We start from the raw sequence: 144179 nt of genomic DNA, 5'->3' as shown, positions 1-144179 counted from the left end.
TTTCATTTCCTTCCGATTCTGACCCTCCTGTGTCCCTCTTACAAGAATTCTTGTGATTACATTGAGCCTACATGGGTGATCTTTTCAACAAATGATGCTGGAACAACTGGACATTCATATGCAAAAAAAAAATATGAACCTTACCTACACCTTATACAAAAATTAACTCAAAATGAATCATAAACCAAAATGTGGAAGGTAAAACTCTTAAACTTCAGGAAGAAAACATAGGAGAAAGCTTTATGAACTTGGATTAGAGAAATAGTTCTCAGATACTACAATAAAAGCATAATATATTGTAAAAAAATTGAAAATTTGACATTATCAAAATTAAAAAATTTTTGCTCTGCAATGACACTGACAAGAGAATGAAAAGACAAGCCACAGGTTGGGGAAAATATTTGCAAGTCACGTACCTGACAAAGGATTTGTCCCCAGAATATGTAAAGAACTCTCAAAATGTAGAACTAAGAAAATAAACAGCCTTATTTTTTTTAATGGTGAAAGTTTTAAATAATCATCAAATGTAATATACAGATGACAAATAAGTACATGAAGAGATGCTCAACATCTTCAGTCATTGGGGAAATACAAATTAAAACTACAATGATATACTACATACCTATTGGTATGGCTAAACACACACACACACACACACACACCACAAAAAACTAATGATACCACGTGCTAGTGAAGACTTAGAGTAACTGGAACACTTATACATTGCTGGTGAGAATGCAAACTAGGACGGGCACTTTGGAAAACTTCTTGGCAGTTTCTTCTAAAGTTAAACATACACTTACCAAGTGTATAAGACAGAGAAAAAGACTGTATGATTTCACTCATATGTGTAGTAAAAGAAATTTTCACATATGGAGATATAAGGAAGTCATTCTGGCTTATACATGAATGCACTTGAATTTCATGCTAAAACAGCCTGTTTGTGGCTTATCAAACATACATTGTACATCTTCTTTAATTATTAAGGAAAAGGGCACATTGACCAGAAGTCAAGAATGTCCACGTTAGAAATAAAGATTAAATGCCTCCCTTCGTGGGACACCAATGTTGGTCCTCCTCTGGCAATAAGACTCCTTTCTCAGGTGCCAAGGCCACACTGACTTGCTGTGTACGTGCTGATCTATTTTTTGAAACCTTGAAGGAATGTTTCCCTGACTTGTTTGATGTTCTTTGTTCTGATAAGACATAAAACTGTGCAGCGTCTGTCTTCAGGGCTATAGTCCTCAGTTTGGCTCAAATAAAATTCTTTTCTATTCCTTTTATAGATTGTTTATTGGTTATTTTCATCAACATGTGGAATATAAAAAACTAACAAGCAAACAACAAGGTCCTACTGTATAGCACAGAGAACTATATACAATATCCTATGATAAACCATAATGGAAAAGATTATTTTAAAGAAGAATGTTTATATATATATGTATGTATAACTGAATCACTTTGCTGTACAGCAGAAATTAATACAACATTGTAAATAAACTATACTTCAATAAAAATATTGATAAAAACAAACAAAACAAAATAAGTGAACAAACCAAACAAAAACAAACACAAAGATACAGAGAACAAAGTAGTAGCTACCACAGGAGGAGGGGCTAGGAGGGAGGGTGAAATGGGTAAACGGGATGGAAACCAAATTTGGGGGCGTGAGCACATTGTAGGGTATACAGAAGTAGAAATATAATGTTGCACCTATGAAACATATAATGTTATAAATCTATGTTACCTCAATTACAAATAAATACAAGTGAAAGAACAACAACAATGACAGCAACAACAAATACAACCTAGTTATCCCACTTTGGATGTTTATCTAAATGTAACAAAAATCTATGTTCACAATAAAACCTCTAAAAGAATGTTTATTGCTGCTTTATTCATAATCATCAAAACATGGAAACAACCCGAGTATCCGTCAACTGGGGAATAAACTGAAAACAAAACAAAACATACATTCATACAACGGACAACTACTCAGCAATAAGAGAGAGCAAACCGTTGATCCCTGCAACAGCACAAGTAAATCCTGAATGCATTATGCTAAGAAGCCAGACTGAAGCACGTACTATGTGATCCCATTTATAGGACACTCTGGAAAAGGCAAAAGTATAGGGACAAGGAAGAGATCAGTGGTTGCCAAGAGGTAAGGGTGAAGCCAGGGTCTGACTACAGAGTCAGCTGGAGAGGATTTTTTGGAGTGGGGTGGGATGATGGACGTGCTCTGTAGGAGGATTGTAGCAGTGGTTATAAGGACTCTATCCACTTGTCAAAACTCATAGACTGTCCACCAAAAAAGAGTGAATTTTATTAAATGTAAAAATTTTTAACAAATTTTTAAAAAGAAGGAAAAAAAGATATATGAGGTCAAGTGCCAGGTTACCTTCACGTTAGGGAATGGGTTCCCTATGTCAGGGAACAGAAGGACGAATGGATGCAAGGACGGATGTATGGATGCATGGATGAAAGGAAAGAAGGAAGCGTGGATGCATGGATGGATGCATGCATGGAATGATGCATGCATGGATGAAAGGAAAGAAGGAAGGGTGGTGGATGCATGGATGGATGAAAGGAAGGATGGATGAATGTCTGCCTACCTGCATACTTATCATCACCTGCTCAAATCTTTAGGTTTCCCAGGTGATATTACTCAGACCTTTTTATTTACTGATTGATATTACTCAGACCTTTATTTGTTTGTTTGTTTATGGCTGCAATGGGTCTTCGTTGCTGCGTGCAGGCTTTCTCTAGCTGCGGCCAGTGGGGGCTACTCTTCGTTGCGGTGCATGGGCTTCTCATCGCGGTGGCTTCTCTTTGTTGCAGAGCACGGGCTCTAGGCGCAGGGGCTCAGTAGCTGTGGATCGCGGGCTCTAGAGTGCAGGCTCAGTAGTTGTGGCGCATGGGCTTAGTTGCTCCGCGGCATGTAGGATCTTCCCGGACCAGGGATCAAACCCGTGTCCCCTGCATTGGCAGGTGGATTCTAAACCACTGTGCCACCAGGGAAGCCCTACTCAGACCTTTTAGGAAGGAATGCCAGTGTCTTTTCTATACACTATCCTCCGTTTACATTTCAATGAGTGCGTCTAAATGAGACACCAAATGTGAAAATTCTTTATAAACTAAAAGTGTAATACGAATGGCAGCTGTGCTACTGCTAAAGGAAGAAACGATCTAGACATTCATTTGTTCTGCAACAATGTTGAGGCTCCTGAAAGGCCACAAAACAAATACCCCAGCTTAAAAAATCCATAGAAAACCCCCGTCCAAAGATGCAGTGAAATACATGTGCAGTGAATGCTTAAGGTACCTGTGGTACAAAGCCACCACTAATGACCATCCACGACATGTCCCCTTCCCAACTCGACACCTGACAAATGCTCTATGAAGGGCTGGAAAGAGAAGATGAAGCCAATCTCGGCGTTTTCCTGAAAAGGAAAATAAAACCCAGAAAGAGGAAGAGATGTCCCCAGGGTCACACTGTCAGCTGGTGGTAGAGCTGGAACCTCAGTCTCGTGCTGAATGTTCTTCACTGGAGTCCATTTCAATTCAGTTTTAAGTGGCCTGCACAATAGTTACGCCAACTTCCCAGTGGCTGAGCCCATATAACCAGACTGGCAGATTACTGAAATAGGCAAAATATTCCAGAGACAAAAAAATGAAAAAAAAATAATGTAGCATTCCTACAAAGAAAAACATCTGTCCAAGGAAACCTTTTAAATTTAACTGAGAATTGTAATGTTCTTTTTGGGGCAATCTGCTGGGGAGGACTGATTTCTCTCTGTTCTCCTGTGCAAGAGAACAAAGACATGATTGTGGGTTCTTTTACTTGGAGGGTTTCTCAACCTCTACATATGAGCCAACCTATGCTCTGATCTGAAGAATTTTTTTAAGATATAAATTTCCAAGGAAGAAAGGGGTTCATGGACCTTAAGGCTTTTATCCACAGATCTAAGAATTGGTTTTCCTAAAGTTTAGAAAGAGAAAAGACCACTCTACTGGAAATCTATAATGTATCTTTGTACTACCCAGTCAAGGGAAAGAGAGGAATTCCAGAGACAAGCAACTGCCATGTATTGAAGTTTATTTTTGGATTAATCCTAACATTCGGGTCAGTTTCTGTAGTTTGAAACTACTGAAGAAAGAATACAAAACTGCCTGAAGCAAAAGACCAAAAAGCAGTAAATAGAGAGATCCCATACTCCTCTCCAGAGAGTGCAGAATTTAAAAAATAAATAAAAACAAACAAACATGGACCAAGAGATTATCATACTAAGTGAAGTAAATCAGAAAGAGAAAGACAATACCACCATATGATATCACTTACATGTGGAATCTAAAATACGACACATATAAACCTATCTACAAAACAAAAACAGACTCATGGACATAGAGAACAGACTTGTGGTTGCCAAGAGGGGGGACGGGAGAGGGAAGGGTTGGGAGTTTGGGATTAGCAGATGCAAACTAGTATATATAGGATGGATAAACAGCAAGGTCCTACTGTATAGCACAGAGAACTATACTCAATATCCTAAAACAACCACAACAAACAAAAACTTGTCAAGTATCTCTGGACAGGAGATAGAAAGCTCATTGTTGTGAGAACTTCATTCCAAATAACAGGGAGCTTGTGAATCTTGGAGAACTTAAGGAAAATCACAGGGCTTCTCCCCCTCTCCCCACAAGGCTCCCCACTCACAGTGGGATAGAAGCCAGAAGGAAGGCGATGATCGTGGAGATTCATCTTGATGCAAAGGTGGGTGCCTTTATTTACAGATATCGTGCCCTTTCTACAGTTGAATGGTTTACTTCCTGACAAGACACATTTAGGATCATCACATGCTCCAATTTACTGGCAGACATTATGCAGTAAATTATTTCTGGCTATAAAAGCATGCCCAATTTATGTGCCTAGCAGAAGCCCCATAAGTATGACTATTACAGTTGCAATAGACAGTGTTTAAGTTCTAGTAGTCTTATGATCATTTATGAACATCATTCATTTTTAGAGACAGAGAGGAGTCAGTGAATTGGCAGATGCCAGACACAAGGAGAATTTTGTATTTTGCTTTCCACATCAGATAGTCTGCTTACAACACATTTCATCAAACAAATATTTTGGGATGGGAGATGGGAAGGCTGGGGCATAGTGGCATTTGGGGTCCAGTGGACTTGAATGTGCATCCAGCTTTGCCTCTTCCTTGCCATGAAGGAACCAACTCTCTCTCTGGGAGCCCCAGTGATTTCATCAGAAAAATGTGGATGCTGTTTTAAGGCTCAAGTAAGATATTTTGTGTTATGCTTTGTGAATAGTAAAGTACCAAAAAATGAGAGGGTGTGTTTGGGTTTTTGTTTTCCTTTCAGCATTTCTCCCCCAAATGAAAATGAAGAGAGAAAAAATGTCCTCACCATCAAGTTATACTCCCCATCAGCATACCTCACCACTCAGCCAGTCAAATGAAAACTACTCACAAAATATTCCACATGAGCACTGAGTCAGTTGATTTCTTGCTGGCAAGGGAGAATTGTTAACAGTCAGAATTTGAGCAGAGAGTTGTCCCCAACCACTGGGTTTATTTACCACTGAGAAAGAGAGCTTCACCAGTATATCAATTCGGGATCGCATGGCTTGAGATACTTCATTCTGTCACCAGCAGAACCCATAAGCAATTTCCAATCACCTTATCTCTTTCATTGGATATTTTCCAAGGATTTTTGATACATAAATGACAAATAAGGTAATTTGGATTTCCTGTTTTAAAGCTGTTCTTTCCAATTGGCCACCCACTAATTCAGTCCATATTGGGAACTCCACCTCTTCCCTCTTTGGCTCTAGTCTCCTGTTCCTGATTTTCCCTTAATAGCCCATGTCTATTGGTTTTTCTGTCCTTATAGAGTTCTCCCCCCTTTGGTTATGGTAGATCTCCACCATTACTGGAGAGTTTCCAACTATCTCAGTTCTTTTTCAACTGTTTTGGATAAATAAAATTTATTTTTCCAAATGAGAGTACCCACCAGCTTTGGGTAGTCCTTCACGCTTTAGAATAAATGGATCTTTAACATCTATTTAGCTAATCTGCATTCATAAGAAAATGCAAGTTTGAGGAAGATGCATAAAAGAGAAAAAGGAGGGGCATAATTTGCGAAATTCGAATCAGTCAGATACGGATGATAATCTCCAGCAGAGGGCCTAATTTTTACTTTTCCTTTGGTCCTGCTTTGCTGTCAGCATTGCTCTGGGAGTTACAAGCTTGATCAGCTATCTCCCCTCTGCTCTCTTGATGGCATTATTTTAACTCCAGGGACAGGCTGTACCCGGGCTGCAGTAGTCACCTGGGGTGTGGCATGGGGCAAAAGTATCATTTTCTCTGCCTTGCTAGCCCCTTCCCCACTAGGTTCCCCTATGTCAACAGTGATGACATGGCTCCCAATTTTTTCTTTCTTTTCAATAAATCTAATTACCTATTTATGCCCCAGGAGGTTGTTTCCAAAAAGATATTTAAAAATCATTTAAAAAAATCATTAGCCATTCATCTATCTTGCTATGGGGTGCAGAAAATCTGGCTGTCTCAACTATACCCTGGTTTCAGGAATAGGATCACTACCCTGACAGCTTTGCCTTTCCCAGGCACACCCACCACCCAGGGAAATAAGACCCACAGAGCACTCTATTTTATAATGGAACTCTCCAATCAGACTCTAAATAATTTTACTGCCGTCACAGAACCGGCCCTAAAGACAGGGCATGAAAGGGATCATTCAATTCCCTCACCTGAGGTCAGTGCCGAAATGTTCTTGAGAGGCCTCTTCAAGACTAATTCGTTTTCCTTTTAAGCATCTAGAGCTGTGACCCTGGCCGTTCCTCAAGGTTTGAGTCACATGGTCTAATGATTATCTTCGTGGGGAGGTTATCTCCCTGTCAGAAATTTCAGCCTTCATTCCGCCTTCCTTCATCGTACCAGGTTATTCTATTCAAGGCTTTCTTCCTGTACCTGGTAAATGGTGTTCATTTTCCTGGGTCTTATACACGTGTCAGCCTCCCTCCCTTCCCTATACCTTCACTGTGGCATGGTCATTCTGCTCAGGTGAGTTAGCACTTAAGATAAAGGAGGAAAATTAAGATCAGAGTCATGTCCAAGCTTATATTATATTATAATACGTGCTTACAAAACCAAAGGTCCATTCCAGATGGTATTTAGGATCAAATTGCCTCCAGTTGGTTCTGCTACTTCAATAACTATATGATCTCTGTGGGCTTCCTAATCCAAAACTGAGTGGCAGGTAAAGACCATCATACCTCTCCAGAGGGCCTCTGTGAGGGCTGACACCTGTAAGGAGGCCAGCATACTGACCCACGTGTGAAGGGTAATGAATACAGCTATATAAGCCCATCACTTATCTCACTCATTCTACAGGTATTTCCACAACATCTTCTGTGCAAAATCATGGCACTATTCTCAGCACAGTGTGTCAGCCCCTACCCCGACTGTTCCTCCGTTCACATTGTTAGCTGTCCCCCCTTAATACCAGTTCCATGTAGGTTACACTCCAGTTTCCAATATTTCGCCTTCTCTGCTCAGCATCTCTCTCTTCTTCCTGGAACTGCTCCCCCCCTGTCTCCAGCCAGGTGGTTCACAGCGAGGACCTTTTTCTTACATGGTCACAACTGAAGACTCTAAGATGGACAGCTTGTCAAACTAGACCACTCAGAGTCCTCCCTGGAGAGCCACGGAACTGGGGCTGAGGAGAGACCGTCCTTCTCTCCTGGTGGCAGCCTTGGGGAGTGGGTCCTGGGAGCCTTGGCAGCCATGTTCCTGGCTGTGTGGACAAGGTCCATGGCAGGAATAGAGAATCAAGCCAACAAACGGGCAGAGTTCAGAGGGGGAGAGAAGACATCCCGTGCCACTGGGGCCCTTGAATAAAGATGCCCTCAGATCCAGGTTGGTGTCTGTTCTTCCTGAAGCCTGGCCATTCCACCTATGCTTCATGGCATGAGCTCCCCACCATTGTTCCAGATGGGGTTCTGTGCTTGAAAACAAGAGACACCTAAGATGAAGGGCAAGCTTATCCATCCAGCCAGAATGTGTCCCAAGAGAATTACCCCTTCCAATTAGGAGGTTGGGAGTAACATATGCACACTACTATTTATAAAATAGATAATCAACAAGGACCTACTGTATAGCACAGGGAAATATATTCAATACTCTGTAAATAACCTATATGGGAAAGAATCTGGAAAAGAATAGATATAGGACTTCCCTGGCAGTGCAGTGATTAAGAATCCGCCTGCCAACGCAGGGGACACGGGTTTGAGCCTTGGTCTGGGAAGATCCCACATGCCGCGGAGCAACTAAGCCTGTGCACCACAACTACTGAGTCCACGTGCTGCAACTACTGAAGCCCGCGCGCCTAGAGCCCATGCTCCGCAGCAAGAGAAGCCACTGAAATTAGAAGCCCGAGCACTGCAATGAAGAGTAGCTCCTGCTCACTGCAACTAGAGAAAGCCCACACGCAGCAACGAAGACCCAACGCAGCCAAAATAAATAAATAAATTAATTAATTAATTTAAAAAAAAGAATAGATATGTGTAAATAAATAAATAAATATATATCTAGTACATTAAAAATAAAAGAATTACGCCTTCCTCACCCCTTCCCTATGCCCTTGCTGCTCTGTTGGCACATTCTGTCTCCTATCTCAGTGCCGATGAAATAATCATCACAGCCACTTCTCAAGGGTCTCTAGCAGAGGAAGCATGTTGCACCCATCATTGCTCTTCATGATACTAAATTACAATCTCAAAAGGTAAAATCATGACTCAGGTACACATGTGAAATGAACATGTGTCAAAGGTTTTATCCAACTCGTTAATTATAGGAGGCTGGTAAGATGTTAAAACTGGTTCAAATAAGAATTGGAATTACAGAGATTTATATTCTCTATCAGACAAAATTAGTTGTCATTGTCATGAACAGGAACCGTTTGCATTACTATGAGCCATCAGTTTTCTCAACTTAATTTCTACCCTCAGGGAGTGGTTTAAAAAAAAAGTCTCTCCAACAGCAAGTCAATTAAATGTGCACGCCCCTATGGAAACATATCTCAGAAGTTCCCCTAAACAATGGCCAGCACTCCCTGATAGGACACCCAATAAGCTGTTTTGTCCATTTTCTTTTTTTTTTTAATATTTATTTATTTTTTGGCTGTGTTGAGTCTTAGTTGCGTCACGCAAGATCTTTCGTGGCAGCGTGCAGGCTCTTCATTGCGGCATGCAGTTTCTGTAATTGTGGCACTCAGGTTTAGTTGCCCCACTAAGGCATGTGGGATCTTAGTTCCCCGACCAGGGATCAAACCAGCGTCCCCTGCACCGCAAGGCGGATTCTTAACCACTGGACCACCAGGGAAGTCCCTCTTTTGTCCATTTTCAATCTTTGGACAATCTTTTCTGATAATTACAACAATTCTGTAACAGAGGGATGATTATATTCAATAAATAATAATAATAATCTCTTTAGAGATGAGGAAACTGAGACCCAGAGAAGTAAGAAACTTGTTTTGCTCACATAATTAGTAAATGGCAGGTTGGGATTCAGACGCAGCCCTGACTCCAAAATCCTGATCTAAACCATTCAAGTTGGCCAGGGCCTAGGGACACTTCTTGGCTCACACTAGTCTATCTAGGGGAACGTGTCACTCACTCATTCACCCACTGAACAGATATTGCTCTTATCCTGTGTTCTAGGTGCTGTGATGAATTGCTGTCTCAATCAGCCCAAGACCACCAGGCACAAACCTCAGACTGACAAAGTCAGGTTCATTGACTTATGGCAGAGGGACTGCACATCAGCGGATTCATAGGGGATCTCACCAAACAAAGGAAAAGAGAGAGTTATAGGACTGGGGGAAAGAATGGTGGTTAGGTGAAATGTAAATGAAGCCGTATACTGATAGACTCAAAGCAAAGCAGGGCTGTGTTAAGGTATTACCGTAAGTCCTGGACTATGAAGTGGACCCAGGGACCTGTTTACTTGGAAACAAAGTTATGATAGAGTAGGAATACTGTGTCCAGAAACCTCTTATCCGAAGTTTTGCACCTGGGTTGTAAGCTCTGCACCTGGTTTGTAAATGAGGCTTTTCTCTGTGTCATGACTTAGACACCGCCCCCCCACCGTAGGACGTTTCACTTTTTTAAACGTTTCTTATTATAATTGACACATAACATTGTGTAAGTTTAAGGTACACACCATGTTGATTTGATACATTTATGTATTGCAATCTGATTGCCACCGTAGCCTTAGCTAACACTTCTATCTCATCACATAACTATCATTTGTTTTTTTGTGGTGGATGCTTCATTCTAACTAACATAATTCCAGACAGCAAAGTTTCTGATAGTCTATGATTTTAGAGAAAAAATTCTTCAGTGAGTAAGAAAACAGTACTCACTCTAAGAAGGGAGTTGTTGTAACACCCTATAGCCACAGTGTCCCTGAGAGAGATATTAATTTTTGTTAACTTTGGAACAGATTTCATCTGTGTTTTTATCCTAGCCTGACGACTGGACAGGTAGATTTTAAAAGTCCGTGCTAATTTTTACTTTCTTATGTCTCGGCGAGGGCCACAGATAATCAGGTCCTTACAATACAGTGCGGAAAGGTGTCGAATTAGGGGATTTACTTTAGACGTAAATTCGGTTAAGGAAGACTGCCTGCACGAGGCAGACCCCGCTCTGGGAAAAGCAAGAGTTGGGCAAATGAAGGGAGGGTTACCTTACCGCACAGCAAGGACTTGCGCAAAGGCGTAAGAGGGAGAGGAGGAACTGATGTAGGACTCCCCTACATCGAAGGGTGGAACGCACAGTCACCTTAGAGTGTGTGTTCTTTGTTCAGGGAAGGGTTATTGGCGTGTTCTTCCTATATATGCCCAAGTGAAAGGCAAGTAGGCTGCATGCGGCTGCCGCTTCCTAAGGCACCTGGTTATGGAGCAAAGCTGATCCTTGAAGAGGAAGTAGAGCCATTTTGTCAACTTTGCCCTGAACCATCCTATCCTACTTCCTGAGAACATTCGGGGGAACAAGGCTGGCCTTCAACCAGTGCTGAGTTGCAGGGAAGGACAATGAGACTCCAGAGATAAAAGTGCTACAGGGACATAAGGTGGCCTCGAGGAGAGACCTGGATTTAGCAGTGGGTGGTATCATTCCAGGTCCTGGGAGGGAACAGACTGCACAGTGAAACGGGCTAGTTCTCTTGCTTGTCTCTTCACTGGCTGAAACCAATCAGAAGTGGAGGGGGAGGAAGCCTGCGGATGCTCTCTGGAGAGGGGGGCCTTCCAGGGCCCAGAGCAGGGTGGAGAAGGGAGAATCATGGGTCTGGAGAGGCAGAGTGGAAACTCCGAGCACAGGGGTTAATGCTGAGAGTGCTTTCCAACCTGTTCACCCTGCCAACAGCTGAGTTTGAAACAGTGAGATAAAGGAGTTACAGCACAGCAGGGAGGGGCAGACCCAAGGTCGGTGGAGATGGTGTCTGCTACAAAGTGACGCCTCCGGAGCCAGGAATAAGAAAGCGTTGTTGATTACTCCCTTATTTAGTTTTAATTTTAACTGTTTTATTTAAAATCATTTATTATTGAGTTTAAAAAGTCGGAAAGCGTGACCATGGCTGTACCCTTGGTTAAAGAAGCAGATCGTACCAATTCAAGTGGCAAAGGCTGAGGCCCGATGGCTGAGCAGATCTGGAACGTCAGGTAGAGACTTTACCCCCAGGGCAGTGTGGGCCCGCCCCCGATGCCCCCCCCCGACCCCCGACCTCCCCCCACCCCCCGGGGGAAGGAGGGGTGGAAGCAGGAGAGCACAGTTCCCTGGCCCGCCTTCGCTGGATTATTGCCGTGACAGGCAAACTCCTGGCCTCTCACGTCTACCACCAGGAAGGATTGCACATCAGTGTCACGGTCAGCTGACTTTCCCGCCCAGAGAGAAAGGGTAGCTGGAAAGAGCTGGGAACACACAGGGAACCAGTCAGGGGAGACAGAACACAAGCACCAAAAACAGGACCTGCTTTCCAGCCTCGAGCCTTGAAAATATGCAGGAGCTTTAGAAAATCTTGGTTCTAAGCACCACATTCTTTGGTTTTTCTACATTTCTAAGCTTTTGAGGAATGTATAAACTGGTTTCCAAAGTGTTCTGAGTTTTCATTCAACAAAACTATCACCTGCTTGTGCCAGGTACCAAGGGAACAATGGAGGGTAGGGGTTTGGGGGAACAAGGGTGCTCTCCAGACCCTCGAAGCTTCGCAGAGCGATAGATGTACAAACAACTGCTTCAAAGTGTGTCAAGGCCCTACAACAATGCAGGGCATATTATAGACAAAAAATAAAAGATGGCTAGAATTTTTTAAATTGGTTTTTGGAAAACAGGTGCAGAAATTGAGTTAATTATAATCCTCAGCTCACAGCATCTACATCAGTCTCCTATTTTATTTTATTTTCTCCCTCCAGTTCCCACACCTATTGTCTCCCCTCCTCCTCTGATTTAATGGACTTGATAAGTACTTTTGCATATGTTGGTATCCTTGTTAGAATATACAGGAGTCATATTGTCCATGGATCTGAATCTGCTTCTTTCAGTCAACACTGATTTTAAGATCTGCCTAGTACAATAGCTAAGACGTGGAAGCAACCTAAATATCCATCAACAGATGAGTGGATAAAGAAGATGTGGTACATATATACAATAGAATATTACTCAGCCATAAAAAAGGATGAAATAATACCATTTGCAGCAAGCTGGATGGACCTAGAGATGATCATACTAAGTGAAGTAAGACAGAGAAAGACAAATACCATACAATATCACTTATAGGTGGAATCTTTAAAAATGATACAAATGAACACATACAAAACAGAAATAGACCCACAGACATAGAAGACAAGCTTATGGTTACCAAAGGGGAAAGAGGGGAGAGATAAATTAGGAGTTTGGGATGAACACACACACACGACTAGATATAAAATAGATAAACAACAAGGACCTATACTATAGAGCACAGGGAACTAGACTCAATATTTCATAATAACCTATTAGGGAAAAGAATGTGAAAAAAATAGATACATATGTATGTATAACTGAATCACTTTGCTATACACCTGAAATTAACACAACATTGTAAATTAACTATACTTCAGTTAAGTAAATAAGTAAATAAGATCTGCCCAGGATGCACCTGGATATCAAGTTTATAGTACCTAACTGCTGAAAGTTACCCCATAGGTTGATCTGTTCCATAGCCCTTATTCCGTCCTCCTCTTGTTAAAAGCCTGGTTGCCTCCACCTGCCCAATACCAGGTGAATACTGAGATGAACACCCGTGGACGCATCCATTCGTGGGCTGTGAGCAAGTTTCTCTGGAGTACTTACCCAGGAGTCCTCACCCAGGAGTGGGCTGGCTGGGTCATGGGGTGTATGCAGCATCTCTAAGTTCGGGCACGCTGCTCTCCAGAGACCCACACTTGGAATCATCAGATGCTAACATGTGCCACCCCAGAGGCTGTAAAGTGGTATCTCTTTTTTTTTTTTTTTTTTTGCGGTACGCGGGCCTCTCACTGTTGTGGCCTCTCCCTTTGCGGAGCACAGGCTCCGGACGCGCAGGCTCAGCGGCTATGGCTCACAGGCCTAGCCGCTCCGCGGCATGTGGGATCTTCCCGGACCGGGGCACGAATCCATGTCCCCTGCATCGGCAGGCGGACTCTCAACCACTGCGCCACCAGGGAAGCCCAGTATCTCATTTTATTTTGCATTTCTCAGTTACAAAACCAAGTTGAGCAATGCTGGCCATTTAGATAGTCCCTATATGCATTTTTCTATTACATTTGCTTTATAATCTAGATTGTATTTCTGTGTCACTTTTTGATGATGTAAAAATCTCCCTGTAAGACAACTGTCAACTTTGTCACTTGTATCATATTTAAAATAAATTATTAGGAATTCCCTGGCCGTCCAGTGGTTAGCACTCTGTGCTTTCACTGCTGAGGGCCGGGGTTCAATCCCTGGTCAGGGAACTAAGATCCTGCAAGACGCTTGGCGCAGCCAAAAAAAAATGAAAAGAAAAAGAATTCTTAATTTTTATGTACTATAACCCATTTAACTTTTTCACCTTTTAGTTTGTGTTTTCTGGGCCTCACTTAAGAAATCCTTCAACCCCACTCCCATCACAAAGATATTCTCCTACATTTTCTTCTTTTAACTTTATTTTTTTTAATGTATTATTATTATTTTTTGGCCACACTGCGTGACATGTAGGATCTTCATTCCCCAACCAGGGATGGAACCCGTGCCCCCTGCAGTGGAAGGGCCAAGTCCTAACCACTGGACTGCTAGGGAATTCCCTTCTTTTAACTTTATACTTTTATCTTTCCAGGGCACCTTAGTCCATCTGTAGTCCAGTTTTATAAACGAAGTGAGGTAAGGACCCAATTTTATTTTTCTCCAATACTAAGGCACTTTTTCCTTCCTCTATTGATTTGTGCCAACTTTACCATCTGTCAAGTTCTCCTGTACACAAAGATTTGTTTCTGAGCTCTCTGTTCTGTCCCATTGGGCCAGTCTGTTCATCCATGATTACCATACTGTTTTTGTTACTGTTGCTTTGTAGTGTGTGTTAATATCTAGGAAGATGAAGCCTGGCTTTTCTAGTTCAAAGTGAACCTAGTGACATGTATCCTTATGAATGTGTATCCTTCCTTAGACATTTTATAGGAAGATGGTAGGATTTCTTTAAAAAAAATCTGACTGGAATATTGCTTGGATTGCATTGAATATACAGCCTACTAATTGGAAGGGAATTAGCATCTTTATAATATTAAATCAACCAGTCCAATATTATGGACTGTCTCTTCACTGATTCAGATCATTTTCTATTTTTTTAAGTTTTTCAAATTTTCTCCAAAGAGGTTTTGCGTACCTCCTTGATATCTTACTTCCTAGATACTTTATATTTTTTGTACCTATGAAAGATACACTTTCTATTATTCCTTATAGTTATTTATCGCTAGTGTAAGGAATGAATGCTATTGAGTCTTGTAAGGTGGTCTTTTTTCTAAAGACCTTGCTAAACCTTTATAAATTTTGATAGTTTGTTTATTGATTCTGTTGGGTTTTCTATATAGTTGAGCATATCTTTCGCAAGTAATGACAATCTTATCTCTTCCCTTATTATCCTTTTACCTTTCAGTTCTTTCTTATGTCTTTTTGCATTGGCTAGAGCCAGCAGTACTGTGTTGAACAACAGTGGTGATATCAATCATCCCTGCCTTATTTCTGACCTTAAGGGAATGCATCTAAAATTGTCCCTTAGTGTAAGATGCTTTCTGTGGGCCTTGGTGTCTCAGCCCAGTTTCCCTAGAAAATGGACCTTAAGGTAAAGTTTAAATGCTAACACTCTACTGGGGAGAGGAGCAAACTCATGGAAGCATATCAAGGAAGTAAAGCAAGAAAGGGGGCAGGGGCTTCCTTGGTGGCGCAGTGGTTGAGAGTCCGCCTGCCGATGCAGGGGACACGGGTTTGTGCCCCGGCCCAGGAGGATCCCACATGCCGCAGAGCAGCTGGGCCTGTGAGCCATGGCCGCTGAGCCTGCGCGTCCGGAGCCTGTGCGCCGCAACAGTGAGAGGCCCACGTAAAAAAAAAAGGCGGGGGGGGCAAAGCAAACAGGGAATATGTTCCCAGGCTGGAAACAGCTTCAAACAGTGCTGCCCGGACTTTGAAGCTTGTCTCCATAGAGGCTGTGTGAAATGACTGAGGCACAGTACCACCTGATACAGTTGAAAAGGGAGCACTGTTTTTGCTGTATCCTGCCGTGTTCTATCTCCCAGTGGTGCAGGTCAGCCCCTTAAGGCCTTAACTTCCTTCGTGTTTGGATTCATCCCTCATTCCACTCAACAGCTCGAAGGAGACTTAGAGTCTCTGCAGGTCCACTCTGGGCAGTGCACAGGTGGGGACTCCTTGGACTGTGGAAACAGCACTGCCACCAAGCGTGCATTCAAGAAATGCCAGATGGTGGCTCACCACGACCCTCTCAGGTCCTCTCCCCTGACATCTAGGTGTCTAAGGCCCCAGGAATGGCATGAGCTGTCACCAGGGGCACCCTTGCAAGTGACTGACGTAGGCATAGCCAAGCAGATCTGGAGTGGTGCATAATGGTTGTGTACACATGGCAGCAGAGTTAGAGCTTGGCATGTTTCCTAGACGTGTTTGCAGTTTGACGAGGCCATGTGTCTAAACTATCATTATTGGAATGTAAAATGATGAGTCGGGCTTCCCTGGTGGCACAGTGGTTAAGAATCCACCTGCCAATGCAGGGGACATGGGTTCGAGCCCTGATCCGGGAAGATCCCACATGCCGCGGAGCAACTAAGCCCTTGTGCCACAACTACTGAGCCTGCACTCTAGAGCCCACAAGCCACAACTACTGAAGCCCGCATACCTAGAGCTCGTGCTCTGCAACAAGAGAAGCCGCTGCAATGAGAAGCCTGCACACCGCAACGAAGAGTAGCCCCCTCTCGCCACAATTAGAGAAAACCCATGCACAGCAACGAAGACCCAACACAGCCAAAAATAAATAAAATAAATTAAAAAAAAAAACGATATGAGTCATTCTGGGTCTGGGACTTAAGACACTGGCCATGCCTCCTTTGTGATGTCTTTTAACAGCTGGAACCTGGTTGTGGCAGCCACCTAGCTTCCACCAAAGACAATGACATCCCTGTGGGATGCTGGAACTATAACTCAGAAGAAACTTGGAAACTTGAATATGACATGGAGAGGGTGATCTGTCCCCCACACCAGGACTGTTCACAGTGAGATGGGTAAGTAAGAAAGAAATAGTGTTTGTTTAGGCCACTGTTTACACCTTTTTGTTGTAGCAGTTCACTGTACCCTGATTAATATAATAGCCTTTATCAAGAAAATAAAATTACCATTTATTCTTAATTTTCTGAGAGTTTTTAGCATGAGTTGTTTAATTTGATTAAATGTTTTATCTATATTATGATAATTTTGTGATTTTTCTCCTTTAATCAATTAATAGGGTCAGTTGCATATAGAGATTTTCTAATTCTGAAGCATTCTTGCATTACGTACATATATGTCTATGTGTGTGTATAATTCACACACACCCATATATATACATAGTTACTGGTAGATTTAGTTAACTAATATTTAATTTAGAATTTTTGCATCTGTAGTTGTGATGTAGGCCTTAAATTAGTCAGGGTTTAATTGCATGTATGAAGTCAAATAATCAGGAATGGTTTAAATTTAGGGAATTGGGTGCTTATAAAGTCATAAAAGGGATGGTGAAGCAGGCGCTAGGCTGGGTGTCCAGGAATGACTCTCAGAACAGACCATGGGTGTTATTTCCACTGCTACTGCTGCAGAGGAAGAACTAAGAACTGCCACGGAGGAGCAGCTGCCAGACCCCACCTGGAGCTGTGACCTATAGGGCAGGAAGCTGCTGAGCCATCACGACAGCCCCTTGACACCAAGGAGCTAGTGATTAGACACAAGAATGCAAACGCCAGAGCCTGATGCTTCCAAAACTGCCTCTCAACACTCACAGCTAGCGACTGGACTCCAAATGCTGCTCTAGTAGTGTCTCCATGACCACGCTAAGCAAAGTGACAGCAAGAGCAGTGGGAAGACGGCCTGTTCCACGCTTGGCATGTTTACATTTTATTCAAGTGCAGCTAATTGTTGAAACTTCATCATACCAAGAACTCCAGCTGCAAAGGAGAATGAAAAGGGTTGCATTTCGTTTTCCGGGTTTTGCAGTACGGGTAGGCTCACTGGAAGAACGCTGGGTTGGAGAGTGAGTATCAATTGACCATTGCATTGGCCAGGATGGATAAGATTATGCTGCAATAACAAGCAAGCCCCAAACCACAGTGGCTTAAAATAGCACAGGTTTAGTTCTTAGATATGCCACCTGCCTGTCACTGGTCAGCAGGGATGTAACTGCTCATCTTAGTCATCCAAAGACCCAGACTGATGGAGCCAGTGCCACCTTGCACATTGCTGGTTGCCATGACAAAGGTAAAGAGACACCAGATGGTCTCAGACCAGCCATTAAACTTACCAGCCTGGAAATAACCTATCATTTACGCTCATAAATCATTGGTCATAACTTAAAGAAGCCCCACCCAGCCTCAAGCAGGTTAATATATTCAATTCTACAGTGCACCCAGAAATCTGGGGGAGAACTGGGAATACTGGGTGAATGTCACTTATAAATTACCACACTTATATCTGCCCAGACCTAGAAATGTCTTCTCTTCTATTTTCCTTATATGGATTTGGAATCAAGGTTATACTAGACTCAAAAGATGAGTCAAGCAGGTTTTCTTTTTCTATTCTTTGGAACAACTTACATAAAGTAAGGATGATATACTTGAGAGATTGAGAGACATTTGTAAAATCATCTGGGCCTGTGTTTTTTTGTGGGGGTTTTTCCTCTATTTTATTTTATTTGTTTGTTTGTTTATTTGTTTGGAGTTTTTTTGTTTTGAACTTTATTTTATTTTTTTATACCACAAGTTCTTATTAGTTATCCATTTTATACATATTAGTGTATATATGTCAATCCCAATCTCCCAATTCATCACGGGCCTGTAGTTTTTTTTTTTTTAATTTTTGGATTTTATTTATTTATTTTTTTTATACCACAGGTTCTTATTAGTTATCCATTTTATACATATTAGTGTATATATGTCAATCCCAGTCTCCCAGTTCATCATGGGCCTGTGTTTGTTTGTTTAAAATTAATTTATTAATTAACTTATTTATTTTGGGGTGTGTTGAGTCTTCGTTTCTGTGCGAGGGCTTTCTCTAGTTGCGGCGAGCAGGGGCCACTCTTCATTGCACTGCGCAGGCCTCTCACTGTCACGGCCTCTCTTGTTGCAGAGCACAGGCCCCAGACATGCAGGCTCAGTAGTTGTGGTTCACGGGCCCAGTTGCTCCGCGGCATGTGGGATCTTCCCAGACCGGGCTCAAACCCGTGTCCCCTGCATTGGCAGGCAGATTCTCAACCACTGCGCCACCAGGGAAGCCCGGGCCTGTGGTTCTTAATGTGCATAGGAAGAGATCTTTGAGATACTTTTTCTCAAGATACTACTAAGTCCATTCAAGTTTACTATTTCTTCTCCCATCAGTTTTTACTTTTGATATGTTTATGTATAAATTTTTAAATGTTATTTTACTGTGTTTAAATCTCTATTATATCTGATTTCCTGCTTTTTACTTTGTAATTTGTTTGTTTGCACGTTTTCTCTCTTTTTCTCTTGCTCAGTCTTTCTAGAGGTTTGTCAAACTAATTATATTGACAAAACATTGGTTTTGTCATATTGATATACATCATATTTTGTTTTGTTTTATTGTTATTCACTATTTTACTGATTTTTGTCTTTATTTATTACTTCCTTTTGTTTTAGTTTTGCAAATTTACTCTGTTCTTTAAGTTGATTCTTGAGTTGAGTGGTTAGGTCATTTGGTTTCAGTCTTTATTGTTTTATGATAAATATTTAAAGCTATAAATTCAAAGATATACATCTTGACATATAGTATCTGGAATTCATTTGAGAAGCATAAAATATTCCCTTTTGGCCAGATGAAATCTTTGTTTTATACGTGTACATCCTTTGCCTCTGATAATCCATTTCATAGAATTTGTCCTACAAATGTAATTGTACAAGTGGTTAAAGCTACATGTGAAAACTAATCATTATAGCTCATGTTCACGATGGTAGAAACACCCTAAATGTCCATCAATAAGGGAATTGTATTCATTTCCTGTGGCTGCTTTAGCAAATTACCACAAACTTGGTGGCTTAAAATAACACAGGTTTCTTCTTCCACAGTTCTGTAAGCCAGAAGTCTGGAATCAATAGCACTGGTCCAAGGTGGCAGCAGGGCCGCACCTCCTCTGGAGGTTCTAGAAGAGAATCTGTCCCTTGCGTCTTCCAGGTTCTGGCAGCTGCTGGCATTCCTTGGCTTGTGGCCACAATACTCCAATTTCCACCTCTGTCTTTACATCACCTCCTCCTCTGTGTGTGTCAGATCTCTGCCTTTCTCTCTCTCTCTCTTTTTTTTTTCAGGCCACGCCACGTAGCATGTGGGATCTTAGTTCCCTGACCAGGGATTAAACCCGTGCCCCCTGCAGTGAAAGTGCAGAGTCTTAACCACTGTACCACCAGGGAAGTCCCTGTCCACCCTTCTCTTAAAATAACACTTGTGATTCACGTAGGGTCCACCCAGATCATCTAGGATAATATCACCATCTCAAGATCCTTAATTTAATCACATCTGCAAAGACTTTTTTTCAAATAAGGTAACATTTACAGGTTCCACTGATTAGGAGATGGACATTTGAGGGAGGGGACATTATTCAGCCTATAATAGGAAAAATTAAATAAATCGTGGTATATTTCTACAGTGAAATATTTTGCCATCATTAAGAAGAATGAAATGGAACTACATATATTAATATGAAACTATGTCAAGATGTACTGTTAAGGATTAAAAAGTACATTGCTGAACAATAACTATAGTATTATCCTACACTATAATTTATAATTAGATATGTGCTTAAAATATACTTCTGAATACATGCACGAAAGTAGTAATAATCACCTCTGGAGAATGCAACTGGGGATAGATCAGGAAGATGAGAAAATTTACTCTTCCTTTATACCTTTCTACATTGTTTAGATTTTTAAAAATCATGGACAGGATACTTTTACCATCACTGTAAAGTGTTTTTGTTATTAAGTATTCTCCAGCCCATCTGCTTAAAGTGCCCTGGCCCTACCATGCAGAAATTATTTGTTTTCCCCAGCAATCCTTTTTTGCACGAGAATCAGAACAAAGGAATCATTTTTCAGTGCCCTGTGAAGGTCTGTAGTTGCCCTCTTTTGCTATCTGTTATTGAACCTGCCGTGATACGTCATAACAGGAGTGGAGAAAGAAGCTGATGACTCAGCTTTCAGAGTGAGCAAACACATGAGCTACTCAATTCACCAGCCCATAAACCTTCAACTCTACATCCACCTCAGGCTATGTCTCTTACGAGCTGGAGAACCTTGAGCAAGTGACTTAACCTCTCAGACATCCTTATCTATAGAATGAGAAAATGGGCTTGGCTTGAGCTGAGTTGCTATCTGCCTAGGTATAAAGAAAGCACTGGTGAAATTCAAAGTGGTGAATAGCAGGGAGGATATCACATAAAAAATCAGATTTGAAATAGCCAGGTGCACTGCAATCAAATGACCCCTGCACCACATGGGAATTCTGAGTTCCAGTATGGGTGCCAGTGAGTCCCAGCTGTGTGACCCTCACACAAGTGCCTTCCCCATTTTGGATCTAAGTTTCACCAACTGAAAACTGAAGGCGCCAAACTATGATCTGTAAGGTCCCCTGTGGCGCTCACATTGTATAATTTGGGGGACTTGGACACAAAATTCATGACTGTGTTTGTCAATCAAAGTGTTTCTGAAAGTATTTATAGAAAACATTCTTATTGCCTTGAGGATAAAAATTTGGATTCTTTAATGGACTGAACTGTCCCCCCCCCAAATTCATATGTTGAAGTCCTAACCCCCAAAATGATTGTATTTGGTGATAGGGCTTATAAAGAGGTAATTAAAGTTAAATGAGGCCAAAAGGGTGGGGCCCTAATGCAATAGGATTGGTGTCATTATAAGAGGAGGAAGAGGGGTGACATTAGTAAGATGATGGAATACAAGTCCCAGGCCCTGTTCTCCCACAAAAATACCTTTCATGATTGAAAACTCTCAAAAAACTAGTTATAGAAAGAATTTACCTCAACCTAATGAAGGTCATATATAAAAAGCCCACAGGAATTCCCTGGCAGTCTAGTGATTAAGACTCTGTGCTCCCAATGCAGGGGGCACAGGTTCAATCCCTGGTCGGGGAACTAAGATCCCGCATGCCGCACGGCATGGCCAAAAAAAAAAAAAAATTAAATAAATAAAATAAAATGTGCTTCCCTCTAAAATAAAATAAAATAAATAGAAATAAAAAGCCCACAGCTAACATCATACTCAACAGTGAAAAACTGAAAGCTTTTCCTCTAAGATCAGGAACAAGGCAAAGATGCCCATTCTCATCACTTCTATTCAACACAGTAGTGGAAGTGCTAGTCAGAGCAATTAAGCAAGAAAAAGAAATAAAAGCCATCCAGATCAGAAAGGAAGAAGTAAAATGATCTCTGTTTGCAAATGACACACTCTTATATGTAGAAAACCCTAAAGATTCCACAAAAAAACTCTTAGAACTAATAAAGGAATTCAATAAAGTGGCAAAATACCAAATCAACACACAAAAATCACTTGCGTTTTTATATACTAACATTGTATCCAAAAGAAAAATTAAGAAAACACTCCCAATTTTAATGTTTAGAAATAAATTTAATGAAGGAGATGAAAGACTGGTATACTGAAAACTACTAAACATGTATGAAAGAAATTAAAGAAGACCCAAATAAATGGAAAGACATCCCATGCTCCTGGTTTGTAAAACTTAGTATTGTTAAAATGTCCATATTATCCAAAGTGATCTATAAATTCAATATTATCCCCAACAAAATCCCAATGACATTTTTAATGGAAATACAAAAAATAATCCTAAAATTCGTATGGAACCACAATAGACCCCAAATAGCCAAAGCAATCTCAAGAAAGAAGAACAAAGCTGGAGGCATCACACTTTCTGATTTCAAAATATAATACAAATCTACAGAAGTTAAAAGTATGGTACTGACATAAAAACAAACATATAGACCAAAGGAAGAGAAGAGAAAACCCAGAAATAAACCCAATCTTATATGGTGCACTTGAGACAGGCTGAGACCTGGGACCTTTTGCTGCAGTGCTTGCACCTGGACAAACATCTCCTCAAGCAACAGAAGACAAAGTATAGGGGACTAAAAATAACTGCATGCTTGCACCTTTTGGGGCAAATTATGAACAAGATACAAAAGGTCAGAATCCAATTGCCACTTTTGAGGTGCCGGGAGCAAAAGCAGGGTACTGCGCATGCACCCTGCACACAGCACCACCAAGGGGGTGGGCAGACCACCTGAGCCCCCCTCCTGCCGGACCTACCAATCCGCCCCCCACCCCCACCCCATATAAGGGACCAGCTCGCCCCACCTCAGGGAGCAAGCAAGGACACATGTTACTTGTTTTTGCTCCCCCCTGCTACAGCATGAGTCCCAGTAAAGCCTTGCCTGAATTCCTCTTCTGGCCTCTTATCAATTTCTATTGATTAAAGAGTCCAAGAACCCAGGTTGGTAACATACTGATCTTGAACAAGGGTGCCAAATACACAATGGGGAAAGAATAGTCTCTTCAACAAACTGTTTTGAGAAAGCTGAATATCCACAGGCAAAAGAATTAAATTGCACACTTGTATGACACCATACACAAAAATCAACTCAAAATGGATTAAAGACTTACATGTCTTCTTGAAAAAAAAAAAAAAAGACTTACATGTAAGATCAGAAACTGTAAAACGCCTAAAAGAAAACAGGGAGAGAGTTTCTTGACATCAGTCTTGGCAATGATTTTTTGGATTTGACACCAAAAGCACAGGCCACAAAAGCAAAAATAGACAAGTGGGACTACACCAAACTGAAAAGCTTCTGCACAGCAAAGGAAACCAATAACAAAATGAAAAGGCAACCTATGAAATGGGAGAAAATTTTTGCAAACCATATATCTGATAAGGCATTAGTATCCGAAATATATAAGGAACTTGTAAAACTCATTATCAAAAACACGAGTAACCCAATTACAAAATGGGCAAAGGACTTGAATAGACATTGCTCCACAGAAGACATACAATGGCCAACTGGTATGTGAAAAGGTGCTCAACATCCTGAAGCACCAGGGAAGTGCAAATCAAAACCATAATGAGATATCACCTCACATGTTTTAGGATGGCCATTATCAACAAAACCAAAAAGAACAAGTGTTGGCCAGAATGTAGAGAAATGGGAATCCTTGTACACTGTTGGTGAAAATGCAAATTCATGCAGCCATTATAGAAAATAGTATGGAGATTCCTCAAAATATTAAAAATAGAACTATCATAAGGTCCAGGAATCCTACTTCTGGGTATATATCCAAAATAATTGAAATTTGGATTTCAAAGAGATATCTGCGCTCCCACGTTCATTGCATTATTATTCACAATAGCTAAGATATGGAAACAATCTAAATGTCTACTGACACATGAATGGATAAACAAAATGTGGTGTACACAGAGAGAGAAAGAAAAAATGGAGTAATATCCAGCTTTTAAAAAGGAAGATCTGGGGCTTCCCTGGTGGCACAGTGGTTGAGAGTCCGCCTGCCGATGCAGGGGACACGGGTTTGTGCCCCAGTCCGGGAAGATCCCACATGCCGTGGAGCGGCTGGGCCCGTGAGCCATGGCCGCTGAGCCTGCGCGTCCAGAGCCTGGGCTCCGCAACGGGAGAGGCCACAACAGGGAGAGGCCCGCATAGAGAAAAAAAAAAAAAAAAAAAAATCCTAGGGCTTCCCTGGTGGCGCAGTGGTTGAGAGTCCGCCTGCCGATGCAGGGGACGCGGGTTCGCACCCCGGTCCGGGAAGATCCCACGTGCTGCGGAGCGGCTGGGCCCGTGAGCCATGGCCGCTGGGCCTGCGCGTCCAGAGCCTGTACTCCGCAACGGGAGAGGCCACAGCAGTGAGAGGCCCGCGTACCACCAAAAAAAAAAAGAAGATCCTACAACCCAATCAAACTTACTAATTCTATACAGTTAAATGCACCTTTTGCTCATCTTTTCCTCTCTCCAAATATATACCTGTTACACACAAACACACATGTGAATATCATCCCACGTTTGTAAAGATTTATCAATACTATAGCACTTTGATGTATACCATGAAGCTATATTATGTGATTTAACAGTATTTCGTCATAAGTCTATAGCATAGTTGGTTTGGTCTAAGTAAAAACTTAAAATGAGATGTTTTATGTTGTCAATTTTTGTCATTACAAACAATACTTCAATAAACATTCTATACATAAAAAAAAGAGAGAAGATCCTGTCATATGCAACAACATAGGTGAACCTATAGGATATTATGTTAAGTGAAATAGGCCAGCCACAAAAGGACAAATATTGCATGATTCCACTTATATGAGGAATATAAACTAGTCAAACTCATATAAGCAGAGAGTAGAATGGTGGTTGCCAGGGGCTGTGGGAAGGAGGAAGTGGGGAGATGTTGCTCCATGGGTAAAAATTTCTGTTAGCACAGGATGAATAGGTTCTGGAGCTCTGAGTACAACATAGTTAAGAATACTGTGTCTTGCACTTAAAAACTGGTTAAGAGACTAGATCTCAAGTGAAGTGTTCTTACCACAAAACAAACAAAACATGAAGAGGAAGAGACACCAAGGATGGGTGTGCACAGAAGGCAGATGTCTGCAAGCCAAGGAGAGAGGCCTTAGGAGGAAGCAAACCTGCCAGCACCTTGATCTTGGACTTCCAGCCTCCAGAACTGTGAGAAATAGATTTCTACTGTTTAAGCCACCCGGGTGGTAGCATTTTGTTATGGCAACCCTAGCAAACTAATACGGGGTTTAAAAGCCAATTGTGGTAGGAGCTACATTTAGGAATAATCAAGAGATTTCGTGGAATGGTTAAGCATTAAAAGAACTTTTCCTGAGCTGGCAAGCCACAACTAAGGAGCCCACGAGCCACAACTAAGGAGCCAGCGAGCCACAACCAAGGAGCCCAAAAGCCGCAACTAAGGAGCCCTCCTGCCACAACTAAGACCTGGCACAACCAAATAAATAAAATTAATAAATTAATAAATATTTTAAAAAGAAAAAAAAAGAGCTTTTCCTGATTTTATAAAAGCCATGTACAGATGCTATCTCTAACAGTTTTTGGTGGTTAGAATAGGTTATCGAAATCTAGTACAGTTTTTCAAAGTCTCAGGTTTTAATTCTCCTACCAGTTCAGCTGGGGAGACAGAATTAAAATAGCACAGCAGAATAATAGCACAGAGCTTGGAGCAACCTGGACCCGAATGAAACTGCTTATTAGCAGGATGACCCTGGGTCAGTTACTTCATCTGTCTGCATCTGAGTATTCTGATACCTACCTCGTCGGGTTATTGGGGGAGTTAAATTAAGGAAAAGACTGTAAAGAACCGGCAGCCCCATGGCTCGTGCTTTGTGGCTGTTAACACTTTTTTGACAATGAAAAGTCGTTACTGCTGCTCTCCTTGCAAACCTCATCCCTTTGCAAAGAAAATACTATTTTCTAATAAAATATTTCCTAGACTAAATTCTTTACTTCAGTGGATTGCCCGTAGGAGGCCTGAGTTATTGAGCTCTGACTTATGTGCCAAGCACATTGAATTTTTCATACATTATTTCATTCAAGCTTCTAGATACCTTAAAAGACAAGTATTATTATTATTCCCACTTGACAGATGAGGAAACTAACACTCAGAGAAGGTAAATCGCTTTCCAAAGGTCCTACAACTAGAAACACCAAGTGTTTGACTCCAAAGATCACTTTCTTAGCTACTATGCTATACTGGTCTCAAACTATAATTACTTTTTATAGAACTACACATTTTCCCTATGCTGTTTTATATTTTTAATTTTCACACAACTTTATAAGGTCAGTACAAGATTCTATCAGTTTTACAGAGGAGGAAACATGCTTAAACAACTTACGTAATGTGATTTAGGAAGTGGCAAGGCTGAGATTCAAATCAGGTCTGTTTGGGTCCAAGGTCCTGGCTCTTTGTGCCCTGCCTTAATGCCTCCACACTGTGTTTAGACTGCAAAGTGCACAAAACTGGAATTTAAGAGACCTGGGTTTTCATCTTGGCTGTGTTACAAACAGGCTTGTGACATCAGGTAAGTCATTTCACCTCTGAGCCTCAATTTTCTCATTTGTTAAAAAAAAGCATTTATCCTCTTAGCTTTAACATTCTATCATGCCAGGTGAATTCTGAGCAATTACATTCATTGTATTGCTAAACTTAAAGAAATAAGTGATTACAGACTCCTAAAAGAAAACTAGAGCTGTTAAACCATTATGGTAAAGAAGTTTGATCCCAGTGCTTTGGAAATCAGCTTTGTACATGGATTAGTGAACCAGTGAATGGGCAGTGGGAACAAAGATCACACTGAGGCTCAATATCAAAAAAACATACAACCCAATCAAAAAATGGGCAGAAGACCTAAATAGGCATTTCTCCAAAGAAGACATACAGATGGCCAACAGGTATATGAAAAGATGCTCAACATCGCTAATATTAGAGAAATGCAAATCAAAACTACAATGAGAAAAAAAAAAAAAACTACAATGAGGTATCACCTCACACCGGTCAGAATGGCCATCATCAAAAAGTCTACATATAATAAATGCTGGAGAGGGTGTGGAGAAAAGGGAACCCTCTTACACTGTTGGTAGGAATGTAAATTGGTGCAGCCACTATGGAGAACAGTATGGAGGTTCCTTAAAAAACTACAAATAGAGTTACCATATGATCCAGCAATCCCACTCCTGTGCATATATCTGGAAAAGATGAAAACCCTAATTTGAAAAGATACATGCACCCCAATGTTCATAGCAGCACTATTTACAACAGCCAAAACATGGAAGCCACCTAAATGTCGACTGACAGATGAACAGATAAAGAAGATGTGGTATATGTATACAATGGAATACTACTCAGCCACAAAAAAGAATGAAATAATGCCATTGGCAGCAACATGGATAGACCTAGAGATTATCACACTAAGTGAAGTAAGTCAGAGGAAGACAAATATCCTATGATATAACTTATACGTGGAATCTAACAAAAATTATACAGATGAACTTATTTATGAAACAGAAATAAACTCACAGACATAGGAAACAAACTATGGTTACCAAAGGGGAAAGCGGGGAGGGATGAACTGGGAATTTGGGATGAACAGAGACACACGACTAGATAGAAAATAAACAATAAGGACCTACTGTAGAGCACAGGGAACTATACTCGATATCTTGTAATAAACTATAATGGAAAAGAATCTGAAAATAATATATCTGTACATATATATACATATATGTGTATATACTCTTATAACTGAATCACTTTGCTGTACACCTGAAACATTGTAAATCAACTATACTTAAATTAAAAAAAAAAAATCAGGGCTTTCCTGGTGGCACAGTGGTTGAGAGTCCGCCTGCTGATGCAGGGGACACGGGTTCGTGCCCTGGTCTGGGAAGATCCCACGTGCCGCGGAGCGGCTAGGCCCGTGAGCCATAGCTGCTGAGCCTGTGCGTCCGGAGCCTGTGCTCCGCAGCAGGAGAGGCCACAACAGTGAGAGGCCCGCGTACCGCAAAAAAAAAAAAAAGTCAGATTGAGTATCTGTGATCAGAGACAGGTATTCCTTCTCATTCTGCTTCAGTTTGCTTTTTGGTTGAGTCGAGAGTGTTCTAATACCTGTATGTTCACCCTAAGAAGACTCCTTCAAGTACCAAAAAAAGAGTGAGCAAGAGAAGAGATGGGAAACAACATTGGAAGAAAGTTAATAAAGACAAGACAAGACACCCTCTTTGAAGAGGTCTTCTTCGTCCCCGGAATTGAACATCAGTGGCTGAGTTTGGAGTTTGGTCCACTGTGTCCATTAAATACAACAAGAAAGAAAATATTGTTTCCTGTGTGATCACATTGGAAATAACTGAATATAAACAAGCAGAAATCAAAAGGAAACCACAGTTTCAAAGAACTGAGTAGTGAAAAGTGGAGAACAAGAAGTGAAAGAAGAAAAACTTCAAAATTGGTGGATATGAGAAAAAAAAAAAAAAAGGGGTCCACAAGGGAGAAAAAGGGAAAGTGAGAGGGGAAGAGGAGGGGGGAGAAATGGAAAAAAGGTAATTTCCACCGAGAGAGAGCCCAAGCCACTCTTGATCTGACGGGGTCATGCAAACATCACCTCGTTCTGATTTTAGAACATCACCCTCAAAACTCTCCTGAATTGAATTCCACAAATTTTTGAGCCCTCCAAAGTCCACAGGAGTTTGAAGAACTGGGCCATCCTTCAGCAAAGGTGAAGTTGTTCCTCTATTCAGCCACCAGGGGGTGGCACATTCCACTCAATGCAACAAACACTTCGAGGTTACTAAGTGCAGGGTGCCCTAGAGGCACCACGAATAAGGCACCATTCTTTGTACACAAGTATACTTGATAATCTATTTACACAAACAATCAGAGCTCAAGAAGGAATGAGCTATGGAATGGTATTTGAACTAAGTCTTTAAGGAGAGGTGGAAATTCATACTAAGCAGAAATGTGTGGTAGGAGGAAAGTTCTGAACAAAGGAATACATTTGCAAAGAAAGACTAGTGACAAAGATCATGTAAGCTTCTATTAGATAGTTGGAATAGAAAGCATTTTCTTTTTTTTTTTTTTTTTTTTGCGGTATGCGGGCCTCTCACTGTTGTGGCCTCTCCCGTTGCGGAGCACAGGCTCCGGACGCACAGGCTCAGCGGCCATGGCTCACGGGCCCAGCCGCTCCACGGCATGTGGGATCTTCCCGGACCGGGACACGAACCAGTGTCCCCTGCATCGGCAGGCGGACTCTCAACCACTGCGCCACCAGGGAAGCCCGAAAGCATTTTCTTAACTTGATGTTTTTGTACATTCAACGGCCACACACCACCTAATGGGGATTGGTCACATATGTAAATAATTGAGTGGAAGTGAGTTAATAAAAAAAAGATTCAACACATTTTAAAAATGCAATTATACAATTTGTTAAATGTGAAATTGTTTGCAGTCTTTCATCATGTTATCTCCACTTGGCTCCATGATCAATGGCTTGAATTGTAGTCTGATTCTTCAAGTTAGTTCCCTTTCTTATCTTTTCTTTCTTTTTTTTATAGCTTTTTAAAAAATAAATTTATTTTATTTATTTATTTATTTTTGGCTGCGTTGGGTCTTCGTTGCTGCGTGTGGGTTTTCTCTAGTTGCGCTGAGCGGCGGCTACTCTTCGTTGCGGTGCGCGGGCTGCTCATTGCGGTGGCTTTTCTTGTTGCGGAGCACGGGCTCTAGGCGCATGGGCTTCAGTATTTGTGGCTGGTGGGCTTAGCTGCTCTGCGGCATGTGGGATCTTCCCGGACCAGGGCTCGAACCTGTGTCCCCTGCATTGGTAGGCGGATTCTTAACCACTGTGTCACCAGGGAAGCCCTATCCTTTATTTCTATTTAACTAGAAAATAGAAATTAAATCACAATTACTTTGTGATCTTTGGCCAGGGTAGCAAGGGCCTCTTCTTCTTCGGATGGTTCTAGATATTTGTTCAAATGTGGACCCCAAAGTGATGGAGGAATTTCTCTCCAAATTCCACTCAAAATGCTCTGTAGAAGCAGAGTTAATAAGCCTATCACACAAAACATCAGAAATCTGGATGCCTGTGGACTTTTATGATACAATTGGCTCTGACAGTGAATTTTCATGGTTTGGTGCAGCATTTGAATTTTATCTTTTGTCCTTTTTATTTTTTTACAGCTTTACTGACATACAATTTATATACCATAAAATTCACCCATTGAATTACACAGTTCAATGAGTTCTAGTAAACTTACAAAACTGTACGATCATCACATTTGAATTTTAGAACACCCCTTCCTCCAATTCCCTAGAGCCCTTTTGCAGACAATCTCCCTTCCACATCTAGTCCCAAGCAACCACTGATCTACTTTCCATGTATCTAAATTTGTATTTTCTGGACACTTTACATAAATGGAATCATACTATACTCATTTTTTGCATTTGGCTTTTTTCACTTAGCATGACGTTTTCAAGAGTCATCCCTTTTGTAGCACATCTCAGTATATTGGTACCCTAACTGGCATAATAATACCTTATGCACATTGGAGCTATAATAGTAAGTTTTTGAGACTGAACAACATAAGTGCTCCAACTTTGTTTTTCCTTTTCAAAACTGTTTGGTTCTGCAAGATTATTTGTGTTTCCATATAAATTTTCTGATCAGGGGACTTCCCTGGTGGTCCAGTGGTTGAGAATCTGCCTTCCAATGCAAGGGATAAGGGTTCAATCCCTGGTCTGGGAACTAAGATCCCACATGCCGCGGGGTAACTAAGTCTGCGTACCACAACTACTGAGGCTGTGTGCCACAACTACAGAGCCCACGTGCTCTGGAGCCCGCACGCCACAACGAGAAAGAAGCCTGTGTGCTGCAGTGAAGAGCCAGGCACCACGACGAAAGATCCCACATGCTGCAACTAAGACCCAACGCATCCAAAAATAAATAAATAAATAATTTTTAAAAAAAATTTTCAGATCAGCTTATCAATTTCTGCAAAAACTCGTCTGTTTGGGATTTTGTTAAGAATTGTGTTGAATTAATCAGTTTTGGGGAAATTGCCATCTTAACAATATTGAGTCTTCCAATCTATGAACTTATAATGTGTATTTATTTATATTTTCTTTAATTTCTCTCAGCAATATTTTGTTTCCAGTGTATATATCTGGCACTACTTTTTTAAAAATATTTATTTATTTATTTATTTTGGCTGTGCCCGGTCTTAGTTGCAGCACTCAGGATCTTAGTTGCGGCACTCGGGATCTTAGTTGCAGCATAAGGACTTCTTAGTTGCAGCATGTGAACTCATGGTTGCGGCACGCATGCGGGATCTAGTTCCCCGACCAAGGATCGAACCCTGGGCCCCCTGCATTGGGGGTGTGGAGTCTTACCCACTGGACCACCAGGAAAGTCCCTGGCACTACTTTTGATAAATTCATTCCTAAGTATCTTGTTCTGTTTGATTCTAAGTTGAATTGTTTTCTTATTGTCCTTATCATCCTGGCTAGGACCTCCGGTACAGGGCTGAGTAGAAGTGATGAGAGTAGATAGTCTTGGGAAGGGAAGCATTTAGTCCTCCCCCATTAAGACTGATGTTAACTGTAGGTTGTTCATGGATGTCCTTTATCAGATTGAGAAGTACCCTTCTATCTGGTTTATTGAAGGCTTTTATCATGAATGAATGTTAGATTTTTCTATATTATGGTAATGATCATGTAGTCTTTTACTTTATTTGACTTTATAAGTATAGTACATTAAATTAATTAATGTTTGGATGCTAATTCAACCTTTCATACCTAGGACACAGGATATACTGGGAATACACTCGGTCAGGGTATATAATCCTTTTTTCTACATTGATCAATTTGACTTGATAGAGTTTTATTAAGAATTTTTGTGCTTGTGCTCATGAGGAATTTTGATCTGTAGTTTTCTTTTCATGTGATATCTTTGTCTGGCTTTGGTATCAGGGTAATGCTGCCATCACATGTGGGGGCTCTTTGTTACTGTAGCCTAACCTACCCTAGACTGAGTGATACAGCTGCTGAAAAGAATGATGCAGGTCTGTATTTATAACCTCCAAAATATAGTGTTAGGTGGTAAATGCATGTTACAAACTCATGGTATATGGTGTGCTATGATTTGTATAAGGAAAAACAAATCTATAAACATATATACGTAGGCATAGCATTTCTCTGGAAGAACACGCAAGGAGTTGAAAATAAGGCTGCTTCTGTGAAAGAAAATTGAGCCACTGGGATAGAGGGAAGGAGACTTCTTTTTCCTTATCCTTTCATAACTTTTTAATTGTGTACCATGTACAGGTATTACCTACACACACACACACACACACATTTTTAGTTTATAAAAATATTTATAGTATAAGGAAGCATAGCCACAAACAAGCTGAAAGTCACAGAAACGAGCTTTGTCTGGGAAGAAACGCTGGAGCAGGGTGTTGGGCACTGTTCTCGGCTCCGTGGCCTCCAAGTCCAACTCCTTGGTCCTCACTAAGATTCTGTAAGAACCTTAGTATTGTTTAAGGAGTTCCTTTTCTGATTAGTATAACTTCAACTTAGAACCCAGATTGATGTGATTACAGCGATGCTTAAAGGGACGGCCAAAGGAATTATGTGTGTCTGAAAGATCCCTTAGTGACTATTACTCCAGGGTGCTTCCTACCACATACCACTGGTCATGAGAGAAAACCCTCCATCAATTAGTATATGCAGTACACTTTGCCTCGTGAACAAAGATTGTTCTTGGGAAATGACCAGCGATGCTAACGTTCCCTTCATTTCCAAACAGGGGCCCTCACAGCTGCGCTTTGCAGATGGTACACAACTTCTGCTATTTTTAGCCGAGAGCGCTCTAAGCTGAGGAAGCAGGTGCAGGACCGACATTCCCCAGAGCCCTCTTCACTTCCTTGGTAATACCCTCACTTCTGGGCCAGAGATGCTGCACTGGCATCCATAGATCTGCATCAGCCCCCAGATTGGCTGTTGTCACGCCCAGAGAGGACAAACTTTGGAGTTCTAGGAGGCTAGCTTGAGTGAGAATAGCCATGGCCAGCCAAGGAGTCATTTATTAATAAAACGACATGTGGGGACTTCCCTGGCGGTCCAGCAGTTGACTCTGTGCTTCCACTGCAGCGGGCGTGGGTTTGATCCCTCATTGGGGAACTAAGATCCCACATGCCAGTGAGGCCAAAATAAATAAATAAATGAAATGATATGTAAATTAATACCCTACGTTAGCTATAAATGATTATGTATGAAAATTATAAAACATGGATTGGAAGATACAGACCAAACTCATCAGGGCTGACTGAAGTCAGGGCACAGAACAGGAGAGGAATCGGGTTGGGGCGGTGATTAAAGGGTATGCCGGCTTCATCTATAATGTTTCACATTCGTTAATGAGAAGACGAGATGCAAATCAGACGAACATTAACAGTTATTAATTCTTGACATTGGGGGAACTCTCTGGCAGTCCAGTGGTTAGGACTCGGTGCTTTCACTACCAAGGGCCTGAGTTCGATCCCTGGTTGGGGAGCTAAGATCCTGCAAGCCAGGCAGCGAAGCCAAAAAAACCCCAAAAATCTTGATGTTGGAAATGGGAGTATTTGCTAAAATTTTCCATATATTTTCCAGTATGTTTAGCTCAAAAAAAAAAAAAAACCACCTAATAGAAAATTGAATATGTTCAGATTTTTTACTTAATTTAATTTAATTTTGGCCGTGGCCACACAGCTTGTGGGATCTTAATTCCCTGACCAGGGGTTGAACCCGCGCCCTCGGCAGTGAAAGCGCAGAGTCCTAACCACTGGACCACGAGGGAATTCCTTTTTTTCTTTATTTCTTTTTTAAAAAAAATTTTTTTTGGAATGTGTTCAGATTTTACGCAAGAGGATTTTTTGCAGATTCCTGCAAAAAATGGAGACGCCTCTTCAGGCTTCACAATTTAGCTTTATCTCACAGCAAGACAAGACCTAGAGCTTCCTCCTTTCTGTTCTTTTCCTGATGGAGCAATGGAGAGAATGGATAGCTGTCTTTGATCTGTCAGCCACCTTGGCCTTTTGAAAATAACTAGCCGCTGGGTTCTGGAAGTGGGTTCTGGATGGGGGCTCAGCCTGGGATTAAGGGAAACATTGAGAATTTCCCTCCCCGTTCATGATGGCCGCGCCACTTCAGCAGGTCCTCTCTTTAGCTGGTATCTTTCGACCCATCTCTCAGCCCAGAGCTTATGTGGTCCGGCTCAGGAAGGAGGACATACAGACGCTCTCTCATACGCACACGTGCTCACATAGGTAGATGTGGCAGTCAACTTGGTCTTGACGTCAAATGTCTGTCCAACGGTGGGTCACAGTCAAAATGTCTGAGAGCCACTATCGTAAGTAATGCAAACATAACATGGCCGAATCAGAGATCTTTATTCCATTCATTTTCTTCTCTCTAAGTGTTTGAAAACTGTCCCTCCCCCATTTTCTGCATCTCGGTAAATGGCACCACCATCTGACCCAACTGCTTCAACCAAAGACCAGGGTGCTCTCTTCCCTCACCCTCTACATCCCAGCCACCATCAGCTACAGAATAGATAACAGATAATTCTTTCATCGCAAGTATTGGTTTGTAAAACTTGTGTTTTGGACACAGACACGCATACCCACACACATAATATGCACACTCAGTTGCAATATAAAATGTATTTCTTCCCTTTTCTTGAAAAGGAAGAATGTTACAAAGATGTGGTTTTTATATTTTAAGCCTCTCTAAGCAGGTTGGAAACATATGGAGCTCGTAGATTCTTTATTTCCTTTTTTGTATTTTTAAATGTTTGGTATCCTCTTCATTCTGTCTTCTTTCCTTTTCCATTGCTAAGAAATCTGCTCCTTTTATGAGAAATAATTGATGGAAGGTAGGAGGAAAGAGAGATTGTGGAAGGTATGGTGCATTTTTAGTTTGCTGTGTCCTTATTGATGAATGTGAGGACCAACTAGAAGTCTGCTCTGTGCTCTGGATTCCCCAGCTCTCCATCTAGAACCCCTGTGGCACTTCCCACTTTTGACCTTGTGCTACAGTTACTGGAACACACGGTTTATCCTCTCTAATTAACTATACCCTGCTTGGGAAAGGTTCCTTCTATATTTTACCTGTGTTCTCCCCCACCCCGCCCCATCATCAGAGAGCCTAGCACAGTCCATTACAAAAATATTTTGAAGGGAACCCTCCTATACTGTTGGTGGGAATGTAAGTTGGTGCAGCCACTATGGAAAACAGTATGAAGGTTCCTCAAAAAACTAAAAATAGAATTACCATATAATCCAGCAATCCCACTCCTGAGCATATATCCAGACAAAACTATAATTCAAAAAGATACATTCACCTCTATGTTCATAGCAGCACTATTCGCAATAGCCAAGACATGGAAGCAACCTAAATGTCCCTTGACAGATGAATGGATAAAGAAAATGTGGTACATACAGACAATGGAATATTACTCAGCCATAAAAAGAATGAAATAATGCCATTGGCAGCAACATGGATAGACCTAGAGATTATCATACTAAGTGAAGTAAGTCAGAAAGAGAAAGACAAATACCATATGATACCACTTACATGGGGAATCTAAAATATGGCACAAGTGAACCTATCTATGAAACAGAAACAGACTCACGGACACAGAGAACAGACTTGTGGTTGCCAAAGGAGAGGGAATTGAGGGAGGGAAGAATTGGGAGGTTGGGGTTAGCAGAAGGAAACTATTATATATAGGATGGATAACCAACAAGGTCCTACTGTATAGCACAAGAAACTATATTCAATATCCTGTGATAAACCATAATGGAAAAGAATGTAAAAAAAGAATATATATATGTATAACTGAATCACCTTGCTGAACAACAGAAATTAACACAACATTGTAAATCAACTATACTTCAATATGAATACATTTATTTTATTTTTATTTTTATTTTTGGCTGTGTTGGGTCTTTGTTGCTGCGTGCGGGCTTTCTCTAGTTATGGCGAGCAGGGGCTACTCTTTGTTGTGGTGTGCTGGCTTCTCATTGTGGTGGCTTCTCTTGTTGCGGAGCATGAGCTCTAGGCGCGCGGGCTCAGTAGTTGTGGCGCACGGGCTTAGTTGCTCCGCACTATGTGGGATCTTCCCAGACCAGGGCTCGAACCCGTGTCCCCTGCATCGGCAGGCAGATTCTTAACCACTGCGCCACCAGGGAAGTCCCATAAACAAATAAATAAACAAATAAATCTTTTGAGTGACTGCCTAATTCTAAATACCTTCCTTCCTCCCTTCCTTCTTTCTATCCTTCCTTCCCTCCCGCCTTTCTTCCTTAGAGAGCTGGAAAGCCGTGCTTTAAGAAACTCTGCTTTCAGCTGGAATCCAGAACAAAAGGGGCAGGGCCTTTGGTCCAGAGAGCATCCCCCCGTGGCCCCTGCCCTTGTCGATCTGGTAAACAGGCCTGCAGAGAATAAACAGTACAGTGGGCATGAACAAGCTAAAGAGAGACAACGCTTGTCAAAGTGGGCACAAGCTGAGTTTGCCAAGTGTCCTTGCCGATGTGAGGGAAGAAATCCCTTTATCTCATTCCTGTGGGGAAATTTCTCTTCCAGTGAGTTTGGAATGACACTAACCTCTAAGGTTATTTCCAACACTCACTCACAGAAATGAGCAATGGCAGCCTAAGTAAGGCCCGTCCTGGAGTCATGAATCAACTTTACGTGCCGGCAGAGGTCACTGGTACACCTCAGCACTCTAGTGCTTTTTCTCTTAGGGAGTTCAACTTGACTGCCAGGGAATCTAATACACATGCGAAGAGAGCCAGTGAAAATAAGGTGAAACTGCATCGTCTCACTCTACGGGGAAAATATCTGAGGCAGAGCCAGAGAAACCGTATAGAGACACATCGTTTTTATTTGCCAGATAATGGGGCGTAGGGCAGTGAATACGGTTTCTTTATGTCTCACGTGGCTCCAAGTACAACCACCAGCAATCAACAAATAATTTTTAATAATAATAATAATGTTATATCCAAGAGCAATAAATCCTCTAACTTTGCCCATTGAACGTAGCCTGTAAACCATTTCTTGAAATTGCTTTCCAGCCAGTTTCAAACATGATTCTATTAAACCATTAAATAAAACAGAAGAGACTGTGTCATAAAGTGAGAGTGAGGATTATGTCAAAGGAGGTTAGAGGCTAGATTTATAGTATCTAAATTTTCTTGAGGAAGCACGTGATAAAATTTTACTAAGCACAACCTTTAAGTTATATAAAATATTCTCTGGTTGGAATCACATTTTTTCCAAAAGTACTTCTTTATCTCAAGGGGGTGGTAAGATGATATGAAATATTTTAACAAGGGAAATAGACAGATTGAAAATAATCAAGGAGAACTAAAGTGAACTTCACCTACAAAAAAAAGTAAAGCACTTTACAATTTTATTTTATTTTATTTATTTATTTATTGGCTGCGTTGGGCCTTCGTTGCTGCGCGTGAGCTTTCTCTAGGTGTAGCGAGAGGGGGCTACTCTTCATTGTGGTGTGCAGGCTTCTCACTGTGGTGGCTTCTCTTGTTGTGGAGCATGGGCTCTAGGCACACGGGCTTCAGTAGTTGTGGCATGCAGGCTCCGTAGTTGTGGCTCACAGGCTCAGTAGTTGTGGCTCGCAGGCTCAGTAGTTGTGGCACATGGGCTTATTTGCTCCGCAGCATGTGGGATCTTCCCGGACCAGAGCTCGAACCCGTGTTCCCGTGTTTCCTGAACTGGCAGGCGGATTCTTAACCACTGCGCCACCAGGGGAGCCCCACTTCACAATTTTAGAATTTCAGGGAGAGAAATTGGGTTTGTCCTGTCTGAATATATTTTAAGCTCACAGATGAAGACAAGGTTGCTGGTATTTAGAACTTTTAATTTTCATATATTGAACATAATTTTTTTAAATTATGATTTGGGCCAGAGGCCAACTTCTTGCAAAAAAACATTTTTTAGATTGTTTCCCATTATTTAATCAGAAAGGCTTTGAATATACTGAAAGACTCCACAAAATTCTGATGTTAGTAACTTAAAAATTTCTTTAATTACTTAATTAAATTATTTTAAATGTTTTTTAATTGAAGTATAGCTGATTTAATGATATTAGTAACTTTTAAAGGACTATTTGGTGGTAGACTCAAGAGGAAAAAACTGATACAGGAAGAGCATATATGTAAAAGCAAACAGTGAGAAATAGGAAATATAAATGCAATAGAGAGTCTCATCAGGTACACAGCCGCCACCCCAGAGAGAACCTGGATATGGGAAAGTGGGGGTGGGGTGGGTTGTAGGATACACCATAAAGATATTTTATAGAAAAAATATGCTAATTATCATACTAAGTGAAGTCAGACAGAGAAAGACAAATATAACATGATATCACCTATATGTGGAATCTAAAACTTTTACAAATGAGTCTACACACAAAACAAATAGACCCACAGACAAACAAAACAAACTTATGGCTACCAAAGGGGAAAGAGAGGGGAGGGATAAATTAGGAATATGGAATTAAGGGATACCAACTGCTCTACATGAAATAGATAAACAAGGACCTACTATATAGCACAGGGAACTATATTCAATAGCTTATAATAACCTATAATGGAAAAGAATCTGAAAAAGTATATATATATATATATATATATATATATATATATATATATATATGTCCCTGAATCACTTTGCTTACACTTCAACTAACACAATATTGTAAATCAACTATAGAGCAACTAAAAAAAGAAAAAAAGTATGTTAAAACAGAAACTCACAACAGATAATGTCATCTGTACAATAGGATCAGATACTGATGTTATTTTTTAATAAAAATATTGCAGGACTTCCCCAGTGCTGCAGTGGTTAAGAATCCGCCTGCCAATGCAGGGGACACGGGCTCGAGCCCTGGTCCGGGAAGATCCCATATGCGGTGGAGCAACTAAGCCCGTGCACCACAACTACTGAGCCCACGTGCTGCAACTACTGAAGCCCGAGCACCTGGAGCCCATGCTCCACAACAAGCCCACGTGCGACAACTAGAGAAAGCCTGCAGGCAGCAACAGAGACCCAACGCAGCCAAAAATAAATAAATAATTTAAAAAAATTATATATATAGAGAGAGAAAAAAATAACAATCATTGGAAGAGCCCTTAAGAGTATATCCATTCATTCTATCCCTCAACCTTCTGGCAGGAAGAGAACTCAAGCTATCTTCACAGATTTAACAAGCAATAAATAAAAGGCAAATTCATAGAGACAGAAAATAGAATAGAGGTTAAAATTCTACGTTATAGGGCTTCCCTGGTGGCGCAGTGGTTGAGAGTCCGCCTGCCGATGCAGGGGACACGGGTTCGTGCCCCGGTCCGGGAGGATCCCACATGCCGCGGAGTGGCTGGGCCCTTGAGCCATGGCCGCTGAGCCTGTGCATCCGGAGCCTGTGCTCTGCAACGGGAGAGGCCACAGCAGTAGGAAGCCCGCGTACCGCAAAAAAAAAAAAAAAAAAAATTCTACGTTATAATGTTTACCAACTTAAGCATTTCTAAGTGTGCAGTCCGGTGGCATTAAGTACATTCACATCACTGTGCAACCATCACCTCCATCTCCAGAACTCTTCATCTTGTAAAACCGAAACTCTGTGCCCATTAGAGACTAACCCACTGTCCTCCTCGCCTCCACCTCTGATAACTAACCACCATTCTACTTTCTGTCTCTATGAATTTGACTACTCCAGGTACGGCATTATGGGTTTTTTTTTAAGCTTTTTTTTTTAATTGAATTTGTTTTGCATATCCTTTATTTTATTTATGCATTTAATTTTTTTGGCCGCTCCATGCGGCATGTGGGATCTTAGTTCCCCGACCAGGGATTCAACCTGTGTCCCCTGCAGTGGCAGTGCAGAGTCTTAACCGCTGGACCGCCGGGGAAGTCCCTCATTATGTTACATATATTTTACCACACACAAAAAAATTTTTTAAGGAAAAAATGAGAAACATTTCCCTCCTTTCCATTCCAATTGTCCCGCCCTGGCCAGACCACCATTTTTGTCTTATGCATTATAGATGGTGGTAGTAGCCCCATAACTAGTCTCCATTCCAGAGTCACGACTCTGACCCGGGACCCACTCACCTCTCCATTTCCACTCTGAAACTGTCAAGAGTTTACTAATTCCTACACAATCAAATACAAAATCCTTAGATTGCCTCAAGGCTAACAGGGGGTAGACCCCCAGCACCTCCCAACTTGCTAAGATGCTGCTCCTTCAGAATGACACAGGGAGACAAGTGAAAGATAGAGGTCACATGGCAAAGTCTGAAAGAAAAAAAAAAAAAAAGACCTTCCCACTGAATGCTGTGCTTGAACAGACACTGATTGTAAAACACGCTCGTGATGGTACCCACTCAGCTCTCTGCACCATGGACAGCCACAAAGTAGACGACTTATCCCCTCATTCTGACCAAACACCTAGGCAGAAGTCCTGCTAGTTTAGGCAAGCTAGCTTGATTTAAACTGGTATGAACCACCTACTGTATAGGACAAAGAACTCTACCCACTACTCTGTAATGACCTATTTGGGGAAAGAATCTAAAAAAGAGTGGGTATATGTACATGCATAACTGATTCACTTTGCTGTACACCTGAAACTAACAGAACATTGTAAATCAACTATACTCCAATAAAAATCTTTTTAAATAAAAATTTAAAAAAATAAACTGGTCTAAACCAAAGTTGGGCCGCATTGTCTGGCACCCTCCCCATTCAATTACAACAACTACCATTACTGATGCGCCCGCTGCATCTTGGGAGGTGAGCATCCTCTCAGGCAGCAACCCCAGAACAATAAGTGCTGGAAGAAAGGGCCCCCCATGCACCCCATCTGACAGAGAATGTGCCTCTGGGCTCACTAGGAGGGCTGGGCAGCAAGCAAGAGGCAGATGGCCCTCTCACTCCACTGGGCAGCTTCCTGGACTGGTTCTGCAGTCAGAGAATCTTAGAATGTGAGCAGAAAAAAGTTTTGCTTCTGTCAGAAGAAAGCCTCACAGGGACTTCCCTGGTGGTGCAGTGGTTAAGAATCCGCCTGCCAACGCAGGGGACACGGGTTCGATCCCTGGTCCGGGAAGATCCCACATGCTACGGAGCAACAAAGCCCGTGCGCCACAACTACTAAGCCTGCGCTCTAGAGCCCAGGAGCCACAACTACTGAAGCCCGCGCACCTAGAGCCCGTGCTCTACAAGAGAAGCCACCTCAACGAGAAGCTCCTGCACCACTAGGAAGAGTAGCCCCTGCTCGCCACAACTAAGGAAAGCCCACTCACAGCAACAAAGACCCAACGCAGCCAAGAAAAAAGAATAAAGCCTCACGGTCACCAGAAATTGTTTTGGAAAACAGTGCAGTCCAGTTCTCCATCAGCCTGAAGGGAGAAATCTGACACCTCCCTCAATGAAGGGGGTAAGAACAGTCCAGTCACCTGACCGGTGACCATCTCCTCGTTCACAGAGGAGAGAATCTATACATCCTAGAAGAGATTCTGCAGCTTTCAAGGGAAAGGGAGCATCATTCTGAAGACTTCGGGGGGGAAAAAAAAAAAAAAGTGTTTTTACATAAGAGCAAAAAAGTTGTTTATAAAATATCTAAAAGATCTGGAGTAAGTAGCAGAGATAAGGGAGTTGCACTGGGAGTTCCAGAGATTTTCAAAAGGGTCCTCTTGAGACTTCGGCAAAGTGCTGATTTCTGCCTGAATCTAGGGGGAAACCCACCAGAAAGGAGTAGGTGGACATATCTAAAAAATCAGAAGTACTGATACATGGGTGGGCCTCAAAAACATTATGGTCAGTGAAAGAAGCCAGGCACAAAGGACTGCATACTATAAGATTCCAATACATGAAAGGTCCAGAAAGAACAAATCTACAAATAAAGAAAGCAGACCAGTGGTTGCCTGGGGCTGGAGGTGGGAATGAGGGCTGACTGCAAACACGCATGAGTTATAAAATGGCATGATGGAAATGGGCTAAAATGGATTGTGGTGATGTGTGCACAACTCAGTGCATTTACTAAAAATCACTGAATTGTACATTTAACCATGGATGAATTTCACAGTAGCTAAATTATAACTCAATAAAGCTGTTCAAAAAACAAAAACAAAAACCATATCCTAGATAAGAAGAATAAAATAAATGGACAAAAAGCCTTATCTAGAAGTTAAGATGGACTAAAAGACTACTCCAAGTAAACTACAAAGACAAAATAAAAAATCAGTAACAATCTAGAAAACAGTAAGATTAATATAAACATTTTAGGAGCTATTAAAGAATTAATAAAGAGCTAAACTTCAGAAAAAAAATGTATTTTAAAAAAAGAAGAAAAGAACATAGAAATTTTAAAGGAGATGTGAAAAGACAAACTGAGGCTTATTGAAATTTTTGAGTTTGAGCAAAAATTGGTTCAGGGGCTTCCCTGGTGGTGCAGTGGTTGAGAGTCCGCCTGCCAATGCAGGGGACACAGGTTCGTGCCCCGGTCCGGGAAGATCCCACATGCCGCGGAGCAGCTAGGCCCGTGAGCCATGGCTGCTGAGCCTGCGCATCCGGAGCCTGTGCTCCGCAACGGGAGAGGCCACAACAGTGAGAGGCCCGCGTGCCGCAAAAAGTAAAAAAAAAAAAAAAAATTGGTTCAAACCAGGCAGCATCCATCTATCAGAGAGAAAGGAGCTCTGAGAAGCTACGCAGGATAAAAGACTTTTTTTTTTAATTGAAGTACAATTGACTTACAATATTATATTAGTTTCAGATGTACAACATAGTGAGTCAATATTTTTATACCTTACAAAATGATCACCAAGATAAGTCCAGTAACCATCTGTCACCATACAAAGTTATTCCAATATTATTCATGATATTCCCAATTCTACACATTATATCCCTGTGACTTATTTATTTTACAACTGGAAGCTTGTACCTCAATCTCCCTCACCTACTTCATTCATCTCCTACCCCTTCCCTTGTCAATCACCAGTTTGTTCTCTGTACCTATGAGTCAGTCTGTTTCTGTTTTGTTATATTTGTTCCTTTGCTTTGTTTTTAGATTCCACATATAAGTGAAATCGTACAGTATTTGTCTCTCTGTCTGACTTATTTCACTGTGCATAATACCCCCTTGGTCCATCCATGTTGTTGCAAATGGCAAGATTTCATTCTTTTTTACAACTGAGTAATGAAATGAAAGGCTTTTGTAGCCAGAAGGGAGCAGGAATAAGGAAGCTATACTAGGCAAAAAAGTGCGTTGGTAATCGCAGTCACTTTCCTTTAGGGCACGGCAGGGTCTATCAAGCAGATGACCTAATGGTGTTGATCAGGTGATTCTGGACTGACTAGTTTAAGATTCCTGGAATTCCCTGGTGGTCCAGTAGTTAGTAGTTAGGACTCTGAGCTCTCACTGCCAGGGCCCGGGTTTAATCCCCGATTGGGAACTAAGATCGCACAAGCCACGCAGTGCAGCCAAAAAAGAGATTCCATTTCTGGGAGAGGCTGAAACTGTAATTAAGTTAAGACTCTTTGGTATCATTGGGTGTGGCATAAGCAACTCCATTTTGGGCCTGTTGTGTTGTTTTTAACATAGATATAAAAACAAAGATGTAGGATTTTTTTTTAAACTTAAAACACCTTAATGTTAAACTTAAAATACCCCTTAATGTTAAGAGTGATTCTCTCTCTTTAAGTTGATTATAAGTGGTATTTATTTTCTCCTTACTTTTCCAAATTTCCTGTAATAACACAATTTTGATTATAAATATTATTATACGTGTACATGTTTATAAGTAATGATTTTGAAACTTTAAGTGAATGGATGATCTTCTAGAAAATACAAATTACCCAGATTGCTTTAAGAAGAAACAATAACCAACAAGGACCTAGTGTATAGCACAGGGAACTATACTCAATATTTTGTAATAATCTATAAGGGAAAAGAATCTGAAAAAGAAAAGAGATATATATATATATATATGTATAACTGAATCACTTTGCTGTACACCTGAAACTAACACAACATTGTAAGCCAACTATACTTCAATTTAATAGAAAATAAACAGGAACTCCCTGGCAGTCCAGTGGTTAGAACTTGATGCTTTCACTGCGAGGGCCTGGGTTCGATCCCTGGTTGGGGAACTAAGATCCCAGAAGCCATGCAGTGCAGCCAAAAAAAAAAAAAAATAGTAATAAAATAATAATAATAATAAGTAAATAAAATACAGAAATAACAAAAAAGTATATTTGAAAATATTTAAAGTTTACAATTCAAAATGTTCTTATATTAGTATTATGTATTTTTTCTTGTGTGTGTGTGTGTTGTGTGCATGTGTTTGGACAACACTATAGGCCCCAAATTAAAACAGTCGCGTGGACGGAACACACCCTCCCCCACCCCCACCCCATCTTGATGTGGTCACCTGGCTGTGACTACATCCAGTCAAACAAGAAGAATGGATAAACCCCGCTGTCATCTGGTTGTTGCAGGTTGCATACTTGGGGAAGCAGTTGCTAGGATGGAGCGGGGCATACATGAGATTTACTGGGAGTGACACTGGCAAGAGAAAAAAGGGGAGGAAGCAGGATTGGGCAGGGTGAGATCTCCGACTGACTGTGAGGCAGATCTGGCAACATTTCTCCCTGTAGAGACATCCTCTGTAGGATGGAATTGGCCAAGACCTCCTATAGCTGTCTTACCTGGTCATTGGCCAGGGGATGCCCCAGGAGAGAGAATCTCAACTTAAAAGCTGATGCAGGTATCCAGAATATATAAAGAACCCTTCCAATTCAACAAGAAAAAGACAATGCAATTTAAAAATGGGCAAAGAGGGGAATTCCTTGGCGGTTCCGTGGTTAGGACTCAGCGCTTTCATTGCCGTGGCCCCGATTCAAATCCTGGTCGGGGAACTAAGATCCCGTAAGCTTCAAGGCCCCCCCGGGGTGGGGGGTGTTACCCACCCCCAGCCAAAAAAAAACTAAAAAAGAAAAATGGGCAAAGAATTTGAAAAGACATTTTTCCAAAGATATACGAATGGCTAAGGAACAGATGAAAAGGTGTTCAACATCATTGATAAATGGAATATTTATACATGGAATATTTCCTGCCATATCAATAAACAACGGATGTCACAGTCATCAACGTTTGCAGCCCTCCAATGTGAGCCGGTGAGCTGGGAGGAAACTCGGGTCTGAAAAGAATACCTGCCATCTAGCGACCATCAGACTGCAGCCACTCCCTGCGTTGAGCCCTGAGGAAACTCAGGAGGTGAAAATACAGGATGCAAAAATACAGGATGCTGGCCCCAGATAGCTGAGGTGCATAACAGAGGAATGATTTCAGTAATCCCAGACTCCTGCATCTTTCCATACATAGAAAAGCGCTAAATTCCTTACCTTGAGATCTCTGGTTTTCTTTACTTAACAATCTTTTGAGGTTCCCGACTACCTGCCCTTTGTTGCAAAACTCCTGTATATCCGGGCTCCTCCCCTCACCTCCTCGGAGCAGTTTCTCAGAGTCATCCGAAACGCTGTCTCCCGGGCTGCAGTCCTCATTTTGCCCCAAATAAAACTTAACTCACAACTCTCACGTTGTGCATTTTTTTAGGTCAACATCATTTATCATTAGGGAAATGCAAATCAAAACCACAATGAGATACCACTGTCTACCCTCTAGGATGGCTATGATCAAAACGACAGATAGTAAGTGCTGGTGAGGATGCGGAAAAATTGGAAACCTTATACATTGCTGGTGGAAATGTGAAAGGGTGTAGCCACTGTGGAAGACAGTTTGGTGGTTCCTCAGTAAGTTAAATGTAAAATTACCACATGAACCTGAAATTCCATTCCTAAGTTAATATACCCAAAAGAATTGAAAACAGGTGTTCAAACAAAAACTTACACACAAATGTTCACAGCAGCACTAATCACAATGGCCAATAGAGTAACCTTGTATATGCGCTAAGTGAAAGAAACCAGATACAAAAGGCCATATCTTCCATGTATTTGAAATATCCAGAGTAGGCAAATCCATAGAGACGTAGAGGGAAAGTTGCCAGGAGCTGGGGGAGGGAACAAAAGGGAACTGACTGCCTGATGCATTTGGGGTTTCCTTTTGGGGCGATGAAATGTTCTGGACCTAGATAGAGGTGATGGCTGCACAATATTGTGAATGGACTAAATACCACTGATGGTAAATTTTACATTATGTTTACTTTACCACAATTGGGGGGGTGGGGAAGCTGAGGCAGATTCTGAAGAAGCCAGAGGCTGGAAGCTGCCAGACAAGCACACTTCTCAGAGCTGGGCAACCAGCCCTTCCTTGAAAGGGGATATGAGCGGTGCACCTCTGTGCTTGCCTCACCAGGCTTGTAATGGGAATGTTTTCAGTATACGAGGTGATCAATGCTCTCCCTCTTCACTCTTACCCCTTGGACCTTCTGCACGCTGAGGAGCTGTCTTTTCCTCTGCACTGCCTCAGGGAAGGAATGACTCAGGACCTGAGTCCAATCTTTACCTTTGAGTTTGGAAAAGAGAGATCCTCTGGGCATAAATACAAAAGGTTTTGGAAGAATGTGGTCAAATTCACATTCCGAGTCCCAGGGGTTTACTGTTGGGTTAGATCTTAAGGAATCCTTGCTTGGGGTGGAAAAAAGGTAAGGGAGAGTGATTAAAATTATTTGCTGAAAGAATGGTATCTCTCAACTTTATTTGAAATAGCAATTCAATGCAGCCTCTACTTGAAACTTGCAGGGGAGGGAACCTGGTTTTTGAGGGCAAAGGGAGTAAGGGAGAGCTGCCAGATAGATTTGGAGGTTCTAGAGGGGAAGGAGCCTGATTGTTACCTCTGAGGTCTTGAGCTGTCTCTGTGCAGCTGGCCTGGCACAGGAGTGAAACGCAGTAGGTAGACAGAGAAGATCCCAAAGCACCTCCCAGAGCTCCCTGCAGCCCCAGGGAGGTGCAGGAGAGGAGCCAAAACCCACCCCACCCCCACATGCCCTGTGAAGGGGGCAGTTTTAGGTGAACTAGAGCCAAGCTCAAGAAGCCCAGCAGTAAGGGACAACATGGCACACCCTGCTGGAATCACATCCCAGGACAAATCAGGTACAGGCACATCTGGGCCGATGCCAGCTGGGATGGAAGTTAGCCCTGACCTCGCTCCCTCCCCACAGCATACGCCCTGGAGAAGGGAGGAGGGGGGACTGAGCTCGCTCTGGTGAGTAACCCAGAGTGGCAGAGAACTGCCAGAATTGAGATTGTCTCCACGCCCTGATGGAATTTCTCAAAAGAAAAAGCAGATTGACTCATAGAAAAACAAAGTTCTATTTCTTCTGTGATGTGTGGCCTCAGATATGGCGCCTGCCACAAAGGCAGTAAAGATTTTTCAAACTGGGGCTCTGGTCCGCATTCACAGCCCCATTTTCTACTCTGCACGGGAAATTCCAGCAGCACAGACCACCAGGCAGCTGGAAGCACACCACGTGCTCCTGTGCTTTCTCAGCACACCTGTGCCAAGTGTTTAGCCATATGCCTTCCATTAAGAGGTGAGGGTCTCTGTCCTTTCCTATTGAAACTGAGCTAGCTCACCTTGGTGCCTCTTTTGTAACCCATAGGATGTGGTGGAAGTGACACGCTGTGACTTCCAAAGCTAGGTCAGAAAACTGCATGCAGCTTCTGCCTGGTTCTCTGGAAACACTCGGTTTCGGAGCCCTGGGCCACCAAGTTGGAAACCTGACCATCCTGAGGCCAGCCACCATGTCGTGAGGAAGACCCTGCCATACAGAGAGGCCACCGTCAGGTATCCTGCTGACAGCCCCAACTAAGGTCACATCCAGTAGGCAGTATCAACTGCCACCCATGTGAGTGAAGATGCTTCCAGAAAATTCCAGCCCCCAGCTGTGGGGCCACCTGCAGCCTTGAAGTCTTTCTAGTTGGGGAACCTGGATACCGTTGTCTCCATCGTACTCTTGTTGAATTGCTGACGCAGAGGGTCTGTGAGCATAATAAAATGAATCTTTTTGGCTACTAAGTTTTAGGGCAGCTTATTATGCACTAGTAGGAACTAGAACATACCATTTTTCTCCATTTTGAGGGGTCAAAGTCCTTTTCTTCCTTAAAAAGGCAACAAAAGCAACGCCCCCCCACCACCACCAACCCATGCGCCACCAGTTCCAGGGTCAGAATTGATCCTGTGGTCAGCCTGCTGGGATGCTTAGTGGCAGACGGCTGCCCCTCCCTTCCCTGAGCTGCCACACTTAGTGGAGAGCCCTGCACGTTGTAGGATCTCACAGATCATTTGTTGAAAGAATCTTATAGGGAATTTCCTGGCTGTCCAGTAGTTAGGACTCGGCGCTTTCACACAAACGGCGCAGCACGGTCAAAAAAAGAAAAAAAAGAATTTTACTCGAAATAACAATTCAATGCAGCCTCTCCTGGAAATTTGCAGGAACGGGAACCTGATTTTGGAGGACAAACTAGGCTTACTTCTGAATGAACAGCCTGCTTTGAAAGGCTCCAGAGTAACCTAATTGTGTCTTCCCTTTAAAATTAATTTACAGTGTGAGATAACTTACAGTATTGTATTTAATTTCCCTTAACCTGCATTTTTCGTTGTTGTTGCATGCCTTGCCTTTTGAGATGACACAGGGCTGGTGCCAGGAGCTGGGGTGAGGGAGAAAGTCCGGGTGGAGCCCTGAGCGGTTTCCTAAAGGCACTTAGGAGTGTGGTTCCTGCCAGAGAACATTCCCACTCCCTCTGCATGAAGGCTCGGTTGGGCTTCTCCCAGAGGCAGGAAAAACGCTTGTGAGTCACTTAGGAGCCAGATTCCATTAATGACTATCGTAAAAGTAAATTTTAGTAGGAGCTGTTATGGTGATTATGATAAGGATAAACTGATAATTGCATTAATGCTAACAGATCAATCTGCAAAGAGCCGGCAGAGACGGTTGTGAAAGAGCCATAGCGAGGGCGCAGAAGGTGAACCTCTGTGTACACAGCAGAGTCATCGGGAAATGGACACAAGGTCAACAAGGGAAGGGCTGCAAGCTTGGCTTTCTACCTGGTGGGGGGAGGAGGGGCGGTGATGTTCCCAACTGACAGCGTTCAGCCTGCAGCCAGAGTTGACAAGCACTTTTAGAGGCGGTACTGGACCTGCAGCTTGAAAATTCTGTCGGCCTCTCAGATTTCCCGCGCGATCTTCCTCGAAGGGGAACTGGGGGAAAGCAGGGTTGGCTCGGTGGTGTTCTCCTCTCTCCCTCCCCTACAGGGCTGACTCAGCAGCACGAAACAAAATCGCAGAAAGAATAAATGTGATTGGGACTTACCTGGTGGCCCAGTGGTTAGGAATCCGCCCGCCAATGCAGGGGGCACGGGTTAGAGCCCTGGTCCGGGAAGATCCCACATGACGCGGAGCAACTAAGCTCGTGTGCCACAAGTGCTGAGCCTGCGCTCTAGAGCCCGCGAGCCACAACTACCGAACCCATGTGCCACAACTGCTGAGGCTCGCATGCCTAGAGCCCGTGCCCCATAACAAGAGAAGCCACCGCAATGAGAAGCCCGCACACCGCAACGAAGAGTAGCCCCTGCTCGCCGCAACGGGGGAAAGCCTGCGTGCAGCAACGAGGACCCAACGCAGCCATAAATAAATAAATAAATAAATAAATAAATAAATTTATTTAAAAAAAAAAAAGAATAAATGTGATTATTCAAGGTTTTAAAAAAAAAAAAATCCGGAATCTTAGCTCTACTGTTTGTCCTGAACCCACTTTCCTGTAGCTTCTTATTTCTTAGTTACAGTACAGAAAATCTTTGCATTGCAAAAATGGGGTCCTCCATATATGAAAACACTGCTTGCTTTAAATATCCATCGACAGATGAATGGATAAAGAAGATGTGGTACATATATATAATGGAATATTACTCAGCCATAAAAAGAAATGAAACTGGGTCATTTGTAGAGATGTGGATGGACCTAGACAGAGTCTGTTGTACACAGTGAAGTAAGTCAGAAAGAGAAAAATAAATATTGTACATTAACGCATGTATGTAGAATCCAGAAAAATGGTACAGATGAACATATTTGCAGGGCAGGAATAGAAATGCAGATGTAGAGGCGTGTGGACACAGAGGGGGAAGGGAAGGGTGGGATGAACTGGGAGATTAGGATTGACATAAATACACTACCATGTGTAAAATAGATAGCTAGTGGGAACCTGCTATATAGCACAGGGAGCTCAGCTTGGTGCTCTGTGATGACCTAGATGGGTGGGATGTGGGTGGGGAAGGAGGTCCAAGAGGGAGGAGATATATGTATACATATAGCTGATTCACTTCACTGTACTGCAGAAACTAACACAACATTGTAAAGCAATTATACTCCAATTAAAAAAAATAATAACGGACACTCCACAGAATCAGTTTGGATGTACCCATCTCTCCCCTTTGCTTACCCCCACTCCTGGTGGCTTTAGTTCTTCCATCTTCTTTAGACTCCTAGTTCTCTCTACCTTTCCCTATCAAAAAAAAAAAAAAAAAAAAAAAAAGATCAGAGATCTTCACTTTAAATGAAACCCACTTAATATAGTAACTCTTCTGGGCATCTGCAACTAAGACTTTCTGCAAAATGAGTAGCTCTATTTCCTGTGAAACTAATGCTGCTTCCACGGCAGGCAGATGGCAAAGTGATGAGGATGCGGGAATGAGGAAGAGAGGCAGGAGGCCTTCCGTGTTCTAAACTGTAAATGTCTAAGACTGGCCCCAGAGCTAAACCAGACAACCACTCCTCCAACCTGTTCAGCCAACATTTGTCCCTCACCCACCAGGAAACAGCGTTATTCACTCTCATCTACATGATTTCACGTGCGCCTGACAAGAATCGAATGGTGGGGACTCTTATTATCCCCGTTTTACAGATGTGGGAATTGAGAGTTGTGGAACACAGAGAGTTCAGTGAAAACAAATGTACAGCTACTAAATGGAGGCGCAGGGGCATGAACGTAGGCAGTCTGACCCCACTCCTGCTCCTCTGACCACTGCGCTGGGCAACATCTATTAGATTTTCCTTTCTTTTCCTTCTCCCCAATCCTGATAGGTATCCCCCTCCTATCTCTCCACTCCCAACATCCAAGGCTTCAAAGATCCAGAACCCATTCTCACACCTACCTTCTCTCCTGCACACCGTCATGGTAGCCTGGCTCTTTCCTCCATGCCCCAACCCCACATCCCATTGCCAACTGATCCAGCCATTGCCCCGGGATTGGTAATATCTGCTCTACACTGTCTACCACCTGTTGGCCCCCATGGGAGTGAAAGGGAAACGTGGAGCCTCAGGTCGGGGCACCAGCCAAGGAGAGGACCAGCTGAGACACACGTACTTAGCTCTGGAGCCTGAGGAAAGTAACCGATGCAAAGAAACCAGTCTGAGGTGAGAATGACCTTGATCTTTTTTTTTTTTTTTTTTTTCGGTACGCGGGCCTCTCACTGCTGTGGCCTCTCCCGTTGCGGAGCACAGGCTACGGACGCGCAGTCTCAGCGGCCATGGCTCAAGGGCCCAGCCGCTCCGCGGCATGTGGGATCCTCCCGGACCGGGGCACGAACCCGCGTCCCCTGCATCGGCAGGCGGACTCTCAACCACTGCGCCACCAGGGAAGCCGACCTTGATCTTTTATTGCATGGACTTGTGTGGGTACGGTGATAGGAATCATTCAAAGGATTAATAATTCATGGCGTTATCAGGAAACCACTGACATTCAAAAATTATCTAATAGCATTCTCAAGATCTGTGCACTTCACTGCATATAAATTTTACCTCAAAAAAAATCTGTAACCAAACCTTGAACTCTAATTAATGATATGCATGGGATTGTCCCAATGTCTGCAACTTTGAAATGCATTAAAAATCAGATTGGGGGGGGGGGACTTCCCTGGTGGCACAGTGGTTAAGAATCCGCCTGTCAATGCAGGGGACACAGGTTTGAGCCCTGGTCCAGGAAGATCCCACATGCTGTGGAGCAACTAAGCCCATGTGCCACAACTACTGAACCTGCGCTCTAGAGCCTGCAAGCCACAACTACTGAGCCCATGTGCCACAACTACTGAAGCCTGCATGCCTAGAGCCCGTGCTCTGCAACAAGAGAAGCCACCGCAATAAGAAGCCCATGCACCGCAACGAAGAGTAGCCCCCACTCGTTGCAATTAGAGAGAGCACACACGCAGCAACAAAGACCCAACGCAGACGTGAATAAATAAATAAATAAATAAATAAATTTATTTTTAAAAAATCAGATAGGGAATTCCCTGGCGGTCCAGTGGTTAGGACTCTGAGCTTCCATTGCCATGGGCCTGGGTTCAATCCCTGGTCAGGGAACTAAGATCCCACAAGCCATGTGGTGCAGCCAAAAACACACAAAACAAAACAAATCAGATAAATTGATGATGGCTAACTGGATATGTATGTGCCAAAGCAGCTTTAACAAAATGTTGCCAGTTATAGACTCTAATCTGTGGGTATATGGGTGTTCTCTGTAAAACTCTTTCAACTTTTCTGTATGTTTGAAAATTTTCATGATGAGATATCCAGACAAAAACATTGACATAAATATGATTACAGATAACTAACAAATTGAGAAGAAAAAAACCACAAAAAATGTGTTTTAACTATAGAAAAGTATGGCCTTTTTTGAGTCCTGACTACTTCTGTATGTTTTAACTGGTTCTGAATCAGTAAGCATACATCAAACAAACTTGCTGGACTATTTGATTATAATATTATACTCTTGGCTTCAGGTAGCATGATACCTGTTCAGGCAGACAGTCTGATTGTCACCTTTAAGAAATGTATCACGACAGGACTTCCTTGGTGATCCAGTGGTTAGGATTTGAGCTTCTACTGCAGGGGGCCTGGGTTCAATCCTTGGTCAGGGAACTAAGATCTCACAAGCCATGTGGCATGGCAAAACAAACAAACAAAAAACTGTATCAGGACAGCTCAGAGACATTAAAGGAAGACAGGAAAGAAAGGCATTCCTGAGAGACTTCCCTGGTGGTCCAGTGGGTAAGACTCCACGCTCCCAATGCAGGAGGCCCGGGTTCAATCCCTGGTCAGGGAACTAGATCCCACATGCTGCAACTAAAAGATCCCGCATGCCACAACTAAGACTCGGCACAGCCAAAACAAATAAAATAAAAAACAAACAAACAAAAAGTGCTATAAAAAATAAAAAAATAATAAAAATTAACTAACTAACTAATGTAAATCAGTGCAGCAATGGTGGAAAATAGTTTGGAGGTTCCTTTAAAACCTAAAAATAGAACTACCATATGATCCAGCAATTCCATTCCTGGGTATATATCTGAAGAAAATGAAAATGCTAATTTGGAAAGACACATGCACCCCAATGTTCATAGTGGCATTATTTACAATAGCCAAGATATGAAAGCAACCTAAGTGTGTGTGTGTTTGTGTGTGTGTGTATACACGCACGATGGAATATTACTCAGCCTTAAAAATGAATGAAATTTTGCCATTTGCAGCAACACAGATGGACCTGGAGGTCATTCTGTTTAGTGAAATAAGTCAGAGAAGGACAAATAGTCTATGTTATCACTTATATGTGGAATCTAGAAAATACAACAAACCAGTGAATACAACAAAACAGAAGCAGACTCACAGATACAGAGAACAAACCAGTAGTTATCAGTGAGGAGAGGGAAGCGGGGAGGGACAAAATAGAGGTAGGGGATTAGGATGGATTAGGAAGTACAAACTACTACGTATACAATAAATAAGCTACAAGTTTGTATTGTACAGCACGGGGAATAGAGCCAATATTTTATAATAACTTTAAATGGAGTATAATCTTTAAAAATTGTGAATCACTATATTGTACACCTGAAACTAATATATTATAAATCAATTACTATACCTTCATTACAAAAATCAAAAAAATAGGGCTTCCCTGGTCGCGCAGTGGTTAGAGTCCGCCTGCTGATGCAGGGGACACGGGTCCGTGCCCCGGTCCAGGAAGATCACACGTGCCATGGAGCGGCTGGGCCCATGAGCCATGGCCGCTGAGCCTGTGTGTCCGGAGCCTGTGCTCCGCAACAGGGGAGGCCACAACAGTGAGAGGCCCGCGTACCGCAAAAAATAAATAAATAAATAAATAAAAATAAAAATAAAAAGTTAACTAACTAACTAAATAGCTGCTGGCTATATTCTCCTACAGGCGAGGTCTGGCCTTCTCCACACTAGTTTGCACTTCAATCCTCCCACCTCCCACCTCCCACATGTACGGAGGTTAATTCAATGTGCTTCCAACAAGCTCATCATCTTTCTCTCTCCCTATCCATCAGATATCCAGGCTGGACACCATCACTCTCAATTCCTTCCTCTTTCTTATCCTGCACAGACACTCAGCTACCAAAAATAATATTGGTTTTACCATTTATCTTTATCCTAAATCTACCCCGTGCTTCCCACTTCTGCCCTCACCAAGGGCACTATTCCCCCAGAGTAACGGTAGCCCCACTCTGTCTCCGATCGTTCTCTTCAGTTGCAGCCAGAATTAATGTTCAAGAAGGCAAATTTGACCATGTCTCTCTCCAGCTTAAAGAACACTTTTGTGGTTTCTCCTGCCCTGGGGACAAAGCCCAGACTCTTTCATGGAGTACACGGCCCTCCTTGATCCGACCCTGCTGCCTCTTCCCTCTCCTCGGAACCTTCTCCATCCCCCCTCTGTCCATCAGACACACAGACCCTTCTTGGTTCCTCACAGGAGCCTCACTCAGGCTGTCCCGCAGGCCCCGCACATCACTCTTCTCCCCTCTGCATCTCACCTTCCTTGTGCATCCTTCAGGCACCTCCTCCAGAGCCCATTGTGGAGGCCAACGCTGAGAAGGTCCTCCTGCTCTGCCCTGAGAACCCCAGACGCCCTGTCAGAACAGTCACCACATCTGATTGTATTTGTTTTTTGGTTTTGTCTTGTTTTGTTTTGTTTTTTGGCCGTGCCATGCAGCTGCTGGGATCTTAGTTCCCCGACCAGGGATCGAACCTGGGCCCTGGGCAGTGAAAACACGGAGTCCTAACCGCTGGACTGCCAGGGAAGTCCCAAGCATTTGTTTTTTTGTTTTTTTAAAAATAAATTTATTTATTTTTGGCTGTGTTGGGTCTTTGCTGCTGCGTGCGGGCTTTCTCTAGCTGCTGCGAGCGGAGGCTACTCTTCGTTGCAGTGCGCGGGCTTCTCATTGTGGTGGCTTCTCATTGTGGAGCACGGGCTCTAGGTGCGCGGGCTTTAGTAGTTGCGGCATGCAGGCTCAGTAGTTGTGGCTCATGGGCTCTAGAGCACAGGCTCAGTAGTTGTGGCTCATGGGCTCTAGAGCACAGGCTCAGTAGTTGCGGCACATGGGCTTAATTGCTTCACGGCATGTGGGATCTTCACCGACCAGGGCTTGAACCTGTTTACCCTGCATTGGCAGGCAGATTCTCAACCACTGCGCCACCAGGGAAGCCCCCCCAAGTATTTGTTTAAGATCTGTTTTCCAGACAAATTGCAGGACTGTGGGTGCAAGGATGGTGTCTGCCCTTGCACCACTCTATTTTCAGGAGTGTGGCCTGGCACAGAGTAGGAATGCAATAAATATTTGTTACGTAAGTGAAATCATAAATGAGTGATGAGATGAAGAAATGCTTTTTAAATGATCCGTGGTAAAATTAAAGTTACTTATCTATCACCAGCCTAGGTGAAGTTCTTTGGGGTAGGGCGGGGGAACCTGAGGTCCTTACAACCTAAAACCCTTTAATGAATGCATTCTCCATTCAATTGTCAAGTTTCGCCTCCAGGCCAAAGGAGGGGGCAGTTCCTATACAAGCTGCTGGATTTAGCAACCTGGAGAGCAATCTAGCCAACTTAGGGAGAGGGAGATGGCTAGTTTGGGGCAGGAGAATCAACGGTCTGTGTGTGCCCACTATGTGCCAGGGTGGGTGTCAATATGGAGAACAGAGCTGGGGGAGGAAAAGGGGGCGAGAGCAGGAGTGACCCTGGAGGAAATGTATCATCTAAGGGAAACCAGGGCAGAAATCTGGGGTGCTCCCCACACCCCGAATCAGAAACATGGAGGGAGGCAATGCTGGCCGCACTGGGAGGTGGGATTCTTGACCCAGCCTGGCACGAACCTGCTGTGTGGCCTTCGTCAGACCAACTTAGTCTCCCTGGGTCTCAGGTTCCCCATTTGCAAACAAAATGAAGGGTTTCACGTAGACGACCCTTACTAATAGTTCAGAACTTCTGTTAAATGCTGCTTTTCAGTGACACTTTTCTCAAAAGACAAAAATGAAAGAAGAACTTGGACGAATTAAACCCTTTAATGTTAAGGATCTTGGCTAGGCATGTAACAGTGCTCACCGTGGCTAAGTACTACTTTCTTACAAGGCTCTGTAACCTAATCTATGTTTTTATCTGGTTCTAATTGTCCTTTAGGATTTCAGTTGTTTTCAATCACAATAGCTGGTGTTTGTATGATATACATTGTCTTTAGGATTTAGAAAGTTCTTTCAGGTTGGGCCAGACAAAAACTCTTGAGGTCAGATGTGGAAATTTGCCCCAGGACGCATAACTGAAAAGGGGAGAGAAAGGCTGGGGTGCAGGGTTCCAGCAGGACCTGCACTTGGTGCTCATGTGGCCATGGCCTGGTGTTACCACCTACTGACGTCTTTTACTTCCAGTTGTGAAGGATGCCGCAGTCATCAGCCACTACAGCCACCACTGCCCTCCCACAGTGAGCCCTGAGGGAACTCAGGATGGAGTCAAAGGGCTGCCAAGCCCTCAGCCACTGAAGTCACCCCCCCCCACCGACTGTTCACCCTGACGGGATTCAGGAGGGAGAAAAGCAGGACACTGGTCCTAGATAGCTAAGGTGCATATCAAAGGAATGATTTCAGTGATCTCAGACTCTTGCATCTGCCCATACATAGAAAAGGGCTAAATTCATTAACTTGAGATGCCTGGCTTTCTTTAATTAACAGTAATCTTTCGATGTTCTGACTACCTGTTTGGTTTTTTAAATTAATTATTTATTTTTGGCAGCGTTGGGTCTTCGTTGCTGTGCGCGGGCTTTCTCTAGTTGCGGCGAGGGGAGGCTACTCTTCATTGCGGTGCGCAGGCTTCTCACTGCGGTGGCTTCTCTTGTTGAGGAGCATGGGCTCTAGGTGAGCAGGCTTCAGTAGTTGTGGCTCACGGACCCTAGAGCACAGGCTCAGTAGTTGTGGCGCACGGGCTTAGTTTCTCCGCACCACGTGGGATCTTCCCGGACCAGGTCTCGAACCCATGTCCCCTGTATTGGCATGCGGATTCTTATACACTGCGCCACCAGGGAAGCCCCTATTCCCCAGTCTTGACGAGCACCATAGTGATCTTTCAAAAACCATGCAGTGGGATGTCATAAAACTTGAATTGTAGCCCTGAGTCATATCTAGGTTTTTTGCTTGTTTTTGTGGGGTGTTTTTTTGCCGTGTCATGCAGCTTGTGGGATCTTAGTTTCCCAACCAGGGATTGGACCCAGGCCCTCGGCAGTGGAAGCACAGAGTCCTAACCTCTGGACCGCCAGGGAATTCCCCATTTCTAGTTTCAACTCCATTTCTTGGTTGCTGAATCAACCTGGGTATGTTTCAAGGGTACAATAGCAGGGCATTGCATTCCCTCTGGAGGAAGTAAGGAGTGATACTGATCTGAAGTATCTCACCAGAAGAGGTGGCTGCTGACTATTTTTAGCACCAGAGTGACCAGTTAGTTCCCCATTTAATCCTGCATTGGGCTGGAAGCTGCCAAGGAAGCAAGGGGTTTAGAGCCACGTGAAGACCAGGAAGGCGGCCAAGTAGAAGTACAGGGTCTCAGCTCTACAGCTTAGGATCTTTGGGCCTTAACATCACAGAGTGACCAGGCCAGGGGTAAACAGACCAACACCAGAGGTTAAGGGCAGGGTCGTAAGAGTCAGATTAACCAGGATTCCTGCAAACTCACCATGTGCAATCAGGAAGACAGGGCAAATCACGTGAGCACTCTGCATCCCTGTCCCCTCCTCCATAAAGGACATTCACACAGTATCCCTTGGGACTGCTTTGAAGATGAGATTCCTAGAGGATAAACCACCTGAGAACAGCAGCTGTGTCTTGGTCGCAATTGTGTATTTGGCACCTGGCACTCTGCTTGACACTATATAGGTGCTCATTGAAAAATTATTGAATGAATAAATAGATGAATGCTGAATGTGAAATGCTAAACAAAGAGCCTGCCTCATGGTAAATACTACTAGCATTGACTGAATGAATTACATAAAGAGCTTGGGACACGGAACACCACGGGGCTGATTTGTACAAGGGCTCACCTGGGATAAGAAATCTAAACGCAGGTGAACTGATCGGCCGTTAACATGTCCTCTTCCCAGTAAAGCAGTCAACCTGGGAAAGCAAGGTGAGTAAAAACGTATAAAAAAGAGCACTCTTCTCTTAGATTCGACTTTAAATATAAGACCGCAAACCATCTCCTCCCACACGCAGCTTGGGCCCTGAGGACTGAGACCACCTGCCCCCCACATCCTTTAGAGGCTGTGTTGATTTAACTTTAGAATTCCACTGCCCTCGTTAGCATGATTACTGTTCCAGAAGATTACGCCCCCGGAGACAAAAGACTAGATTGTTCAGAACAGGAACTTCCTGAAAGATACACCACCCTTCAGTGGAAACCATCAACAGATACTTTGCACCTTAAGATTCTTTGAATCCCTCAAATTCCTTGCCAGTCCTGCATAGTTGCCTCCTCATGCAGTCCTGATCAAGGTCACAAACCGAAATCCTTATTCTAATCCCTTTCCACCTTGCCTTACCCTGCCTTTGTGCAGGTAGTGTATGACGAGCTATAAACTCAGCTTTGTCTTCTAGTTTGGTCCTGCTGGTGCCATTAGGGGCAGTTACATGGACAAATAGAGTCATAGAATGTAAATAGTACAAAAGCAGCCGTTAAGGTGTCTGGTCCACCAAGGATGGGCCCGTCTAGCAGGTTCTCTTACAGTCATCGAGGCTCTGCTCTGAGACCTCCGTGCTAAGATCCCCCTTCCTGTGAGGCCCATTCTATCTCTGTCCAGCTCTTTCCGTGACTCCCAAGAATCACGGTACTGCCTCTGGAAATGCACCCAAAGATCGGTTGCTCTTCCAGGAATCAGCTGACAAGGAAACCATCAGCACTGAGTCCTTATCAGCTCTCTCTGAAGGCAGCTGCCCCACGAAGCAGGATCTAAAACATCAGAGGCCTGCTCAGAAGTCTCTTATCACCTCTTTCAAGCTGGCTCAGGAATTCCTACCATTCCCATTTGGGAATAGAGATTCTATGTCTTACGAAATCGGAAAAAAGATAATTGTTCTCTCCCCTGTGTTAAGGTCTGGGTACCCCTCTTCAAAGGTAAATGTTTTCTAATTTTTATTTAATTTAATTTTATTTTTTGGCCGTGCCGTGCGGTTTGCGGGGATCTTAGTTCCCCGACCAGGGATTGAACCCGAGCCCTCGGCAGTGAAGGTGCAGAGTTCTAACCACTGGACCGTCAAGGAATTCCCGGTACATGTTTTTTTTGAATGGGGAATACATAAAGCCTGTTCCATCCTTTACAAACTCCTCAACCAAGATGAACCAAGCAGGACTTGAATCCCGGATGGTTTGAACATATTTTATTGCTGTTCTTTCGTTACAGAAGTGATACATATCTATTATAGAACATTTAGAAGATATAAATTTTTAAAAGGTTACCTGTTCTTTCCCTCATCTAAATATTACCTCTGATCCTGAAGGTTTCTACATGCTTATTGGTCCTTTGTGTTTCTGCTGGTACAAATTTTCTTTTCCTGTCTTGTGCTCATTTTTCTGCTAGGATATTCAGTTTTCTCTCTACTAAGCTATAAGAGCTCTTTTATATTAGGATATTCATCACTGATCTGGTCCATGTTTTACACAATTTCCTGAAGTTTAACTGGCAATGGAGGTGAAGGATCTGGACCCTATGGGAATAGAGGAAGGTACAGCTCAGGAAATGTCCACAGAGGTGGATCCTGGGGAGCATGGGGGAATTAAAACCTGGGGGAAAGTAGGGAGAAAAGACATCAAAAAGGAAAAACCAAAAACAAAGACTCAAGTCAGAGAAGGGCAACAAAAAGAGACCAAAGGCTGTGCAAGACAGTTTCTTTATTTTTTTTTTAATTTTTAAAAAAATTAATTTTATTTATTTATTGGCTGTGTCGGGTCTTTGTTACTGCATGCAGGCTTTCTCTCGTTGCAGAGAGCAGGGGCTACTCTTCGTCGCAGTGTACATGCTTCTCTTTGTGGTGGCTTCCCTTGTTGCGGAGCACAGGCTCTAGGTGCACGGGCTTCAGTAGTTGTGGCACATGGGCTCAGTAGCTGTGGCGCACGGGCTTAGTTGCCCTGCAGCATGTGGGATCTTCCTGGACCAGGGATCAAACACATGTCCCCCGCACTGGCGGGCGGATTCTTAACCACTGCGCCACCGCCACCGGGTAAGTCCCAAGACGGTTGACTGGGTGGGGTTCCTTTTGATTCAGCTAAATGTGATCAACTTTCCAACTTCCTCATTACTGCATGGAGAGGAGCCAAGACCACCAGGAATGGTTGCAGACATAGGGGAGAGAGACCCTAAGACCCTAAGTAAAGCAGCAAAGTCTGTTAAGTTCCTCTTCCAAACAGACACACTTAACTCTCTCTACATCCCCCTGACACTGTCAGAGGCTTCCTCCTTTATTTCAGACCCCTTAATGCTGCCTCGGGAATGTCCCACCTGGAAGGCCTCCAAGCTTCCTGTAAACTCAGTCCACACTGTCATGGAACCACTTGGTCCCTGTTTTAAAAAACAAAACAACAAGAACATCTTGTTAAGTTTCAACTATCTTTAGACAATCCTGTCTACTGAATCCTGTCCTGGGCCCCTCCTGGATCTGTTTGAATCTAAGCTTCTCAGAATCACTGATGCGACACTTGGAAGGAAAGTGACTGTTTACAAAGGAGAGTTTACAGTCCTCCCTGTGCACCATGCAGAGACCAGAGCTCAGAAGGCTACCCTGTTTTTACTTGCTCCCTTGTTGCTCTGTACCTAGCCCTTCCAATTTCTGCTCTTGTAAGCAGATAAGGTCAAGGGTCCCCCGAGAAAGAGAACCAGGCATGTCTTTCTTGACATAAGAGAAGCCATTTTTGGTCTAAGCCATTTGATGATCTAAGCCTGGCCAGTGCTTGCCCTTGAATGGGTCTCAGTAGTAATGATCTGAAGGGAACAAAAGGACAAACTATTGTTACCAAGAAAGAAAAGTAACAACAGCAAAGATAATAAACCAGTTGTAAACTCCCAGTTCTGCTTCATGGTAAAGATTAGCGTGAAGCGCTTTCTTGAGCTATTTTACAGAATTTAACCCTAACCCCCCTCAGCGGGGGGGGCGGAGCTCAACAACCATATCAACTGGAACCTAAGGGATGGTGATGTTGACTTTTCCTGACCACTGTGGCTTCAATCAGCTGAAGCTTGGACTCTGTCGACCTTTGCCCTGATTCTATGCTGACTCCTCACTCAGCTCAAGCCCCTTCATGAGTATGCATGTTCCCTTAGCTTAGAACTTCCCCAATTTTGCAGTTCGGGGAGACACTGCTTTGGGAAAGGTCCCCAGTGTTCTCCTTATTTGCTGCAAGTAGTAAATCCTTCCTTCTCTCGATCTCTGGCTTGGTTGTGTCTTTTGGCTCGACACTCACCAAGAGGCAAATCCAGTTTTTGGGTAACACTCTGAACTCAGACTGAATGGCATAGCTCTCCCTTTCCAGGCAAGCAAATACGTTCAGCTTTCTCTTAGACTGGCAGTTAGTGATCTTCCTTTCTTACATTTAACATCCCATAGTTTAGTGAAGTTTAAGTGATTATCTGGTTAACGTAATTAATACCAAGGTATGAATGACAGGGAGGCTTTCATTTTCTCAGGAGTATTGGCATGTCAAAGGTTTTACCAACACATATTGATTTATCAATATATAATTGGTAGACCTGGGTTTATTTTTTGGGGGGGTGGGCAGGAGAGGGGACAAGCAGGAAGGGAAGCTCCGTATCTGTAAAATGGGCAGAAAGGAGTAGAGCCCCTCCCCCACCCACTCTCCCCCTTTCCCTGCAAACTACAGGTGAATCCCCTGCCTGGCATCGCCACCCCCATCACGGCAGTCCTTATCTGACCACACAGTGTGATCACATCTGCTACAAACCAAAGCAGAGATGGGGTTTTTCTCAGTTTTGTCTTACCAGCCTTACACACACACACACACACTGAGAGAGTCATTATAAATATTTGTTAAATGAACAAACAAACATGCTACAGTATGCATATGTTATGATCCTTGGCTCGCTAAAGTGAATCATTAATATCTTTATATGTGAAAGTGAGTTTGAAGTGTACGTGTGATCTCTCTCCCCCTCAACTTTAAGGATGAGGCATATGCCCTCCACCCTGCCAGGAAACTACAGAACTCTCCTCTTGAGAAATTAACCTGCTCTGGAGAAAAGTCATCAGGATAAGGACGTTTGGGAGTGCCTTACATAAAAGCCCTCCTGCCCCTCTGTTGACAAGGCCGCCCAAGCCACCTAGAGGTGCCTCACACTTAACTATGAACATCTCACAATACCAAACGTGTGGAAAAGCCTCTGCCATGACAGATAACACACACAGGATAATGCAAACACAAAAGAAAATGAAGGGGAAAAAAATCTATACTTAATATGTTCAAAGAGATAAAAAAGAATGATGAGAAAGAACTCTTGGAAACTGAAACCACCAACACAGCCTTTAAAAAAAAAAAAAATAGAAGCACCAAAAGAGCTGAAAGATAAAATCCAGAAAGTGAGGGTGGGGGCGGGACTTCAGTGAAGGACACAAATGCTAAATGATGAAGGTTGCAGACAGAGACTACAGAGAAAATAGATAGGATCTAATTCCTCAAGAAATGAGACAAGAATTGAAAAACGTAATAATTCCAACGGAAAGTGCATCACTGAATTTAGAAAGACCCGTGACAGGGCCATGATCATGAAATTTCAGGACACTGGGGTTAAAAAGAGGATCCTAAAAGTTTCAGAGAAAGAAACACAGGTCGTAGAGAAAGGAACAGTGTAGTAGGGAATAATCTAAGTGGCTTTAACACAGAGATACAGAAAATGGAGCAATGTAATCAAAATAGAAATTTATTCCCAGCTCCAGCCATAGCTCAGAGGTAGAGCCCAAGGCTGGAAGGGTAGCTCAGGAATCTTCACAGTCCAGCTTCTAGTTCTGAGTTTAGGGGTGGACCTAGGTCCCTCCATCATGTCTGCATCTCTCCTCGGGGAAGAGGGAAAAGTGAAAGGACTTTGGACACTGATTCCTTCCAGGTTACAACCTGGAAGTGGAAAGCAGGATTTCAACTCAGTCTCCTGGCCAGAACTTAAGTCACCTGTCCAGAGAGCACTGCAAGGAAGGCTAGGAAATGCGATCTCCAGTGAAGCTACAAGTCAGGCATTTTCTTACTAAAGGAAAAAGGAAGAATAGATCCTGGTGGATAAACAGAACTCAACTGTATTATTTCACACATCACTGGATACTAGTGGCCAATGAATAACCTCTCCATAATTTGAGAGAAAATGATCTTTACCCAACGATGTCATACTAGTCCAATATCAAGGTGAGGTCAGAACAAAGCCATTAAAGACCTAGAAACAGAATTTTTAAGAAGTTCTTGATTGATATGCTCTACTTAACTAAGGAGCAATCCAAGAAGAAGAAGGACATGGGATCCAAGAAGCAGGCTTAGAGAGCAAATACGTCAGGATGGTGTAAGAGACAGAAGACAGTGGGAAGGAAATCGCCAGGTAAAGATAGGATCAATAAAATAGTCAATACATTCGATCATTTGCGGAAAACTACTGATAGGAATATACTTGATCCAATGGAGCAAATGATAAAACTTTAAGGATTGGTAGAAAAAAAAAATGTGAGCAAAAAACCAAGGCAATTATTAAGTCCAAGGGGGAGAAAGAATACACAAGAGGAAATCTTATTATAATACACTTCTCAGTGCTATAGCTAAATATGTTTTCATGTCATAGGCAAACTAATTACTGAATCGACCCCAAACTGTGATGCAATTACAGAGCAGAGAGGATGTTGGGGAGGAGATAGGTGCATGTGGAGTGGTGGAGGTGGGGTGGGCACCAGTGTTAATGAAGTAACTCTCCGTCTACTATTACAGGACATCTGAATTATACAAATCAAGAAGTAGCAGAAAACTTTATTCATAATAAGAGTGTAAAAATAATAGTGTAAAAATAAAGTGAGAATATTTTCACCCATCAAACTGGTGAAATCCCACAAGTTTGGTAATACACTCCCTCCCTTGGCAAGGCTCTGGGAAGAATGTAAACTGGCCTATTCTCTGTGGACAGCAATTTGACCATACCTATCAAAATTACAAATGTGTGTACTCTTTGAACCAGCAATGCCGCTTATGGGAATTGATCCTAGACACATATTCACGTGTGTGCAAAATAACATCTGAATATTCACTGCAGCCTTTTTTGTAAAGGAAACATTGGGGAAAATGCAAATGTCCATCTCCTTTTAAAAAAATAAATAAATAAAGATGCTCTATTTGCTCAAATGGAGCAAACAGGGCATGATTAAATATGTTCTTAGCTGAAAAAAAGCAAGGTGCAGAGCGGTGCGGCTATGAGGTGACCATCAATGTGGTCCACCAGCACATCCAGCTCTCTGAGTCCTGGGCACACGATACGTTTGCACTTCCCTGCCCCCTTTAAACAGTCAGGTCCACATGACATGCTTTGCTCAATGAATGAGAGCAGGAGTGACACGTGTCACCCCTGGGAGGAAGCCTTTAGGGGCCTAAGAACAATTTGTTATATTCCCTGCCTCTTGCCATCACAAGCATGACACTCCAGATGGCAGAGATTCAGCTGGTTTGCAACCTTGTATGAGGAAAACGTGAAACCACCAAGGGAGGACACGGAGCATGAATGAGAAAGAAGCCGCTAAGGTGTCTGGATGGTTTGTTACTGCAACACATTCTACTTCACCCTGACTGATGAGGGGTACTATGCCACCTTTTGTGTGAAAAAAAAGAAAAGGAAATATATAATGTTATTTTCTTGTATATAGGTACATATAGAAAACTAACAGTGGTGACCTGAGAAAAGTGGATTGGGTGGGAAGTAGACTGATGGGAAACTGAAGAAGGAGAGACTCTTTACTGTATTTCTTTCTACATGTCTTATTTTAGGACCACATGAACATATTACTTACCCCAAAACTTTACTTTAAAAAGAAATAGTAGCATAAGAACACTATTTAGAAATATGGAAGTAAATATCAGATGAAAGACCAAAAGTAGTTGAAAGTGGTTATTTCCAGGGAGTGGAATCTAGGGAGGTGGATTATCACTTTCCATTTAGTAGTATTTAGTACAATACACAGTTTAAAACTATGTGTATGTATTACTTTGGTTTTTAAAAATTAAGAGAAAGGGCTTCCCTGGTGGCGCAGTGGTTGATAGTCCGCCTGCCAGTGCAGGGGACACGGGTTCGTGCCCCGGTCTGGGAAGACCCCACATGCCGCGGAGCGGCTGGGCCCGTGAGCCATGGCCGCTGAGCCTGCGCGTCCGGAGCCTGTGCTCCGCAAAGGGAGAGGCCACAACAGTGAGAGGCCCGCATACCGCAAAAAGTAAAGAAAATTAAGAGAAAAAAACCCATGGAGAGTGACAGTGCTATTATGAGGGCTAAGCTGTACCCAACTCTGTCTTGCATGGAGAAGTGACCTAAGAATGGAAAAAATTTTAATTCCTCCAAAGTGCCCATCTTTTGCAAATTTAATCACATCTCTTATGCTGGCAGGTCATGTACAGAAAACTACAACCAATCTTGAATACAGCTGGGCATGATTGTAACACAGGCATGGTATCTGATTTCATGGTCTAGAAAACGGGAAAACTAGGAAAGCAACAGATATTTTGCTTTTGCCAAGAAAGGCAACTTCTGCCTCAAAACACTCCCACCCACCCAGCGACCCAAGTCAGAAATCTGCAAGTCATCCTTAACTTCCTCCCCCCGTCACCCCTTCAAATGCAACCGGAGTGATCGTCTATAAGACAAATATGACCACATCACTTATCCGCCTAAACGCTTCAATATTCCCCCTCTGCCTTCAAAATAAAATCCAAACCCCTACAAGAGAACTCTCCATTACCTGGTCCCTGTCCATCTGTCTGCCTCATCTGTCTTTACCTCTTGCTCTATCCTCTAAGTGACTGAACTTTCAGTTCTCAAAGGAACAAAGAGCTAGGTTTCTTTTGCCTCCAAGCCTTCACATGTGCTATTCTCTCTGCCTCAGTCTTCTCCCATTTAATTCCTACTCATCCTTCAGTTCTTCAGTTCAGACATCCTTCTTCCAGAAAGTCTTACCTGGTGCTCTGGGCACAGTGGGTACCACTCCCATCTGCTTCTAGAGTCCCCTGTTTCCTATCAGAGCAACACCAGGCTGGACTCTATGGAAGATACTGTTTCTTTATCTGATCTCCTTTGCAGACTAACCTTTGCCTCTTTTCTTCAACATTGTATCCTCAGCTCCCAGCATATGGTAGGAGTTCAGTGTTGAATAAGCACATGAATAAGACTCAAATCTAGAACCAAGACCAGGTTAACATTTGATTTTTAATCAGGTGGAAACTGAATAAGTATCTCTGACTCTCTCTGGTAGGGTACAGTGCTGAGTCTGATAATTTCATCTTTAAAACGCCCAAGTTCTCCAAGTCATCCAAGGTGGCTGGTACACCAGATGTAATCAATAATAATACCCACTGCTTGGCTAAGAGCTGGCTCCTAAATAAAGGTAGGTTATAGGAATTCCCTGGTGATGCAGTGGTTAAGAATCCGCCTGCCAATGCAGGGGACATGGGTTCAATCCCCGGTCTGGGAAGATCCTATATGCCGCGGAGCATCTAAGCCCATGAGCCACAACTACTGAACCTGCGCTCTAGAGCTCACAAGCCACAACTACTGAGCCTGCGTGCCGCAACTACTGAGCCCACAAGCCAGAATTACTGAGCCCATGAGCCACACCTGCTAAAGCTCGCACGCCTAGAGCCCAAGCTCCGCAACAAGAGAAGCCACCACAATAAGGCTGCGCACCGCAACGAAGAGTAGCCCCCACTCGCCACAACTAGAGAAAGCCCACACGTAGCAACGAAGACCCAACGCAGCCAAAAATAAAATAAAATAAATTTATTTTTAAAAAAAGGTAGGTTATAGTAGTATGATCTTGAAAACAAGCCAACAAATCCTTACACCACCCCAGTCTAAGGGGCTGGTGAAAAGGTACATTTGGTGGATACAACCTGGTGCACAACCCTTTTGATAATTTAATACTTTGGTATGAACAGATTATAATTGACACTGGCTACTGTTGTGTCTGGAACTCTATTTGGTTTTTTCAAGCAGCGAAATCTGCCTTTCATCTATTCTGTCTCTTTTCCCCAAGGAAGTGAGATAAAAGCCCATATAAGTTTCCAGAATGAGACATTGTTTTCTTTGGCCAAAAATCTGTACTTTGTAATTAGACTGTCAATAGCAATACTGAAGATGGGCAATTTCAGTTGAAGCCTGTGTACCAAGAACAAATGTTACCACTGGGGGCTGTATGGTGTGTAATTAGGAAACAGAGCAGTGATGCATGTACTGGGGGACAGAGTAGATAAAATGTTTCTCCAGGGCGACCCAAGTTTACATCTTCCCAGGAATTAGAGGAATGAATTTAACCAACACCAGCCTGTGAAAACATCTTCAGTGCCACAGAAATGTAAGGAAAAGAAAGACTTTGTGGGGAGAGTCTTCTAAAGAGCTTAATTTATTCTTTACCTCCTTCATTTTGCGTTTCCATTATGTGCATAGTTTTTGGCATTGACTGGCATTTGCAATATGAAATAATGTTAAGTGGGGACGCAGGCAACAGAATAATGTGTCCATAAGAGAAACTGGTAACAATGTCTCCTCAAGGGAGGGAACTGGAGGCTGGAAAAGGAAGGGAGAGAGAATTTCACTGTATACCCTTTCCATCCTTTTGGATTTTGAATCCTGTGAATGCAGCAGTTATTCAATAAATTAATTAATTAATCAAATTAAAATAAATAAGATGAATCAAAATAAATAAAATAAATGAAATGCGAATAGTATATGGCAAATGGTTTATATCCTTACTTGGAAAAAAAAATTGGTGATTCTCTGTCAGACTTCCAGACAAGTAAAAATGTGTTTAATCTATAAAATCCCAAGGCCTGGGAGCTATTTCAAAATATTTTTTCGACAAACCAATGTTAACTAAATGCCTTCTTGAGCCAGCTAAAGAAGGCATGTGTGTCCCATCATGGGTAAAGTCGATGTTGCCCAATTGGTTAAGGTGGTGTCGGCCAGTCTTCTCTACTGTGAAGTTTTTTTATCCCCTGTAAGCAATTTGCGTGGAAACTTTGAGGCTCTGTAAATATCCTGTCCCTCATCAAACTTCTACCACTATTTTGGCACCTACTGATGACTGTGGAGCACTGTCCTACCCTCTGTGTTTACTAGTTGGCGTGCTACTGTAAGCAGGAGCCCTCCCTTCTGCTAGATTGTTTACGTATTTCTTTAAATCACCATAGACCCATGAAGGGTTTAAGCCCATTACTATATTATTTATTTATTTTTAGTTATTTATTATTTATTTACTTATTAGTTTTTTAAGTTGAAGTACATTGATTTACAACATTGTATTAGTTTCAGTTGTACAGAAAACTGATTCAGTTTTACATGTATATTCTTCTTTAGATTCTTTTCCATGAAAGGTTATTACAAGATATTGAATATAGTTCCCTGTGCTATACAGTAAATCCTTGTTATTTATCATTATTTACTTTAATGCTTGTGTTGACACAGATTTGGCTACTGGGAAATCCTTCTTTTTTAAACCATGAACCACCAGGTCCTGGCCTGACTGCATCTCTGACTGCAATTCTCCCCTCTCTCGTATTTGTTCACTATTCACTATTCTACAGCTCTTTTTGTTCCTTAAACATGGAGGCTATTTCCTGCCTCAGGGCCTTTGCGCTGGCTGCTCCCCCTCCCTGGAGTGCTGGCTCCTTTGATTCACTCAGGTGTCCCTGCTCAGAGTCCTTCTCCGATCATCTCATCTAATTTAAGGCTAATCCCTCTCTCCCTCTCCCACTTTCCCTCTCATTCTCTCTTCTGTGTTTTCAACCTCTTCCTCTCTACTGGTTCCTTCCTAGGAATATTTCAACATGTTCTAGCCTTTCCTGCATGATTTAAAGGGGAAAAAAAGCCCTATGAATTCTTCCCTTCCCCCTTCGGTTTTGCCGTCCCTCCCCACACGTCCCTAGCCCTCATCTTCTGCTGACAGCCAAACTTCTAGAAAGCAGAGTCTATACTCTCTCAAGGGCCATTTCTTTGCTTTCCATTTATGCCTCCACCCACCAAAATCTCTGCCCAGAAATGAAACTGAAGTCTTCTCACTGGGCCCACCAACAACCAGGGCAGTGGTTAGCCCATACCAGACCTCTCCAGTGTGGACTGGAAAAAGGTATCCCTTCCTCAAGACACTTGCTTCCCTCTGTCAGAAAATGGTCCTCTCAAGCACACCAATCCGCAATGTCCACAATGTGCATGGCGCCCACTGGCCTTGTGCAGTGTGCTACCTGCACGACCATACTTTGCTGGTAGCCTTCTTTCTGCTAGCTTGAAAGATGCACTCTGGTCTCATCTTGTCTGACCACTCTCAAACTCCCCTGTGACCACCCATCCTTCTGGAAATGCGGTCTTCCTTTGCAACCATAACACCACACTCTGCATTCCTGCTGCTCCTTTCTCATCCTCTCAGGCTCTTAAATGTTGTCCATTTCAGAGTCCTGTCCTGGTTTGTCTTCCTTTGATACTTGACCCATCTCTGTGAGTGATGTCAATCACTTTCACTCAACATTTATGGAGTGTCTACTCTGTGCCTGGCAGTGTCCTAGGCACTGACCCCTTGGGATTTCCAAGTATGTGGTGATGATCTGCAAATGTGTCTCTAACTGCCTCCCTGAAAGCTGCACATGGAATCCAAATGGACTCCTCAGACTTAACTTCTCCAGAACTGAGCTCATCACCCTTCTCTCCACATCAATTCCTCTTCCTGTTTTAGCAAATGATACTCATTCAGTTGCCCAAGCCTGAAAGCTGGACTCATCCTAGACTCCTTCCTCTCTCTGCCCCCAAGAAAGTAGTAGGTCTTATTTTTCTACTTCCTTGATATGTCTCAGTTTCACCCACGTCTCCCCATCACCATCACCGCCACACCAGCCTCCATCCTATCTAAGCCAGTATCACCTCTCATGTAGAATAAACACTGCATCACAGATGTAGAAAACAAACTTATGGTTACCAAGGGGGGGAAGAGGGGAGAGGGATAAATTGGGAGATTGGGATTGACATACATACACTACTATATATAAAACAGATAACTAGGGAATATCCTGGAGGTCCAGTGATTAGGACTCGATGCTTTCACTGCTGAGGGCCCGGATTCAATCCCTGGTCGGGGAACTAAGATCCTGCATGCCGCATGGTGTGGCCAATAGATAAATAAATAAATAAATAAATAAATAAAATAGATAACTGATAAGGACCTATTGTACAGCACCGGGAACTCTACTCAATACTCTGTAATGACCTATATGGGAAAAGAATCTAAAAAAGAGTGTATATATATGTATATGTACAACTGAATCACTTTCCTGCATACCTGAAACTAACACAACACTGTAAATCAACTATACTCCAATAAAAATTAATTAAAAAAAAAAAGAATAAACACTGCACCAGGCTCCCACCTGGCCTCTGCCTCCTGGCCCTGACGATGTCAAGCTCCTCCTTTAAACCCTACAATGGCTTCTTCTGCCCTCAGGATTTAAGTTCTAATTCTTTGAAATCATTTATAAGGCCAATCATGATCAGGCACTTCCTCTACCTCCCTACCTTCATTTCTCTCCATTTACCCTGTGCCTCATACTCTTTCCCTTATTCCTTCTCCCTTCCAACCATACTGAGCTCCTTTTAGTTCCTGAGCATGTCATCTGTCTGTAATCTCTGAATCTTAGCTGATACTCTTCCCTTTGCCTGGAAGAGCTCCTTTGTGTGCCCACCCGCCGCCAGCCCCTCACCTTGCCAACAGCACCTTTTTCTTCAGGCTTCAACAAAGATCTTACTTTATCTAAGAAGCCTTCCGTGAGCCCCCAAATCTGGGACAGAGGCTTTTTTTCTGGGCTGCCATAGTAAATTACACTGTAGGGTAATTACCTGTCAACTGGCCCTGTATCGCCCTCTAAATGTAAGTATCTAAGAGGGGAGGGACCTTGCCTCTCGTTTCATACTTCATCCCTGGGACCTAGCACCGCGACTGGCACACAGCAGGTTCTCAGTAAGTACACACTGAATGAATGAGTAGTCAGATGAGTGTAAGATACAGAATCCCCAATTCCTGGCTCTGACTCCCCATGGGAACTTTGGGAAGTCCTTTTTAGTCTTGCTGTATCTCGATGTCCTCACGTATAATATGAAAATACACTACAGATTGTGGCAGTTTTAAAACCTGGCCCCCAACTTCTTTGACATTGTCTTACTGAGAGGTGAGGCTTATGTCCCCTCCCCTAGAATTTGGCCTCTGTGATTTCTTGACCAAAAGATCACATGACAGAAGTGATGCTGTGATTAATTTAGGGGTTCAAGTCTTAACAAACTGGCAACTTTCGTTTCCTTTCCCTTGAGATGTTTGCTGGTAGGATGCAGGTACAAGGGGAAGCAGCCTTTGGGGAGGCCCACCCACGTGGAGAACACTCAGGCCTGCAGCCCACCAGCCAGCAGTGGGCACCGACTTGCCAGCATGCGAATGAGCCAGCTTGGAAGTGGATCCTCCAGCCCCCTTTGACCGTGCACGCCATGTGGAGAGAGACTTCCCCTCTGATTCTGAAGCTAAAGAAATGAATGTGGTTGCTTGGAGATCTAACTTTGGGATGCTTTGTTAAGCAACAAGAAATAACCAGGCGGATGTTGAGCCCTGCAAGTGGAGTGTTGCTGCCACCTGACATGCAGCATTGGCTTTGGGACCGGGTAGCAGGCAGGAGTCGAAAGGCCCTGGGAGGGTGTTAGGGACAGGGTAGGAGGCTGGTGGTGAGGGCTTAAGAGAACGAAGGAAAATGTTAGCTGGAGCCAAGAGAGTAAAGGAGACTCCAGTTATATAGGAAAGTTTGGAATAGTGTTGCTGTGCCTCCTGTAATGCAGAAAATCAGAAGTGTGCTGCATGAACTCAATGACCTGGTTAAGGAGATTGCTAGGCTGAGTTTCTAAAGGGCTGCCTGGCTTCCCCTAGCTGCCTGGTGAGTTTTTACCAAGATACATGCGTACCCCAGTTACGTTGTCAGGTGCTGTCTCCACGCACCGAATCATATACACCCTGAGACTTCTCCAGGTCCCTCAAGGGTTCACACGTCCAGTGAGACGGGCTAACTTGTGGTCCTCCAGGTTGTTTAACCCTCTTCTGGGTGACCCACAGAAGGCCAACCTCGGCAGCCCTGCCATCTTAGCTGACCAGGAGGGGGACTGGCAGAGGACCAGCCATCTCAGCACTGGATTGTCTCACTCCTCTGTCCTGGAGCTTTTCCCCTCCCCCACGACCTTCATTAAATCAATACACAAAAATGTTTATAATATATGTAAAAATGTAAAGCATAACCAACCTTCCTCTCCACTAGAACCACAATCTGTACTTTGTGTTTCCTTCCCTTCTTTTCCCTTACAGTTATACTATGTATGTATATATCCCTGTTGATACATGTAATTTTGCATGATCTTTGTAGCCAGTCTAGAAAATAAATGACTACTCACTATGTCCATCCTGGCACAATGTGTTATGCATCTCCGGTGATTGATAAACCCTGTATGATGTTGTGCAGAATGGGTCCACAGAACATCCAGGCAGTTCATTTTCATGCGGGTGCAGCTGCAGCATTGCCGAATGGGAGCGTCCATATAAGGAATAAATCTTTTAGGCAAAGGCTAAAAATGAGCCGATCCGTTGGTGTGAATCTTGGCAAAGTAAGTTGACTCCTCAAGTACATGAGTTCATTACTTAATTAGACAAATCTGTTTGGTAACACAAGTGGCAAAGGGAAAAAAATGAATAAAGCTTGGATAGTCCATCTTTCACATCATTCCCCCTTTGGTATCTTTCCTGGCAAATAACTGAGAACTAGCCACCAGTGAGGAGTGGAGGGCATGCTCTGTCTCACTCATTCTAAGCAGTTCCTTGCCTAAGTGTCATAAGTTAACAGAGATAAATTTTTCATACAATGTAGAAGTGAAAACAAAAATAACAGTTAATCCTCTGGGCATCAAACTAATAAGCCTAGTATTTTTCTAGGTACTAGAGTATTTGTTTCCTCAGCCAGTCTCCACTGATATTTTAGTTCTCTGGTTCTCAATCTTGAGTCCTTTTGCAATCACCCCTTGAACTTTAAAAAATTTGAATGTTTTGTATCCCATTCCGGGAGATTCTGATGCAATTGGTCTGGGGTGCTGACTGGGCGTGGGGATTTTGAAAAGCTCCGAAGACTCAGAGCTGCAGGGGAGTTTCAGAAACCCTGGTTCACACCGCTTTGTCCTCCTCCTCAGGGTCCAGCGCGGCGCCTGGTGGAAAGTGATGCTCAGAATGGATACACAACGTCCTGTTTCTCAGGAAGGAGGGAAGCGTGGTCTCAGAACCGCAAACCTCCCGGTGTCCTGGGGCGAAGACCATGAGGAGGCCAGTCCTGCCAAGCCAGTGGGTGACGGCGACGCCGCCCGCGTCCAGCTCTCCCCCTCCCTAGTGCGCAGGTACTGTCCGGCCAAGTCCCGAAGGCCTCAGAAGATACACGGCCACCGCGAAGTTCGGCGGTGCCAGGTGGTTTCCTGTTTCCACAAGGGAGGCGGAAGCTGAAGAGGATGGAGTGGCCACTTCGAGCTCTGAACCAAGCCTGGTTGACTTTAGAGTCAACCCCGGATTCTCTCTCGGCTCCAAATTGCAGCCCCGGCAGCTCTTCCCGAGAAGGTCGGAGTGGGGGGCACCCGGGCCAGCCGGGTCAGGACTGCTCCGTGGGGAGGCTAGTGCAGCCCCCGGCAGCTCTTCCCGAGAGGGTCGAGGTGGGGGGCACCCGGGCCAGCCGGGTCAGGACTGCTCCGCGGGAAGGCTAGTGCAGCCCCCGGAGCCCGGAGCGCGAGTCAAGGCGCAACCGCCCGGGGAGGCAAGGGGCGCGGCGGGAACGTCGATCCAGGGGGCGCGAACTACAAGTCCCGACAGGCCTCGGGCAGGGCTGGGCGGTGCCGGAGCGGGGCCGGGAGGCCAGCAGGGCCCGGGCGTGCGCGGTGGTTCTCGGGAGTGGCGGGGCGGGTCCTCCCGGCTGTCAGCTGTAGCCCTGTGCGCTCGGGCGGGGGTGGTAGCGGCCATTGGCCGAGAGGCGGGAGGGGCGGGGCTGCCGCGAGCATCAGCTGGTTCAGGCCGAGCGGGAGGAGGCGGAGGCGGAGCGGGCGAAGGCGGGCGGCCGGTCGGGGAGGCGCGCGCCGGTCTGCTGCGTTCCGGCCTGGCCATGGCAGCGGCGCCCCTGAAAGTGTGCATCGTGGGCTCGGGGAACTGGTGAGCGGCGGCGGGCCGGCGGCGCGGGCTCCGCCTGCGGGAAGCCGCTCTGCCGGACGTCCGAGGGTGCGCGTCCCCGCCGCGGCGTGGGCACCGGGCACCGCGCGTGGGGAGGCGGGGCGGGCGGCCTCGCGGCCGGGCTGGGCACCGCGCGTCCGGGGAGGCCGCGCCGAGGCACTGGGCGGGGAGGCCCTGGGCCCGTGTTCTCGTGGGGGCGGCGCGGAGAGAGGGGACGGCGCACCGGCGGGCACCTGTCTGCGCTCACGGCACTGCGCGGCGGGCGCACGGAGGCCACCTGCTCGCCACGCCCGGGGGGTTTGCGCAACATCCTCAGGGCGTTCTTCATTTCTCCTGGGCACATCGCCTGGGTCGAGTTGGAGGAGGCTCGAGCGTTCTTGCTGGGGTTTCCGAATCGAGGAAACCGAGGCAGAGGGGACTGAAGGGCGCCTGCTATCCAGGTCGAGGGCGGGGCCGGCTCTGCCCTTCCAGGTGCGGGTCCCGCTCCGGCTTCTGCGAAGTCTAGTATCTTAATAAAGTATCGGGAAAAAAATCCAAGTTCCTACAGGCCGGGCTCCCCCAGTAGCTCAGGGACTTTGGGAATTCTCCTTTGGGGGGATGTTCGCGCAGCTTTGCTTCTCCGATAGGCTTTATTTGACTTTAGCGTTTATAAAGCACTTTGTGCCAGGCGTTCTTTTAAGCACTTCAAATGTCAGCTCTTTTAGTTACCTTTCTGAAACTTACACAGTGGGATTATTTGGTGTGTTTGGGTTACTGTAGAGGAAAGTGGACTGGGGGAGAGGAGGCAGAATATGGTATAGCATCTGATATTTTCAATCTTTTTTCCACAGCTGCGCCCTATTTTTCCCACATCCGAGGGACTAGTATAGAATAGTTCAGAGTGATGTCCTTAAAGTCCTTCTGTTTTTTGGTGGCCGGACACTTATCACAGCTCAGGCTTCTAGGAGTCCTGCAGCAATTGGTACTAGTTACTTGGTCTCCGTCTTTAAGACTTGGCCCAGAAAGTACTTCTTTCAGGAAGCCTTATCTGATTCTCCACTTTTCCATCCCAGCAAGGTGAGGGGCCTCTCCCTGTGCTTCTGTTGCTGACATCTATCATTGCAAGGTGATGATTTATTTGATTATCTGTTTCCACTCCTCCCCTCCCAGCTCTTGAGAACAGCATCTACCTAGTGTCGGGCATATGCTAAGTAAATACTAAATGAATGTCTAAAAACTAACTTTTTAATGTGAAAATGTAATTGTATATGATTTGGCAATAATTCACATTGTTTAAAAGGTACCAAAAACCCCACAAAAAAAACAGTGAAACATCTCCCATCCACACTTGTCTCCCAAGGTATCTCCTGGAAGAAAACCAGTGTTACCAGTTTCTTCTGTTCTTTCCGGAAGAATTCTATAAGATGCAAGCGAATGTTTACATATATTCTTTTATCTCTCTGCCCTGCAAATACTAGGATATTATGCACTTTTCTGTAAACTTCTTTTTTCAACCAACAACAGAATGTTCTGTCCCACATGTAATGGAGTTTGTACCTACCCACTGCAGAGCTTCGTATGGACTTTCAGCTGGACTTTGCCAGTTCTGATCCCAAGGTCACTTGAGTGAAATGTCAGCTGCCTTGTGGGCCCTGAGACTGAAAACGCGCCCATTCAGCGTGTGTTCTTTAACATTAGTTTCCTCTTCTGTAAGAGGCCACAGGACCACAGACGACAGCACCTTTTCGTCCTTTGCAAGGTGCAGGAAAAGTGGCATGGCTGGGCTACGCCAGATTTGGGCCTGAAACAAGAGTTGTGAAGTGACCCTCCTGCGGCCCTGCCCCCCCGTCCCCCCTCCCCCTGCTGGCCCCATGCCCCCGGCTTCCCGCAGCTTCTCTCTGATGTACTTGACTTCTTCTTGGCTCACTCCAGCCCAAGGAAATGGAGTAGAACTTGGCTAGTGACACTGGAGCAGAACAATTGAGAAATGTGCTGATGGTCTGGGCTGGCTGCCGGTTCCGTTAATGATGGGATCAGACTGGAACAGTCGTTGGCTTCCTTGTCGCTGCCCTGGGTGCAGAGCCATGCTAGTCCTAGAGAGAGGCTTACGACCTCCCCAGAGAGATTCAGGCACTTAGGAACAGAAAAGGACACAGAGAGGCTGCCCAGGGGCCCACTGAGTATTCAGCTCTGGTCAAAGACATTTGACTGTCTGCTCCATGCAGATACGGTGGTTTTTCCAGGGATAGGGACACAAGTGGACACCATCCCTTCCTTCAGGTCACAGATAGAAGAGGATTTGGAAGATAAATTCAAAAGAAATGCAAAGTAGAAAGAAATATCTGTCGCAAGATTAGACGTTTTAGATTTTTGTTTTTGTTCTGATTTTTTTTTGTTGTTGTTCTCATGTGGCATGCGAGATCTTAGTTCCCCAATCAGGGATCGAACCCGTGTCCCCTGCAGTGGAAGCACGGAATCTTAACCACTGGACTGCCAAGGAAGTCCCAAGAGTAGACATTTTAAATAGTGGTTTTAGTAATGTTTCTTAAAATGTGGTCCAAAGACAACTTGCATCAGACTTCGCACTGAAGCTAGACGTGCTGAATCATATTCCCTGAGGGTGGAACAGATTTTTCCCTAAGGGATTTTAGCCTTCTGCTGATTTTGAAACAGGTTACCAAAAGACGGACCCTTCCAGATGCTCAGGAATAGGAAATTGCTTAAGCAGTGTTTACATTTGGGACTTTTTTTTTAAAGAAATTTATTTATTGGGCTTCCCTGGTGGCGCAGTGGTTGAGAGTCCGCCTGCCGATGCAGGGGACACGGGTTCGTGCCCCGGTCTGGGAGGATCCCGCGTGCCGCGGAGCGGCTGGGCCTGTGAGCCATGGCCGCTGAGCCTGCGCGTCCGGAGCCTGCGCGTCCGGAGCCTGCGCTCCGCAGCGGGAGAGGCCACAGCAGTGAGAGGCCCGCGTACCGCAAAAAAAAAAAAAAAAAAAAAAAAAAAAAAAGAAATTTATTTATTTATTTATTTATTTATTTGCTGTGTTGGGTCTTTGTTGCTGTGCCCGGGCTTTGTTTGGTTGCAGAGAGCAGGGGCTACTCTTTGTTGCGGTGCGTGGGCTTCTTGTGGTGGCTTCTCTCGTTGTGGAGCACGCGTTCTAGGCACGTGGGCTTCAGTAGCTGTGGCTCATGGGCTTCAGTAGTTGTGGCTCACGGGCTCTAGAGCGCAGGCTCAGTAGCTGTGGCATACAGGCTTAGTTGCTCCACGGCATGTGGGATCATCCCGCACCAGGGATCGTACCCGTGTCCCCTGCATTGGCAGGCGGATTCTTAACCACTGCGCGACCAGGGAAATCCCTACATTTGGGACCTTGAAGCAGCTCAGAATGCTTATGGAAATAATGATGTTACATCTATAGCTAAAAGGTGGCTCTAAAGCTCACATTGGTGCGTCCCCCAATGTAAATAATCATCAATTGCTATGCAGATACCTGAAGACTGACGGGCCTGTCCCGCCCTCCCTCACCTCTTTTCCTCTAGATGGTGGGAGAGAGGAGGCCAAAGGGGCCTCTTGCAGCCAGCTGAGCCCTGTTGTGCTGCCCCCTGTGGGGATGCAGGGAGGTGCTTCCTAACCGACGTGGCTTTTCTTGGTCCTGGTGACTCACAATAGCAACAGAAAGGAAAAAACAAAAGCTTCTTAGGTTCCTCCAAAGATGAAACAAAGTTCCTTCACCAGAACCTTGGGAAGGGCACCCAGACACAGTACAAGATGCAGTTCTAGAACTAAAACCTCAGGGTTGTATTTGCAGTCTAAGTCCAGAAACACCCCACACCTCCTTGGGAGGCCGGGTCAGGCAGCGGTGGAAGGAGGCACTCGGGATTCCCACCCCCCGGGTTTCTGGCCCCATCAAGTTCTAGGTCCTTGAGCAAACTGCTTCTCTCCAAGAATCATTGCTCCTGACATGGGTACCTGCTGTCTAGGATCATGGTGAGGATGAAATGAGATGATCTGAGAGAGTGCAAAGTGACTAGCACTCAGTAGTTGGCAGCTAATGAAAAAATGCTGTCTGGGTTAGTTCCATCATCCTTGACCAGAGCCATCACAAAACAGACCTTTTCAAGGTCAGCGGTTAATAAGGTGGAATTGAAACCCAGATCCTTCTAACTCCAATGTCCATATAAATTCTTAGCATTTTCAGTGAGAAGTGTACTTTTACCAATGCCAATCACAAAATGCTAAGGAATAGAGGCAGAGGAAGGGAGAAGGTAAAAGAGCGGGAGGTGTTTCCGGGAGTTATCTTTTGCCCTTGTTTTCACCACAGCTTGACTCCTGGGACTGAAAGTCAGGGAGAGCTTTGGCCTACTTTGCACCGATGAGTGAAACTGGACGTGTGGCTGACCCTTTTTGTCCTGTTGGAAGCATCTGAATGCAGCCTGGCAGCTCTTTATTCCCCAGTGTCATCGTTTTCGACTGTGCTGCTCAGTGCCTGTGATGATTCTTGCTGTACCCCCACGTGGAGAGCTCGAAACAGTTTAGGCATCTGCGTGTTAGCTCCTCTGAGGTCAAAACGACCCCTTCCTGGTCCACAGGCGGCGCTGACACACCTCTACTGTGGAAGCTGGAGGGAGAGGTAGTGGCGGTTCGGGCTGACCTGGGAGGAGACCCATTTCCCTTAGGAGCCAAGCTGAGGACACCTGCCAGGCTGATCTGCACACCTGTTTCTGTTGTTGTGCAGTGTATACATCACAGCTATATTGGGGATGAGTCTGATTTTCATATCTTAGCCCTCTTTCACCTCTTTCATCATTCTTCACTTCCTCCCCTCCCTTACGGGGGATAATCATAACAGTTACCACTTAGGGTCATTTTCTGTGTCTGGGATGTGTTTTGTTTCATTTAAATCTCATAACAAGTCTGTGCGGTAGTACTGTTATTCCTGTTTTATTTTTTTTGTTTTGTTTTGTTTTGTTTTGTTTTTTGCGATACGCGGGCCTCTCACTGTTGTGGCCTCTCCCGTTGCGGAGCACAGGCTCCGGACGTGCAGGCTCAGCGGCCATGGCTCATGGGCCCAGCCGCTCCGCGGCATGTGGGATCCTCCCGGACCGGGGCACAAACCCATGTCCCCTGCATCGGCTGGCGGACTCTCAACCACTGCGCCACCAGGGAAGCCCTATTATTCCTATTTTAGATGACAAAACTGAGATTAGAAAACTTTTCAAGGTCAGTGGTTAGTAAGGTGGAGTTGAAACCCAGATCTTTCTAACTCCAGTGTCCGTGTTTCTATATATTCTTATTATTTTTAATGAGAAGCATACTTTTACCTGAGAACAAATCCCATCATCACAAAAATATTGAGTAGCTTACCCTCCCAAAAAAGTCTAGTATAACAATATTCCACTTAAGAAAAATCAAATTGAAATGAGGTCTTAAAAATCATCCTGGAGAGACTTCCCTGGCAATCCAGTGGGTAGGACTCTGCACTTTCACTGCTTGCGGCACAGGTTCGATCCCTGGTTGGGGAACTAAGATCCTGCATGCCTTGCAGTGCGGCCAAAAAAAAAAAAAAAAAAATCATCCTGTTCAGTTTCCCTCCAAAGGAGGCATCCCATTTCTTGTAGACGTGACATGATCATAGTTTACTGTTTTTAAGGCACCTGATCTTAAAACTAATCTAGTAAATTAATTATTAGAAAAGTCTTATATTTGAGAGGAGAATCTGTCACCTCCAGCTTCTACCCATTAGTCTGTGAGCAGTGCTGAGGCGAGCCTACTCTTTTTTTTTTTTTTCCGGCTGCGTTGGGTCTTTGTTGCTGTGTGGAGGCTTTCTCCAGTTGCGGCGAGTGGGGACCACTCTTCGCTGCAGTGGCGGGCCTCTCATTGCGGTGGCTTCTCTTGTTGCGGAGCACGGGCTCCAGGTACGTGGGCTTCAGTAGCTGTGGCTCGCGGGCTCTAGAACGCAGGCTCAGTAGTTGTGGTGCACGGGCTCAGTCCCTCCATGGCATGTGGGATCTTCCCGGACCAGGGCTCGAACCCGTGTCCCCTGCGTTGGCAGGTGGATTCTTAACCACTGCACCACCAGAGAAGGCCGAGCCCACTCTTTTCTAAAACATGTCCCATTGGATAGAAGAGTCACATGTCCCCTAAGTCTTCCCTGTGGCAGGCCAAGTAGTATCTCCAAGCCTCTCAGTCCTTGCTGGTGGGAAGTTGTGTCTGGGGTCGTCAACCATCCAGGTCTTTCTTCTTCCCCTCATCCCTAATTCCCAGGCTTGATGATGTCAGGGACTAAGCCAGAAGTCCCCCTGCTCCTTTAAGGTTATCCTAGTGGCACTTTGCCATCATTCTACTTTGGGACTCAGTTCCTTCCACAGTTGGGTGCTAGGAACTTCATTGATTATCTGTTGCTGCCCCACTATCTCCCCTGAAACTTAATGGCTTCAAACAGCAATCATTGATTAGCTCCTGATTCTGGGGGTCAGCAATTTGGGCTAAGCGGGGAGAGTCTTCTGCTGGTCTCACCTGGGCTCGCTCATAAGGCAGCGGTCAGGTGTTTAGTGGGCTGGGGCTCTTGGTCCTCGATGCCCCCTTTCACAGTGGGCGGGCTTTGGCCAGGCTAATGGGGGCGACCGGCCACGTGTCTGTCTTTCGGCAGCAGGCGAGCTTGGGCTTCTCCATGTCGTGGCTGGATTCCAACTTCAAGAGAGAGTTCATATAAATTCCTCACATAAGTGGAATCATACAGTAATTGTCCTTTTTGTAACCGGCTTATTTCACTTAGTATAATGTCCTCAAGGTTCACTTCTTTTGTAGCATGTGCCAAAATTTCTTTCCTTTTTAAGGCTGAATGATAGTCCATAGTATGAATATACCAGCTTTTGTTTATCTGTTCAGTCCATCAGTGGACACTGGGTTGCTTCCACCTTTTCGCTGTTGTGACTAATTCTGCTATGAACATTGGTGTACAAATATCTCTTTAAGATTCTGCTTTCAAATCTTTTGGGCATATGCCCAGAAGGGGAATTGCTGGATCATATGGTAATTCTATTTTTAGGTTTTTGAGGAACCACACTGTATTGTTTTCCATAGCAGTTACACCATTTTATATTCCCACCAGCAGAGCACAAGGGTTCCAATTTCTGCACATTCTAGCACTTGTTTTTCTTTTGTTTTAATATAGTAGCCACACGAACAGGTGTGAGGCGATATTTTGTTAATTGCATGTGATGCATATGATCATATGGCATATACAATTTTGCATCCTGTTTTTTGTTAAATGTAACATTCTATTTGAGGTTTTTCCTCTGCAGTTTGGATTTTGATAGACAGAAAGACTTCCCCCCTCCCCCGCAAATGCTTGGCTTTTATTTATTTATTTGTTTGTTTGTTTGTTTTTGGCTGTGTTGGTCTTCATTTCTGTGCGAGGGCTTTCTCTGGTTGTGGCAAGCGGGGGCCACTCTTCATCGCGGTGCGCGGGCCTCTCACTATCACGGCCTCTCCTGTTGCGGAGCACAGGCTCCAGACGTGCAGGCTCAGTAGTTGTGGCTCACGGGCCTAGTTGCTCCGCGGCATGTGGGATCTTCGCAGACCAGGGCTCAAACCCGTGTCCCCTGCATTAGCAGGCAGATTCTCAACCACTGCGCCACCAGGGAAGCCCCAGAAAGACTTTTTCATCTGCTTCTCCCCCTCCTTTTTTTCTCTATGTGAAGTTGTTCACATTGATCTTTTTTCCTCTGTGGTTGCCATCTTTGATTTTAAACTTAGAAAGCTTCCCTATCCAGAGATCAAATAAACATTCACCAAGTTGAATCTATTTTTAAAATACTTTATTTTTCACATTTGCATCTAATACTCTGGCATTTGATTGTACTTTAAAAGCCCTTTAACTGCAAAGAATTACACGAAATGTTAACAGTTGTTCTCCCTGGGTGGTAAGATTATAATTTTTTTTTGTCTTTCATGTATTGCTTTTATAAATAAGAAAGTAGATGTTATTTAAACCAAAACTGATCACCCTCTTCCCTTGGATCCACATGTAGGATCAGCCCTGGGCATGGGATGGGGAGAACCTAGCTGAACCCTTGTTTGTTCTCCCTAGAGAGTTTCCTCCTTCGTAAAAGAGGGATGGTCTGTGGGGTCCTTTCTGTGCCAGTAAGCTTCTGCACCCCTTGCAGTTCTGGGAATTGTCAATCTGACTTGATAGGCATCCTGTTCCTTGGTTGATTAAAATGTCACATCTTTTTAGAGAGGAAGAGGTGAGTGAATGCCAAGGGGTTGGGGGAAGGGGGGTGTTGCCAGTGGAGGTTAGGACCTCCAGCAGGTGAGTGTCTGTCCAGCTGGGACCCAGGTAGGGAGAGCAGAGTGGTGAAGACATGGCCTGGGCTGCAGATCTCTCCTCTTCCACTGACCACCAGTGTGATCCCGGGAGTTCAGTGTCTTCACTTGAAAAATGGGGATCGTGATAGTCCCTGTCTCAGAGGGTTGCTAAGGCTTAAAACAGATAATGTGGGTAAGGTATTGAAAACAGTACTCTCGTGGTACTCAGATTGCAATACATAAATGTATCAGACCAAGGGGTTATACCCTTTCAGTTTATACAATGTTATTTGTCAATTACGTGTCAATCAAAAACAAAAAGCAAACAAACAGTGCCTGACACCTGGTAGTCAGCAAACCCCTACCCTCTGCCTCTTGCCCCATCCTTCCCTCTCCCCTTCCCTTTCCCTCTGCTCCTTTCTCAGCCTCCTCTCCCTCTCTCCCCCTGCTGCTCATAACCTTTCCCCTCCCGCCTTCCTCCACCTCCCACCAGGTGTGGACTCTGGGTAAAAGCAGAGGACAGGCTCCATGCCCCGCCCTGTTCCTGCACCTTTACTCCACGGGCCCTTCCCTCTGGCTCGAATTCTCCCCCACCCCAACCTTAGACTTACCAGCTTTATCCCCTGTGTCCTCTGTGCCCGGCACAGTGTCTGCATGGCATAGGTGCTTAATGTGTATTCTCAACAGATGATTCTACTCTACCCCTCAGCAAACAGGAATTAGTAGAAAGTGTGGGCTTTGGAAACAGATCTGGGCCAGAACTTCTGGCTCTACATGGACAGCATGACCGGGTGACTTATTCATTCTCTCTGAGCCTCTACTTCTTCATCTGTAAAGTGGGGATAACGTGGCTGCTGGAAAGATGAAATGAGCTCTTGTGTCAAATACCCAGTGTGTACCCAGCTGGCACTGGGTCGTGATTTCCCACCCCAAGTCCCTTTTAAATTTTGTTGGTTGGGCTTCCCTGGTGGCGCAGTGGTTGAGAGTCCGCCTGCCGATGCAGGGGACACGGGTTCGTGCCCCGGACCGGGAGGATCCCACATGCCGCGGAGTGGCTGGGCCCGTGAGCCATGGCCGCTGAGCCTGCGCGTCCGGAGGCTATGCTCCATAACGGGAGAGGCCACGACAGTGAGAGGCCCGCGTACCGCAAAAAAAAAAAAAAAAAAAAAATTGTTGGCATAATATTGCTGAGGGTGCAAACTAGTCTGTACTTTGAGGCCCAAGACCTGTTGTGGTAAGATAATTCATGATTCCATGGGAAATGTGATATTATACCCCGGAGTAAAGACCCAGGACTGGTCGTCAGTCGTCCTGAGTCCCCCTCCCAGTTCTGCCACTACCTGGTTGAGTAACCCAAGGTCAGAGTGACCGAGCCTCCTGTGTCGTGTCTTAATCTGCCAGGTGGAGGTTTAGATGAAATTAAACCTCCTTTAAACTGCCATGGTCGCTTTTGTTCTGCTTATTCACGTAGACTTTCTTTAAAAGTTGACTTTAAAAGAAAACTTTATATCACCACTCCAAAGACTGCAAGTAGAAGGTAACAGCGGCCACCAGTAGAATGGAAACAAAACAGTATTATAAAATCCTTGCCAGATACTGGTCCCTGCCAAGGCTCTGAGTGGAGGCCGCCTCATACTTTGGGAAGAAGGGAAATTCACACAGGCTGGGGAGCTGGGAAACACCGCAACACTCACATGAGACATTCGGCGCTCTCTCAGGGAGGCCAGGAGAGTTGAAAAGGGCACACATGCGTCATTGTCACTTGGTGGTGTGTGTGTGTGTGTGTGTGTGTGTGTGCGCGCGCGCAAGCGCTCAACCATTGGGGCTACCTCTGGCCCCCACTCCTCACTTGGGGGAAAACCGGACTCATCGCAGACCTGGCCTTTAGTAGCTGGACGAGCTGGCAGGTGGAGCGATGGCTGCTTGTGCCCTTGACCCAGCCGTGTTAATGATCTGTGCCTGACCGGGCTGGAACAGTTACAGGACAGCCCCTGAAACAAGGAGACGCCACCACCATGGCCATGGGACCCCGGCCCCCGACCATGGCTGAGCCACACACAAACTGCCTCCATGGACTGGACTGGACGCAGTATTTTAATTTGATTTTAGGCTCAGTTCTAATATATCTGTGCATATTTTTAGACTGGTCCTCTGTAGGCCAGGCATCTTTTTAGGACAGGGTTTTCACTTATATGTGGATTTTATGTAGTTGCCTTCAAAACACACGGGTTCTTCCAAAACACTCCCTTTGCTATTTGATCCTGTTCTTACGCATACGTGACGAACACATTTAGTACCATTTCAGAGCCACAGAGGAGTTTTGGGTATGGATTATACTTAAAAACAAAAACAACTGTATTCAGGTGTAATGGAAACACAGAAAACTCAGACATACTTAATATTTGATGGGTTTGGAGATAGGGATACGCCCATGAAACCATCACCACAATCAAGGTGATAAACATCCATCACCTCCAAGAGATTCCTCCTGCCCCCATCTCCCCATGTTTGGTGGTAAGAATATTCAGTACTATGTTAGCTATGGGCTTGTCGTATAGAATATATAGCCTTTATTATGTTGAGGTGAATTATATACTTTTGAGGTTTTATAAACAACACAGAAAAGGTGGACAGCAGAGAAAGTACGTGGTTCAAATGGAGATGGTACTGAAAGAGATTAAAACAGAACAAATTAAAGTGTTTTCATTTCTGATGTCCAAAAAAATATATTATTGTATAAGTTATATAGAAAGAACAAGACTAGGCCTTATAGGCATTAGAATCTTTTTGTTCATCTCCCTGGATTCATTTTTTTTTTTTAATTAATTAATTTATTTATTTTTGGCTGCGTTGGGTCTTCGTTGCTGCCCGGGGGCTTTCTCTAGTTGCGGTGAGCAGGGGCTACTCTTCGTTGTGGTGCACGGGCTTCTCATTGCGGTGGCTTCTCGTTGCAGAACATGGGCTCTAGGTGTGCGAGCTTCACTAGTTGTGGCACACGGGCTCTAGAGCACAGTCTCAGTAGTTGTGGTGCACGGGCTGTAGAGCACAGGCTCAGTAGTTGTGGTGCACGGGCTTAGCTGCTCCACGGCATGTGGGATCTTCCCGGACCAGGGCTCGAACCCGTATCCCCTGCATTGGCAGGAGGATTCTTAACCACTGCGCCACCAGAGAAGTCCCTCCCTGGATTCATTCTTGAATTGAATTTCATGCTTCTTCCCCGCGTCCATCTCCTCCCTTCCCTTCCCTCCCCTCCCCCATCCATGAGTGGCAGATCCAGTAGCTTGGCCCAGAATTACCTGGAGTTACCTCAGCGTTGCTGAGTCTCATGCATCCCTTAGCTACCACTGCAAAATAGCCCACCCTCTGCCAACTCGGTGCTGAAAATAACAAGCACACGCTGAAAATAACAAGCACACATTGTTGCTTGTGCATCTCTGGATCAGCTGGTTAGTTCTTGGCTTGGCCCGGCTCCCTCACGTGTCTGTGATTAGCTGAGTGTTGGCTGTGGAAGCTCTGCTTTGCCTGCTTTTCCCATCCCTGGTGAATGAAGCCCTTTTTGCTTCTCTGCAGAGGTATGGTCTTCCTCAGCACCGTTCCCATGTCTTCTCCCGGGACCTCAGCCAGGTCTGTCCACCGTGGTTCCCTCAGCTGAACGCTGGGCAGGCCGAGCCTTCCCATGGATTACCTGGGTTGCATCTGAGTCCTTTATGTTAAAAGTCCCTCGCAGTTTACCCTTCTAATCAAGTGTCCCTCATTCCCTTTCACCTCTTATCACACACAGGATTGTGAATTCCTTTTACCTTGTTCATCTCTCAAGTGGGTGGGAAGCTTTTGAGAGCTGTGCCTTTTATATCACCAGCATCTAGCCCAAGGCATTATGTGCAGTAGGTGCTCAGGACATTTTTGATAACTGAGATAAATGCGTGAATGAATGACTGAATGAGGTCCTTGATGAAACCTGGGAGGAGGTAGAGTGTGAGGACCTCCCAGGAGTAAAAAATGCAACTGGAATTTCCCTCATTTTTGTTTTGCTCTTCTAAGCCCCATTTGAACTCCAAAGAACAAGGTATGGTGGGCTTAGTTCTTTCTTTTTTTAAATAAATTTATTTATTTATTTATTTGTGGCTGCATTGGGTCTTCGTTGCCACGCGCAGGCTTTCTCTAGTTGCAGTGAGCTGGGGCTACTCTTCGTTGCAGGGGGTGGGCTTCTCATTGTGGTGGCTTCTCTTGTTGCAGAGCACGGGCTCTAGGTGCGTGGGCTTCAGTAGTTGCGGCACGTGGGCTCAGTAGCTGTGGCTCATGGGCTGTAGAGCGCAGGCTCAGTAGTTGTGGCGCATGGGCTTAGTTGCTGCGCAGCATGTGGGATCTTCCTGGACCAGGGCTCGAACCCGTGTCCCCTGCACTGGTAGGCGGATTCTTAACCACTGCGCCATCAGGGAAGCCCTGGTGGGCTTAGTTCTTAATAGTTCCAATTCTTAACTAACTTTTCAGCAGAAACACAGTAGGATTGTCTCTGGTTGCAAATGCTTGGCTTCCCCAGGAGGCGGCTGTAAAGGGAGAAACAGGTGTATTCCAGTAAGACTGTGGACCATGGGTAGCGGGTTCATGGTTCTAGTTTATTTTCCCACTTGATTTACTAGACATGGATTCCTAGTGTCTTATAGATCCCCTCCTCGGTTTGCTCAGTTCCCCAGAATCACACTTGCTCTCTTTGACCTTGTGTGAGTTATTAGGATAAACATTAGGGTAAAAGTGATAGTGATGGTGGGGAGATTCTCGGCCTTTTTTCTGCAGGGTGTCAGAGGAGAATTGGATTAATGGATATGTAGCTAATAAACTGTCCTGCTGACAGAGAATAAGGACTTCCCAGGGAAAGCCACAGAGCTTTGATGTTTACAGCTATTCCTTTGTGAGGAAGGAGAGCACCAAAGTTCTAGATCCTTGTGCAGAGCAGCTGTCCTCAACTGGCCGCACGTCAGTACTAGGGGAGCTCTAATAACTGCTGATGCCTGATCCCACTCCAGAGGTACCCATTTCATTGATCTTGGGTGTGGCCTGGGACTCAGTCTCCCAGGTAATTCTATTGTGCAGCCAAACATAAACATAAGGATAACTGTCTCCAATCTGTTCTGCATCAGCTTGGTCCCACCCCCTTTCTGTCATCACCCCTTACTCCATTTCACAAATTGTCTGAATCCTTAGAAAAAATCATTAGAAAAAATAACGAAAGCCCTGACACGTGAATTCTCAAGGTGCTTTTTACCATTCTTTCCTTTGCTCCTCGCACCAGGAAAGTTATCTAAGAAACAAACTATTTCTCTGTTCAGATTCCTGTAAAAGAACTTGATTGGTTCAGCCGGGATTAGGTCCCACCCACGGCCCAATCAGTGTGCACTCAACACACCTGTGAGATGGGCACAGGTGCCAGCTGACCATGATCACCTCTGCCACGGGGACCAGCCGCACACCCACGGCTCTCGTGCAGAGGACTGGCTTTAACTAGCATCTTCTCTTCCCCTGTGGGAAAGCCTGTGGGAGACGGATTCATTACCAGAATAGGTTTGGTGAATAGAGATGCAGAAAAAAGGGAGCTTTTGGAGGCCTCTGGGTGTCTGCTGGGGGGACCCATGCCCTTGCTCCGCTCCTTTTCTGGAATCCACTTGGGTCTTGTCTTTCCTTTATGACTGCACATGGAGCCTGTTGCAGTTCACCAGAACACAGCTTATCCTACGGTAGCTGCATATTAATCTCCTTGATGGATTGGAAACATAGCCTAGTTGCTTCGGAGACTTCATGAACACTTGAAGTGTTATTTTTATGCCATCCTTCAGGTGGATTTCTCTTCCTTCTGTGATACCCTCTTCCAGGATAGGTTGGTGCTTACTAGTTTCAAGGGGTGGTGCTTTCTGACCTTGTAGCAAATTCTGGGGCTTTCCTGATCATGGGGTGGTATTTCCAAGTGAAAACAACTAAGTTTCAAACAGCTTGGACTTCCCTGGTGGCGCAGTGGTTAAGAAACCGCCTGCCAATGCAGGGGACACGGGTTTGAGCCCTGGTCCGGGAAGATTCTACATGCCACGGAGCAGCTAAGCCCATGTGCCACAACTACTGAGTCTGTGCTCTAGAGCCAGCGAGCCACAACTACTGAGCCCACGTGCCACAACTACTGAAGCCTGCACACCTAGAGCCCGTGCTCTGCAACAAGAGGAGCCACCGCCATGAGAAGCCCGCACACTGCAACAAAGAGTAGCCCCTGCTCACCACAACTGGAGAAAGCCCGCACGCAGCAACGAAGACCCAATGCAGCCAAAAACAAACAAATAAATAAATAAATTTATTAAAAAACCAACCAAAGAAACAAAAAAACAGCTTGCGGCTGAGGCGACATCACATCTGAGTTCTAAGCTCAGTGCTTGAATCAGAACACAAGTCTCCTGAAATATAATCTAGTGCTTTTTCTCTTCTGCCCAAGTGAGTTTGTTTTCTTTTCCACTGTTTCTTTTGCAGGGGTTCAGCTGTTGCAAAAATAATTGGTGATAATGTCAAGAAACTTCAGAAGTTTGCCTCCACGGTCAAGATGTGGGTCTTTGAAGAAACGGTTAATGGGAGAAAACTGACAGACATCATAAATAATGACCATGAAAATGTAAAATATCTCCCTGGACACAAGCTGCCAGAAAACGTGGTAAGACTGGTTAATTCTAAAGTTACACTCAGCTGAGTTAGCACTTGGGACGTGGGGAGATGGGAAAGCTGCTTCCCCGGTCTCCTGTTCCTCTCTACCACCAGGTTCAGTGCTTGGTCCGTTTTGGTTTTCCTGACTCTGAACATGGGCCTTGTGTTAGTTTGCTAGAGCTGCCATAACAAAGTACGATAGTCTGGGTGGCTTAAACAACAGAAATTAATTTTCTCACAGCTCTGGAGGCTTCACGTAGTCTGGAGGAAGAAATTTTCCTCTACCCTCTAGGTTCTTCTGTCTGGTCTGAGAATTAAGTTGACATGAGACAGATTAACAGGAGAAAATCAAACAAAGTTTAATAACATGTATGCATAGGAGAGACCCAGGAAAACTATGTCATTCACCAAAATGGCTGAAGCCCTCACCTTAAATATCCTCAGCTAAAGACAAAAGAGGATGTTGAAGGTGGGGAGAGTCAGTTCTGGGAGGTGATAGGGAAAGCACAGTAAACAAGGGTAAGGTGTTTACGCAGATTTAAGTCAGTGCCTTCCCCTTTCCTGAGAGTTTCTAGAGATTTAGTCCTCCCAGCTCTTCCAGGTACTTGGAGGGAGACCCCCTTACAAATGGAGATTTCCCTCATGAATGTAAATGTTTCTTACAAAAGGACAACTCCTACTTGGTTTTCAGTTTCTTCCTTGTCTGCTGTTTCTTAAAAAACAACCACCTTAAAATAATTAATGTGCCAGGGCTGCCCTGGTGGCACAGTGGTTGAGAGTCCGCCTGCCGATGCAGGGGACAGGGGTTCGTGCACCGGTCCGGAAAGATCCCACATGCCGCGGAGCGGCTGGACCCGTGAGCCATGGCCACTGAGCCTGCGCGTCCGGAGCCTGTGCTCCGCAACGGGAGAGGCCACAACAGTGAGAGGCCCGCATACCACAAAAAATAATAGTAATAATTAATGTGCCAAAGAGGCATATTTTGAGGTGGCAAAATCTCCCCTACAAAGCCCAAGATCAAGGTGTTGGTAGGGTTGGTTCTTCTGAGGCCTCTCCTGGACTTTCTTCTTCCCGTGTCTCCACGTGGTCCTCCCTCTGTGTATCTGTGTCCTAAGACAGACACCAGTCATGTTGCAATGGGGCTTACCCCAGTGACCTCATTTTAACATAATAACCTTTACAAAGAGCCTGTCTCCAAATACAGTCGCATTCTGAGGTACTAGAGTTAGGACTTCAACATATGAATTTTGGGGGAACACGTTGCAGCTCATCATAGGCTACTTTCTTGGCATTCAGAATGGTGGCCACATCAAAGCTAGAACTAATAATTTTACCTTTGTCTTGTGTCTCTTGGTAACTCCCTGGATACCTGTTGATGAAAAATTAATCAGTCGGTCTAAGAAAGAAGTAGAAATTTTATTCGAGCCAAATTGAGGATTATAACTTGGGAAGAGCATCTCAGTGTTGAGAACTGTTCTGCCCATTAGAAGTCAAGGCATAGTTACCTAAGTTTTTTGAGACAGAGGGCTTTATGTTAAATGAATTACTGACAGTTCATACAATCCAAATCTGTACAAGATAAAGAAGGAATGTTATATTTAAGGAGTTGTCTCCTTGATGCTAAAAGAATGTTGCTCTTCATGGTTGAGCAGGTATTTCTGCCGATGGGGAAGGTTTGGTCCATGTGTAATGCAGATACACAAAGCACAGTAGAGGGGAGAGAGGAGGCCAAAGGGCAGAGAAAATTTTTTTTGTTTAACTTTTTCTTGTCTTGCCACAAAATATGAATTTTATTTCACATACCCTTTCTAAGCACATGGACTTTGGTCCATCCCTAGGCCAGCTAATGCACTGGTGAAACCGTGCACCTCAGATTGGGACTTGAACCCACGTGCTGGGACTCAAACCCAGCCAAAACCCACAGTCTTCCAACTGAGGTCACACACCTGGTTTCAGGACTTAATGAAGCTCAGGTTCTTGATGTCTCATCACAGAAAGAATTCAGTGAGAGACAAAGTGAAAGGTCAGAAGTGGATTTATTTAGAGAGAAACACACTCCACAGAGTGTGGGCCATATCAGAAGGTGAGAAAGGCACCGGGGTATGGGGGTTGTCAGTTTTTATAGTGGTGGGTAATTTTATAGGCTAATGAGTGGGAGGAGTATTCAGCTATTTTGGGAAGGGGTGGGGATTTCCAGGAATTGGGCCACCACCCACTTTTTGATCCTTATGGTTGGCCTTAGAACTGTCATGGCGCTTGTAGGTGTGTCATTTAGCTTGCTGATGTGTTACAGTGAGCATATACTGAGGCTCAAGGTCTGTTGGAAGTTGACTTGTCCACCATCTTGGACCCATTTGGTTCTAATCTGTTTATGTCATGTCCTTGGGCTCTGTTGTTCTTTCAAAGGTTGTGCCCTGCCCCCTTCCCTCCAGTTTTATTGGTCTGTAATTAAAATCAAGGTCAAGACCTAAATTACCGAATAACATTGGAGGAAATAGAAAATGGGAAGACTGACAGTTTAAAATTCCAGCTTATTAGGCCTGAGCAGGAAAAATCTAGGTTATTGCCTGGCCTCATTCCAGTGACTAGCAGAGGAATGAGAAGGTGAGCCTGAGAATGAAAATGGTGACCCGGCTGCTTGTGTGAGTGGAATTCATGAATTCCTGTTCCAGATTCACCCCTGGATGGCTTTCTGTAAAAGTCTGTTTGAAAACCAGCCCAGGTGGCTGCCTGACTCCTAGCAGGGGAGACAGATTTCTTGGCTGATGAATGCCAGCAAGTTTGGAGATGCAAAGACCTTGCTCACTGAGGATTTCCAGTTGCCTTTGGCTACAGTGTTCATTGGTGTCAAGCCCTGTGCAGAGAGTAGTTTATATGTATCATCATGTTACCCGAAAACTGGGTTTACCTCTTGGATTTATTACTTGGAGCAAGTAAGGAGAACACCAAGGATCTTTCCTAAAGCAGTGTCTCCCCAGCAACAAAAGGGGGGAAGTCTTTTTTTGGCAAGAAGTAGATTTATTAATATAGGACTCTTGTATGAGATGCAAGCGGTCAGGCGAGGGAGCTCTGCCCTGAGGATTAAGTGGGCTACAATTTTATAGTCAAAGGAAAGGGGGAGGGGGAAAATTGGCGAAGTTTTAAGCTAAGGGAACATGCATACTCTCGAAGGGTCTTGGGTGGTGGACTGAGTGAGTCCAAGCTAAAGGGGATTGAAAGTTACAAGGGTTGGAAATGGTCAACATCATCATTCCTTAGGTTCCAGTTGATCTGGTGGTGTTTAAACCCGAGGCGGGTTTAAATCCTGCAAACCGCTTAAGGTAGTGCTTTAGGCCAGTGTAACTGGGAGTCTTTACAACTGATGTATTATCTTTGCTATTGTTACTTCTCTTGCCTGATAAGTTTGTCCTTTTGATCATTAATTACTGAGACCTGTTCAAAGGCAAGCACTGTGGCTCAGATCACAAAGTGGCTTAGGCCAAAGATGGCTTCTCTTCTGTCAAGAAAGCCATACCTTGTTCTCTTTCTCCAGGGAACCCCATCCCTGTCTGGTTACAGTCTCATTTAATGTTCTCAGTGACCCTCTTAGGTTGGTGCTATTAGCTTTCTTACTGTGATGGTGATTCTGATTTTATAGGGGAAGAAACCAGGGCTCAGAGAGGTTAATGAACTTGCCCCAGGTCACAGAGCTGGTGGCTGGCACACCTGTTCCTGAGCCTGCTGAGTCATGGCCTTTTAGACAGTGATGACTTGATGACTTCCCTGTGTCACTGCACTAGGGCCGGGCAGCGTTTCCCTGCAGTTACTCCTGGTGCAGTAAGTGGGGAGAGGAAGGTTCCCTAGGGTTCTGAGCTGGGCAGTTAAGTTACCCAAGTGTCTGATGGAAAGAGTAGAGGCGCCGCTGTTCCCGCGGCTCTGGAAGGCCTCTGAGGTCATCTCTAACCGTGCTTGGCGCAGACCATTCCTCCGAGCTTCCCTTCTCATACCTGTCGGGATCGATTACTCCTTCCCTTCTGTAGAGAGTTCCTTCCGCTCTGTGTGGACCACTCTGTACCCCCACCTGCCCCAGGCATGTGGGCTTGACTTTCTGGGGTTTCGTTCTCCCAAGGTTCCTAGCGTAGTGCTCAGGGAACATGGGGGGAGGTGAATCTGCCAGATGGTTCTCTGCCTGCACAGAGAACAGGGGAGCAGGGGGGAAGGAGGGAGTCAAGAGCCACGTCCCTCAGAGCCTGGCCCATGACTGACTCCACCCCCCACCTCCCCGGGTGCCCAGGTGTAGACGAGGGAGGAACTCTCTGCTCCCAGATGGTTGATATCTGAAGCCTTGTAGCCTCATGAGAATTAGTGTATCCGTTCCCTGGACTGGACGTTTGCATGGTTTCCGGTCGTTTGCTGTTATAGACAGTGCCTCTGGGAAAGGCCTTGTCTCTGTCCCAGGGATGGCATCGCTGGGTCACAGGGATGCAGCCTGTAATCTGCCAGATGGCACCACTGGTTTCCAGCATGATAGTGAAACTGCACAACTCAGATTAGGACTTGAACCCACGGGTGGGGACTCGAACCAACCGAAACCCAGATTGGGACTTGAACCCACTGTCTTTCAATTAAAATCATACACCTGGTATCAGGACCTACTGAAATTCAGGTTCTTTATGTCTCAGCTCAGAAGGAATTCAGTGAGAGACAAAGTGATAGGTAAGAAGAGGATTTATTTAGAGAGATACACATTCCATAGACAGAATGTGGTCTGTCTCAAAAGGCAAGAGCACCCAGGGAGAAACACACTCCACAGACAGAGTGTGGGCCATCTCAGAAGGCCAGAGGCCTCGGGATTATGGGGGTTGTTAGTGTTCACAGGCTGGCTAATTTCATAGGCTAATGAGTGGGAGGAGTATTCTAACAGTCTTGGAGAAGGGGCAAGAATTTCCAGCAATTGGACCCCACCCACTTTTGGGCCTTTTATGGGGGGCCTTCAGTCATGGTGCCTGTGGGTGTGTTGTTTAGCATATGCTAATGTATTATAATGAGAGCTTAATGAGGCTCAAGGTCTACCGGAAGTCGAATCTTCTGCCATCTTGGGCCTAATTGGTTCTGACCAGTTTATGTTGTATCCTCAATGGCTGTGTCCTTCTTTTAAAGGTTGTGCCCTGCCCCCTTCCCTCCTGTTTTAGTTGTGCCCATCTCCACACACCTAGTGAGGTTTGAGAACTCACATCCTTCCACATCCTTGCTGGCACTTGGTAGAGGACACCCAGGGTATTGGAAAGTTTTATTTCTTAAGCTGGAAGAAGGTACACAGGTGCTTGATTATTTGTTTCTTCCTTGTGCTTTCTAGATTCTAGAATTTGTATGTATGAAATGTATCATAAGTAATTTTAAAAGTTGAACAGTGGTGAAGCATGGTGGTGAGTCAAGGCCCTTGGAGTCAAGGGCCTGCTGAGTGAGCCTGGGCAGCCCCCCTCCTCTTGGTAAGATGGGCCCCTGTGAGTAGTTTCCTTAGTGGTGCTGTGAGGAGTAAATGAGATGATTCACATAAATTGTTGAGTGTTAAGAATCTGTTGCAAAGCTAGGGCTTTGTTTTTGTTGGTTTTTTTAAAAATTTTATGTTTATTTCAGAGTTTTTCAAATACCTCATTCGATCATTTAAAAAGTCAACTAGTGTTAGACCAAGACCGATTATTGTTACCATTTTTTAAGATGAAAAGCCAGACATAAGATTAATTGACTCAGAGCAAATGTGGATCTAGAGCTAAAAAGTTGGCTTTACTCATTTCTGTCTTGCGGATTCAAGCAGAAGAGATGTGCTGCATTTCATCCACGTCAGATTGTTTTCTATGACGTCTGCCACTTTTGCTGATTGAGACTGTGAGTCATCCTTGCTTGGTGCCCCCAGACTGCTGCCCGCCTGACCCTTCTCCAGGTCATCACGTGCTCATATGTGACCCCTCCACAGGGGAACCTTCTGTAACAATGACATCACCATGTCATCAACTTCTCACTAAAAGCTGGGGCAGTCTGGGTTTGTGATTTCCCCTTAGACCTGAATGGAAGAACATTTCTGATTTCCTGTCACTACAGGATAAAAATTGTTGGTCCTGTGTTATGGCTGTCTGCCCAGGGCCTTTGTTTAGAGGAGGTCACCCAGGTAGAGAGCTCTTCTGCCTCGGTCCAGCTTTAACCAACCTCAGTGTGATGCCAGGATTGACAATTGCAGCATCTTCTGTGAATTACAGTTGTCATGGCATGTCATCTTTGTCGTCTTCTTTTTGTTTTTCCCCAAGTTTATTTATTTATTTATTTATTTTTGGCTGCGTTGGGTCTTCATTGCTGGGCACGGGCTTTCTTTAGTTGCGGGGAATGGGGGCTGCTCCTCGTCGCAGTGCGTGGGCTTCAGTAGTTGGGGCTCACGGGCTCTAGATCGCAGGCTCAGGTAGCTATGGTGCACGGGCTTAGTTCCACAGCATGTGGGATCTTCCTGGACCAGGGCTCTAACCCATGTCCCCTGCATTGGCAGGCAGATTCTCAACCACTGCACCACCAGGGAAGCCCTCATCTTTGCCTTCTAAGCCTTGCCAGCTCTGTTTTTAAAAACAGCTTTATTGAGATAGGATTCACAGACATACAATTTACCATTAAAGTGTACAATTCAGTGGCTTTTAGTATATTCACAAAGTTGGGCAACCATCACTGCAATCAATTTTAGAATATTTCATCACCTTAAAAAGCAACCTCAGGGCTTCCCTGGTGGCGCAGCGGTTGAGAGTCCACCTGCCGATGCACGGGACACGGATTCGTGCCCCGGTCCAAGAAGATCCCACATGCCGCGGAGCGGCTAGGCCCGTGAGCCATGGCCGCTGAGCCTGCGCGTCCAGAGCCTGTGCTCCACAACAGGAGAGGCCACAACAGTGAGAGCCCCGCGTACTGCAAAGAAAAAAAAAAGAAAAAAAAAAGAAACCTCATGCCCTTTAGCAGTCACCTCCTATTTCCTCCTGTTCCCAGCCCTAAACAACCACTAATCTACTTTCTGTCTCTAGATTTGTCTGTTGTGGACATTTCATGTAAATGGCACCATACAATACATCATCTTCTGTGACTGGCTTCTTTCACTTAGCATAATGTTTTCAAGGTTATCCACGTTGTACCCTGCATCAGTACTTCATTCCTTTTTATGGCTGACTAATACTCTATTTTATGGGTGTACCATATTTTGTTTATCCATTCATCGGTTGGTGGACATTTTGGTTCCCACTTTTTGGCTATTATGAATGGTATTGCTGGGAACATTTGTGTAAAGTGTTCTTTTTGAGTATATACCTAGGAGTACAGTTGCTGGGTCTTATGGTAACTGTTTAACTTTTTGAGCAACTGGCCAGACTGTTTTCTAAAGTGGCTGCACCATTATACATATTCCCACCAGCTGTGTGTGATGGTTTCAATTTCTCCACATCCTCACCAACACTTGTTATTATCTAACTTTTTGATCCCAGCCATCCTAGTGGGTATGAAATGGTATCTCATTGTGGTTTTTGTTTGTTTTTTTTTTTTTGCGGTACGGGGGCCTCTCACTGTTGTGGCCTCTCCCGTTGCAGAGCACAGGCTCCAGACGCGCAGGCTCAGCGGCCATGGCTCACGGGCCCAGCTGCTCCGCGACATGTGGGATCTTCCCGGACCGGGGCACGAACCCGCGTCCCCTGCATCGGCAGGCAGACTCTCAACCACTGTGCCACCAGGGAAGCCCCTCATTGTGGTTTTGATTTTCATTTGCCTGATGGTTAATGATGTTGATCATCTTTTCATGTGCTTATTGGACATTTGTATATCTTTTATATCTGAAAAATATAAAACAATATACCATTTGTATATCTTATATATCTGAAATGTGTATTCAGATCTTTTGTCCATTTAAAAAAATTGGGTTGTTTTTTTATTACTGAGTTGTAAGGATTCTTTCTTAGATACAAATCCATTTTCAGCTACATAGTTTGGAAGTATATTCTCCCATTCTGTGAGTTTTCACTTTCTTGATGGTATCCTTTGAAGCGTAAAAATTTTAAGTTTTGATATCATTTTTAAACTTCATTTTGTGGCTGCATTGGGTCTTCATTGCTGCGTGTGGGCTTTCTCTAGTTGCAGTGAGCGGGGGCTACTCTTCGTTGCGGTGCACGGGCTCTAGGTGCGTGGGCTTCAGTAGTTGTGGCACGCGGACACAGTAGTTGTGGCTTGCGGGCTCTAGAGTGCAGGCTCAGTAGTTGTGGCACATGGGCTTAGTTGCTCCGTGGTATATGGGATCTTCCCGGACCAGGGCTCAAACCCGTGTCCCCTGCATTGGCAAGCGGATTCTTAACCACTGCGCCACCAGGGAAGTCCAAAAAATTTGAAGTTTTGAAATCCAATTTAGATATTTTTCTTTGTTACTAACTCTCTGGATTTGGTTCCTTACATAGGCCTGCATTCACTGATGTTTCCTCAGTGCCTGGAATAGTGCCAGGCGTTATTTGTGGTTTGGCTTAGTGCCAGGGACAGCAGAGGTGGTAAGGGAGAACTAACCAGGCTGGAGGGTTCTGTTTCAGTGCTTTTGGTGGTGTCCTGTGGGATGGAGGGTTAGGCCAAGATAATTAAAAAAAAAAAAAAAAAAATGACCACTGACTTGGGTAGTAGGGTTGTGAGTATATCTATTAATTTTGGCTTAAAGGCTTTTGGAAATCAGAATATCAGTTCAGTAGGAGCTTCATTGTTAACTCTTTCCTGCCTGAGTTTAGCTTTCTCATTTTCATTGGAGGATTCATCTTCACTGGTGCTTCTCAAACCTAAGTGTTCCTCAGAACCACTTGGAGAATTTAACAGGGATCACTGGATCCACCCCTGGAGTTTCTGATTCACTGGGTCTCAGGGGAGGCCCAGGCATTTGCATTTCTGAGGATTTCCTGGGTGATGGTGATGCTGTTGGTTGAGGAACCACAGTTTGGACACCACTGGTCTACATAATAAGTTTATATTACTCGTATAGTATTGTGGAATTCAGGGGGTTAGCACCTTCCTTTTTTCCCCCCAGAAGCAAGCTCACTTACCACGCTGGTGTATTTATATAAGAATCGTCAGTTAAGGTCGTCTGTACCTGAGGATCATTTTTCTGAGTGTAGAGCCAAGGATGTGAATTTCACCTACAATCTTGGCCTAAGTTGAGGTCAGGAGAACAGGAGGAAACCACAATATGTTTGAACCCCTACTGTGTGCCAGCTGTACTTTGCTCTGTGTATTACTCATGCTGTTGTGTTTAACCTAAATGCTTATTCCCTGAAGAATGTAGGCGATTTGCCTGTGGTGTCCAGTTAGCTAACTGGTGGTAGAACTGGGTCAAGATGCCCACACACTGCACAGTGATAGCTAATCCAGGGGGAAACAAAAGAGCCTTCAGGCTTGGCCCACAGACTTTACTGGCTCTGTTTTAAATGATTTTAATTATTATTAGTTTCTTTATTAACTTGGACCAAGAGCCCTGGATTCCTGGCATCGAGCGGACCAGCCATGATGCCTTTGTTCTGATTTGATTACCTGTCCTCCTTGCCAATGAAAGGCAAGCCCTTTTCTTCTGAGCTGTCTTTCCCAACACATTTCAGGATCTTTTTTTTTTTTTTTTTTTTTTTTTTTTGCGGTACGTGGGCCTCTCATTGTTGTGGCCTCTCCCGTTGCGAAGCACAAGCTCCGGACGCGCAGGCTCAGCAGCCATGGCTCACGGGCCCAGCCGCTGCGCGGCATGTGGGATCTTCCCAGACCGGGGCACGAACCCGTGTCCCCTGCATCGGCAGGCGGACTCTCAACCACTGCGCCACCAGGGAAGCCCCACATTTCAGGATCTTTAATGGTGGATACCCTCCAGAAGATTTTGGCAGGTGACCCATGAAATAGGTCATCGTTTCCAAAGCAGTGTCTCGATTTGATTCAGGGTAAAAGATAAGATAGAGGCTTAGCTAAAGCTTTAATTCTGAAAGAGGGTGTTTGATTTACTGTGTTCGTTGAGGAGAGCTCATTTTGATCCTGTGTAACAGGAATCTCGGGCCGTGTGCACCACACAAATGCAGCTCGGTTTACAGGTTGCTTCTGTGGGTTAAACCCTAAGCACTTGGGCAAGGTCAAGGGCAATGGAAGGACATCAGTCCAGGCTGAGTGAGCCCCCAGGCATATTGTCCCAGAGACCCGTCACACCCAACCAGCCACAAGTTCTTTGATTTGTTGAGAAAGGAAATGTAAGAGACAGGAAGAAATCCTGGGCCCTCTGGCAGCTTCCATGGGAATATTTTGTAAACAGGGGACATAGGGATGGGCTGATGCCTTAAAGGTTAAGAATTTATAGGAGGCAGGTAGATTTTTCTGATAAGTAATCTCTTTCACTTGTTTCATATCACTGCAGAGTGCTGTTACTTATATTAATTTGAAAGTGCTCTGTGAAACAGCTGTTAGGAAAGGTGATTTTTATCCCCATTCTGTAGGCGGGGTGACAGGTCAGTGAACAGGAGTCATCTGTCCAGGTCCCACAGCTGATCAGTTGCAAACATGGGACACAAACATACATCTTTTCCATCTTTTCTCTGGTTCTGGTGTCTTTTCTATTTCACCATGTCAGAGAAGTACCCTGAAGAGATGGAAAGGGCGTGTGTGTGTGTGTGTGTGTGTGTGTGTGTGTGTGTGTAGGTGGGTGGGGAAGAGGAGAAACAACAGGTAGAAGGGTTTTCATTAAAATTTAGGTGGCCATATGAGAAGGGGGTCAAGAGCAGAAGTCCCTGCGTAAGTAAGGCTAGTAACCCAAGGGGGAGTGGGCAGTCAGAAGTCTTATAAAGGCTGGTGCTTCTGGCTGGGACCACAGGGAATGTGTAAGAACATAATGAGCCTTGCCAATCAGGGACAAGCAGAGCCATTGTATGTTGGCATCGGGGCTAATGAAATAGAATAAGTAACTGCTTTTTTGGAGGAGGTAAAATCTCCAGATGCCAGGGAACTAATAGGCAGGTAGAGTTTTGGTGATGAGTCCTTGCTATCCAGCCTAGATTACCAACCTGAAGAAGCCCCTTTGAAGAGGAAGGCAGGTTTCCCCCAGCCTTTGGGGGTATGAATAAGGAGGGAGAAGTGCTAAGCTCCGGGTTGTGATCTGCTCTATGGGGAACGACTTTGTTGCCATTCAGATCAGCTTAAGCTGATGTTTTGGGTTATATGACTAAAAATTCGGGTAGGGCCGGTTTCAGGTGCGGTCTGAAACAGCGGCTTAAGTGATGTCAGTGAGGCCCTGTTTTCCTCTATTTCTCTGCTCTGCCTTCATTCACATGGGAGCCCCTTGGCAGGTCTAGGTTCTGCCCCTCACATTTGTAAAATGGTTGTAGCTGTTCCAGACCTTGCACTGTCATCCCATACTTTTCAAGGAAAGACCCAATAGGTGTTGCAGAAGTATAAGGAAGCAACTGTTCCTCAGAAGCTCCAGCAAACATTGGCTCCTATTGTTTTATGTGCCCATTGGCTTGAACAACTTAAGGACCATCCATGGAGCAGGGGAGGGGCCCATTCCACCCAAATTGCATGGTAAAAGGGGGAAGCAGTAGCTTTTGAAATGAAATCTAGAGGCACTTTTGCTAGAAAGAAGGGGAATGAAGGCTGGGCGGTAAATGACAGGTCTTGCATACCAGCCAAAGGGAGGAGGAAGTGAAGTAATGCCAGGTAGATTCCCTTGGGGAATTTTTTCAGTGAGGGAGTAACTCTTGCACACTTTAGTTAATAGGCTAGACTAAGCTGTAAGGAGAGACAATAATGTGACTTTTAAAGGACAAAGGGATTTATTTCCCTCTCACGTAATAGTGGTCTAGCAGCTTTGCTTCACACCATTGTTCTTGGTCCCATCTTTCTTCATCATTTCTGTGCCATCTCCTAGATCTAGGTTGTCAACTAGCACAAAAGTAGGAAGGGAAAGTGTGGAGGAAGCAGCCACTGTTTTAAGGTCTCTGGGCCTTAAGTGGTGTGCACTGCTCCGTCTCACATTCTGTTGATGAGAACTTGGTCCTTGGCCTTGTGTAACTGCAAGGGCTGCTGGGAAATGCAGTCCTGAGCTAGGTGACCAGTGACCAGCTTGCAGCTCTGTGTTTATGGAGAAAGGGGAGAAGAAGTTTCGTCAAGCAGTTGGCATCTCCATCACAACTCCCAAACTAGATTTCCTAGGAGGCTTATCCATTCTGAATGATGTTCCTGTGGCAGATAGCACTTCCTCAGGGAAGATTCTGCATCCAATTCCCTTCATTTGGGGAACCAGGAGTGCTTAATGGGAACTATGTCAGTTTCAGTTAGGTTCAGGTACATACGACAGAAAACCTAAAATAGGGACTTCCCTGGCAGTCCAGTGGTTAAGACCCCACACTTCCAGTGCACGGGGCGCAGGTTCGATCCATGGTTGGGGAACTAAGATCCCACATGCCATGTGGCACAGCCAAAAAATAAAAAAATTAAAAATAAATAAAGGAAAAAAAAAAGAAAACCTAAAATAACAGTGACCTAAGCAAACGTTTGAGCTTTTTTTCTCTTAGATAAAAGACGTTCATCACATCTTTTATTTATTTAATTTTGTTGCCCAACAGAACTTGATTGTAAATAAAAAAGAAATCTGTTATATACTTTTCAAAAAAAAGAAAAACCATGTTTGTCATGATGATGCATCATGATGTCAGGGACTCTGTTTTGCCATCTCAGCATTTGCTTTCCTCCTCATGGTCCAAGATGGCTGCCTGAATTCCAGCCATCTCTTCACATTCCCTCTGGCCAAAGGAGGAAGAAAGGCCTTCAAAGGCATTTCCTGGAAGTCACATGCAACACTTCCATTTATACCTTATTGGTCAGAACTTAGTCACACAGGGCACCTAGCTGCAAGGGAGGTTAGAGATGTAGCCTTCTTTCCTGGCAGTTATGAGTCTCACCCTAAACTGGGGGTTCTCTTGCTGAGGAAGAAGGGGGAGAACAGACATTGGGCAACAACAGGCAGTCTCTGATAGAGACCACATGCCCCTGTGTCCTCACTCGGTGGCCTCACCTCTGCCTCTGGGGGGGGCTGTGTGTGTATGTCCCCATGTTAAATTTTAAAACCCATCTTTGTACTTATCTGAAGGGAAGAAATCATCATAATAGCTGACATTTATTGAGTGCCTACCAGGTGCCAGACTCTGTTCTATGTCATTTGTTCTTCACAACAGCTCTCTCAAAGTGCTTACATAGGAGAGCTTAGCGTAGGACTGTTGACAGAGGCGTGGGCGGAGTGGAGAGAACCGGAAGGGCTCGGTGAAGTGTCCAGAGATTAGCAGCAGCAGAAAGCCATGGCCACCCCTGAAACGGCAAGGGGACAGACCAGTGTCACTCCACCAGCCCCACCAGAGCTTAGAGACGCAGAAGAGGGGCTGCCTCAGACCAGGTCAGGAGGTGGAGCTGTAGAAGGAAGCCAGGCCAGCACCCCTGCGAGCCGAGTAGGAGTGGCCCCAGGAGCAAGTCAACACCCTGCCTGTCTCTCCTCCCACCTTGGAGCCCCCGACAGTGCCCGCCTTGGGCTGAAGCCACTTGGAAGCCAGAGAGCAAGGGCGCCTGGGGAAACAGCCCACAGAGTGCAGCCTCCTGGGGAGAGAGTGGGGCAAAGAATGGTAGAAATGGATGCGGGGGAGTGGGGTGGGGGTAGGTGGGAGAGCAACAGAGAACCACCCGCACAGGATGGTTATGACCGCCTTTTACAGGGGAGGGGACCGAGGTGGGGAGAGGGTAGGGCACTCACCCAGCTGGTAAGCAGCAGAGGCAGGACCCTGCTGGCCTCAGATGCACGTCTGCACGTCCCGAGTGGGGAAGGCAGCGCAATCACAGCTCTGATTTGACTGTCAGTCTGCACAGCGGAGGCATCTGATGCTGGTCAGCGCGTGGAGAGATGTGTTTCGGACTGGGAGTAACCATGTCCCCCTCCCGCTCGCAGGTTGCTGTCGCGAACCTCAGCGAGGCCGTGCAGGACGCAGACCTGCTGGTGTTTGTCATCCCCCACCAGTTCATCCACCGGATCTGCGAAGAGATCACAGGGAGGGTGCCCAAGGACGCGCTGGGCATCACCCTCATCAAGGTGACGGGCCCTCGCTGCACGCCGGTTACTGGGAACTTCCTTTCCTCTTTCACCTCTTGGAGATAAGGAGCTGAAGGGAAGTTATGGCTGGTTTGGATTTGTTTTTTTAAAGATGCCCGGAAGAGAATCAAAACCACGCTGTCCACGAGCCTTGCTCCTCTCACATTTAGGAGGGGCTGCTTTCTACGTAGAGAGGGTTCGCAGGGGCGGGGGGCACGAGAGTGGGGTCCCCCAAAGAAAGAACCACCAGCTCTGGAAATCTTGCATGGTTTGCATTCGCTGGGAAATTAATCATCTTTACTTCCCAATTCTGGGTTTATTCCCGAAAGAGAGAGTTTTTAACCAGAAGTCCACAAACCACCCACAGTGGTCCACAGATAGAATTCAAGAGTTCAGGGACCTAAATGTGGGGGCGGAATTGCATTTTTATTCATTTTAACCTCTAACTGAAACAAGTGTTTCCTTCGCTTATGAGTGAAGGCCACAGGCCAGAGTTTCAATGACAGTAGTACTAGCAGGACCTTGACCCTGTGATCAATAGAAATTACAGGTATTTTCGTGTCACTTTACAGTGGCTTCAGATATCTCAAAGTATCATTTATGCTCAACACTACTTGGAAATTATGGTAATTATTATACCTGCCGTGACATCTTTTTATAATTACATTAATAACATACATATACTACTTGGTCACATTTTTTTTTTAACATTTGATAACTATATTTCAGTATAATTGTCTTCCTGGGTAATCTTATGTATTTTGCTTTATGCATATGAAGTCTGAGAATGAGTCCATAAACTTCCCCAGGCTGTCAGGGGAAGAACCCTCTGTGAGAGAGTGTGTTCCATAGTGTTCATAGGTGAATGTTTATGAAAGCAAACAGTTCAATGTCAGTCATCAATAGAATGGACAGATGAATGGTGGAATACTACACAGTAGTAAATGGGAATGAACCAGAGCATTCATGCAGCCATGTGGGTGAATCTTCAAAGTAATAATATAGCACAAAACAGCACACAGGTGAGCAGTACAGTTTCATTTATAGGTTTTCAAAAATATACTGATATAACTTACTGTTTAGGTGTAGTTTTATGTGGCAAAATGATCAAGAAAAGCAAAGGAACAGGGCATAAAGCATTCAGGATAGGGCTTCACCCTGGCAGGGACCAGGAAACACTAATAAGGGAGATGAACTTGGGGAGAGACACGGGACTTCAGTGGTGTCCTTCATGTTCTCTTTCTTAACCTGGGTGGTTACATTTTCATTTAATTTTACTCTTTAAATGGTACATACACAACATGTCTGTTTACTGTTGTAAATAAGAGAGGTTTTTCAAGTTGCGTATGCCATTGGAAGTCTGAATCTAGATGACCTATAAATCAATGATCTCCTGCCTCTTGGCCTTGGTGGTTCATTTTCCCCTAACTTGCTGACATCCTTGCAGGGCATAGACGAGGGTCCTGAGGGGCTGAAGCTCATTTCTGACATCATCCGAGAGAAGATGGGCATTGACATCAGCGTGTTGATGGGAGCCAACATTGCCAATGAGGTGGCTGCTGGGAAGTTCTGTGAGACTACCATCGGTGAGGGCCACCTGGGGAAGGGACATTGGGTGTCTTAACAGGCACACTTTCTGTTTCTGGAATTTTCTGTAGTGGACTCTTCCCTCCTGCCCTCAACATTCTTGGGGTGGACATTCAGTGGGGTGGGAATTTTAGGTAGGAGGCCATTCTGTGTGACTGAAGCGTTTCAGTAACCTCTGGAGTGAAAGTAAAGCCAAGGAGACCATGTTGACCTGCTGTGATCCAGTAATGCATTTTCCAGGTTAAACACAAAAACACAAGGGTACTTGTACCAAGAAGCAGGTGGTTACATCCATGGTGGGGCCTTAGAAACCCAGCTTTTCTTTTCTTTTTTTTTTTAATCTAAACAACAGGAATTTATTTCTTACAGTTCTGAAGGCTAGAAAGTCTAAGATTAAGGTTTAACCAACACTTTTCTATGATGAGGGCTCTCTTTCTGGCTTGCAGACAGCTGCCTTCTTACATGGGGGTGGGGAGGTGGGATCAGGGAAAGCAAGTTCTCTGGTACCTCTTCTTATAAGGGAAACCCAGCTTTTCTTTACTCACAAGTGCCAGGATCTGGATCCTCATTAGATTCCAAGGAGATCTAGAAATTAATGGGAATGATCCCCACTTTCAGATGAATAAGCCCAAGGCCCAGAGAGTAAGTTACCTGCCCCAAGGTCACACAGCTAATATAGAACCCAGGCGTGAACTTGGGTCTCCTGTTTCTTGAAACAGAAAGCTCTTTCTACTCTTAGACATTGGTGTTGTGAAAATTTTTGTTTCTTTTAAAAAGGGCTTTGGAATTCCCAAGTGCCCATATTATAGGACTCATAGAAGAGTAATACTGTTGGGTTTGCAGGTGCTTTGCAAAAGTGTATTTAAGTTTATCTACCACTCCAGAACTTACTTCCACCCTTGTCAAACACACCAGCAATGTGAATCATTTCTCCTTGGCAGCTTTGTTAAAGGAAGCTCTGAGCATCTGAGCAAGATCAGGCTGTCTTGAGTAAGATGGGATGTATGGGGAAAGGTTCTCATACATGCCTGTAAGTTAGGACATTTTCACTTTCTTTTTTTTTTTCTTTTTTCTCTTTTATTTGGAATTGTACAGACATTATCTGATTACAGTGGAAAATAGAGATAATCAAAAGAAAACCATTTTTTAAAAATTTCTTTATTTTAAATTTTTTATTGGAGTATACTTGATTTACAGTGTTGTGTTAGTTTCTGCTGTACAGCAAAGTGAATCACTTATACATATCCATATATCTACTCTTTTTTAGATTCTTTTCCCATATACGTCATTACAGAGTATTGAGAAGAGTTCCCAGTGCTCTATATGTAGACCCTTATTAGTTATCTGTTTTATATGTAGTAGTGTGCAGATGTCAATCCCAAACTCCTAATTTATCCCTCCCCCTGCTTTCCCCCATGGTAACCATAAGTTTGTTTTATATGTCTGTGACTCTATTTCTGTTTTGTAAGTAAGTTCATTCGTACCATTTTTTTTTAGGTTCTACATATAAGCAGTATCATATGATATTTGTCTTTCTCTGACTTAACAAAAACCATTTTTAATTTCATTTAAATTTCATTACTTTTTTCTATTTGTGGCAAACTATTTATGGCTGTTGTTGTTATATACTCTTTTATAATTGTTTCATCTACTTCTGTCAGCATACATCTTCATAGCTGTGTAGCATTCTGTTGACAATCCATTTATCTGGGCACTTAAAAAAATTTTTTTCGGGGGGAGAAACAATAATTTTGGAGAGGAGAGGTATCACAAATAGTAAAAGGAAGAAAACAAAATGACCTATAATAACATTACCCAGGTTGATATTTACAAGAGCAATGTAGTCACAGGTAGGAAAATTCAAACAGTATGAGAAGGTATAAATTAGAATTAAGATTGTAATTTCCCACCTATTCCCTCTTCCCAAAGAGAATCACTGTTAGCAGTTTCTATGTATCCTTCCAGAAAAAAAATGTTCATATGTATGCTAGTCTGTATATAGGTTTTATTCTTTCATAGTTAGTTCTTTTATTCATCTATGCTTTTAATGTAGCCTGTCAAATTGTTATGTAATTACTTTTATTTTTCAAAAATAATTGTTAACTTGTTCCAGCTCAATCCTATTTGCCAGTAATCAATTTGCTAATCAGTTGGTTAGGATTGACTGGTTATACCAATCATTCTATAGGGTTGAGACTTCTCCAATCCTTGATTCAAAACTGTAGATTGGGGCTTCCCTGGTGGCGCAAGTGGTTGAGAGTCCACCTGCCGATGCAGGGGACACGGGTTCGTGCCCCAGTCTGGGAGGATCCCACATGCCATGGAGCGGCTGCGCCCGTGAGCCATGGCCGCTGAGCCTGCGCGTCCGGAGCCTGTGCGCCGCAACGGGAGAGGCCACAACAGTGAGAAGCTCGCGTACCGCAAAAAAAAAAAAAAAAAAAAAAAAAAAAAACAACAAAAAAAAACTGTAGATTGGAGGGACTTCCCTGGTGGTCCGGTGGTAAAGAATCCGCCTTCCAATGCAGGGGATGCGGGTTTGATCCCTGGTTGGGGAACTAAGATCCCACATGCCGGGGGCAACTAAGCCCACGTGCCACAACTACTGAGCTCACGCCTCAGTGAGAGAGCCTGTGTGCCACAAACTACAGAGCCCACGTTCCCTGGAGCCCACGCACCACAACTAGAGAGAGAAAACATGCACACCGTAACTAGAAAGAAGCCTGTGAGCCACAACAAAGAGCCCACGCTGCAACGAAAGATCCCGCGTGCCACAACTAGGACCTGACGCGGCCAAAAGAAAAAAAAAACCTGTAGATTTTAGCTAGGATTTTTACCTGCCTCTTGGCCTTGTTTCTCCTAGTTGGGTGCATTAGACTTTTTTGCTGTGTAACACAGACAAATGCACAGAAGTTACGTCTCTTCCCCTGGCTTCTGTTTACCCAGTGCTTCTACTGCCTTCTCTGTGGGTTGGTCCATGGCTGGTAAGAGTGACCTGAATTAAATTAAATTAACTGTTGAAAGTAAGATAGAACAGGAAAGTGATATTTTAAAATTTTTCTTATTTTATCTGAATTTAATTGTGCGACAAGCCCAAAGGAGGGGACATTGGTACAAAACAACTGGTCCACACTCTTGAAAAATGTCAGTGTCATAGAAGATATTGAAAGGCTAAAGGAGAAGTCTAGAGAGACCTGACCACTAAGTGCAGTGCAGGATCCTGAGCTGGATCCTGGTTGCCATAAAGGCAACACTGGGGTAATGGGGGAGATTTGAATATGGGTTGTAATTAAATAATTGTGTCAATGTTAAATTTTCCGGATTTGATCGTTGTGCTGTGGTTATCCAGGTCTCCTTTCTTGATGACATTAGCAGCCAACTCATTTTTAATTATGACAGATTCAGGAATCTTAGTCCACTTGAGTCTTCTGTGGAGGAGGAAGAAGATGGCATTGTTTTCAGTGTCTGGTAAAAATACTAACGAGCATGGGGAACTGCGGCACCCCCTTGTGGTGAGAACTCCCTTCCTTCTTGGGACTGACTTCACAGAGTCCAAGACTTCCACTCAACCCACAAATATTGTTCAAAGTCTGTTATGTATCAGTCATGATGCTAAATGTCAAGGATTCATAAGCCCCTTCTATGTAGAAGGAGCTTCTAGGTACACAAACAATAGGGAATTACAGACTGAGATGAGGGTTTTGAAGGAGTCTTATTAAATAGGTTGATTTTCTCCAAAACTTGGTGTGGAAGAGAAGTGGGATTTTCCTGTCTTTTAGTTCATATTGAGTTTGGGGAGCCCTTGCACGTGGCTGATGGGCCTTCCCTGTTCTGGACCAGATGCCATGGGTCCCTGCTTGCTGCATCACTGCTTATGACTGGTAATAATAATAATACGGTCAGTGCTTTCTTATCCATGACTTAAAACAATAAAAGATCTAAAAACTTAAAAGGTACATTTGATAATGCCGTTTGCAACAACATGAATGGACCTAGAGATTATCATACTAAGTGAAGTGAGTCAGACAAAGACAAATATCATTTGATATCACTTATATGTGGAGTCTAAAATATGATACAAATGAACTTATTTACAAAACAGAAACAGACTCACAGACATAGAAAACAGTGGTTACCAAAGGGGAAAGAGGGTGGGGTTGGGATTAGCAGATACAAACTACTATATATAAAATAGATAAGCAACAAGGTCCTACTGTATAGCACAGGGAACTATATTCAATATATAATATATTCCATATCCTATAATAAACCATAATGGAAAAGAATAAAAATAAATAAAAGGTGAGTTTGAGAAAATGTAAGATTGCTGTAAATCAAGCTCACCTATCTAATGGACACCATGTGTAATTTGCAGCCACAGAGGCACCAACAGATGCCACCTTGTATCAGTGGCAAATGGAGAACAGTCTTCTCCCTGCCATGTGTCAGGTTACTCACAGCTGCTGATGGTTGGATTAAAGTGGCTCGAGTGGGAGGAGTGAGGGCCTGTCTGGAACGCTTGTCTGGAACGCTTGTGAGCCTTGAGGCACCAGGCAGTGGCTGTGGCGGTGAGGACAGAGGAAAAAGACAGGAATAACAATACAGTGTGAGACCGGGGCTGGTTTGCCCAACCCAGGTGATGAAACGGTGCTGCAGGTCTGGAGGACTGTTTAAAAAAGGAAGAGGACAGTTTGCTCAAGCAGACATACTTCTAATATTTGGACAGAGGAGAACTCAGCTAAATGACATCATAGCAATGCCTGTAGAATAGAAAATGTGTTTCTTTTTTTGTTGTTGTTTATTTTTGGGCTGCACAGCATGGCATGCGGGATCTTGGTTCCCCGACTAGGGATCGAACCCGTACCCCCTGCATTGGAAGCACGGATTCTTAACCACTGGATCACCAGGGAGGTCCTGAAAATGTGTTTCTAAGTATTGGGTGTAGGTATTTTAAACATTTTATTATATGATGGCAGATCTCTTTAAACCAAACAGAAGTAGGGAGAACAGTATCATGACACCACTGCCCATCTTTAGTAATGATTAACTGCTGGCTGGCCTTATTTCACCTGTTTCCCACCCTCTTTCCACTCTCCCCTGGATCATTTTGACATTATATTACTTCTGGGTGTAATTTTGATTGTTGACAATCCTCTTTTTCTTTCCTGCATTGGAAGAGCATAGTTCTGAGTGTGATGTTTGTTGCTTGTTTATCTTCTCTTTTCCCACCCCTGAGAGGAACATAGCATAGAGAGGGAGTGTGGGCCCTGGAGCCAGAGCACCTAGGTTAGAATTGGGGCTCTGCCTCCTACTAGCTGTGTGACCTAGGGCAACTTGGTAAACCTCTCTGGGCCTCCTGTCTGTCAATGGGGCAAATCAGTCATAGGCATGTAAGTATCAGCTATCTTATTATTATTATTATTATATAGACCTTTGTGTGATCGTTGTGAGCCTAGGCTGTTTTCACACCTGATTCCTATTTAACCTCAGACAGTCCTGAGCTGCCATAGTGTTTTACTCATGAGGCTAGAGGAGGTTAAATCAGAGGTTTGCCAACTTGTCTGCCCATTGGAGTCACCTGGGGAGCTTCAGAAATTAGTGATGCCTGCTCCATCCCAGAGCTTGTAATTTAACGGGTCTGGGGTCTGGCCAGCCTTTGGTGTTTTTAAAGACCCTGGGTGATTGTAATGTGAAAACAAGCTTGGGAATAGGCTTGAGAACCTCGAGGCAGGAAGGGCCACAGTGCCATAGTCCCCAGGCTCTGTGTGGAGATCATCACGTGGGAGCTAGGTCTTGGCTGGTGAATTTTATCATCCTGATTTCTGGAGCCCTCCCAGAGCAGAGCGCCACCCTGCATCCCACCAACCAGAACAGATCTCACATCAGGCTCTACGTGTAAAGTTTTATTTTTGTTTTGAACTGAAAGTCGCTCACCAAAAAAATAACGTGAAAAGTACTGATCCTCTGTGTCATTCTAAGCACGGTCCCAAGGGAGGGGATACAATGGGAACAAAAATGAGGACCCTTTGAATTGCATTTCCGTCTTCCACAATTGTCAGGAACATGTTTGTTGATGTTGTATCAGTTCTCTTGTTGCCATTGTGATGCTAAGTAACAAACAATCCCAGATTCTCAGTGACATCCAAAATAAGCACAGCTAACACGTCTGTCGGTCCGCTGGAGGCTGGCGGATCAAAGCTGGGGTGGTTCTGCTCCTTTGTCTCATCTTCCTGTAGAGTCCATTGGGCCAGCCAGGATGTATTCTCATGGTGAAGGCAGAGGGACAAGGGAACCAGCCCTACTGCTTCACAAATAGGCTTCAAGCCTCCACTATGTCAGGTCTATTAATGTCCCATTGACCAAAGCCAGTCACATGACTAAGCCCAAGGTCAAGGGGTGGGGAAATCTGTCCCACCCTCTGTGAGTCCAGGCACGTCCTCTGGTCAAGCCAAATGTTGGTAGAAAGGGATGTACTTTCCTCCCCTGGAAGGAGCTTATAAGTGTGTATGGTAGCAAAAAATTGCAACAGTTTTAGATATCAAACAATAGAAAGATGCTTAGATAAAATATAATGCATGTATGCAGTAAAATACAAAGCAGCCATTTAAAGTAATGTAGAAAGTATATGATGTCACTGAAAATTATTCCTGCCATAAATGGGGGAAAGCAGATTATGAAATCACATATGTTGTTCTTAATTTTGAGAAAAACTATGTATATTCCTATTTCAGTAAGCTAAAGATGTATGCCAAATTGTTAATGATCCTGTGGTGGGATTGTGGAATATTTTAATTTTCTATTTCTAGTCCTATGACTCTTCAAAATTTCCTATCAGGAAAATATGTTATTTTTGTAATAAGAAAAACGTCATTTTAAACTGTTAGATGCAAAAATTAAGATGAGAGGCTGTTATTAATTTCCTTTTTTCTAACCTTTCAATAGGCAGCAAGGTAATAGAGAACGGCCTTCTCTTCAAAGAACTTCTGCAGACTCCAAATTTTCGAATTACAGTGGTGGATGACGCAGACACGGTTGAACTGTGCGGTGCTCTGAAGGTAAAGCAGCCTTGATATTTCTGCTCACAGGAGGAGTGATCACACAGGGCCACTGCTAGCATCATTGCAGCCAGTCCTGAAGAATGGCCTCTGTGTTCTGTGCATGTACTTCTGGGGAGAATAGTGAATTGGCAGCCTTGTTTATCACTTCCTGCTTTGCCCCAGCCTTTCCTTGGCGGTTAGATTTCCTCTGTCACTCATGGTTGGCTTTTATTTGTAAATCTGGGAGAAGGGTGGGTTTTTGTTCTTCGGGAAATTGACAGCATTAACATTTGGAAAGCCAGGGACTACTTTGATGTGGAGTCTTACCTGGGAGTGAAGTATTCTATTAATTTATACATTTCTCCTACTTACTGTCTTGAGCAGGAAGAGGAACTTGGCTCCTCTGAATGATGCTACTCTACTGGTTTGATGGTGTGGTTGGTTGTTGTTTTTAAAGGAAAAAAACAATCTGCTGCTGACAGGTCTTTCTAAGAACAGCTTTATCTCTTTGCCTGTAAAGGGAAAAGATCAGATTAAAGAACCAGCTTCTAGTGGCTTGGGAGGGTCAAGGGAAGTTTCCGCACTTGGTCTTGGGCTCCTGACTTGTTCCCCTCTGCCTTTAAAAGTCGTGGTCGGGGTCCCTCTATCCTGACTGTGGGGGACAGCCCACAGGAAGCTGGGCTGCAACTTCTCATCCTTCTCCCCTTGGAATCAGAGCTGCCTTAGCTGCCATCTAAAAAAAAAAAAAAAAAAAGGAAAAATAAAGAGCTTCCATGTGAATGGATAACCCCTTTGAGCCACTTTTGAGTAATTTCTTTTGTAGCAGACACACAATTTGAGCACCTAGGGTAGGAAATTAAGTAATCTGGCATTCGCCTCACTTTGTCAGGTGAAAATTGCAAAGATCAAAAGAATGCAGGGGAGACCAGTCCAAAGAGTGCCTTCTCATGCTTTCTCCAAAGTGTACACCTTTTTTCCTGGTCAGAATTGAAAACCACTTTGTAGAATTAATATCATGTGTGTATGTGCGGTCATGTCTCCATACAATGAGAATTTTAAAAATTGAAGCCAACGAAAGACTTGGGCTCCCAGGCAGTCCATCTTTTGGGCCTCTCACTGTTGTGGCCTCTCCCATTGCGGATCACTGGCTCCGGACGCGCAGGCTCAGCGGCCATGGCTCACGGGCCCAGCCGCTCCGCGGCATGTGGGATCCTCCTGGACCGGGGCACGAACCCGTGTCCCCAGCATCGGCAGGCAGACTCTCAACCACTGTGCCACCAGGGAAGCCCCAGTCCATCTTTTTGAATGCTGGTGGGGGAGTCTCACATTGCACATGGCCTGCTATACATTTAAGATGCTGGCTTTGGCTGTGGTGTTTATTTTTGTTGGTTGAGATTCTTACGTGTTTTTAATAGTCCTTCATTAAACTAATGACAACTCGCCAGCAGTGGCACCATGAAGGCCTAATTGCTCAGCATGGTCTGTGTGCTCCAAAGCTGTCTTGAAGTGACTGGGTTATTTTCGGTGGTGGATGGGGAAGCTGTGAGAACCCACCCAGAACAAAGGAGCAGGGGGAGAAGAAAGATTCTAGATTGAGGGCTCTGGAGAAGTTTCTGCTGATGGGACCACATGCTGGTCCTGTGTCTGAACTGAGCATGGCTTTTCATGTCTGTTGGCAGGAAGCCTCCTGCTACCAATCATAGAGTGGTTCGTGGGGGGCAGAGGCAGATGGGGGTTGAGGACCATTTATCATCCTTCCCTTGGCTTTCCTTTAAAACAGGATCAGTTACCATCATTGCTGCCGGCTTGCGTCAGAGCTGGGAGTTTTGAAAACTGAGAAATAGGTGCTTTGGCAGTAGTTGAGTCTAACCATCCCATTGGACGGATAAGGAGGTAAGAGAGCCAAAGAGTAAATGACTCAACCGGCTGTATAAAAAAATTAAATTAAATTTAAAAAAAATAAAGAGTAAATGACTCAAACTTAGCAAATATTAGCACGGTCAGAATGTGATCATGGATTTTAAGATTCAGTCTGGTGTTCTTTTGTTACTCTGGACGACCTGACTTTTCTGGTTGGTGTCCAGGCAGTTGAATGAAATGAAGCCCTCCCTTGCTACAGCCTGCCCAACCAGGGCAAATGGGCATGTGTTTCTTTGATTACATAATTAATCATTTTGTTGTTTTCTTCCTGATTATAAAAGGTAGTTTCACACAACAGAGAGGTGTAGAGAAGAAAGTGAAAATGACTGATAGACAGTCCCTACATCCTGAGATAATCACTATTAATGTTTGTTGTCTCCCCTGCCAGTCTTTTTAGCAAGTACACATTTTTAAAACAAAAACTGGATCTTACTGTTCAAGTAGTTTATGTTTTACTTTTTTTTTAAATTTATTTTATTGAAGTATAGTTGATTTACAATGTGTTAATTTCTGCTGTACAACAAAGTGATTCAGTTACACACATATATACATTCTTTTTTGTATGTTTTACTTTTTCCACATTAACAACCTTTAGTAATCTTCTCCACACTAAAAAAATTTTTGAAGTACACTTTTTTTTGTGCTCAAAAACATGAGGGCATTTGACTTGCCAAAAAAAAAAAAAAAGGAGGAAGAAAGATAACAGTTCCTTACAAGGATAAAAGAAAAAGAAAATTCAAAATGCAAAATCATGTTGTACCAGTGCATCTTACTGCTTCAGAATGTCCTTCACCTCTTAGCTAAATTAATCTCTTAATCACCACGGGAGTATTCCTTTTTAAATATCAACTTTATTTAGGCATAATTCGTGTATATTAAACTACATCCAGTTAAATATATAATGCAGTGGGTTTTAACAGTTGGGTGTATATACCCTGAAAATCATCACCACAATACAGAACATTTCCATCACCCCAAACAATTCTCTATGTCTTTTTTGGGTAAATTTATTTATTTATTTATTTATTTATGGCTGCGTTAGGTCTTTGTTGCCACGCATGGGCTTTCTCTAGTTGCCACGAATGGGGACTTCTCTTCGTTGTGGCGTGTGGGCTTCTCACTGCAGTGGCTTCTCTTGTTGCGGAGCATGGGCTCTAGGCACATGGGCTTCAGTAGTTGCGGCACGCAGGCTCAGTAGTTGTGGCTCACGGGCCCTAGAGTGTGGGCTCAGTAGTTGTGGCACACGGGCTTAGTTGCTCCGTAGCACGTGTGATCTTCCCGGATCAGGGCTTACTTGTGTCCCCTGCATTGGCAGGCAGATTCTTAACCACTGCATCACCAGGGAAGCCCACGTATATGTCTTTTTATAGTTCATCCCTCTCTCCCAAGCCAGCAGCCACTGATCTGCTTTTGTACACTATAGAATTTTTATAATGGAGTTGTGCAATATGTACTCTTCTGTGTCTGGCTTCTTTCACTAACAGTGAATTTTTGTTTTAATGTAAAGTTTAAGAGGTACTTCATATAGAAAAGTATAGAAACCATAAGTGTACAGCTCAGCCTATGTTATTTTTTTTAGTTAATTAATTAATTAATTTTGGGCTGCATTGGGTCTTCGTTGCTGCATGAGGGCTTTCTCTAGTTGTGGAGAGCGGGGGCTACTCTTCATTGCGGTGTGCAGGCTTATTTCAGTGGCTTCTCTTGTTGTGGAGCACGCTTCAGTAGTTGTGGCAGGCGGGCTCAGTAATTGTGGTGCGTGGGCTAAGTAGTGGCACACGGGCTTAGTTGCTCCGTGGCATGTGGGATCTTCCCGGACCAGGGCTTGAACCCCTGTCCCCTGCATTGGCAGGCAGATTCTTAACCACTGCGTCACCAGGGAAGTCCTCAACCTATGTTATTTTTAATAAATACTTTATCAGGATTAAGTTTCATTAACAGAGACCCAAAATAATAGTGGCTGGGACTTCCCTGGTGGTATAGTGGTTAGGAATCCACCTGCCAATGCAAGGGACATGGGTTCGAGTCCTGGTCCGGGAAGATCCCACGTGCCGCAGAGCAACTAAGCCCTTGCGCCACTACTGGGCCTGCACGCCACAATTACTGAAGCCCACGCCTAGAGTCCATGCTCCACAACAAGAGAAGCCACTGCAATTAGTCCGCACACCACAACGAGGAGTAGCCCCCGCTCACCGCAACTAGAGAAAGCCTATGTGCAGCAACAAAGACCCAACACAGCCAAAAATAAAAAATAAATAAATTTATATAAGTAAGTAAATAAATAATAAAACCTGTGCATTAAAACCAGATTTAGTTTCACAAACAATTAAAAAAAAGTAGTGGCTAAGCAAAGTAGAAGTTTATCTCTTTCTTGTGTAAAAATCCTGAATCCATATGACAACTCCATTCCACCGAATTCTCAGGGACCCAGGCTCCTTCCAGCTCACGAGGTATGGCTCTTGTACTTGTATTCCGAGATGGTGACCAGAGCTCCAACCATCGCATCTGCCTTCCAGGCAGCAGGGTGAAGAAAAGGATAAGGGGCATGTGGCAGCTGTCTTTTAAGGCAGGTTCTGGGAGTCACGGTGCAACACTTTGGCTTCATCTTTTTTTTTTTTTTTTTTTTTTTGCTGTATGCGGGCCTCTCACTGTTGTGGCCTCTCCCGTTGCGGAGCACAGGCTCCGGACGCGCAGGCTCAGCGGCCATGGCTCACAGGCCTGGCCGCTCTGCGGCATGTGGGATCTTCCCGGACCGGGGCACGAGCCTGTGTCCCCTGCATCGGCAGGCGGACTCTCAACCACTGCACCACCAGGGAAGCCCTGGCTTCATCTTAATGGACAGTTAGTACTTAATTGTGTGACTATACCTGCTGCAGGGGAGGTTGGGAAATTTCCCCCTCTCTCTGGGTAGCCATATACTTGCATGAAAATCAGGAACTCTAGGACTCAGGAAGAAGAGAGTAGATTGGGAGATACACCCATTACCTGTGCCACAGAGGCTCGGCGTTCTTTGTAGGGTTGTCTGTGGTGAGGCTCACCACCCTAATTGCTGGGCGTGTAGGTTTCCTCCAGGGCTTTGGCTGTGATGAATGTACTGTGGGCCACAGCCTGGTGCCCAGTCTCAGCCAGGGCCACATGTGGCTGTATGCATTTACATGCAAATTAATTAAAACTTTTTTAAAAATTCAAAATTCAGTTTCTGAGTCACAGTAGCCCCATTTCAGAGACTCAGTAGCCACATTAGTCTTCAGTGAATCTCAGCAGCTAGTGGCTACTCTGTTGGACGAGCAGATAGCAAACATTTACATCATCGCAGAAACTTCTGCTGGACAACGCTGCTCTCACTAAGGCAGCTTCTCATCAGGGTGTGCAGCCTGGTGGGCTGAGCGTGGGCTTGACTTTGGGCCTCCTAGACATCTCAGACAGGTGGCCTTACACAGTACCCAACCTCAAACCATACGTGGTACCTCGGCGTAGTTAGCCTACACTTTTCAGGTTTCCACGAGGCGAGGTCAGATGCACTCGGAGGTGGCCTCAGGAAGTCAGGCGGGTTGTTGGACTTACAGAAAATACTGACTTGGGTTTTAGCAGGGCCATTCTCCCTAGGTGGTGAGAGTGTTTGCATAAACTGCGGGTCACATGGGCCGCTCCTCCAGTTTTGTAGTCTTTTTGTGGGAGGGTGGGAGCGAAAGAAACTGAGCCCTATCCAACCCACCCCGATTCAGGATTGCAGAGACCGCACTTCACGGAGGATGATTGCCTCTGAGTATTGCTATCACCCGGGAAATGGGCAGGGGCTTAAGGATGCCTGTCTTCTGAAAATCATGGTATTTTTAGCTCTGTGTTTAAAATAGTGAATAAATTTTCACTATTCACATGAATAGTTTAAAGCAGATCTAAATGCCCAGCGGATAGTGATAAATTTCACAGCTGAGCGATCTCAGAGGACATCTGTTCGGGTGCTATTCAGACATGATTTGACCAGCTCAGTGTGTTTATTTTTCTTTTGACAGTGATAAGTGGTAGGTGAGAGAGTGAGGATTTCAGGATGCATCATATGGTGATTAAACAGGCCCAGGGTCCCCTTAGGAGGGAGGGGTTGACTCTGCAGTGGCCCCTCCTCCCCGTGGTGTGGAGGCCAGACATCCAGGGGAAACTGGCAGGTGGTCCCAACCTGTGTGCCCCTGGGCCACGGGCACCCTCCTCTGCCTTTTCTCTGAGCGCAGTGACATAGAAGGTTAGAAGCACGCATTGGAGCTCAGGGCTCATGCGTTACAGCTCCTGCTTGGATGCTTCCAGTGACTGAGAGCACACTCCCTTTGCTTCGGTCTTTTCCGTTGGGGGCGGTCAACTCTTCTTGTTAGAAAGTTCTTGTCTTGCTGAGCTGGCCCCTCTGTGCCTTCCACTCACTGGCCTGGAGCAGCCTTGTGTGATCTGCTCCCTGGAGAGAACTAGGAAGCTGGGCTGCCAGGGCTCTAAACCCAGCTCTCCTGATCCTGACTGTACAACCTTGGGTGGGCTGCTTACCCCAGGTGCCTGAGTTTCCTTGCCTCTCACTGTGTGTAGTAACAGGACCTGCCTTGTAGGAACGTTGTGAAGATTAAATCAGTTGATGATATATGAAGCACGTAGAAACAGTTCAATAAGGTTAACTTTTTTTTTTTAAACATCTTTATTGGAGTATAATAGCTTTACAATGGTGTGTTAGTTTCTGCTGTATAACAGAGTGAATCAGCTATACATATACATATGTTCCCGTATCTCCTCCCTCTTGCATCTCCCTATCCCACCCCTCTAGGTGGTCACAAAGCACTGAGCTGATCTCCCTGTGCTACGCAGCTGCTTCCCACTAGCTATCTATTTTACGTTTGGTAGTGTATATATGTCCATGCCACTCTCTCACTTCGTCCCAGCTTACCCTTCCCCCTCCCCGTATCAATAAGGTTAACTTTTGTTGTTATTTTTATTATTCTTTCCCATAAATCTTTTCTCCTCCTAGGCCTCCCGCTTTTGCCTCCTGAGCCTCCATGCAGGCCCGAGAGGCAGTCCTCTTTGATATCTGGTTGCAGAGGTCTCAGGAAGGTCTCTTGGACCCGGAGAGGGGTGGGGGTGGCCAGGCCACGTTTGACATACCATGGAAGCAGCAGGGGACAGGGAACAGTGGGCCCGTGGAGCCAGGCACCGGGGGCGTGTCCCATGTGCATCACTTACCAGCCGGGCGTTCTTGGCAAGCCGTTGACCTTCAGTGAGCCAGCAAGGGGGACAGGCACACGCTTGCCAGGGTTGCCATGAGAATTTGGATGAGACCGTGTGTGCAGTGGCCTGGTGGGCTCACTGTAGGCGCTTCGTAAATAATCCGTAGGAGCCCCTTGTTGAAAGGAAGTCCGTGTTCTGTCCCACCCAGTCTGTAGACGTTGGCTGGGGTTGGTTTGTCAAGTGACCTCCAGAGTGGGTCGCGTTGTGAGGAAGAGGGGGGGCCCAGGGACACAGCCCAGGAGGCATCAGAGAGCCATTTGCACAGTCTAACCATTTGGAAGCTAGGCCTTGGCATGTTGCCATGGTAACTTCGATAAAACCATTTGTTGGGCTCACCAACAGTTGGCTTCGTGGCCTCTGTGGTCAGTCCCTCTGCACGGCCTTAGGTGTCTCTCTGTTGCCCCAGGGCTGTCCCACTGTCTGCAGTCCCAGGGCAGGCCACAACTGAGCCAGATTCCCTGGAGGAATGTCACCACCGGAAGAGCCTTGAGAGATCTCGTCCAAGCCCTGAATTTAACAACCAAGGCCAAGAAGGCTCAGACAGGTGGAGTGATTATCCCAAGGTCACACAGCGACAAGGCAGACTGAGAACCAGAAGCCCTCTGGATGTCACGTGTGTGCCTCTCGTATCTCCCTATGCGCTTCCTCAGTTTGGCTGCTATGCCAGGAAGGGTGACTGGGCCTGTTTGGGCCCAGCCTTGGGTGTTCTGTTGCTCCTGGTCTCTGCACAGTGTCCCATCTAAAAGGTCCGGCTGTTCCATCCCAACTCAGCAGCTCTGGGGCAGAGCCGCAGAATGGACCTCAGTTCGCCCGTCAGCATCTCTCCAGCTCCTTCACTCTGCCTCTCCCCTCTCCTCTGCACGTGATGCTGCCAGACGCCAAGCGCTCCCAGCCAGGAATCGCCCTCCCCCCATCCCCTTGCACACGCAGCAGGTGCTTGGGGCTGGTGGTTGCCGTCAGGGAGCTGCTGAGACCTACAGTCTGCATTGCCTGTGTGGTGGGAAGGACTAGAGAAGCTCACAGGTACAGGCAGAGGTGGTACCTTATGAAAGCATGCTCCCGGGTCAGGAGGCTGGATTCCTCAGCTCTGCCTGCAGCTGTAGGAGCTGGGGTCTGCGTGGATCCTGGCCTTTGCAGGGGAATAGCCAGAACCAGAGTAAGGCCTGATGTGATTGCTGAGGAAGGGAAGGTTCATTTAGGGCCCCTGCCTTCTGGTTCCTCATTCAGCTGTCTTCATCTGCTGCCACCCAGGGAGCCAGGAGAGGGTCCTGCTCTGTTGGAAGCCCACCGAAGCTTCTAGAGGGCTCACGGGAACTTTTTCATCTGAAGTGGCCACGTCCTGTCAGGGTGAGCCTGGCCACATCAGTGCTGTGTTTGATCTGTTTTATAAAAAACTGCCTATCAACCAGAGAAGACATTTTTCCTCCCCGGGTCATTCCATTTTCTACCTTATCCCTCAGATTTTATAGTCCTGAATGTTTTAAAAAATGTTCTGTCTTTAATTAATTTTAAAAAATTAGGGGGAGTGAGGAAGAAATGTACTTATTTTAGCTTATTTCTCATTGTTACTAACTGGCTTCATAGTTTAAGGTCTTAAGGCACAAATCCATATATAGGCATCAGGTATTATGGCAAAATGCTTGTGTGGTTAGACAGAGGCAGAATACTTGCATTTTTTCCTGCATTGAGTGCTCTTGGAGAGGGAGCCGGTAACATGGAAAGAGCTGGCAACCTGAGGGTTGACTGGTGTCCCAAACAAGTCCACCCCCCCACCGCCACCCCCCGTCACCTCCACTCAGGCATTACTTGGCATATGTGATTGTCTGGCTTTTCATAGGATTTGAGACCCAGTTCAGATGCCACTTCCTCCATGCAGGCTTCCCTGCTTTGAAATGAAGCTTCTCTGCACAATCTCGTCCTTCTGTCTCCTGATGTGCTTTTTCTATGTCTTTTCCCAGTGATACTGTCAACTCCTTGAGGACGCCCTGTGTCTAATTCTATCTTTGCAGCCCCCCACCCCCTGAGGGCACCCTCAGCCCCTCCAGGGTCCAGCGGGGCTTCCCACAGTGCACGCTCAGTACACACGGGTTGAAATGAGACCCAACCTTCAGTACCTCTTACGGAATATCGCTTTCTGCTGAGCGATCATTGTAATCATTGCAATCATTGTGATTTGTGCACAGGTTTTATTTTCCTGCTAAGTTGGGGGTGGAGAACTTTTTCCAGAAGAGCTCGTTAGAAAATGTGGGCTTTGCAGACCTTACAGGTCTCTGCACAACTACTCAGATCTGTTGACAGCACACAGGCAACCACAGACAGTATGTAACTGAACGGGGGTTCTTGGTTTCCAGTACAACGTTACTTATAACACTTGGCCCTAATTTGCTGACCCCCGAACTAGGTTATCAGCTTCTGAAGAGGCACGTCTGTGTCTGATCTGCCTGGTGTCCAGCACAGAGCCACGCAACGACCCAGCGCTTCAGAAATGCTGATTTAGGGATTATTAAATTTATTTGTTTACTTACTTATTTTTGGCTGAGTTGGGTCTTCGTTGCAGTGCGTGGGCTTCTCATTGCGGTGGCTTCTCTTGTCGCGGGTCACGGGCTCTAGAGCGCAGGCTCAATAGTTGTGGCGCATGGATTTAGTTGCTCCACGGCATGTGGGATCTTCCCAGACCGGAGATCAAACCCGAGTCCCCTGCATTGGCAGGTGGATTCTTAACCACTGCGCCACCAGGGAAATCCCAGGGATTATTAAATGAAACAAAAGGCAGAAACTTGATCTGCACGTATGCATTCATCATCACGCAGCACTTCTGACCCAGGTACGCTCCCAACAGAAATGCCTGCTCACGGCCACCAGAGGTCATGTACCAGGTGTCATAGCAGAGCCATTTGTAATGGCTCCAAACTGGAAACTACCCCAATGCCAATCAACAGAACAGATAAATTGCAGTATATTTGCACAATGGAATATAACGTAGCAATGAAAATAAATGCGTTTGTAGCAATGAAAATAAATGCGTTATGTGTAAAAATACAGCTGAAGTTCACAAACGTGATGTCAAATTGAGACAGAGAAGGTAGACACGAAGGATTACACCCTGTATGATTCTATTCATATAAAGTTTAAGGACAAGGAAAGTAAACCTGTGCCATTAGAAGTCAGGAGAGAGGTTACCTTTGGTGCAGGGGTGACCAGGAGAAGGTCAGAGGGGGCTTCCTGGGGCACTGGTTACGTTCTACTCCTTGATCAGGGTGCTGGTTACACAGGTGTGTTTGGTTTGTGAAAATTCATCAAGCTGTGCACTTATGATTTGACCACTTTTCTGTGAATGTTATATTTGAATAAAGCATTTTATTTATTCAACTATAAAAGAAAAAAAGGGCTTCCCTGGTGGCGCAGTGGTTGAGAATCCGCCTGCTGATGCAGGGGACATGGGTTCGTGCCCCGGTCCTGGAAGGTCCCACATGCCGCAGAGCGGCTGGGCCCGTGAGCCATGGTTGCTGAGCCTGCGCGTCTGGAGTCTGTGCTCCGCAATGGGAGAGGCCACAACAGTGAGAGGCCTGCATACCGCAAAAAAAAGGAAAAGAAAAAAAAAAAGCCGTTTGTTCAAACAGTATTTGACCAGAGACTACCATCCACTGTTCCCATTCTGGCTGATGCCTCCCTCTGAGCACAGGTGTGGGCTCTTTGCCCTGTGAACGGGAATATGGGAGCCTGGTCCCTTCTTTCTACTCTCTCTCTCTTACGGGTACAAAAACAGAACCCCGGGTCGTGGGACTTCCCTAGTGGTCCAGTGGTTAAGACTCCGAGCTCCCAATGCAGGGGGACTGGGTTCGATCCCTGGTCGGGGAACTAGATCCCGCATGCTGGAACTAAAGGATCCCACACGCAGCAACGAAGATCCTGCATGCTGCAACTAAGACCCGGCACAGCCAAATAAATAAATAAATGTTAAAAAAAAAAAAAAGAACCCAGGGTCGTGTGGGACCCAGGGGAGCCATTGTCCCTGCCTTCCCTGCATTCTCTCCCCCAGCGGGCATGTGACAGCATCCCCGGGCTTCTTGTCTCCTTTGTAGAACATCGTGGCCGTGGGAGCCGGGTTCTGCGATGGCCTCCGCTGTGGTGACAACACCAAAGCCGCTGTCATCCGCCTGGGGCTCATGGAAATGATCGCCTTTGCCAGGATCTTCTGCAAGGGCCAGGTGTCCACGGCCACTTTCCTGGAGAGCTGCGGCGTGGCTGATCTGATCACTACCTGCTATGGGGGCCGGAACCGCAGGGTGGCCGAGGCCTTTGCCAGGACCGGAAAGGTAGCCCCCGGTGTGGGATCCCAGGCTAGGGAGAGCCGCTGACCTGGGGGTGGAGGCTGTGTGTGCTGGGCTTGTCCTGCTAACCCCCATCTGCCTTTGCTTAAAAACGCTTCAGTCCTACACCCTCTGCCTTGTATGTCGTTATCTTTTCTTGGCTTGCAGCTCTCCTCCCCCACTCTGCTCTTAAAATAAGTGATGCTCTAGATTTTTTACAGGAGATTGTTTTCATCCTTTGTTTTTAAGACCATCGAAGAATTGGAGAAGGAGATGCTGAATGGGCAGAAGCTGCAGGGACCTCAGACTTCGGCCGAGGTGTACCGCATACTCAAACAGAAGGGGCTGCTCGACAAGTAAGTGTCCCATTGTCCATGAGGCCAGAGGAGCGGCCATCATCCCCCCGCCTTGCTCACGACCCCCAGCCTGGTCAGCACGTGAGCACAGGCATTTGATGAGTGTGTGCAGAAAGTTACTGGATTAGTTCCATCCTTTGTGTGATATGAGGGTCTATGGCAGGAAACATCTGCCTACCCTGAAAATGAGCATTTACACAAAACACGAAACGAGGGAGGAAGGCTCGTGCTGTAGGGCATAGTACAAAATAGGAAGTTTGAGATTCTGGCTTGTCCTGCAGGGTGTTTGGTAAGAGCTACATGACATACATTTTAAATTTTAAAAAAAGATTACTTTGTCCCTTTAAAAAAAGATACAGCCTTGTTAATGAAATGTCAAACAATTCAGAAAAGAAGGAAGGACAAGTTCCCCCCAGGACTCCAGCACCAGAGATGCCCTGTTTAAGGTGTGAGTATAGCCTTGTAGTCTCCCCACCCATCCTCGGCTGCCTGTCCAGGCGGGTCACGTGCTAGAGGTGGCTTGGATCAGCTTGCTCTGCCGCGGGATGGAGGGAGGAAGCCCGGTAATCCCACAGAAGCTGCCCAGCGTCTGAGGCTGCCACAGCCCTTCCTCCTGTTGATTTGCTAAGCCTGTCTCCGTAATCACGATGCCACCACACCACCCAGTAAATGCCTGGGCGTCCTTAACTCTCCTGTATTAGTCTGGAGAGGTGGGTGCCTGGGAGAGTGGAGAGCTGGTCCCCAGCGTGCACTTCTCTGCACCGGGAGGTGGGTCACGGGTCTGCCATCAGCTCCCTTACCCTCTACAGGTCAGTCTAGATGCTGCTGGTCCCAAGCACCTGCATCTTGACCCCGCCGCCTGCATCCAGCTCTCCCCCTTGTTCAGCCGTCCAGTTCCCTATTGGAAGTTAGAAATGAGGGGCAACAGAGCATTTGTCTTCCTTCCTTAATTTGCATTTGATTTTTTTGAAACGGCTTTCAATGCCAGCCGGGCAGAGGGGGGAGTCATAAACAAGCCTCGGAGGAGGAGAACTACCTTTTAATCATGATTAAAAGGAAAATACCCATGACATGCATGGTTTTCCTTACCTATTTAACAGCAGACACTGATGGGTTTGTGTGTGATTGGGGCTACTTTAATGACCGTTAAGTCTTTATCAGGAATTTTTGTTTTAAGTCCTAAAAAAAATACCTGGGTGTTTGATGATGGTGAGTCTCTCCCAATCACAGTTTTAAAGTGGCATCTGTGTGCAACCAAGGTCGAGTCCTAGGATCCCACAGTAGTATACAGATAGGATAGGGTCCTGTCCTTTGATAGGATTCTATGAGTTGACACACTGGCCGGTGTGAGTCTGTGTGTGTTGTCTAACTACTGGAGGATACAGGCTGGAACAGGTGTTCTGGAATCAGTACCTGCCTGTTTAAAAGCAAGTGTAACCAAGCAGGAGAAACCTGCCTTTCCACAGTCATGTCCCATTTTCTTCTGATTAGAAATTGACCCGGCCATCTCTGTGCTTAGTGAGGTCACTGCTGGATTGAGGGGCACCTGCCCTTCTCCCAGGCCTAGTGTCGAGTCCCATAGGTCCATCCCCCACTGCGCCTGCCCCCAGTGGCACAAGTAGAGCCAAGTCCTGCTATTCTCCCTTTGCACCGCCACTTACCTGGATTTCTTTCTTTTCCATTCCAGCCATCACCGTGCTGGTCTTCCTCCATTTCCTTCTCCCTTCCCTGCTATAGAAAGAGCGCTGAGCAGGAGGACAGGGGCCTTGTGTCTCATTGGCTGTGTGGTCTTGGGCAGGTCATGTTTTTAGCTGCTCTGTGCCGTTTATCCACAAAGTCAAAGGGGTAGACCAGATGACTGCTGTGGTGACCTCTAACTCAGAGGCCACCTGCTCTTAGAGAAGGAGGTCCACAGGCCTTAGGTTGGCATCTCAGTTGAGTACCAACTTTGTTTCTAACAGTGTGTCCTGTGACCCCTGCTTTAGTGGAAGCGGACCTCCCTTGGCCCCAGCCGCCTCCTTCTCAGACTCCTGTGTGCATCTGTCCTGCGGTTTGGCCTGCCTGGACACCCCCTTATGAGCATCTCAGCCATCACCGCCCACGAGGCAAGCCAGGTCTGTCCTCAGAGAACCTCTTTTGTATCCTCCAGATACAGATCATTTTCCCTGCTTTGAACTTACTGTTTAGAGCAGCAGTTGGCAAACTTTCTCTGTAAAGAATCACATAACAAAGATTTCATCTTTGTAGACCACATACAGGACTCTGCCCTATAGTCTTTGTTTCTGTTCATAGTTCTTTAAAAAGGTAAAAATGATTCTTAGCCTACAGGCGGCACAAAAACAAGTCACAGGCCAGACTTGCTTCTCAGGCCATGGTTTGCCAGCCCCTGGTTTAGACACTATTGCTGCTAATGTGCTATGGACTTATTGCATAAACTTACAATTTTACTTTTATTTTTCAAATTTGGGAGGGGGGGCACATGCTTTTGGCAGAAAAAAAAGTCATACAAAAAGGCACACAGGGGCTTCCCTGGTGGCGCAGTGGTTGGGAGTCCGCCTGCTGATGCAGGGGACACGGGTTCGTGCCCCGGTCCGGGAAGATCCCACATGCCACGGAGCGGCTAGGCCCGTGAGCCATGGCCACTGAGCCTGCGCGTCCGGAGCCTGTGCTCCGCAACGGGAGAGGCCACAACAGTGAGAGGCCCGCATACCACAAAAAAAAGAGAGAGAGAAAGAAAAAGGCACACAGGTTAAAGTGGGTCCTGATCCCTACCCCAGATGGAGGTGGATTTCTCAGGGTTCAGTGAACTTTCCGCATCGCCCTTTTGTTTGTGTGATGGGTAACGAACTCCACAGTCTGCTTTGTCCCTTTTCATCTCTTCAGGATTTTTTTGGCCGTGCCATGCAGCCTGTGGGATCTTAGTTCCCCAACCTGGGATCGAACCTGTGCCCCCTACATTGGAAGTGTGGAGTCTTAACCACTGGACCGCCAGGGAAGTCCCCTAGGATATATTTTGAAAATCATTCCACATCTGCACCTAGAGGTCTCATTTAATGGCTGCAGAACATTCCATGGTGTGGGAGAACCTCAGTTTATTTATTAACCAATCTTCTCTTGATAGACATTAAGACATTAATAGACATTGTTGGGTTTTTTCTGCTGTTGTGAAATTTGCTTTATTTAATGTCCTTGTGCCTGTGTCTTTATGACCATGTGTGAGTATCAGGTGTTTGTATTAGTCTGCTTGGGCTGCCACAGCAAAATGCCACAGACAGAGTGGCTCACACAACAGAAATTTGTTTCTCACAGTTACAGAGGACAGAAATCGAAGGTGTTGGCAGGGTTGACCTCTCTGAAGCCTCTTCTCCCCGCGTCTTCTCGTGGTCCCCCCTCTGTGTACGTCTGAGTCCTAGTCTCCTTTTCTTATGAGGACTGCAGCCATATTGGTTTAGGGCCCATCTTTTTTTTTTTGGCCACACCACCCGGCGTTTGGTATCTTAGTTCCCTGACCAGAGATCGAACCTGAGCTTCCTGCATTGGAAGGCAGAGTCTTAACCACTGGACTGCTGGGAAGGTCCCACGGTCCATCTTAATGAACGCTTTTCACTTAATTACCTCCTTCAGTGCCCTGTCTCCAAATATAGTCATTCTGAGGGGCTGGGGCATTGGGTGAGTTTGGGGGAGGGGTACAATCAGCCCATAACAGTGTTGTAAGCTCCTTGAGGGCTGGGGCCTCATTTATAATAACTGCACATCCCTGCTCATGATTGAGGCCTGACACATCTAAGCCCTCAGTATCCATTAGTAGGATAGCTGATTTATTTGGTTTATGCCCATTTTTTAATAAAATATTTTGTCTTCCTTTCACTTTTTGAAAAAAAAAATTTATTGTTTGGGAAGTATTGTTGCTGTGCAATATTATATGCAACAGGTATACAATATAGTGAATCACCATTTTTAAAGGTTATACTCCATTTACAGTTATTATAAAATATTGGCTGTATTGCTCATGTTACAAAATGTATGCATGTAGCTTATTTTATACATAATAGTTTGTACCTCCTGTTCTCCCACTCCTGTATTGCCCCTCCCCCCTTCCCTCTCCTCGTGCTTGCTGGTAACCTCTAGTTTGTTCTCTGTATCTGTGAGTCTGCTTCTTTCTTTGTTATATTCACTTGTTTGTTGTATTTTTTAGATTCCACATATAAGTGATATGGTACAGTATTTGTCTTTCTCTGACTTATTTCACTTAGCATAATACCCTCCAAGTCCATTTGCTGCAAATGGCAAAATTTCGTTCTTTTTTATGGTTGAGTAGTATTCCATTGTTTATATATACCACATCTTCTTTATCCATTCATCTGTTGATGACCATTTAGGTTGCTTCCATATCTTGGCAATTGTAAATAACGCTGCTATGAATATTGGGGTGCATGTATCTTTTCAAATTAGTGCTTTTGTTTTTTTTCAGATATATGCCCAGTAGTGGGATTGCTGGGTCGTATGGTAGTTCTATTTTTAGTGTTTTGAGAAACCTCCATACTGTGGAGCCACCTCCACAGTGGCTTTACCAATTTACATTCCCACCAATAGGACTGTAATTTTTTTCCACATCCTGGCCAACATTTGTTATTCGTGTTCCTTTTAGTGATAGCCATTCTGACAGGTGTGAAGTGATATCTCATGGTGGTTTTGATTTGCATTTCCCTGATGATTGAGCATCTTTTCATGTGCCTGTTGGCCATCTGCATCTCCTCTTTGGAAAAATGTATATTCACTTCTTCTGCTCATTTTTTAATTGGGTTGTTTGTTTTCTTGTTGTTGAGTTGTATGAGCTGTTTATACATGTTGGATATTAACCCCTTATTGGTCATACCATTTGCAAATATCTTCTTCCATCCACTAGGTTGTCTTTTCATTCTGTTTATGGTTTCCTTGTCCTCCTTTCACTTCTAACCTTCTTTAGAGAGTTCCCCAAACTGATCTAATTGGCTTTGTAGCATCTTAAAATTTAGAAAATAGCATTTAGATGGGCATTATAACTTAGTGGTTGAGTGTTGGCTACAAAGTCAGAAACTGTGCCTCAGTTTCCTCATCTATAGAGTGGAGATAATATTATCTACCTCATAGGGCAGTTGTGAGGGTTAAATATATTACTTATTGATAGAAATCCCCCCTCTCCCTACCTCTGTATCACTTGTTAACATCTCATCTACAGAACACATTTTGGAAATGGCTGGTCATGAAAATTGCTCTTGGCTTCAAGAGCAACACCCAGTTAAAATGCCTTGAACAGTAGGGTTATTTTTCTCACGTAACAAAGAATCTGGAGGTGGACATTATTGGTGTTGGCTCAGTGCCTCTGGATTAGAAGCTTAGTGATCTTGTTCACCTTCCCTCAAAGCTTCAAGATGGCTCCGGCAGCTCCAAGCATCACATACACAACTGCACTCAGGGGCAGGGAGCAAGGGCAGTCTGGGTAGCAGATTTTTCCTCCAGTGCCTCTCAAGGAGAGAAAGATCTTCCCCAGAAACTCTCCCAGATGTATTGTGTCTTGCTGGCTAGAAATTACTGGGCCAATTCTAGGTGAAAGGCTGAGAAAGTGAGCCTTAGGCTATTTCCAATCTCGATAAGGAGAGAAGGGGGTTGGGAATGGTTTCGGGTAGCCACTTACCACCTGCCACCCTGCTTGAGGGACATACAAGTTGTTCTCATCTTAGGAAGAGGAAAACTCAGCCATGGAAGGGGTTGAAATCTCCAGGCTCTAACTCCCATTCACAAGAATTTATTCAACAAATATTCACTGAGCACCTGCCCCTTGCCTGCACTGGGCCAGGCTGTGCTGATGCAGAGGTGAACAAACTAGGCTTGGGCCCTGTCCTCTCGAACAGTCTGGGACCCAGTGGCCACCCTATGGCTGCATTTATAAGCTGTTTATTTATTGCACATCCACCATGTGTCAAGTGTTGTACTGTCCACCTTACACATAAGTCAGTTACTACAATAATCTTGAGTGTCCAGCTCCATTTTGCAGATGAGCAACAGGGTCAGAGGGTTTGTGAAGCTTGCCCAAAGTTAACAGGCTGTGGAGTCAGATTTGATTCTCTACCTGACTCCAAAAAATCCCCAGAACATTCTGAACCTTAAAAAAACCACAGTGGGGCTTCCCTGGTGGCACAGTGGTTAAGAGTCCGCCTGCCGATGCAGGGGACACAGGTTCGTGCCTCAATCCGGGAAGATCCCACATGCCGCGGAGCGGCTGGGCCCGTGAGCCATGGCCGCTGAGCCTGCGCGTCCGGAGCCTGTGTTCCGCGACGGGAGAGACCATAACAGTGAGAGGCCCGCGTACCGCAAAAAAAAAAAAAAAGATAAAACCACAGTGATAGACTGTCATAAGGACGTATGACTAATCAGCACTGTTTGCTGCTCTTAAATTACATGGTCATTATAGGATGCTTAACTAGATAATTTTCAGAATGACTTTTAAGATTCCTGTGATTCTTTCAAGCTCACTTTAGGCTGTGTGTGTATGTGTGTGTGTTTAAAAGCCTGATTGAAATTATATAGTTATTTCCTTAGTGATTTTTGCCATAAAAAAATAAATAAGTAACTTGCTGAGCCAGCAGTACCCTGGGATAATGTTATCTTTTCTTACAGTGGATTATTAGCTCACTGCTTCGTGCCGTCATCCATTTCAAACTTTCATTTATACCTGTGTTCACATCTTGGAAGAAAAGGCAGAATAAACCCCTCTTCCAACATGAGATCAGCGCTTCGCTAATTGTGGGTCCCCACGTTGATTCTTTTGAGAATGTTCCAGGCCTGCATTATTTATGGTGCTGTGTGGGCTGCCTCATCTTCATTCTTGGATGATTCATTTTGGAGGAGCAAGAGCAGTACCTCCCTGCGATTTAAAATTTATTCTCCAACCTTTTAAAATAGTGACAAAAACTTGGATTCATTCTAGATTTGGCCAGGATCCTGAGCCACAACTCTTGATGTCATTGACCACAGATCACCCTGTAAAGACTACCCTGGGATGTGAGTGTAGACAGCGCACTCCAAACAAGGCAGGGGATGGTTTAGGTTGTACCAAGTTCTTACAGCCACCGTGCAGAGGCTCTCTGCAGACCAAATAATGGAGGGATGTGAAGGCGGTCGCTTTGCTTTCCAATACTAGCATATGCTAGTCTGTAGTCCGTTAGGCAGGAGAGAAAGACTAGTTGGTTCTGTGAGGTAGACCAGATGGCTTAACTTGTCTTTTCCTGTCCCCTTGACCAGGTTTCCGTTGTTCACTGCGGTGTACCAGATCTGCTACGAAGGCAGGCCTGTTCAAGAGATGTTGTCTTGTCTCCAGAGCCATCCAGAGCATGTATAAAGTGAATCTTGCAACCTGTCAGGGAAAGGCCTGCCTTTCCAATCAGTCATTTGGATTCAGATGGAAACCGGGACTTGGCAACAAGATGTTTGCTTGACCGTAATCCCATCATGGATGTGTATGAATTTTTACAGGTTCATTTTTGAATTGCGAGATGAAGTTCATTGGCTAAGATGTTACTGGGCAACATCTAGACGCACATATATGAACGTGTGAGTGTGTGTTCCTTTTTCATTCTGTGGATATTTCTATGAACCAAAATTAAAGGCCCTTTTTAAAAATCACTTTTGAAATTTTCCCACCGTGGTAGCTTATCAGATTGGAACTATCACAGCTAAAAGTTTTGGATCTAATTCCTATGTATTCCAGTGAAGGAATTTTTTTTTTCTCATTCTCTTGAGGTTAAAATTTAACCAACATTAACATGGTAAAGTGGCCGAGTGAGTGAGTTCAAAGATCAACATACTGTAACTTTTAAACACTTTCTCAAAGCCAACGTAATTAACTACTTTGAATTGTGGGCTGATCTTTTTTTTTTTTTAACAATTACTTATTTTTAATTAGGTAATCCACTCATATATTTTCCTCTCACTGCAGTTTTCTGCATTTTTAGCCTCTTTTCTCTTCATTAGCTACCAGAATGTGCTTTCATAAAGGCTCAGCAGTGGCAGAAGACAGAAAACTCATCTGGGACTTTTCTGCTGTGACTGACACATTCTTCTGATTAATGACACTTGTATGATGCTTTTTGTCAGGTCGTACTTTTGTGCAAATATTTCCTTTAAGCCTCACAGATCCCCTGAAAGGGGGCTGCTGTTATTCCTCTTTTAAGGTGCAGTCACTGTGCCTTGTCGCCCAGTGAGTAGGGGCACAGCCAGAGGCTCTCAGACATCACTGAGCTGGTTTGAACTCCCGCTAATTGGTTGTCGCAAATGCCATTTGCAGCCTTTCTTGAGGCCGTTGGCGGGCTTCCTGCAGCTGAGGCTTGCGTGGGTCCTTGTCTAGAAGGATATCACTCAGTGTGGACCTCACTCCAGCAGCTTCACTTGGAGTCTCTTAGAAATGCAGATTCCCGGGTCGCACCCCAGACCTCTGAAGTGGGGGTATTGTGTCTCTGCTTTGACATGCCTTCCATGTGTTTCAGTGCTCACTACTGTTTGAGAACCACTACTGTAGAAAATTTATTTTAGACTGGCATTTCTCAAATCATGTTCCATAGGAAACGAGTGTCCCGGGATCCAGTGGTGGTTCCGGTGTTCCCTGGCAAGGTCCAGTGAGTTTGGGGAAAGCTGCATCTGTACACCCCTCCTGAAGGGGTAGAATGTGTGTTAGTGGAACCTGTTTATTTAGCCCAGCAAGTCCCAGACAGATTGTGGAGATTTTTTTTTTTTTTTTTTTTTTTTTTTTTGGCAAGGAAACTTGCCGAAGTTTCCAGGCTGAGGTGACCTTAGGACAGCTCAAGTATACCCTTCACTCTCTGCAAAAAATGAGGATGAATGACTACCTGTGGTGGTGTTCATTCTGAACCTTTACAGTTCAGGTCTGCCATGGATCTTTGACGTAGCTTTAAGGTGACACTATGAGGTACAGCCAAGTGGATGTCAACCTCGCTGAAACGCACATTGTGTGGACTAAGTGCTTTTAATTCTAGAATTAGAATGGGAATTACTGTATCTTCGTAAATGTGATTGGTTTCAGGATAGCATTGCAGTTACCTTACATAGTACTTGATAAGTGTTTAAGGGAATGTATGAATGTCTTACATATTCATGGATTTTCAGTCACTTTGAGATTTTGACTTTTTTATTTTCCAGCTTGGGACTTTTTCCCTTCTATACCCAAAATGATTATAGAACAGGTTTTGTGGGAATTTTAAAAACTCCTATACACAGAAGTATATGAAAGCACACAGAATGCTACAAATTTCATTGATTTTAGGGCCACTGTTAAGTCAATCCATTTTTGCTTGTCTCATAATTAATCTTTTGAAAAGTTTGTACATAGGTAACAAAGTGTTGCTTTTTAAGATACATAAAGGGCTGTAAGCTAATTGTGGTGTCTGTCAAGTAGGATCATCAGATGTGAGGAATTCGGATTTTGTCTTTTGTATATTCTCATCTGCATTCAGCTTCCTACTCTGGGTTTTTGTACTTGAGTGTTTTTTCTTTATAAATGCCCTCTTACCACTCTGAGGTCTTCTGACTGTACCTCTTGAACATAATTATAATATTCTGCACATATGGAAAAAGGTAAATTTTATATAAGTTTGTGCTTTGCTAACTGTAGATATTTATTACTCTACGAGTTATCTATTTTTATAACCACCTGTAGTCCATCATTTATTTTAATTCACCTTTCTTACTAATTATGGTAATAGGTGAGGGAGACATCTAGAAGAGAAGCTTAATTTATACTGTTTCAGCCAAATCTGTGAATGTAAAAACTACACTGTTGCCTTGTATAATCCAACCTACTATAATGTGGAACAAATATCTGTCTTGAAACCCATCCTAGCAGGTGGAATTGAGCTAAACTCCTTCTGGTTTTTCATTTAACTCCTAGCTATAACATTGGCCCCATGGTATCGGCCCAGGGAGTAGTGAGGTGCCACTGTACAAAGGAATCTTCAGTTTTTCCACTAGCTCTAATCTGAGCCTTTTACCTACAGACGTACCATGTTTGTTTACAGACTGTAGGTGGATATAATTTGAAAGCTTGATTTAATAAACATTTAATCCCCCAAACCTGTGCTACTTATCCTGTTTTTTAAAATCAGCTTATTTAATAGTTTTATTTGTTTAAGAAGCTCTTTTTTTTTCTCCCTGAATTGTGTTGCATTGACAACAATAAAAAGGCAAATTTTAAAAGAAAGGCTTTATCTCTAATGCACTGCTCAAATACATCTGCTTCCATTTGTCTGTGTTCCTTTCTATTGCTTGCTGATCTTTTTATATAATTGTAACTGTAGGATGGAGGCCTTCCAGTTGCAGCCATCCAGTGGACTGTGAGGGAAATCCCCAGGAGCCTGAAACAAATGGGGGCTGATGGCCAGAGCAGTAAGGCTTTGAGGTGGCTCTGTGGCTTCAGGGGAGGGTGTGGGAGTGCTCTCCATTATCACCTGGGGGTTTGGGCTATAAAGCTTATGCTAGAACCTCCAAGGGCTACACTGTTGGGAAGAAAAGGGCTAAGAAAACACATGTATGGGCAGAAGCAAGAAAGTTGGACTCCAGGTAGAGAAAAAGGTCTATGCTGAAAACCTGTGATCATGCCAGCACCACAAACAGGCTTTGGGTTTGAATTTTTATATCCAGGAAACACAAGCCAAAGTTAGCATAAACGTTGGAACTTGGGCCAGTAATGCCGGTAGGTAACTGACAGAAGCAAAAACAAAAACACCTGCAGAAATCACTCTGGATCCAGGCTGCACAGGCTTCCCATAAGTATGCACTTCCTACAAATATTCTCACTGAATATGCACTTTTAAAATTATAAAATAATTGCAAAATAGTTCATTATGAGTGAAAGTCAACAGCTTTTTGGAAACAGAAGAATTAGATGCCGAGATATTTAATTGAGCAAAATGAGAGATGCTTTGAGGGGTAATTTTAAAAATAGAGACATAAAAGGAGGATTAAAGAGTTAAGGTCAAATTACTGTTGGGAGTGGAGGAACAACAAAGGAGACTTGAAAACAAACCTATTAGAACATCTTGAGATGAATATAATTTACCATATGTCTTTGAACAGATTAAGGAGTAGATTTGACAGAGCTGTAGAGGGAATTAGCAAACTGGAAGATAGGTATGAAGATGTTAACAGAAAGTAGCAGAGAAAATGAGAATTTAAGGAGTAAGTAGAGGATAGGATAAGATTCAACATACATCTGAGAGAAGTTCCAGAAGAAAGAAGAGGGAGAGGCAATTTTTGAAAAAGTCTGAAATTTGTCCAGAATTTATTGTATGTGATCAATTTTGTTATTCTCCCAAATATATTTCCATTAAAATTTTACCACATAATCTTTATAACTTTTTATGACTACTTGTAAACTTAAGTTGACGGTGAACCTTTTCTTTCTTTTTTATTTTGAGGAAATAAGTTGTATGAGAAAGCTATAAGCATAATCTACTAATTTACTGAGGGTGTGATTGATTTGAGTACTGAAGCAAGCTGCATCCCCTTTGGTTTGGATGAGTACTGAAACAAGCTGTGTCCCCTTTCGTTTGGATGAGTACTGAAGCAAGCTGCATCCCCTTTCATTTGGGTGGGAGGTGTAGCACTGTGGCAAGGCTTGGGTTCAGGATCATGCTTCATTGTCTTAGTATACATTTGGTCAAGGCAGCCAAGTCCTCTTTGAAGTGCATTTTCCTCATTGTTTAAGCGGGAATAATATCCATGCAGTCTAGCTCAAAGGATTACTGTGAAGGTCAGTGAAAAGCAGGAAATCTTTTTTTTTTTTTTTTTTACATCTTTATTGGAGTATAATTACTTTACAGTGGTGTGTTAGTTTCTGCTTTATAACAAAGTGAATCAGTTATACATATACATATGTTCCCATATCTCTTCCCTCTTGCGTCTCCCTCCCTCCCACCCTCCCTATCCCACCCCCCCTATCCCACCCCAGGAAATCTTAACATATTAAAGGAGAAAGATTTATAGCTGCTTATGGCAGAGACAAGGATATATATTAACTAAATTATAAAATTTTTTCTGAGATGCACAAACTACATTTCCCAGCCTCCCCTGCGGTTAGGTGATTGAATTCTGTCCAATGACATAGGGAAGAAAAAAATGCCACTTCCTAGGGTTACGATTCTGTTTGTCTTTACTCTTTTCCTGCGTGCTGACTAGATATCGATTTCCAGGATGACCTGGAAAGCCGTATGTTGGCTCTTAAAGCCTGGATTCCTACATCACTGTGTGGAGAAAGTCCCCCCACCCTCGGTCCACGTTGGACTGTGATAGTTACAAAAATCATTATTATCCCACTGAGATTTAAGTGTTATTTATTACAGCAGCTGGCATAACTTACCCTAAGATGTTGCTAAAAAGACATTTGAGGAGTTAAGACGAGATGGAACTTACAGATATATCAAGAGATTTCAGAGAATTTATACATTGGTTCCTATAGCATCCTAGTATCTATTTTGGCATCGCTTGTTTGGACACAGGAGGCTGTATTGGAATGTGGGTGGGTACACTGTGGTTATGTCTGTTCCTCTCCTCCCAGGACTAACTAGCTAAGTCCAGACTTTGTATATGTAATTGTCCCTTCTCCAGAATTAATGCCGTCAAGTTCCAGGATTTATAATGTGTGCATATATATATATTTTTTGGGGTCATGCTACGTGGCTTGGTGGGATCTTCGTTCCCGACCAGGGATTGAACCCAGTCCCTGGCAGTGAAAGCTCCGAGTCCTAACCAGTGGACTGCCAGGAACCTCCCTAACATGTGCTTCTTTAACACTGGAGTGTCCTTAAGTTGTCTTCCTCATTTCAAAAGCTTCTAATTAGAAAAGTCATTAGATTTTCGATAAGCCTACATTCCCGCTGTCAACTCTAAAAACCTTGTCTAGGGCTTCCCAGGTGGCGAAGTGTTTAAGAATCTGCCTGCCAATGCAGGAGTCACGGGTCCGAGCCCTGGTCTAGGAAGATCCCACATGCTGCGGAGCAACTAAGCCCATGCACCACAACTACTGAGCCTGCGCTCTAGAGCCTGCAAGCCACAACTACTGAAGCCCACGTGCCTAGAGCCCGGGCTCCGCAACAAGAGAAGCCACGGCAATGAGAAGCCTACGCACTGCAACCAAGAGTAGCCCCTGCTCACCGCAACTAGGGAAAGCTCGCACGCAGCAACAAAGACCCAGTGCAGCCAAAAATAAATAAATAAATAAAATTTAAAAAATAATAAAAAATAAAAACCTTGTCTAGCTGAAGCCAAAAGGAGTGACTCTTCACCTCCGCTTCAAAAACTAAAGAATGAAACATCTCTGAATTTTACACATTGAGTAAAATTGAGCCATTGGAAAGGTACCTTCATCATTGAACTTGTAATTTGTCAAGTTGGTGTTATTCAACTTGTTGCAAATGGAAATACAGTGCTTTTATGCTTTGATAGAAGTGTTATTTGTGATTCTTTTTTGTTATAACTCTTATTTAAAATAATCTTTGGGAAACAGTCACTTGATTCCAAAATAAAGTCCATTTGCCCACTGCCCAAGTAGCCACTGTTAACTAATTTCTAATGTGCTCTTCTAGAATTTCATTTTACATAAGCAAATATATACTTAATCCCTTTCCCATTTTCCTACACAAAATAGAGCTTACTATACACCTTGCTTTTTTTTCAATTAACATTATATCTTGACCATCTTTTATATCAATGGTTTGTTTTAAGCAACTTTTTAAGAACTGTTTATTTTGAAATAATTATAGATTCACAGGAAGTTGCAAAGATAGTACAGAAAACTCTCAGGGCCACCCAGTTTCCCTGAATATATCAACACCTAGTTTTTAAAATTGTAAGTTAAAATAATAGTGGTAAAGCACTTTTAGCTTTACTACTCTGGTTCTTCATATATATGAATTTATTTAATCCTCAAAATTTATCATCCCATATACAGACAGGAAAGCTAAGGCACAAAGAGGCTAAAGAACTTACCTAACAGAGATAGTAATTGATAAAGCTAGGATTCAAACTCAAGCAGGTTGCCTTCAGAGTTTGGGTTCTTAAATTTTAGGTTATGTCACCTCCTTTGAGTAACGGCCGTTCATGGTGAAACAAAATCAGACAGTGACTGGAAAGGTCAAAGATGTAATCAATCAATTCTTCCTGAAAACTTGTATACATACACAGTGTTCATGCATGTATTAGATATTAAAACATAATACTGTCCTTCAAAAAATCTACAGACGGGACTGTGGCACAGTGGCTAAGAATCCGCCTGCCAATGCAGGGGACATGGGTTTGAGGCCTGGTCCCGGAAGATCCCACGTGCCACAGAGCAACTAAGCCCTTGCACCACAACTACTGAGCCTGCGCTATAGAGCCTGCAAGCCACAACTACTGAAGCCTGCATGCCCAGAGCCCATGTTCTACAACAAGAGAAGCTACCGCAATGAGAAGCCTGACACGGCAACAAAGAGTAGCCCCCACTCGTCACAACTAGAGAAAGCCCATGCACAGCAACGAAGACCCAATGTAGCCAAAAATAAATTTATTTAAAAAAAGGAATGGATAAAGAAGCTGTGGTACATATATACAGTGGAATATTACTCAGCCATAGAAAGGAACGGAACTGTGCCACTTGTAGAGACGTGGATGGACCTAGAGACCATCATACAGAGGGAAATAAGTCAGAAAGAGAAAAACCAATATAATATCGCTTATATGTGGAATCTAGAAAAATGGTACAGATGAACTTAGATAAGTTCAGAAATCAGAAATAGAGACAGATGTAGAGAACAAACGTTTGGATACCAAGGTGGGGAAGGGAGGGTGGGATGAATTGGGAGATTGGGATTGACATATATACACTACTATGTATAAAACAGATAACTAATGAGGACCTACTGTATAGCACAGGGAACTCTACTCAGTGCTCTGTCGTGACCTAAATGGGAAGGAAATCCAAAAAAGAGGGGATATGTGTATATGTATAGCTGATTCCCTTTGCTGTACAGCAGAAACTAACACAACATTGTAAAGCAACTATACTCCAATGAAAATTAATAAAAAAACAATACTGTTCTAAAACTTTCATAGTCTTAATATTGGAAAATATAGCTCTCCCACATCCTTTAAATATCTGCATATGTTTAATTATATGACTTCCATAATTTATTACAGATGAATACTTAGATTGTTTTCTCTAATTATGGTAATTGCTTCAGTGAACATCCTTGCACATGTATCTCTGTTCACTTAGGTAAGTAAATCTAGAGGATAAAGTACTAGAAGTGGAATGGCTGGCACAAAGTTATGTGTTTTATATTTTAACAAACACTGCCAAATTAACCTTCAGAAGGATGGCTGCAATTTACACTTCTGACCTCATTTTCTTTTCCTGATTACTTCTATAACCTCTACTAGGGATACCTTTATAACAGAGATCTAAATCGAACCAATAAATCCGAGAAATACACAATTTTATATTTATCAAGAATTCAGGGGAATTCCCTGGCAGTCCGGTGGTTAGGACTCAGTGCTTCTATTGCCGGGGGCTCAGGTTCAATCCCTAGTCAGGAATTAAGATCCCGCAAGCTGCAAGGTGTGGCAAAAAAGAAAAAAAAAAAAAAAGAATTTAGAAGTCTCTCCTACCAGTTTTACCATAAAAAGTAAAATTTTGTTATTCAAAACTACAATTTTGGGCTTTCCTGGTGGCTCAGTGGTTGAGAATCTGCCTGCCAATTCAGGGGACACGGGTTCGAGCCCTGGTCTGGGAGGGTTCCACATGCCGCGGAGCAACTGGGCCCGTGAGCCACAACTACTGAGCCTGCGCGTCTGGAGCTTGTGCTCCGCAAGAAGAGAGGCCACGACAGTGAGAGGCCCGCGCACGACGATGAAGAGTGGCCCCTGCTCGCCGCAACTAGAGAAAGCCCTCACATAGAAACGAAGACCCAACACAGCCAAAAATAAATAAATAAATACAATTTGAAAAAAAAAAAAAAACTACAATTTTGTTAAAAAAGTCGTCTTACTAACAGCTGTAAGAATTGGTGGTGCTGAAGGTTTATATAGGCACAGAATATGTCATGTGAGCTGTTTACGAGGAATGTTGAAATAAGAAACGTTAATTAAAAATTTAAAACATCACAAATTCACTGTTTAAGCAAAACCCCAGAAGGCTCTTTCTTGTATCAATAAAAAGCAAGCTGAAATGGGTTAAGATGCTTGTCAGGAAATTCCCAGTTCCAGTGAACGATGACCCTCCTGTCCACTAGAGGTCACTCTTTGGAAATGACTTTGCCCCAGGCAGTCGACAGCCTGCGAAAAATAGCATCATTGTTCCTGTGGCTTTTTGGTCAAGTGGCGAGAAGGCCATGCATTTCTTATGAGCTGAGTGGAGTTTGTGCTGGGCAATTGTCCAGTATCTAGGTTTCGTTTTGACTTTGTAACCCAGAACCGTAAGTTTTGATGTTTTGCTTTGACTCTGTTCTGTATCCACTTAAACATCGGACTGGATTTTGTTGCTTCTGGATTTCTTTCCCTTCCTTGATTTTGGACTCCCACTCATGTCTGTCTTTGTTAAATGTCTGTCTTCTTCTCCCTCTTATTCTGACACTGACATTCTGGCAAAAGCAAAAATAACTGCAACCTTTTTTTTTTTTTTTTTTTTACAACTTTATTGGAGTATAATTGCTTCACAATGGTGTGTTAGTTTCTGCTTTATACATATACATCTGTTCCCATATCCCTTCCTTCTTGCGTCTCCCTCCCTCCCACCCTCCCTATCCCACCCCTCCAGGCAGTCTGCTTCCTTTTTATTCTCAGGAAAGACTCCAGGAACATATTTGGGGAAATGCTTCTAAAGGATGGACCTTCCTTCCATGCTTTAAAGAAGTTTCAGCCAGGAGGGTGGTATGCAATGAAGAAAAAAACCTCTTCGCATCTGAATCTTCTCCCTGGTTTGCCTATTCATTATCTTTGGAGATAGTGTGATTTCCATTTAGAGGCTATTTTATCAGGAAGTGAATGAAATTTAAGCTTCAAGACTCTTACTTGTACTTATCCCTTCTACACAGCCTTGTACCTAACTTTGTTTTCTTACTTTTTTTGGCTGCACTGTGTGGCTTGTGGAATCTTAGTCCCCCAACCAGGAATCGAACCCAGGTCCTCGGCATCAAAAGCACAGAGTCCTAATCACTGGATTGCCTGGGAATTCCCTGTATTCTTTTTCTTAAAAAGAAATCACCAAGTTCTAAAAGCTTCTGGCCCCTTACATGGAGTCCACATCTAGTTTCAAGACTTTGGAGTCAGGTCGGAATTCAGGTTCTGGCCTGGTGGGACTTTGGGCAAATTACTTAACCTCTCTGGGCTTCAGTTTCCTTGTCTGTAGAGTGTCAGGTTTCTTGAGGAGTCAGAACATGTATAAGTTGCTTCTTACAGTTCCCTGAACATATTAGGAAAGTTCAAGATGGAAAGAACCTGGGGAGAAAAAGACAAATCCATACTTGGTTTGAATTGCTTGGGGGCTTCTGCAGGGAGATGTCCAGGAGACAAGAGAACATTGTAGACCACAGATCAAAAGCGGATGAGCGTCAGAGGTGTTGGGTGAGGCCATTATGAGGTCGGAATGCCCTGAGGGAGGTCTATGAGGTGTGGAGGGGAGGGGGTCTACAGCCCAGGAACCACTAAATAAGACTGAGGTGCCCAGGGCAAGGCCTGGACAGAGTCCACATTTCATTTTGTTTCATTTCAATCATGGCCCCAATTCCTCGGCCCTCCCTGAATCCACCTTGGCCATGAGACTTTACAAATGGAGTCTATCTCCCAGCCCTTGAGGATAGGGCTTGGAGCGTGACTGGCTTGGCCAAGGCAACGGGGTGGAGGTGATGGAGTGTCAGGTCCAAGTCACATACGTATTTGCCAACTTGACTTTCTCCTGTACCTTTGCTCTCTTTAGACTACTTCTAGGAGGTAATATGAATCATATTTTAAATATTTTACTACATACAGTAGCTCAAATTCATTTATTCTTAAATGCTAATTTTTCATTATGTGAATAAATCCCAATATAGTTATCCATTTCCCTATGGATGGCATATAAGTTGTTGAAGTTTTTTACTAATACAGAAAATAATGGAAGAATATTCCTGTGCATGCCTCCTGTATACGTGGGTGAGACTTTCTCATGTGTGTATACTAGCAAGTCGTGGAATAGGCACACTTTAGATGTACTCAAATATTGCTAAATTGCTTTCCAAAGATTTTGGACCAGTCTACTCTTCCCACCAGCAATACATGAGAATACATTTAGCATAGCTTAGTGTCATCATCCTAATTTTTGCACTTCTTTTTCCAATCTGATGGGTCTGAATTGATATCTGGTTGATATACTAATGTTTATTTCCCTGACTTCCAAAGAAGTGGAGCCTCTTTCCATGTGTATATTGACTTCTGGTTTTCTCTTTTGTGAATTGTCTGTGCACATCCTCTGTCTCTTTTCCTGTTGGGTTGTTTGCCTTTTTTTTTTTTCAATAGACTTACTCCCACAAGGCTTTATATAATCTTTGTATTTTATATTATATATTCTATATAATATTAAAGATAGTATTTAAAGAACATAATGTATATCATATATAATACATAAAAATATTATACATTCTTTATATGTTTTGTTGCTTATATGCACTGCAAAGATCTTTCAGTAATTTTTTTTTTAATAAATTTATTTTTGGCCACATGGGGTTTTCGTTGCTGCGTGCAGGCTTTCTCTAGTTGCGGCGAGTGGGGGCTACTCTTCCTTGTGGTGCGTGGGCTCCTTCTCATTGCGGTGGCTTCTCTTGTTGCGGAGCACCAGCTCTAGGTGCACCCGCAGGCTCAGTAGTTATGGCTCGTGGGCTCTAGAGCTCAGGCTCAGTAGTTGTGGCGCATGGGCTTACTTGCTCTGCGGCATGTGGGATTTTCCCAGACCAGGGCTCGAACCCGTGTCCCCTGCATTGCAGGCGGATTCTTAACCACTGTGCCACCAGGGAAACCCTTTCAGTAATTTTTTAACAGCTTTATTGAAAGATAATTCACATGTCATACAACTCACCCATTTAAAGTGTAAAATTCAATGTTTTTTAGTACAGTCAATTATAGAATATTTCATGAATATTTAGAATATTTTCATGACCTCGTAAAGAAGCCCCCTGCCCTTTAGCTAGCTCTCCTTTCCCCCCATCCCTCCAGCCCTAAGCAACAACTAATTTGCTTTCTATCTCTAT

At 44.3% G+C, this 144179-nt stretch overlaps 1 protein-coding gene across 1 annotated transcript; it reads left to right on the top strand.

Moving 5' to 3' along the window:
• Positions 1 to 75266: 75266 nt before the first annotated feature.
• Positions 75267 to 126954, top strand: GPD1L (glycerol-3-phosphate dehydrogenase 1 like; the record flags this gene model as incomplete). The annotated part of the gene is made up of 8 exons (XM_079713341.1): positions 75267 to 75313; positions 90129 to 90306; positions 104275 to 104415; positions 105863 to 106001; positions 112942 to 113054; positions 124292 to 124525; positions 124769 to 124875; positions 126837 to 126954. The coding sequence occupies 8 exons, from the start codon at positions 75267 to 75269 to the stop codon at positions 126952 to 126954; spliced, it is 1077 nt and encodes a 358-aa protein (XP_079569467.1).
• Between the last annotated feature and the right edge of the window lie 17225 nt (positions 126955 to 144179).

The sequence above is a fragment of the Hyperoodon ampullatus genome (assembly GCF_949752795.1).
Source record: "Hyperoodon ampullatus genome assembly, chromosome: 10".
In the NCBI taxonomy this organism is placed as follows: Eukaryota; Metazoa; Chordata; class Mammalia; order Artiodactyla; family Ziphiidae; genus Hyperoodon; species Hyperoodon ampullatus.
This window is presented reverse-complemented; position numbering and strand designations above follow the sequence as displayed.